This window comes from Plasmodium chabaudi (assembly GCF_900002335.3).
Source record: "Plasmodium chabaudi chabaudi strain AS genome assembly, chromosome: 12".
NCBI lineage: Eukaryota > Apicomplexa > Aconoidasida > Haemosporida > Plasmodiidae > Plasmodium > Plasmodium chabaudi.
The window spans coordinates 1,067,783-1,211,961 of record NC_030112.2 but is presented as its reverse complement, the minus strand read 5'-3'; the positions used below and the strand labels follow the sequence as shown (position 1 = coordinate 1,211,961).

The 144,179-nt window shown below is 23.8% G+C and overlaps 38 protein-coding genes across 38 annotated transcripts; 19 read left to right on the top strand and 19 right to left on the bottom strand.

Moving 5' to 3' along the window:
- Nucleotides 1-95: 95 nt before the first annotated feature.
- On the bottom strand, nt 96-3,621 carry PCHAS_1232800 (FACT complex subunit SPT16, putative; the record flags this gene model as incomplete). Its single annotated transcript, XM_736454.2, has 3 exons — nt 96-178; nt 307-445; nt 547-3,621. The coding sequence occupies 3 exons, from the start codon at nt 3,619-3,621 to the stop codon at nt 96-98; spliced, it is 3,297 nt and encodes a 1,098-aa protein (XP_741547.2).
- Nucleotides 3,622-7,327: 3,706 nt separating this feature from the next.
- PCHAS_1232700 (serine/arginine-rich splicing factor 1, putative) lies at nt 7,328-8,452 on the top strand (the record flags this gene model as incomplete). Its single annotated transcript, XM_016798960.1, has 2 exons — nt 7,328-7,663; nt 7,856-8,452. The coding sequence occupies 2 exons, from the start codon at nt 7,328-7,330 to the stop codon at nt 8,450-8,452; spliced, it is 933 nt and encodes a 310-aa protein (XP_016654314.1).
- Nucleotides 8,453-10,092: 1,640 nt separating this feature from the next.
- On the top strand, nt 10,093-12,009 carry PCHAS_1232600 (conserved Plasmodium protein, unknown function; the record flags this gene model as incomplete). The annotated part of the gene is made up of 1 exon (XM_016798959.1): nt 10,093-12,009. One exon carries the CDS (start codon nt 10,093-10,095, stop codon nt 12,007-12,009), a length of 1,917 nt encoding a protein of 638 aa, XP_016654313.1.
- Nucleotides 12,010-12,937: 928 nt separating this feature from the next.
- On the top strand, nt 12,938-14,344 carry PCHAS_1232500 (conserved protein, unknown function; the record flags this gene model as incomplete). Its single annotated transcript, XM_740772.1, has 1 exon — nt 12,938-14,344. The coding sequence occupies one exon, from the start codon at nt 12,938-12,940 to the stop codon at nt 14,342-14,344; it is 1,407 nt and encodes a 468-aa protein (XP_745865.1).
- A 1,326-nt stretch (nt 14,345-15,670) lies between these two features.
- On the top strand, nt 15,671-16,403 carry PCHAS_1232400 (60S ribosomal protein L12, putative; the record flags this gene model as incomplete). The annotated part of the gene is made up of 2 exons (XM_016798958.1): nt 15,671-15,707; nt 15,943-16,403. 2 exons carry the CDS (start codon nt 15,671-15,673, stop codon nt 16,401-16,403), a joined length of 498 nt encoding a protein of 165 aa, XP_016654312.1.
- Nucleotides 16,404-17,926: 1,523 nt separating this feature from the next.
- Nucleotides 17,927-18,893, top strand: PCHAS_1232300 (60S ribosomal protein L2, putative; the record flags this gene model as incomplete). Its single annotated transcript, XM_016798957.1, has 2 exons — nt 17,927-17,945; nt 18,130-18,893. 2 exons carry the CDS (start codon nt 17,927-17,929, stop codon nt 18,891-18,893), a joined length of 783 nt encoding a protein of 260 aa, XP_016654311.1.
- Nucleotides 18,894-23,234: 4,341 nt separating this feature from the next.
- Nucleotides 23,235-28,730, top strand: PCHAS_1232200 (AP2 domain transcription factor AP2-O2, putative; the record flags this gene model as incomplete). The annotated part of the gene is made up of 1 exon (XM_739923.2): nt 23,235-28,730. One exon carries the CDS (start codon nt 23,235-23,237, stop codon nt 28,728-28,730), a length of 5,496 nt encoding a protein of 1,831 aa, XP_745016.2.
- A 1,594-nt stretch (nt 28,731-30,324) lies between these two features.
- PCHAS_1232100 (ubiquitin carboxyl-terminal hydrolase 2, putative) lies at nt 30,325-34,295 on the bottom strand (the record flags this gene model as incomplete). Its single annotated transcript, XM_740896.2, has 3 exons — nt 30,325-33,537; nt 33,634-34,042; nt 34,174-34,295. The coding sequence occupies 3 exons, from the start codon at nt 34,293-34,295 to the stop codon at nt 30,325-30,327; spliced, it is 3,744 nt and encodes a 1,247-aa protein (XP_745989.2).
- Nucleotides 34,296-35,947: 1,652 nt separating this feature from the next.
- PCHAS_1232000 (sporozoite surface antigen MB2, putative) lies at nt 35,948-39,871 on the top strand (the record flags this gene model as incomplete). The annotated part of the gene is made up of 1 exon (XM_016798956.1): nt 35,948-39,871. One exon carries the CDS (start codon nt 35,948-35,950, stop codon nt 39,869-39,871), a length of 3,924 nt encoding a protein of 1,307 aa, XP_016654310.1.
- Nucleotides 39,872-40,570: 699 nt separating this feature from the next.
- PCHAS_1231900 (major facilitator superfamily domain-containing protein, putative) lies at nt 40,571-42,645 on the bottom strand (the record flags this gene model as incomplete). The annotated part of the gene is made up of 6 exons (XM_016798955.1): nt 40,571-40,703; nt 40,857-41,716; nt 41,872-41,932; nt 42,053-42,156; nt 42,358-42,428; nt 42,546-42,645. The coding sequence occupies 6 exons, from the start codon at nt 42,643-42,645 to the stop codon at nt 40,571-40,573; spliced, it is 1,329 nt and encodes a 442-aa protein (XP_016654309.1).
- Nucleotides 42,646-44,149: 1,504 nt separating this feature from the next.
- Nucleotides 44,150-45,076, top strand: PCHAS_1231800 (phosducin-like protein 1, putative; the record flags this gene model as incomplete). The annotated part of the gene is made up of 1 exon (XM_016798954.1): nt 44,150-45,076. The coding sequence occupies one exon, from the start codon at nt 44,150-44,152 to the stop codon at nt 45,074-45,076; it is 927 nt and encodes a 308-aa protein (XP_016654308.1).
- A 234-nt stretch (nt 45,077-45,310) lies between these two features.
- On the bottom strand, nt 45,311-46,948 carry PCHAS_1231700 (tRNA pseudouridine synthase, putative; the record flags this gene model as incomplete). Its single annotated transcript, XM_736000.2, has 1 exon — nt 45,311-46,948. One exon carries the CDS (start codon nt 46,946-46,948, stop codon nt 45,311-45,313), a length of 1,638 nt encoding a protein of 545 aa, XP_741093.2.
- A 1,459-nt stretch (nt 46,949-48,407) lies between these two features.
- PCHAS_1231600 (40S ribosomal protein S11, putative) lies at nt 48,408-49,163 on the top strand (the record flags this gene model as incomplete). The annotated part of the gene is made up of 3 exons (XM_016798953.1): nt 48,408-48,579; nt 48,783-48,960; nt 49,058-49,163. 3 exons carry the CDS (start codon nt 48,408-48,410, stop codon nt 49,161-49,163), a joined length of 456 nt encoding a protein of 151 aa, XP_016654307.1.
- An 896-nt stretch (nt 49,164-50,059) lies between these two features.
- PCHAS_1231500 (RAP protein, putative) lies at nt 50,060-52,885 on the bottom strand (the record flags this gene model as incomplete). The annotated part of the gene is made up of 2 exons (XM_016798952.1): nt 50,060-50,158; nt 50,300-52,885. 2 exons carry the CDS (start codon nt 52,883-52,885, stop codon nt 50,060-50,062), a joined length of 2,685 nt encoding a protein of 894 aa, XP_016654306.1.
- Nucleotides 52,886-53,400: 515 nt separating this feature from the next.
- On the bottom strand, nt 53,401-54,559 carry PCHAS_1231400 (pyridoxal kinase, putative; the record flags this gene model as incomplete). Its single annotated transcript, XM_734398.2, has 3 exons — nt 53,401-53,471; nt 53,561-53,606; nt 53,702-54,559. The coding sequence occupies 3 exons, from the start codon at nt 54,557-54,559 to the stop codon at nt 53,401-53,403; spliced, it is 975 nt and encodes a 324-aa protein (XP_739491.2).
- Nucleotides 54,560-56,263: 1,704 nt separating this feature from the next.
- On the top strand, nt 56,264-60,367 carry PCHAS_1231300 (protein phosphatase, putative; the record flags this gene model as incomplete). Its single annotated transcript, XM_016798951.1, has 1 exon — nt 56,264-60,367. The coding sequence occupies one exon, from the start codon at nt 56,264-56,266 to the stop codon at nt 60,365-60,367; it is 4,104 nt and encodes a 1,367-aa protein (XP_016654305.1).
- A 784-nt stretch (nt 60,368-61,151) lies between these two features.
- On the top strand, nt 61,152-64,602 carry PCHAS_1231200 (conserved oligomeric Golgi complex subunit 4, putative; the record flags this gene model as incomplete). The annotated part of the gene is made up of 3 exons (XM_016798950.1): nt 61,152-61,885; nt 62,038-64,159; nt 64,285-64,602. The coding sequence occupies 3 exons, from the start codon at nt 61,152-61,154 to the stop codon at nt 64,600-64,602; spliced, it is 3,174 nt and encodes a 1,057-aa protein (XP_016654304.1).
- A 203-nt stretch (nt 64,603-64,805) lies between these two features.
- Nucleotides 64,806-66,186, bottom strand: PCHAS_1231100 (RNA and export factor binding protein, putative; the record flags this gene model as incomplete). The annotated part of the gene is made up of 7 exons (XM_016798949.1): nt 64,806-64,900; nt 65,066-65,129; nt 65,270-65,338; nt 65,479-65,574; nt 65,705-65,773; nt 65,941-65,996; nt 66,159-66,186. 7 exons carry the CDS (start codon nt 66,184-66,186, stop codon nt 64,806-64,808), a joined length of 477 nt encoding a protein of 158 aa, XP_016654303.1.
- Nucleotides 66,187-66,790: 604 nt separating this feature from the next.
- Nucleotides 66,791-74,505, top strand: PCHAS_1231000 (zinc finger protein, putative; the record flags this gene model as incomplete). The annotated part of the gene is made up of 8 exons (XM_016798948.1): nt 66,791-66,848; nt 67,064-67,212; nt 67,360-67,474; nt 67,642-67,754; nt 67,891-69,840; nt 69,959-74,024; nt 74,141-74,360; nt 74,448-74,505. 8 exons carry the CDS (start codon nt 66,791-66,793, stop codon nt 74,503-74,505), a joined length of 6,729 nt encoding a protein of 2,242 aa, XP_016654302.1.
- Nucleotides 74,506-75,256: 751 nt separating this feature from the next.
- PCHAS_1230900 (cdc2-related protein kinase 5, putative) lies at nt 75,257-77,440 on the bottom strand (the record flags this gene model as incomplete). The annotated part of the gene is made up of 1 exon (XM_737774.2): nt 75,257-77,440. One exon carries the CDS (start codon nt 77,438-77,440, stop codon nt 75,257-75,259), a length of 2,184 nt encoding a protein of 727 aa, XP_742867.2.
- A 3,464-nt stretch (nt 77,441-80,904) lies between these two features.
- Nucleotides 80,905-89,881, top strand: PCHAS_1230800 (ribonuclease, putative; the record flags this gene model as incomplete). Its single annotated transcript, XM_016798947.1, has 9 exons — nt 80,905-84,702; nt 84,844-88,602; nt 88,690-88,767; nt 88,922-88,973; nt 89,067-89,131; nt 89,250-89,306; nt 89,408-89,455; nt 89,572-89,631; nt 89,795-89,881. The coding sequence occupies 9 exons, from the start codon at nt 80,905-80,907 to the stop codon at nt 89,879-89,881; spliced, it is 8,004 nt and encodes a 2,667-aa protein (XP_016654301.1).
- Nucleotides 89,882-90,550: 669 nt separating this feature from the next.
- Nucleotides 90,551-92,569, top strand: PCHAS_1230700 (GPI-anchored wall transfer protein 1, putative; the record flags this gene model as incomplete). The annotated part of the gene is made up of 1 exon (XM_016798946.1): nt 90,551-92,569. The coding sequence occupies one exon, from the start codon at nt 90,551-90,553 to the stop codon at nt 92,567-92,569; it is 2,019 nt and encodes a 672-aa protein (XP_016654300.1).
- Nucleotides 92,570-92,848: 279 nt separating this feature from the next.
- On the bottom strand, nt 92,849-95,056 carry PCHAS_1230600 (conserved protein, unknown function; the record flags this gene model as incomplete). The annotated part of the gene is made up of 9 exons (XM_016798945.1): nt 92,849-92,893; nt 93,013-93,180; nt 93,340-93,511; nt 93,626-93,708; nt 93,835-93,976; nt 94,078-94,247; nt 94,381-94,411; nt 94,509-94,735; nt 94,856-95,056. 9 exons carry the CDS (start codon nt 95,054-95,056, stop codon nt 92,849-92,851), a joined length of 1,239 nt encoding a protein of 412 aa, XP_016654299.1.
- Nucleotides 95,057-96,179: 1,123 nt separating this feature from the next.
- On the top strand, nt 96,180-97,358 carry PCHAS_1230500 (enoyl-acyl carrier reductase, putative; the record flags this gene model as incomplete). Its single annotated transcript, XM_740084.2, has 1 exon — nt 96,180-97,358. One exon carries the CDS (start codon nt 96,180-96,182, stop codon nt 97,356-97,358), a length of 1,179 nt encoding a protein of 392 aa, XP_745177.2.
- Nucleotides 97,359-97,695: 337 nt separating this feature from the next.
- PCHAS_1230400 (conserved Plasmodium protein, unknown function) lies at nt 97,696-98,109 on the bottom strand (the record flags this gene model as incomplete). Its single annotated transcript, XM_740086.1, has 1 exon — nt 97,696-98,109. One exon carries the CDS (start codon nt 98,107-98,109, stop codon nt 97,696-97,698), a length of 414 nt encoding a protein of 137 aa, XP_745179.1.
- Nucleotides 98,110-98,843: 734 nt separating this feature from the next.
- On the bottom strand, nt 98,844-102,735 carry PCHAS_1230300 (conserved Plasmodium protein, unknown function; the record flags this gene model as incomplete). The annotated part of the gene is made up of 3 exons (XM_016798944.1): nt 98,844-101,360; nt 101,548-102,548; nt 102,657-102,735. The coding sequence occupies 3 exons, from the start codon at nt 102,733-102,735 to the stop codon at nt 98,844-98,846; spliced, it is 3,597 nt and encodes a 1,198-aa protein (XP_016654298.1).
- A 1,198-nt stretch (nt 102,736-103,933) lies between these two features.
- PCHAS_1230200 (endonuclease III-like protein 1, putative) lies at nt 103,934-105,016 on the top strand (the record flags this gene model as incomplete). The annotated part of the gene is made up of 1 exon (XM_733369.2): nt 103,934-105,016. The coding sequence occupies one exon, from the start codon at nt 103,934-103,936 to the stop codon at nt 105,014-105,016; it is 1,083 nt and encodes a 360-aa protein (XP_738462.2).
- An 889-nt stretch (nt 105,017-105,905) lies between these two features.
- Nucleotides 105,906-107,522, bottom strand: PCHAS_1230100 (conserved Plasmodium protein, unknown function; the record flags this gene model as incomplete). The annotated part of the gene is made up of 2 exons (XM_016798943.1): nt 105,906-105,963; nt 106,075-107,522. The coding sequence occupies 2 exons, from the start codon at nt 107,520-107,522 to the stop codon at nt 105,906-105,908; spliced, it is 1,506 nt and encodes a 501-aa protein (XP_016654297.1).
- Nucleotides 107,523-108,815: 1,293 nt separating this feature from the next.
- PCHAS_1230000 (conserved Plasmodium protein, unknown function) lies at nt 108,816-110,489 on the top strand (the record flags this gene model as incomplete). The annotated part of the gene is made up of 1 exon (XM_733921.2): nt 108,816-110,489. One exon carries the CDS (start codon nt 108,816-108,818, stop codon nt 110,487-110,489), a length of 1,674 nt encoding a protein of 557 aa, XP_739014.2.
- A 1,390-nt stretch (nt 110,490-111,879) lies between these two features.
- Nucleotides 111,880-112,931, top strand: PCHAS_1229900 (60S ribosomal protein L19, putative; the record flags this gene model as incomplete). Its single annotated transcript, XM_016798942.1, has 3 exons — nt 111,880-111,882; nt 112,255-112,360; nt 112,498-112,931. The coding sequence occupies 3 exons, from the start codon at nt 111,880-111,882 to the stop codon at nt 112,929-112,931; spliced, it is 543 nt and encodes a 180-aa protein (XP_016654296.1).
- A 707-nt stretch (nt 112,932-113,638) lies between these two features.
- PCHAS_1229800 (pre-mRNA-splicing factor CWF7, putative) lies at nt 113,639-114,421 on the bottom strand (the record flags this gene model as incomplete). Its single annotated transcript, XM_733678.2, has 1 exon — nt 113,639-114,421. One exon carries the CDS (start codon nt 114,419-114,421, stop codon nt 113,639-113,641), a length of 783 nt encoding a protein of 260 aa, XP_738771.2.
- Nucleotides 114,422-116,100: 1,679 nt separating this feature from the next.
- On the bottom strand, nt 116,101-118,933 carry PCHAS_1229700 (Plasmodium exported protein (PHIST), unknown function; the record flags this gene model as incomplete). Its single annotated transcript, XM_016798941.1, has 2 exons — nt 116,101-118,572; nt 118,730-118,933. 2 exons carry the CDS (start codon nt 118,931-118,933, stop codon nt 116,101-116,103), a joined length of 2,676 nt encoding a protein of 891 aa, XP_016654295.1.
- Nucleotides 118,934-120,618: 1,685 nt separating this feature from the next.
- On the bottom strand, nt 120,619-121,506 carry PCHAS_1229600 (von Willebrand factor A domain-related protein, putative; the record flags this gene model as incomplete). The annotated part of the gene is made up of 1 exon (XM_016798940.1): nt 120,619-121,506. One exon carries the CDS (start codon nt 121,504-121,506, stop codon nt 120,619-120,621), a length of 888 nt encoding a protein of 295 aa, XP_016654294.1.
- A 1,599-nt stretch (nt 121,507-123,105) lies between these two features.
- On the bottom strand, nt 123,106-125,355 carry PCHAS_1229500 (protein kinase, putative; the record flags this gene model as incomplete). The annotated part of the gene is made up of 5 exons (XM_016798939.1): nt 123,106-123,296; nt 123,410-123,511; nt 123,726-123,843; nt 123,960-124,174; nt 124,350-125,355. The coding sequence occupies 5 exons, from the start codon at nt 125,353-125,355 to the stop codon at nt 123,106-123,108; spliced, it is 1,632 nt and encodes a 543-aa protein (XP_016654293.1).
- Nucleotides 125,356-127,128: 1,773 nt separating this feature from the next.
- Nucleotides 127,129-128,835, bottom strand: PCHAS_1229400 (nucleolar protein 10, putative; the record flags this gene model as incomplete). The annotated part of the gene is made up of 1 exon (XM_738135.2): nt 127,129-128,835. The coding sequence occupies one exon, from the start codon at nt 128,833-128,835 to the stop codon at nt 127,129-127,131; it is 1,707 nt and encodes a 568-aa protein (XP_743228.2).
- A 1,180-nt stretch (nt 128,836-130,015) lies between these two features.
- PCHAS_1229300 (conserved protein, unknown function) lies at nt 130,016-130,423 on the bottom strand (the record flags this gene model as incomplete). The annotated part of the gene is made up of 1 exon (XM_738134.2): nt 130,016-130,423. The coding sequence occupies one exon, from the start codon at nt 130,421-130,423 to the stop codon at nt 130,016-130,018; it is 408 nt and encodes a 135-aa protein (XP_743227.2).
- Nucleotides 130,424-132,580: 2,157 nt separating this feature from the next.
- On the top strand, nt 132,581-137,008 carry PCHAS_1229200 (sentrin-specific protease 2, putative; the record flags this gene model as incomplete). The annotated part of the gene is made up of 3 exons (XM_016798938.1): nt 132,581-133,502; nt 133,639-136,720; nt 136,882-137,008. The coding sequence occupies 3 exons, from the start codon at nt 132,581-132,583 to the stop codon at nt 137,006-137,008; spliced, it is 4,131 nt and encodes a 1,376-aa protein (XP_016654292.1).
- Nucleotides 137,009-137,863: 855 nt separating this feature from the next.
- On the bottom strand, nt 137,864-140,326 carry PCHAS_1229100 (mannose-6-phosphate isomerase, putative; the record flags this gene model as incomplete). The annotated part of the gene is made up of 1 exon (XM_738545.2): nt 137,864-140,326. One exon carries the CDS (start codon nt 140,324-140,326, stop codon nt 137,864-137,866), a length of 2,463 nt encoding a protein of 820 aa, XP_743638.2.
- Between the last annotated feature and the right edge of the window lie 3,853 nt (nt 140,327-144,179).

The following is a 144,179-nucleotide window of genomic DNA, read 5'->3' as shown; positions in this document are numbered from 1 at the left end:
ATATACTTATGATAATAAACAGAATGAAAAATAATGTGTTATAAAAATAGCCAAAAATTAATAAATGAAAAAAAAATTATAAATAATTTGTAAAATTAATTTCTCTTCTTCTTTCTTTTATTGTATCCTTCACTATCGTCACCATCGTCACTTTGGTAGGCAAATCGTTTTTTGTCGTCTAAGTAGAAAATAAAGAAAAAAAAATGCATGTATACATTTGTGCATGTTATTTATTCCGTCAATAAAGAGGACCTAAATTAATAACCATGAAAATGTTATCGTATTTTATTGTATATATTGGTTTACCTTTTTTAGCTCTTTCTTCAAGTTCGTCCCATGATAATCCTTCATCATCTGAATCTTCTTCAACTTCTTCATCTCCATCACTTTCTGTGGCTAAACTTTCTTCTTCACTATCGTCATACTCACTATCATCTTCGGCACTCTGAAAAAAGAAAAGGAAGTGCAACAAAAATATGCAAACAAATTCGAAAAAGTAACAAAATTAGAGAGTATAGCAATGTTGAAAAGTAGGGATGGACTTACCAGTTCCGATTCGTCAACCTCATATTCGTCATCCTCATCTTCATCTTCAGCAGACTGTTCTTCTTCATCATCATCTTCTCCTAAAAACCCATCGAATCCCTTGGAATTAACAAAAGATTCAATGTCTGCAAGGATTGTTTTAAGAATATTTCCCCATTGTAAATTATTTTTTCCTTCATAATATACTATATCAATAGTGGTTAGCCATTTTTTAATTGTATCTATATATTCAATAGGTATAACATCAATTCTTTTTACAGGTTTGGTATAATCCTTAAAAACAAAAATCATATCAAAGTTTCTTAAACCATGATGTACTCTCTCTAGAGATGCAATTTCAATATCTTCAACAGATAAGATAAAAGGTGGCCATTCAATTAAATGATTAATAGTATTGGCAGTAACAAAAATTTCAACATTACTTTTGTTTGGTACCCCTGAAAATGTTAATTCGGGATATGGGATTTCAAATTCAATTTTTGATATATCTTGCATTTGTTGTACAAAATTTTTAAAAATTAAATTTAATTTATTTTTTTGTTCTCTTTCTTTCATTTCATCATGCATTTCATCAGGGTCATATACATTTCTAGCTTTAGCTCGATCAAGATCATCTATTTGTGTTCCTACTTCACAATAGAATTGCACATCTAGTGTTTTCTTTTTTCCTACCATAATATATCTTTTTAAATGGAAATGAATTAATATAATTAATTGTCCATCACATGGTTGATAAAAAGCATGTTTAATATCATCAAATAATATATCTATAAATTCTGTAGTTCCTCTTGAATTTGCAGAATATCTTAAACCATTAGTATGTAATTCTAAAGTTCCTAATATTTTTCTTCCAGTAAATATATTAGGTCTTGTCATTAAATCTCGTAATACTATTCTTCTACCGCTTTTATTTAAAGCTAATTTTTCATTTGAAGTTTTAGAATCATTTACATCTGCTTCTACTTCTTTTTGTTTCACTTGTTTGATTAATTCTTTAACTTGTTTAACAACAAATTGTAAATGTTTCTCATCATTTGATTTAAATATTAACTCTTTGATATACATTTCTTTTTCATTTAATTTGGGAAAAGCATTAAATTCCCCTTTTTGAGATCCTTGATTTCCTGGAACTTGAAAGTTTATTCTTAAAACAAATATATCATTATTATCTTCATAATTCGAACTTAAATTTTTAATTGTAGATACATGGAAAGGTATATGTGCACCATTTACAGGTAATAAAATGGATTCATGTTTATTATCAACATGTATTATATTTGATCTTAAATCACGAGGAATTAAATCTGCATCATTATATGATTTAATATCTTCTAATTTTTTTATGTTTTTTTTATTTAAATCTTTATATTCATTAGTACCTTCTGAAAATCTATTTTTAATTTCTTCGATTTTTTTATTTTTCAATTCATTTTGTCTTTTATTTAATTCTTCGATTTCTTGCTCATTATTATGGGCTAATGAATTTTTATTTCTTCTTCTTAATCTGTCTGATACAATAACACTAGATGCATTATTTAATATACTTGCTGATATTCCTATTTTCTTTTTATTTTCACTATCTCCATTTTTGTTTTTTTCTTTTTTTACTTTTGCAGATTTGTTATTACTATCATCATCGTCATCATCACTTTCATCATAATCGCTAGCTTCTCTTTTTACATTTTTGGATTCTTTTCCGCTTTTTTTTTTATTGTCTTCACTATCTTCTTCTTCGTTTTCACTTTCACTTTCTTCTAATTCATATGATATAGTATTTATTTCTTTACCTATTGCATCTGTAAGTATAGTTACTTCTTCTTTATCGTTAACAAAAACAGTGTCACTGATCCATGTTGAAAATACATTTTTAGAATCTGGTAATTGAACATTTTCGAACCCAACAGAAATATTATAAGATGTATTTTTTTCGATCGTAGCATTTGAATTATTTGCTGTGATTAAAAATTCCTTTTCCATAAACTCAAAACCTATAACATGACCTAAACATTTTATAAAATAATTTTCTAAATTTATATTTCCAATTGTTTGATAATTTTGTTTATTATCTTTAATATATTGTATAGCCTTTTTATATACATCTGAAAAAGATGTATTATATTTTAAACAGTCATTAATTATGTATTTTTGTAAAGAGAAAGTAAAATTATAAAGTTCTTTATGATACTCTTTAGCATTTAATAATAAGGTTCTATTTATATTTGCACATAATTCTTTATATTTGACACCTAAACCTATAACTATAGTACCATCATTTTGTGATAAGTAATTATTATCATTTGTATTTTTAAAATTTAATACAAATTTATTGCCACTTTGTACACTACTATATATAACATCTATATCGTCTATATCTGCTTTTAATTTATCCTTTATCTTAACAACACATTTTTTATTTTCATTAAATTTTAAAACTTTTTCTTTTATTTTATTGTGACTTTCATATTCTTCACTATCCAATGAATTTTCAATTGTAGTTATCAAGACGCTTTTCATTATAATACTAGCTATATCACTAGCTGATTTTTGTAATTTTACATCTGATTTAGATCTAAGATTTAATAAATTTTTTATATTATTATTTACATCTATTTCATTTTTATTTAAACTTTTAATAAAATTATAACATGCTTCAAAAAAACTTCCAGTAGAATCTTTGTCTTTTAAAATTAATAATTCTTTACTATCATGCATATTTATTTCATTTTTTATTTTTTCAAAATTCTCACTATTATCATTATTATTTCGTTCTAAAATTGTTATGTTATCCGTCTTATCTAATAATGGTTGTAAAAATTTCTTTTTTTTATCACTTGTAAGTATTATTAATTTTTCATTTTTTTTACAAAATAAAAAAAAAGTTTCTGTAAGTTGGTATCCTAAAAGCCACATCTGAAACTGTTCTTGAATCGTTGCATTATCATCTTTGCTCGATTTACCCGATAAAATACAAAATGCATTACTATTTTCAAAGTCTTTATTACTATTATTTTTCCAATAGGCAAACATAAAGTTTATCTTTTCTTTGGCATTATCTACATCCAATGCTTCACTCATTTTTGCTAACCTGTTTTTTATTCTTTTTTTATAAAGTTCAAAAATTATATGCACACTTATGGCTAGTCTCTATATAAACCCCTTTTGTATCCTTAGGAGGCTATATAATATACATACATATATATATAACTTAGTCTTTATATATGTGCATATACACACATATACTATGCTTGTATATTTATATTTTAAACACACACATATATTATACTTATATTTTCATAACATACATAAGCTCCTTGTTAATATTCCCAATAAATTTTACTAAAAGTTTAGGATGAAAAAAAAAATACACACATACTACTTATACTTTCAAATAGCTATTTTTAGCATTCCTGGTTGTGTATTTTTCTTTTTTCTTTTTTTAAAATAAAATGGTCATTATTATATTTATCTTTTTTCTTCTTTTTCAAAAATTGTCATTTACGCTTTGTATCGTCTTTATTTTTATTTTGTTATTTTAATATTTATTATTATTTTTTTTATTTTATAATTTATATTTGCGGGCTTATGCAAGTAAAGTATTTTCTCTTTTCATTATATGTCTCGATATATATCAAAACATTTTCATAACTTTATAAATATTCGCAAAAAATATGAATAAAAAAAATACACTGATAAGGATTGTATATAATAAGATAAAATACTTTTGTAATTGGGTCAGAGCTTGTTAATAATTATTTTCATTTTAGGAAAATAAATGCATTTATGTATTTTTCTCATACATAAAATATTTTAATAAATAAGTATATATAATACATTTATGTGTGAATAAATGCGAAAAAAAAAAAATATACATATAAGATATGATAAAATAAAACACCTTTTGTTGTGCAATTTACTAAGCCTACTGGCTTTATTTTTAGTGTATTTTTTAATATATAAATTTATTGTGTTTATTTACTTTATTTAAATGTATTTATTTGTTTCTCCGAGCCTACTTATAATATACCCTAATATGGAGAAAAAATTGAGAAAAATTGAAGAAAAAAATATAGGTGTGAAATATTTAATAGAATAAAAAAAAAATAATATAAAGAATTTCCATCAATATATATTGTACATACATGTGTATGCGTATTATTATATATATAAATAATGGGTGCTCTAATATATTTTTTTACTTATCTTAGAGCCTGGATTTGTTGAAAAAAAATATATATATTTATTTCAATTGGAAATTATATTTTTTTATGTCTTTAATGAAATATATATTCTCTTAAATGAGACATTATTTTTTTCCATTTTTTTTTGTAAAACATATACATACAATTATGTGTTAAGTAAATGATTTTGTATAAACACTATTTTTTATAAATGTGTATTTATTATTTTATTGGCTTATAGGAACAAAATATTTTATTCATAAAAAATTGTATAAAATTAATTAAATTTTTTTATATCTCTTTAAAAAATACAAGCATATATAAATATGATTAAGTAATAAAAAAATAAGAATAGCCTTACTAATCTTACGAGTTTTATTGTATTACCATCATTAAAACTTTTACACACATATGTGATAATGAGATGGCAAAACAATCAAGTAGTGAAATTAAAAAATAAACTTGACAATATTTATTATTGTTAATATTTGAATAAGTTAGTGAAATACTATCATAATATAAAAGACTCCCAATAAACATTTTTATGACCAATCGCTATTTACACATATTTGGCTATATGCATATTTAGCTGGTCATTTTCAAGAAAATAATAATTTGTGTAATTCCATATTTCAAACAGATAGCTTAACTTTTTGTTTAAATATATTTTAGTATATACAAAAAAAGTTAAAGAAAAAATGGCAAATACACTTATCATATTCATATCTACAACCATGACTCTACAAAGATCCACAATAATAATACCCTCAAAAAGTATATAAAAATAGGAATTGTTTAATAGCTATTTTTTTTTTTTTTTTTTTTTTTTTTTATTAAATATTAGCTAAAAATACCTGTACGTTCATGCAATAAGTACAAGTTTTTCAAAAAAAAAAAAAATGGTGAAATAAATCTTCATATAGTGAATACAACTATATGTACTTTTTGAGAGTAGTGTTGAAATTATTTTAGAGTATTGATAAGTATGTGGATAAAAAAGATTGTAACGATTTCTTTCTATTAATATGCATATAAACATTATGCATGAAAGTATGTATTTTTTTCTTATTTTTAATAAATATGCAACTTCCTAAAATTGGTATATATATAAATCACGCCAAACCCACAAAAAATCCAGCCAATAATAATACTACAAAAGATTGTAGCTGTTTACATAGTTCTTATAATATATCTTTGCTTTATTATTTTTAACCTTTTAAATACTCTGCTTATTTCTTATATATATGTTATAAGGAATGTGAAAGTATTGGCTGGATAAAAAAATATAACAAAATAATAAAATAATAAAAATAGGTCTTACATAATATATACACTAAAATAAGTTGACAAAAATTATGTAATACACTATAAATGTATTTACTTTTGTAAGGCCTAATTTTTTACTGGCATAATTTATCTGTGCATTTATATAGGAGTCACAATTAAGGTACATTTTTTCTTTTGAAAAAAATTGAGGGTCATATTTTTTGATATGAAAAATAAGAAAATTTTATTATAATTAAAAAAACTGAAAAATATATAATAAAATAAAAAAAGAAATTATAAAAATTAGGATATATTATACTAATTTTTATATGTAATACAAAAACAAAAAATAAATTTTTATTCTATTTTTTTATCTCTACAATTTTCGGAAATATATAATATGGCATTGATATATTTGTAGTTTGTATGGGAATTGTATATACATACATACAATCTACATATCTTTGTAATTCCCCAAACCCGAATATATTATAAATATATCTTCTATAATACGTATAAAATAAAATTATAAAATACATATTGTGATTATATATATATATTATTATATCCGGCATAGGTATATATAATTAAACAATATAACATTACATAATATAATTTTTTCTCTTAATTTTATTTTTTTTTTAATTACATATTTGTTTAAATATCATAATTATAAAAAAAATGATATCATACTTTTTATTTGATTAAGAAACATTGTAAGTATATTTTTATAATTAATTTTTTTTATAAATAGTTACAAAAAAAAATAAGGTTAAAAATATATTGAAGTTTCAAAATTAGTATGAAATTAAGAATTAGGCATTCATTAAAACAGCACAAAAAAAATAGAGACAATTAATAAAGAATAACACAAAATATTTAAGTACATATATTTTCAAATAAATAGTAAAACATTCAACACGCTAATATAGTTACATATAAACATATATTTGATAGTTGTTGATATTTATTTTTAATGGAATTACATTAAAACAATCAGAAAAGTTATATCAAAAATAAGCATATAGCACAAATATATATCACTTCTATTTATGCTTGCTGATCTTAAAAACAGAATATCAAAACTTTTCGATCTTAGGCAAAACTCAAATGTTATGATTTATACTTAACTCTACAAAGAAATATAATTCAAGCAAACTTGTTTCTACTCATACTAGATATACTATTTAGCTATCATAAGTTAATTAAATAAATTAAAAATATATATATACATATACAATAGAATTAAAAAATACATGTAGCAATACGCTGCAGCATTAGCAAGACTGTGAAGAATATATATAATTTTTGTTTTATAAATAATTAATAATATTAAAATGGCGATACGTGATAGTGTTTCAAGAATATATGTTGGTAATTTACCATCACATGTTACATCTAGAGATGTAGAAAATGAATTTAGGAAATTTGGTACAATATTAAAATGTGACGTTAAAAAAACAGTATCAGGGGCTGCATTTGCATTTATAGAATTTGAAGATGCACGAGATGCAGCAGATGCAATTAAAGAAAAAGATGGATGTGATTTTGGTGGAAATAAATTACGAGTTGAAGTTCCATTTAATGCTAGAGACAATGGAAAGTATAGTTCAAGAGGTAGAGGAATGATGGGAAGAGGATCAAAATCAAGAAGAGGCCGATATGTTGTAGAGGTAATAAATATATCCATACTAACGATCGTTTTAATATAACAATATATTATGTATTGTTATGTTTCATTATAAATTTCTATAAATTTCAATCAATTATTCTGTTTTATAATTTAATATATATAATTTAAGAGTGCTATATACACATATGTACTTACTATTATTAATCTAATTTACTTTCTTTTTGTTCTTTAGGTTTCTGGATTACCCCTTTCAGGTAGTTGGCAAGATTTAAAAGATCATCTTAGAGAAGCAGGGGAATGTGGGCATGCAGATGTTTTTAAAAATGGTACAGGTGAAGTTTCCTTTTTTCATAAAGAAGATATGCTTGAAGCTATTGAAAAATTCAACGGATCAACATTTAGATCCCACGAAGGAGAAAAGGCAAAAATAACAATACGTCAAAAAAAAACATCATGGAGACGAGATGATGGATATGGTAGATATGGTGATAGAAATAGAAGCTATTCAAGCCGAAGTTATTCAAGAAGTGATAAGAGAAGATCTTATTCAAGAAGCAGAAGCTACAGTAGCAGGAGCTATAGTAGAAGCAGGAGTCGAAGCAGAAGCCGTAGCCGAAGTAGAAGTAGAACATCTAGTAGTAGAAGCAGAAGCATGGATAGAAGAAGAGATGCATATGACAAAAAAAGAAGCTACTCTAGAAGCTCATCTTATCAAGCTAGAAGAAGAAATAATAGATCCATATCAAAATCAGGATCTAGATCTATTTCTAGATCAGGTTCACGATCTGCTTCAAGATCTTCATCATGGTCTCATAAAAGAAGACATTAGATTTATTGTAAGCATATTTGTACAAACTTAGTACATGAATATATATAGACATATTTATCTATTTACTTATTTTTCTGTGAGGCATATTGAGAAAATGTATATTATCATTGACAGTATCATGTGTAGAGAAATAATAGGCAGATATTTAAAAGTATACCCATACTTATATATATATTTATGTTTATGTGAGCCAACCGTTAGAGTATCTATTTACACACAAATTGAGGGAAAATAAAATATATTTCTTTTTCTTTTTATTTATAATTATATATTAAGGTATTATAATATCTTTTATTATTTTTTTTTTATTTTCTCCCATATTTCAACACACTTTATACAGAAAGTAGTTTGTACAACGCTATGCATATGGGCCCCCAATTCATCATATTATTTTATCTGCATGAATATATTTATTTTTTAATTCATCTATATATACGCTAATTTATATGACATTGTATTGTTATATATGTATAGATAGACATTATTATTGACATATTGTTATGTATATATATAATATATATATTTTATAAAATGTTTTTATAATTTTTTTTTTTAAATAAATACTTATAAATAAAAATAATTACAAAAATTTATGTAAATTTTTTAAAATAGCTATAATTTTAATTATATGTCAAAACTTTATTTCATACATATATATAATGGTCCATATATTTGTATGTCTTGATAAAAATAATATAATACAATAAAATATAAAAATGAGGGCACTCAATCTTTTGCCCTTGGAAAATTATTACCATAATGATAGGAATACAATAAGTAGTTTGTATTTAAGGATTATTTTTCACATTTAAAATAATAGTCTTAAGAATATAAACAGCATATCACGTTTTTTATTATTTACAAGGTTCATATAACAAATAGGTGATACTACTTTTTATCATTGTATATATATGGTATGCCAATTATTTCAATATAGTAAAGCTTATATAATATTTTTCTATATTCTGTTTAAGTCAATAAAGCTGGGGATATTAATTCCATTTACTTTTGTGTGTAACATGTTTTAATTACTCACCCTTTTTATTTATTTGTTCTAGTTAAATACATGTTTCCATATACCAACTGTATAATATATTTCATTTAATTCACAGCTGATAAGCTCATTTCGAGCATAATGCATACACACCATATTCATTGATAGGAAAATATTTTTAATATGTAAATAACTTATAATTTTCCACAACCAATACAATTTGCCTTGCCTGTTAATGTAAATGTAAGACTATTTTTTCTTTTTTGTATGACTGTTCATAAAAAATATAGACATTTTATACTTTATAAAAAAAATATAAATAAATCACCATTATTTAGCTAGATTTTTTATTTTTAAAAAGAATAAAAAATGGTTGGAAATGGCAAAACAACGGTGAAAATAGCTAATTGTTTATGTAAGTATTAATTTTTTTTTTTTTTGTGAAATTATTTTTACTATATATTTAGAGAATATATATATTATAATATGTAGACTTAATTTCCTTAAATCAATAAATTGCAATAATTTATAGTGTGTAATTAAATTAGAAGAATTTTTGTTCACTGACACATAATTCTCTATATATATTTATTTACTTAGACATATATATATATATATACGTGTGTATTTTTTTTTGTCTTTTACAATGCAATATTTAAAAGGGAAAACTATCGCTACCTTAAAATATGACGACAATTCCAGTGAAAAAAATAATGAAAACCCCAAAAAATCCAGTTCAAACTTTAAAATGTTACGCACAATTGGAGAAAAATTTAGCTTAAATGATTTGTCTTATAACGACAAAAAAAACAAATTAAAAGCTAAACCATCACATAGCAACCAAAAAAATATTGTGAATGAAAATACTTTTAATGAAACAACCTCGAATAAAATAAAAAAGGAATATGATGGAATGAATGATCAAAAATTGAAGAACAGACTTTCTGATAAATTATCGAGTCAGCACTCTGATGACGATTCAAAAAGTTTTATTTCTGAATTAGAAGAAAAAAAAAAGAATAGCAATTTAGAAAATGATACAGTGAGTGAGCATGACGAGTATGTGGTAAGTCAGTCAAACAATAGTATGGATAGTAGTGAAAATGGGTCAGGAAAAAGAAGTGATAAAAATAAAAGCAAAGATGCCGAAAGCGACGAAGAAAGGACAAGTGCATTAGATATAGAAAAAAAGGAAAGTATTAAAAAAAACGAGGAATCCGTTTTTGAAAGACTATATACAAGTAATAAATTCGATTATAATAAGAAAAAATCTTTGAATCCAAAGTTAAAAAAACAGTTTACTGAAAATATATATTCAGCAATGGAAAATGATAAAAGTAGAATTAAACCTAAAAAGTCATTTAGTATACGAGTTGATAAAAATGTAACATATTCTTCATTTATGCCATATAATAAAGCAAGAAAGGAAAATTTAGAAAAAAAATTAAATATAATGAGGGCAAAATCGCAAGTTTTAAAAATTGCGGAAATGTATGTGAGTAGTGATAAATTAAAATCATTGAAAATGATAGAAAAGGGGAATACACAATCATTTGATAAGAATAAAAAAAAAATAGGTTTTAAAAAAATGCAAACATCGGATCCGTTTTTTTTATTACATAAAAACTTAGAAGAAAACAACACCCAATTTAAGAAAGTGGTTAGTAATACTCCAAATGATTCAAAAATACAATCAATGAGAGATGAGAAATTTAATAATATAAAAAGTAATGTGCAAAATAAAAAAAATGTAAAAAAATTTAATTATGATAAATATATTAAGTTAAGAAAATATGTGAGTATCAAAAATAAGACAAAGATGATATTACCAAAAAACTTTCACAAAGACAATCATCAAGGATTTCGATTATTTGATAATATGATTGGAATAAATAATTTAGGAAAATTATATTTTTGGAATGGTTATAAATGGAAAAATATAAATATATTTTATGAACATTTTATATCAGCATGTACTAATAAAAATGGGCAAATAATATGTATAAATAATAATTATAAACCTGGATATTTATTAATGAATAAATCATTTAAAAAAATAGACACATGCATAGAAGAATTCTTTTTTAAAATAGCAATTAGTAATAAAAATAAGATATGGGGTATAAATTTAAGAGGGGATTTACAAAAATGGAATTTATATCAATGGAGTGTTATCAAAAAAGCATATGGTATTTCTAAATTAAAATCGTTAGCATTCGATAGGAATAATAAACTTTGGGTTTTAGATCAAAGAAATTATTTTTATATTTATGATACAGAATATAAAAATTGGATGCTTAGAAATGTGAATGGAGCTAATATTAAGGATTTCGATTTTAATGATGATAATTTATTAATTGCTGTAACAAATGATGGAGTTATTAAAATTTTCAAAAACCATCGATGGATAAAATATGGTATATTGGCTGAAATGAAAATAGCTAGTCTTCATTTTTTACGAAATGCAAAGCGCCCTCAAGCAATAGAAGGCACAAAACCTAAGGAAGATGGTGTAACTAAACAGGGAAAATTAAATGGGAGCATAAGTACGACAAAGAATTGAAAGAAGCTTATTACATATGCATACTTATTTATAGATTTATGTTTTGTCTTGGCCTGGGTGACCAAAGTTTGCTCCGAATTATTGAAAATATTTATTTTTTTCTTAACTACTGTTGATTTGGGTGATTCGCATTTTTATAAAATTATATTTTTCTTAAATCGAGAAAAGTATAAATTCGTATCCATGGATTGCCATTTTCACGTTGATAATGCTTCTTAAAAATGTAAAAAAATGCAAATAAAATTTTTATAAATATAAAGAATAATTGGCAGTGCCTACATAGATTCAAGCCATTTCTGAGCCCCCCATTTTTTTGTGCATTATTATATGTACAAATATATATGTATTTTTGTTTTTTCCTATTTTTATTAATTTTTCATATATTTTTTAGTATGTAGATAATACTACAAATTTGGCTACATACTAACCAGTTAGGTACTTTTCAAAGTACATTGTTTTTTTAAAAATATTTATGTTGTTATATTATTTTGCACGATCTATTTTCCATTTTTTTCATTCAATCCGATTTCAATTAATTCCTGATAATAACTTTTGTAGGGGGTACATATATATGCATAAAAAAAAGGATTTTATTTTTGTTTGCATTTTTGTAAACTCTCTTATTTTACTTTCTTTTAAATTGCATGATATTTTTCTTTACCCAATTTAGTGCCTAAGTATGGTTAAATCAGTTATAGAATGTGATAATCCATATCAGTATATAATTTGGCAATGATGACGACAAAATGGATAGTAGATAAACAAATGAATATGCAAAGAAAGGGGAAGAAGATATAGTTAAGAGATACTAGGTTTATATAAAAAAAAAGGGATAATCAAAAATTGAAGTTAAAGATATCATTTGGTTATTTCGTAATATTTCCATTTTAATATTTATTAGTTTGCTAATTTTTTTGTCTATTGAAAAATGAATACAATTTCGTCGATGCTAGTTCAAAAATTAACTCCGAGTGTGAATTTAAAAAAAATAAGTTCTGGACATTTGTTGAAACATTTTGAAAATGTGTGTGAGCATATATTTGATATATGTAAATATAAAATAGTAAAACCAGGAGAGAGAAAAAAGTATTATAACAATTTATTGAAAATAAAAAAAAATAATGAATTCAGATCAGAGTTAAGTAAATATAAAAGAAGAAGAGATCCAATTTGTGATAAAATAAATCAAAATGAAATATTTAAACAGGTTTATCAACTTATGGACAAAGCAATGGTTTTACTACCCGAGTTTAGTCCTCAGGATGTACTTCGTTTATTATATGGGATGTTAAAAATAAAGATGTTTGATAAAAATAAAAAACGACGGAAAAAATTATTAAAATATATAGAGTGTTATATATTAGAACAGAATATATTAAAAAATAAGTGTAATAATGTGGAAAATTTATGGGATAATATAAGTATAAATGATGTTGTAATATTATTTAAGCTTTTAATTTTAAATGATTGTTATTCTTATAATGTGTTAAAACTTTTAATTGAAAATATTTTAAAAAATATAAATCATATGATACCATCCGATTTGGTACTCTTTTTAAATTCCTATCATATATATTTAAAAAAAAAAAAAAAAATTAATAGGTATATCACAAAAGAAATAAAAATACAAAATGATTATTTACAACAGATATATAAAAATATTACAACCAATTTAGACTTAACAAATAAGGAAGTATCACACTTTGTCTTGTTTTGCTTGTTTGAAAAAAATTATATAATATTAAATAATCAAATTGAAATGTATGACAAGTTGATGAAGCATATAAGCAGAACAATATCTATATACTCTCCTGTACAGATAAGAAGTTTTTTATTTTATTTTTTTACAATAAATAATAGGATGTTGAAAGAGAACAAAATTAACAATACTGATATATATAATAAAGATAAATTTATACCCTTTTTGCAATCCCTATTCAAACAATATAATAAAAGGTGTATAGATATAAAAGTAGAAGACGAATTACATATTTTAAATGTGTCACTAAAAAATGATTATTATGATTATACAAGTTTAGAGAATATAATATTTAATATAAAAAATAATATATCCCATTTAAATAATAATAAACATATTATAAAATTTATTAATTTAATTTTAAAGTTTAAAAATGCAAATAAAACTAATTTTATACAAAATGATCAAGTACAATTTGTAAATTATATGCTCAACCAAGTTATAGTTGATTGTACAAATTTTATTCAATATAAATATAAATATATTCCTTGGAAATATAGACATATTTTTATGAAGCATAACATTTGTGACCTCCTTGAGGGCGACAACAAAAAGCGAACTAATCAGCTAACATAGAAATGGAGCATATCGTTTCCTATATTTTTTTACGTTACATTTTTATGTTTTTACTTTTGGAAAGGGTAAACCTTCGTCCCTTTGAATAGTGCACATCATTTTGTGAATTATATATAATACATTTGTTTTTTTCGTTTTCTTTTTTTACAAACCATGTTAACCATTCGATGGTTGCAGCCGTTGCAGCCGTTGCAGCCGTTGCAGCCTTACATTTGGCAACTGTATTTTATTTTGCTAATTTTCTAACCTTTGCTAAGCTTTGTTTCGTTTTCCATTTTGGGAAGGTAGAGCATGTTGACTTTTCAAAAGTTGGCTTGCAAATGTATGCTCCAAATTGAGCGACAAAAGAGAAAGAGTTTAAGTAGTAGAGGTTGCATATAAATGGGTTTCCTTTCGATTGTTAAAAATGTGAAAAGTACTATGCTGGAATGGCACACATGCATTTGTTGCAACGGCTAGTTTGCAAGTGTAAAGAAGCCAATGTATATATATATATATATTTGTGCTTGCTTAAAAAATTCCTACTTTTTATATAAATTGTTATAAATATGGCATATTTTTAAAACTTATTTAAAAAAATAAAAATAACATATCTCCTAATAAATTACTAAATTAATAAAATAAAAAATGAAAATATTATTAGCCCACCTAAATTTTTATGACATTTTTTATGACGTTTTTTTTGCTAATATAATATAAAAAAATAGTATACAATTTAAGGAAATTTAAATAGTTCAAAAAAAGGGGGTATTATATACTACGTATTAATTTGCATATAGCATGCCCATCAACCATTTTAGAGTCAGCCTTGATAAAAAATTATTTGGCTTCAATATATTATGTATATGCTTCTTTCCCTTTTGCACCTTATGTTTCATACATAAATATGTATGCATATACTACATACTTACAAACCAACATAGGCTCATAATAAATAATAAAATAGTAATCCTATATTGGCCCTGAAATGGGAGTGTATATATATATGAAAAATATTTGGGCACGTAAAAAAAATAGGGTATATAATATAGCCTACTAAAACCAAACATGCCTATACAAAAAAAAAAAAAAAATTTACTAACCCTTTCAAAAAATAGTATGTATAAAATATCCCTTTTTTGTTATTTGCCTTTAAAAAAAATATACTTAAATTTTTAATCAATTTTCAATTCTTTATAATAATAAAATAGAAAAAAGAAAAATTAAATATTATTATTTTTTTTAATATTTATTTTATTTTTTTGTTATTTTCCACAAAAAATATATAACAACTTTTTTAAAAAAATATCTTTAATTTTTTACAATAATAAAAATAAATAAATAAAAATGGCTAAAAGACCAGATCCAAATGAAATAAGATATGGTAATATAAATATGTTTATTATTCATTATTATTTTTTATAATTTTCTTCTTATTTATGTCATATTATTTTATGTAAATGTTTTATTTTTTCATATCATATTTAATTATGAATTTATGAATGTACAAAGAGGGGAAATATGTATCTCCTAGCTGGAATGAAATATGCATGATCAAATATTGTATATACATTTTAATATATATTCACTAACCCTTTTCTTTTTCTTTTGTATAACAGTTTATATCCGACAAGTCGGAGGAGAAGTTGGAGCATCATCAGTTTTGTCCCCAAAATTAGGTCCCTTAGGTTTATCTCCCAAAAAAATTGGTGACGATATAGCTAAAGAAACCCAATCATGGAAAGGATTGAAAATTTGTGTTAAATTAACTATTCAAAACAGACAAGCAAAAATAGAAGTTGTACCAACATCGGCTTCTATGGTTTTAAAAGAATTAAATGAAGCTCCAAGAGATCGAAAAAAAGTAAAAAATATAAAACATAATGGTAATTTAAAAATTGAGCAAGTTTATTCTATTGCAAGAGCTATGAAAGAAAAATCAAGAGCTAAAGAATTTAGAGGAACTGTAAAAGAAATCTTAGGTACTTGCAATTCAATAGGATGTACTGTCGATGGAAAAAAACCAACTACCATTCAAGAAATGATAGACAATGGAGATATTGATGTTCCTGATAATTAAACTTTTTACAATTATATTTAAAAAAATGCAGCAATCATTGGGAAAGAATCCAAAATATGGATAACTATGCTTTTAGCATATACAAAAAATGAGAAGACAAAAAGCTAGAAATATTTATTACCTTATAAATATACATATAACTATTTCATCATTTTTGTTCATGAACATACATATTTTTTTCCCATCTTGTAATTAAAAACTTATATATAATAATAGAACCTTTTTAACTATTAAAAATATTTTTTACTATAAAAAAATAAGTATCCTCCTCTCTTTTAAGCAATGCCTATGATATCGCCTTTGCAATAATGCAAAAAACGAGTAGCCAAATAAACTATCTTTCCTATAAGCCCTTATGGCAAAAGTTAGGCTACTATATTATTGCATAGCGAAAAGGGTCGTCAACAATGGTGGCAATGCTGACAATGCTGATAATGATGACAATATATTTTATACCTTTTCCGTGTTGCAAACATGCTTTAATCGAGAGTAGTAAAACGACTTGTTTGTTCTCAGCTTATACACATTCTACATGCATTAAACCTATTACATTTCTTATATTGTTATAAATTGCATACAAATATATGCATTACAATTTTAAATGAACAATATGATCTTCATAATAATTCTGACAAATTAAGAGATTGTCTCAGAATGGATAATAAATATGGAAATTCAAAAATAAAATATAAATAGTTTATAAACATAATTTGGGAAAATTGTACTAAACATTTTTTTCATTTTTTTCATTTTTTTCATTTTAGTTGCCAAATTTATGTATTTAATTTTTTAATTAAATTTCCAAAATAATTATTATACATAAATAGTGTTAAAAAAATTTATACAACATGGTTAAATTAATTTTATATATTATTATGTTATTTTTTTAAGTAGGTATAAATATTTTAAAATTTTTTAGGGGCATATTTAACCTCTTAAATCACTTGATATTAAAAAAAATATATTGGCATAAAAAAGGATACGGGGGTTTCAGGGCGCGAACATTTTATATACGCATTGTAGTGCCTGCATAAAAATAGTATAAATATTATAATACCTATATATATATATATATATATAAAATAGTATAATATTATATAGTACCTTATAAAAATATATGTATACGCATTTTATATAATATTTATGCGAGGTATTATGCATATGTGAGGTGGCATGCCCTTTAATGAACGCATTTAAAATGTTACTATATGCATAACATATTTATAATACACTAAATTGGTATCCCTATTTTTATGGCTCTACCTACTTAAAAAAAATATAAATTAATATGCGGTTACAATAACGAAGCGAAAAATAGGAACAAAAATTATTAATTGTAAAAATAAAAATTTAATAATAAAAAATAAAATAAAAAAATTTATTTTTATATAAAAAAAGTTAAGCAGAAAAAGAAGAGAATTTATTTTATTCTCTTTTCGGAAAATAAATGAGTTAAGTTACATTAAATTTTTTGCGAATTTGTAAAATTATATTAAAAACATAAAAAAAAAGTTTTTCTTAAAATGGGAAGAGTTATAAGAGGTAATATAAAAAAACAAATAGTATGTTTGTTAGTTTATTTATTTTTTCATTATTTTTTATTTATATATGTTTACCTTATTTATTATTATAAATTGGGAAAGAGCTTATATAAAAATGCTCTATATTATTCTATATATAAATTTTAACATATATTATTTTTTTTTTTTTTAATTTTTGCTTACAGGACAAAGGAAGGGAAGAGGCTCGATTTTCAAGTCTCATAGTCATCATAGAAAAGGTGCAGCAAAATTACGACACTTAGATTTTTGTGAAAAGAAAGGATATATAAAGGGATTGATAAAGGATATTATTCATGACCCAGGTAGAGGAGCACCATTAGCAAAAATATTATTTAAAAAAACTGAAAAATATGGAAAAAAGGAAGAATTAATGGTAGCTGCTGAAGGTATGTTTACAGGTCAATATATTTCTTGTGGAACTAAAGCACCATTATCTGTAGGAAATGTATTACCTATTGGAAAAATGCCTGAAGGTACTTTAATATGTAATTTAGAACATATGGCTGGAAATAGAGGAACATTAGTTAAAGCATCAGGATGTTATGCTACTGTTGTAGGTCAATCGGAAGATGGAAAAAAAACAAAAATTAGATTACCATCAGGTGCAAAAAAAACAATTGATGCAAGAGCAAGAGCTATGGTTGGTGTTGTCGGTGCTGGAGGTCGTATTGATAAGCCAATCTTAAAAGCAGGTGTTGCTCACCATAAATATAGAGTTAAAAGAAATTGCTGGCCTAAAGTTAGAGGTGTGGCTATGAACCCAGTAGACCATCCTCATGGTGGTGGTAACCATCAACATATTGGTCATCCATCAACTGTATCTCGAAGTGCTCCTGCTGGACAAAAAGTTGGTTTAATAGCTGCTAGAAGAACAGGTTTATTAAGAGGTGCAAAAAAAACAAAATTAGTTGGTAAATCAGAAAATTAAATATAATATATCTATGCCCTTTCTTTCCCCATGAACCATAAAGAAATAACCCACCTAAATGACATGACAAAATAAAAAGAAATTCTAAACACAAACATGCGTAATGCTATTACAAAGTGTTGTGATTCCATACCAGTTTCAATGAACCATTTCCGTATATGAGCATATATACATATATTCAAAACGCTCGATATATTTCATAGACCTATTTTTGGAATACGTTTTATTAAAGAGACAAAAAATATATACATGCATGAAATATGGCAAAAAAACGTAATGATAGGGATGTATGGATATGCATACCATCATTTACATTTATTTTTATTGATGTATATAACATAGTGGTCGAATGCAAGAGCATATTTATATACTAATTTTTTCTGATTTATATTTTATTAGAGATAGCTGCATATTGTACATAATGCATGTTTTTTTCAACATAAGCATAAAATTTTTTTTCCTAATATTCAACTTATGTATACATGTATAGTTATAAATAAAGGAATAATAATAAATTTTAAAATATATTAAATATTTTATTTAAAAAAATATATGTAACTTTGCATATTATGCAGTATGCATATAATTTGTAAACGAATATGTATTCCCTAAGTAAAAAGGGAATTAGCCAAACTGTAGTAGTAATAAAATATATTTACTATTATACTTCTTTAAAAAATGACATAGAACAAAATTTTATTACAATTTTTATGGATGAAAATGCATAAAACTTAAAAATATAAATACAATTTTTTTAAAATTACATTTCCTTTTTGTATCTCTCTAATAATTTTATGGAAAATAAGAAACGTGTAATTACTTCCTTAAAATAGTACAAGCTATGATGAACCACAAAATCTTTCACCATTTTCCTATCCAAAAATATGCATATGAATGGTCATATTTTTTTTATTTTATCCATATAGTTAGCTAGCTTGGACATATTGACGAAAAGAATATGAGCATTAATTTCACAAGGACATTCAACAATTGATGTTTATGCTTATGCTTATGTAGTAAAATTGCATTACACACACTATTTAAGTTTAAATAAAATTCAGGGGTTTTTGAAAATGTTCCATATTGTATATATAGATTAAAATTGGAAATTATATTGAGCCTCGAAATACCATGCTGTTCATATAATTTTATGCCCACTTTTTTTTTATCATATAGCAACTATACGTTGTTTTATTATATTAGCAAGTTTTATCTTTTTTTATTTTTTTCATCCTTTTATGGAATTTTCCACAAAAAGATAAAAGGGACAATATTTTTGATATTATCCAATAAATGGAAATAATAAAAATATTGGTGTGTATGTACACGTATAATATGTATATAAACAATGTATATGCATATTCTCCTTTTTTTTTCTAATATATGCACATAGCTTGTATTATTTAAAATTTTCCATATTTATAAACTATTAAAAAAATATCTTGTATCTTTTTTAAAACGAACAATACCTTATGCACATCTGTGTCCATATAAATATATACATATTATGAAAAAAAAAAAATAAAATAATTCGAATGCTATATGCTTAATTATGCATCTATTGTATATTTCTTAATTGTGTACTACAAAGATCTTATTAATAAGTGGTTTTATTCGCAGAAAATTTATTTCTTGTTATTTTCTTATAAAGATAAATTATATATACATAAATATGTGTGAATGTGTTAAAAATATATTTTCCTTTCAAATAAGAACGTCTCAAAAGATTGGTAACACATGTGCAACTTGCACATAAGATTTTCATATTTTGTAATTTTGTTTTTTTTTCCATTTCATTTTAACGCATGCACACGAAAGCAAAGGTGCTTTTTTAAAGTATCAGAGTTTTATAATATTTTTTTTTTGTGAGCTTCAATATTATGACAAGTGGAACATTATATTGTGTATGTAAACATATGTGTATTACGTTTAAACAAAAAAAAATTACCTTTTGTATGTAAGAAATTTATATCATATCTTCTTATTTTATCATTTTTATATAAAAAGAAGAATGTGTAAGTAATTAAGGTAATTATCCTAATTTCTTTACTTTTTGTGTATGCATTTTTTTTTTCTAGGTTTTGCGTGTAACAAATGTGTATTATTACATAAATTCTTTTCGTTCTTTATTTTATGTTTTTTTCTTAACAAGTTTGATAATACATTATAATGATATAAATTTTATGGGTAGAATATATATGAAAAAAAAGAAAGGCATGTATGTAATTAAGACAGTAAGATATTAAGAAATTTATGTATATAAAAATTTAATTTATATGTATATTGTTTATCTGTTCGATTAAATTTTTTTTTATATTTTTTTTAGTGTAAATTTTTAGAATAAAAATCTTGCTTGACAATGACAGATGCTATGCAATTATAAATTACACATTGACTAGTGAGCATATCTATGAGCATATAGTTATATTGTCCCATTTACACAATATTATATTTGTTATTCTTGCGTGTGTATATATTTATTACATATTAAAATTATTGTAAAATAGTTAAAAAAATAAATAAAACTCAAAATAGCACAATAAATATATATAATAAAAATACACACAAAATCGTATGTTCCTTCTTTACACATAACATATATTTATTGGATGCATGCATATGCATATGTACCTTTATTTTATATTATTTATATTTTTTTCCAAGATAAATGTGTGATTACATGAAATATATGAAATAAATTTTATGAGGATAATATATATTTTTATTTGTTTCAATGTGGATTATTTTCTAATTGCCTACAATAACTCTCTTATCAAATATATCTATATTTACAATTTTCCACATTTGAGATATAAGCTTGATAAATTGCCACATAAAAAAATGTTTATTTATATAGCTAAAATCTTATATATATATATTTTTTTTTTCTGAACTGTTCATATAAAAAGCCAAGTTTATAAAAAAAAATATTTATATTTTATGTACAGTCATACACCATTTTGTACATAGATATATATTTTTCTATACAAGCATATGCATATTTATATTTCTCAATTTAAAAATAATCATATATAAATATATTTACACAACGTATGCACAAGTATTTATATGTATATAGCAGGATATTCTTATACACATAATTTATTTTTATATGTAGTGATAATAAAACGATATTAGTGTGAAATAATGTATTATATTTCATATTTATGTATAAATGAAAATAAAAAATACATTCACAAATCAATGATTAAATTTGATGTTTATTATTTTGTAAACACGAAACATACATTTGTAATAAATTTTATCAACTCATATGTTTATATTGTACTTATTTCGCAGACAAGTGAAAAATAGTATAATATTCTTTGCATTCAATTTACAAAATTATTTCATTTTTTTTTTTTTTTCATGAGCTACATTAAGTTTCGTGGATCGCTATACGAATATAACAAAATCTAGACATCAAATTTAGTGTATACATTAATATATGCATGCATACATATTGGTTGATTTACAAAAGTAGTATATATGATTATACATATTTATAACAATGTTTTTATTATATATTGTTCAATAGTAGCATTTTTTTTTGTGATATATAAATTTAAAAAAATACATAATTAGAGTTATTCTGGAATGATAGATCAACCAGTTGAAAAATTATAAAATGGAGAAGATTATATAAAATAATATAATTTTTTTTTGTAATATACTAATTTGTATGTTTGAATAATACTTACTATATATATGATATATAGTATCTTGATAATTTTTTATTTAATAAGAACTGTTCATACAGTTTTAATAAATTTCTATCTGTATGTTATTACATAAGAATAGTATAATTTATATTTTTTAGTGCCTACTTATTTTTTTTGGGATAACCCTTCTATTTCTCAAATGTGCATATTTTATTATTAAGAATATATGTACATTAATTAATATTTCCTTTGTATTTTAGTTTTCACTTATTTGTATTTATGCATTTATGTGAGAATGTGTTTATGCATACATATAAAAATGGGATATATAATTAAGAATTTCCTGTTTTAAAATTTTTTATAAAAGATAAAGACAAAAAAAAAGTTTTTTTTACCACACTACATATATTTGTAAATGTATATTTATATTTTGTTTTTTAGATCAATACATTTTTATTGCCCTTACAAAAATAACAATGAATAAGTAGCAGTAAACAAAAAGACAATTTAAATATGTATGTTTGCATAATTATAAGCAAAAAACATATTTTTTTTAAATTAATTTTATTTCTATATATTTGAATAAATTGATTACTCTATTGTGGTAATACAATTTATACATTCTTTTAGTTCTTTATTTTTATTATTTATTTTATTGCTTCATAAATTAAAAAATAACATGAAGCCTGAAGACGAAAACTTTGATAATATCGGCGAAGAAGCCTATATGCATACAGTTAGCCAAATCAGCGTATTGCCAAATAAATGCATTATAAACAGTTCAAATGATGGGGGTATAAAAATTGGGGTTAACCAAAAGGATTATGATATATATATTAGTCAGTTAAAAAATAAAAACCCGAAAGAGCTATTTCAAGCACCTATGGATACATATGCCCATGGCATAGTTAGTGGTGAAGGTGATAGTGATGATATTCCTACTACTAATAGTAGTAGTAGCAAAAACGATAATAACAATAATAAGAATAATAAAGATGATCGAGACAAGAGAGACGAGGTAAACAAAATGGATCCCCCCTTAAGAGAAATAAAAAAAAATGTTGATAGTAAAACAATTGATTTAGAATGTTATAATAATGTTTGTAGCAGTGATGTAGAATATAATGATCTATGTAATAAAACAACAAATAATATAAAAAATAATATAAAATTAAATGTCGATTTTTTAATAAAATGTAATGATAGTAATGATACAACAATTTCTGCTTCTACATCTTGTACAAATACAAAACTTTTACGGCAATCTAGCGATTTAAACAATTTAAATGCAGAAAATTATATTTTTAGTAATACAGATGATAATAAATTTGGTAGTAATCCTAGTAAAATAAAAGAAATTTGTAATGAAAATTATATATATGATAAAGAAGAAAATATACTTTCCGACAGTGTTAATAATGGCAATATAGATAATGCATCTAAGGGTAGTACTACTGTACTTTTTTCTAACCATTCGAAATTAAATTACAATTATGAACATACAGAAAACACAAAGTGCATTATATATAACAATAATATAGATAACCATAAAAATTGTAAAATTGATAAAGAATACAATAATATTAGTAAGAACAATTTTTCAAATAATTTAAAAAAATCTAAAAATAATATTAACACAGTAATAAATAATGGCATTATTAATTATGACCTAAATGAACAAAATAAAAATACAAATAATTTAAATAAATTTGAAATAAATGAAAATACATATGATTTATTAAATAATACAGAATTGGCAAATAAATTAAATAAATTTTGTAGTAAAATACAGAAAAAAAAAATATCAAGAAATTACAATTTTGTAGATCCCCCAACTGACAACATCATAAATATAGAACATGATTTAAATAAAGAAAAAACAGAAGTAGAACCCAAAAACGGAATAGAATCAATGCTTATGCATATTAAAAATATTAATAACTTATCTTCAAACGATTTAATACAACCTAAAGATCAACATTTAGAACAAACGAATACCAATTGCTTAAATAGCAATAATGACCTTTCCGACCATGATGAAAAAAAAAATAAAAAAAGAAAAAGAATTAACGATAATATAACATTAAATAATATTAATATTAAAAAACAAATTAATTCTATAAATCCTTATAAAAATTATATTTACAATAATGAAACTGTTGAAGATCCAAATCACCAACAAATGATAGCCCAAAAATTTTTTAATCACAATGAAATGGGAAAAATTAATTCTGACCATGCAGTTAACGAACAAATTGGCTTATTAAGTAGTGACCAAATTAATATAAAAAATATTGTAAAAATTGAGAGTGACGTTTCAGAAAATTATAATGAAAATGCAGTGATCAACAATGGGCTTTCCCAAATTGTTCGATCCCCTTTATATCAAACAAGTCGAAAAAATGAAAATATTGAAGATGATGGTGATATATATGAAAAAGAATCTGAGCGTGACAATAATTATGTTGATGATTGTAAAGGACTTATTGTTGAAGTTAAAAATGAAATCAGTGCATCAGACGATGCCAGAACAAATGATGTAAATGGGAGCGAACCTGCACCATCGATTGATAATGATATACCAACATACCCTCCCCCCAGCATACCTAATGAAGTTTATTCAAAAAGACCACAACGAAATGCAGCAAGAAAATGCATAAACTTATGGTCTGAAGAATTAAAAAAAAAATCGGACAAAATGTATGGGCTACAAGATAAGGGTAAAAATAGTGGAGTAGATTCAAAAAGGGAAGAAAAATTATTAAAGAAAAAAGAAAAAGAAAAAGAAAAAAAGGAAGGAACATATCTTAATAAAATAGATTGGGAAAATAATGAAGAAGGAATTGATGATGAAAAAGATGATAAACAAAAAAAAAAAAATAAAAAAAATAAAAAATTGAATAAAAATGAAAATATAACAGAAATCGAACAAGAGAATGAAGAAATACCTATATTATTTAATCGAAATATGGATGAAAGAGAAATGTTTAAATATTTAGATATATTAAGACATCTACCTAGTAAAAAAGGAGGGGCACAATATAAATTACATAAAGCTATATTAACTGAAGAGATGGTTAAGAGAGCTAAAAAATTTCCATTAGTTCAAGGAGTTTATTTTGATAGATATCAACAAAGATGGAGTGTCAATTGGAATGAAGATGGTAAAAGAGTTGCAAAATATTTCCCAATTAAATTATTTGGATTTGATTATGCTCGTAGATTAGCTATTTATTGTAAAAATTATCAAAAAATACCTGAAGAAGCTTTAATATTTGAACAAGCTTATCGAGCCAAACATCAAAATAATAAATCCAAGTCTGAAAATCGAGAGAATTCAAAAACGGGAGAAATTGAAAATAATGGTGAAACCAGTAAAAAGAATAATAAAAGAAATTTAAAAAAACGAAATATTTTAATTAAACAAAATTCAGAAGATGAAACATTAAATAGTTCGAATGTTACAAAAAAAAGAAATCTTACACATCACAATGATAAAAATAGTGATACTCCTTTTATACAAAATAATGGAAAAATATGGGAAAATTTAGAAAATATTCAAGATATATCTAAGAAAATTATGAATAATGAAAATGGATATAGTAGTGATAATAATAGTGAAGCTAGGAAGTATAATCCATTTTTTGATCAAAATAATAATTTACTTTCTGATTCCATAAATGGATCTATTCGAAGTAATTCCCATTCTGAAGAATTACTTGCTGGAAATATTTTAAAAAATTTACAAAGACATGATAATATTGACATCTTTAAAATTAACAAAATGTATAGTGCAAATGTGAATACCATTAAGAAGAATGATTTACAAAATTCTATAAATGGTGAAACACAATTATTAAATTTGATAAAGAATAAACAATTAAATAGTGGCGAACCAAACATTGATCTTGACAATAATAAACAAATGAGTTTGTTCGAATGGGGTAATGATGCAAATTATCAAGCTAATGTCTTGGGTGACTTAGATAAAATAGAGATAGAAAAAATTCAAAAAAAAAAAAAAAAAAATATTTCAAATAAAGTTCAAAATGAATTATACGATTTAGAAAATATAAACTTATTAAATGGGGTAGCCAAAGAAAATAGTAGTGCCATTCAAAAGGTAAATCAATTAGCATCTAAAAATAATTTGACTACCAAATTAAATACTATGAATCATGATATAGAAGATGAAAGAAGTGAAGAAAAATCAAATAAAATAAAAAAAGGTGTAAAAAAAAACGGATTAAATAAAAAAAATATAACATGCACCTCTACAGGGACATCATCATTAAAATCGTCTGCTTCTTGTATATCTTCTGCTTCATCATGTTACAAAAATTTGGAACAATTGTCATCAAATAATGTTTATCCTGACTTTAAAGAAAATCATATTGCACATAATAATAATGATAATTTAGCTGACGAAAAAGAATCACAAGTTTCGAATAAATGGATAGGAAAATATGAAGGATCCAATATATCAGGAAATTCTAAAACTGATGCCATTCGAAAGGAAAGTTTGTCATCCTCTACTGGGGTTAATGAAAATCGATTTATAAAATCAGAGGATGGTCGAATTGTGAATCCAATTGGAAATCAAAATATAGAGAATGGCGAAACGTATCGTAACAAAATTGATGATATTAAAAATATAAATAAATATAAAGATATAATTAATAATTTAGGAGGATTTCAAAATATTGATAAAGCATTAAATATAAATGATAGTAATACTGTTCATAATTCAACTGAAAATATGAATAAAGAAAATGATGAGAATGGTGATGATATAAATTCAAGAATAGTTGGTGTGCATTATGACAGAAAGCAATATCGATGGAAAGCAACTTGGTATACATCAAATGGAAGAAGATGTGCAAAATATTATCCTATAAAACAATATGGATATTTAGAAGCAAAAAAAATGGCTATAGAATGTAGAAAAGCATATAACTTATATAAAAAATTAAAAAAAAATCCTGAGAATAATACAGATACTAATGATATTGAAGATATCGATTTTGAAACTACAATATTTCCTAAAGAATATTATATAAGCTTATTTGAAAATGATGAAAAAAAAGATGGTTATTATTTAGATAGTAAAAAAGGAAAAAAAATCAAAGCCAAAAAAGAAAGTGTTACTACACCAGCTTCTAGTAATTCCCTTCGAAACAACAATGCCAATCACAATAATATAGGTCATCCCTTTCCCAATTCAAACAATGATTATTATTATTATGGTGATAACAGTGCGAATAGTAACTGTAACGATATTAATTCAGCAAACACTGTAAATAGCAATTATTGTAATAATGTTTTAACCTTCCTTGATAATGCAAAACAAAAGAAACACTGTAATGATGCGCTTAAAAAAATTGCCAATAAGAAATCGGGAGAATATATAAATTTATCGGAGCATGTTGATAATGCTGGGAGTCTGCACAAGTCTAACACACTATTAACCGATTTTAATGAATATAATATAAACAAAAAGAAAATTGAAAATAATATCGACAAAATTAAATACTTTCCAATTGATTCTAAAACGAATGGAAATAATTTATTTAGAAATATTGCAGAAATAAATAATTACAATAAGCTGAGGAAATTAAATAATCACAATTGGGGGTATACATATGATAAAGGATCAGACAGTATATGTCATAGTACATTCAAAAATGGAATCGATGAAGAAGAAAAAGAAGAAAATAAAGAAGGAGGTATAAATGAAAATAATTTGAATAGCTCTACAAAATATCCATCACCTTCTTTATTATCTTTATATTATTTATCAGAAAATATTTTAAAGTTTCAAAAAGGAACAATTAAATATATTTTACAAGACTTACGAGATAATTGCTTATCAAATCTAGCATATGATTTACAAAATATAACATTTCAAGAATATTATATGGCTATTCATTATTTAAATAGATATGTAAATGATTCAACATGCTATGATGATATTTTTTTTCTTTTAAAAGTCTTAGCACAAAATTTAGAGATTAAAAAAATACCAAGTTTATATAATGAAGAAAAACAAAAAGAGCTATTAAACTCATTAACAGTTATAACAAAAAAATTGAAAAATAATTATTCTTACTATGCACACAATACCTTTAGAAATACAAACGAGCTCGACAAGTTTTCATCTTTAATATTTCAATGATTTTAATCTGGTTAGTCACTTTTCGTATCCATTCTTGCATGGACAAAAGCAATAAGAGAAAAAAAATAATTTCACAACTATTGGGCGTTAAGATAGGAGCATAGCACTACCCCTGAAAATTTACCAGACCACGCACGAGCATACAACCATCAATTATATACTAATGCAATTAAACAATAATGCAACTATTTGGTAGTAACTATACAAACTTATGCATAACATTCCCTTCCGTTAATCCACGATGATGATTTTTTTCTTCAATATTTTTTTTAATAATACATTTATAGTTATATATATACATGTGCATATGATATATTTATTTATGTATGTTCATATATTACTAAGAAAAATATTAATCAGTAATGTAAAAATTAACATAATAGCTATTTTTTTTTTTTTTTTTTTGCACACAAATAGCTATTATTGTAGTATTAGCTGTATGTAGACATATGTTCATATTCTTTTATTATTATTATTATATATGTATATGCATATTGTTAATATAAAAAAGGTGATATATGCATTGTTATATGACCATGTTCATTTTTTTCTATTTGTTTTTTTTTTTTTTGTACATAAGCATTTATTTATTTATATTTGTCTACTCATGTAAGGGTACCACATTTGACAAGTGAAAGTAATTCTCAGATTTGAGGGCTTTATCTTTTACACTTTATATTTACGCTTTTCATTTTTATGTTTCCATTTTTACAAATAAATTTTTATATTTGCAGTTTTTTTTAATATATATATTTATATATTACATATTTATTTATTTCATGTTTTTTCTTTTATATTTGATGAAAATGTTTTTAATAGTTTAACTAGTTTGAAAATGTTTTAGGACTAATTTCTATGTAGTTACAATAATAAAAAATTATAATAGTAATATCGGCATTCAATGACAATTGGTGACAGTGAATACAAACAAAATGACAATGGCACGACAAATAAAGGTTTAGAAATAAATTTTCTAGTAATAAAAAATGAAAGTATGAAAATGAAAAAAATTTATACATAAATAGGAATGAAATTATTTCTATGTTTATTTTTATGAATTAATTGAATAATTATTATAGGGAGTGACAAATTCGGAAAATTTGATATACATAAATAATATTATATATATATAGTAATAAAATTAATAAGCATAAAATATATGTGTTTATTTTTATGGGCTTGTAAAGATACACGTATATATGTATTGCCTATATATCTTTAATGGGATATGTGGGGTTTCCTATGATTGTTGCTTTAGAACATATGGGTACCTGTATAAACTTTGTACACACATATGTTTATTAAAATACAAAGCTTTTTTTTTCGTTAAAATCATACTAATTAATTAAAATATTAAAAAATTGTAGCAAAAATGAAGTAGTATAGGAAAGGCATATAATTCGGTTAACAATATGTGTGCAATGACCTTCAAAATGGAATAAATGTATGCCCACCCTTGACTAGTAAATATGTGGATATATACACCACATTGTTAATAATGAAATAAGCTGAAGCGGCTTTATCAAGTATATATGTTCAGTATTAGCTTGATATTTTCTTCATTTATTAAAGTACTGTAAAAGCTGAACCAAATTTAATTATAGTAACTTGCATTTGCCATTCGAATAGCTTCCTCTTCCGCTATGTTTCGATGTTGAGCTATATCGGTAAACTTTTCATTTTTATATGTATGAAGTTGATAAAATAAAAGATATGCATTTTTTGTATTAATTTGAGATTCGTCAATTGTTGTAACATATGTATCATTAAAATTATACCATTGTCCATTTAATTTAGCATAAGCAAAATAATGTCCTCCACCTAACCCCCCAGTATGACAATTAACTCCTATTAATTCATATAAAGGTAAATAAGATGGATCAAAACTTTTCATATGCTTTAATCCATCTTCTAATATATATGGGGCCATATCAAGATATTCATTTTCTTTATGGGGATAATAAACATATGAATCTATTTTCGTTCTTAACCATCTATTTGAATTATTGAATCTTTTTAGATGTAAGATTAATACAATAGGCATACGAAATAAATCTAATTTTTTATATGCCTGTACATGTAATTTACAATTACTACAATACCATGTGTTATCTTCATCTAAATGTTCTTCTTCCGAAAATAATTTTAAACATGTATCGACACTATATTTTTCTTCTAAGTCCATTAATGTTAATGTTTTAATATCAACTGATAATTCTTCCTTTATTGAATTACTATCTAGATGTATAATAAAAAGTTTATTTTCTTCTGTAATTTGAATATAATCGGATATATATGTTTCATCATATTTTAAAGCAAATCCTAAATTATCTTTTGCATCCCAATTCTCTTTTAAATTGTATGAAGGTATATATAACTGTATTTTATCTAAATAACTTTCACAATAATCATTTGTATTTTTATTTTCATAAAAATTGGAATTCTCTTCAATATTTGTACTATTACTATTAATAGAATAATTTAATCCGATATCTGGACTATTATCTTTTTTACTACTATCAAAATTAGATATATTTTTATTTTTATGATATAATTTATTATTATTATCATTTTCATTATAATATCCTATTTCAGTATCTCCATTTTTTAATCGTTTCTCTCCATACCCATTTCCATAAGACGGACTATTAACACTGTTACTTCTACTTCGGTTCTGATTCATTTTGTTGCTATCGCTTTTTGAATTTTTTTTATATGCACTTTTTACTTTATCATACAACTCCTTTGCTGTCATATTACATGTAGTATTTACTAAAAGAGGTAAGTCATTATTTTTCATTTTACATAGCAATTGTTCATCTTTACATAGAGGTACGATTAGTAAGTATAAAGGCTTATTACTCAAGCTAGTGTTGTTGCTACTATTTGTAAATTTTTCTTTTTCTAAATCAGCTACTTTTGGATCTTCCATACTATTTCCTTCATCAATATTACTACTATTATTGGGAATTCCATTTTTTGTATCTTCAGTTGTAGTATCATTTGAATTTTCTAAATCATCTAATTTTCCTATTTCATTATCTAAATGTGATTTTTCTCCTTTTCTTAAAGGATTTGAAGATGAAGTTAGACTGCCTTTTCTTTTTTTGCCTAACTTATTACTATGTGATTTATTTTGATTATATTTTTTATCAATACTACTTGGTGATTCATTTTTTACATACATATCTTCATCTTTTAAATTGTTATTTCTTACTTTTCCAACAGAACCTGTTGAAGAAATTAAACTATCAGGGGTTCTTATTTTTCCACTTTCATCATAATTATTTCCATTTTTATTATTATCAATTAGATGTGGCCAATTTTGAGGAACCATAAAAACAAAAATATGACTAATACCTTTTCCTGTTCTTGCATGTGGTTCAGCGATAAGATCATTATTATTTAAAATTTGAAAAAAATTATTACATGCTAAATTTTTAAATCTTGTATATAAAAAGAATAAATTACCAACTTCCACATCATCTATTGTGTTTATATTACACATATGACAAATATCATCATATATATTATTTATATCTTCTTCATTTAATGTGTTTTTTATTTTTGATTTATTTTTTAAAGCTCTCATATAATTACTACCATCTATATTATTTTTATTATTCATACCATTTCCAGGACTTCCTTCATTACTTGTTTCATAATTATCATTTGTTTCATCCATAAATTTGGTGTGAAAATTAAAAGCATTCGCATTTTCATGTGAATATTTATTATTTTTTATAATATTTTTTGTATGTAAAAGTATAGAATTCCTTTTATTTTTTAAACTTTTTATAATATTTATAAAATACTGTTTTAATTTTAACACTTCTTGAGAGCCACTAAAAATAGAAGAAAATCGCAAAGAGATTTGAACTTCTCTACTTAACATAACATGAAACCATATTCTATGATTTTTTTTAGGTGGTAATGGAATTGATAAATACATAAATGGATCGAATGTTATACTAAGTTTATTACATTGTGGGCATTGTAATCTTGATCTATATTGTCCTTGAAATAAATCGACAATTATTGAATTGTTAATTTCTTTATGTCTTTTCCATGAAGCTTCTGCAACTTCTATATCTGGTCTATCAAGTCCGCCTTGTAATTTTTCTTCATAATATGGTTTTTTTTGTATTAAATTTAAATCTTCATGAAGCCCATCTAATAAAAATGCTAAAAGCTCTTGTGAATCATGTTGTTGATATCCATAAAATTCATCTCTCTTTTCACTTATTGCCTGTTTTAAAGCTTTAGGAGCATATGGCTTCCCTTTTTTATTTATTTTCCACATTTCTAATAATGTTTCATAATATGCTTTAGCTAGTCGCCCATGTTGCCCAACTGGGTTACAATAATTTATATGATCCCAAAATGTTCCACTTAAAAAATAATTTGTAAATTTTAAAATTTTTGATAAACATTGTAAAGATGAATTTAAAAAACATGTGTTACCTAAATTTATTAACCCTCTATCACCACCATTTTCAAATATATAATTAATAGATTTGGGGTTATTTGGTGTATCATTATCTACACTTCCTGACAAATTATTGCTTGTCATATTATATTCACTATATTCATTATCATATGTTAAACATTTTACATCAACCCTTTCATTAGTTATTAATAAACAGCTCATTTCATCTATGTCGTATTCATATACTTTTTTATCCAAAGGGTAATCATTGCTATTACTTATGTATAAGCAGTTCCAGTTTTTTTCTTTGTTTTCCCCGAGATCTTCCGCATAAAATAAATGCTTTTTGAAATTTTGGGGATCAAAATCGTTGATTATCTATAAAGAAAAAGGAAAAATATATATCGTGATATATAGATATATATAACAAGTGTTAACACGTGAAGAATCAGAAAACCACAACATGCTACTCACCTCCTTGAGAACATTTTCTATGGTATCGCTACGTAAAATAACGATTTTCATTTGGGGGGGGTTTGAGTGCTCATTTGTATTTTTTGAATAAACAACAACTTTAAGCGGTTGGATATCCACTTTAAAAATTATTTTATCTTTTCTTTTTGTTTTATGTTGATAAACTGATCTTGGTATTTTTACGTCAAACTGGAAATGTTTTTCCAATATTTCAATAGCTTTTTCAGGATATAAAACAAAACTTATGCCATTGCCATTTTCATATTCTTTTAAAAGCCGAGTCCTTATATTGACATCGCTATCACAATCTTCTATAAATATTTTATTATTTATCAAACTATCATAGGATGTATTTTTCCCAGATTCATAGTTTCGTAAATTGTCTATGAAATCTTTGTTTATTATATACCTATGGAAGGAAAAAAAATGTGCAAAAAAAAATAGGAAATAGCTAAATTAATAAAAAAAAAAAAAAAAAAAAAAAAAATATAATGGCTAGTTGCACACACATTCTACTAACATATTTAAAAGCAAGCATACCATATTTCATTTTCATTTTTTGGCTCAAAGGGTAAAGTATCAAATATTTTAAAAAGATTAGAAATTTGTATGTTATCCAGTAGGACATTTTTGTTTGAACTTATATTCGATAGAGAGCTCATTTTTTTTTGTAAATTATTTATATGCAAAAAAAAACTCTCCAAATAATATATTCTATGAGTATCTTGGTGTCATATTCGAAAAACTTTTCTTTTTTCTGATTAAAATATGAAATTATACGTCGTTATTTCATATATATGTATATTATTAATTCTAGTTATATCATTTATACACTGTCATGTAGTTCATATTTACACAATCATATAACTATAAAAAAGTAATTTTAAAGCATTAAATATTCCATCATACAATTATGGTAACAAGTCAATATATTCTATTCAATGAATATTCACAAATGGAAATATATGGTGTTTAAATATTTCCATAACATATGATTTTGTTAAAAATTGTAATATCTTTAATATTAAAAAGTATAAAATAAAAATAAAATAATAAAATACAAAGTAGGGAAAATCAAAAAAAAAAAAAATTAAAATAAAATATTAAGTAATAAACACAAAAATAGATAACCTATTATTAAGTATTATATGTATAATTTATTATTTTATTTTATTATTATTTTATTTATTCCAATATTGTGATTATACGTATTGGCGAATTTTTTTGCAATTCCTTTTATTAGCTTATTTATTTTGTCGCTATATATTTGTTCAATTATTTTTAAATTTTATTTATTATTTTTTTTAAGCTAAAACGAATATCTTTTTTATTTTCCTAATGTGTATCCCATATACTATTTATTAATTTTTATAATTAATATTATGTGTAATGTATAGAGAGGCACCACATTTGTATCGTATATTTTATTCTATTTTACTATTACATTATTTCTCCTATATTACCTTTCATTTTAGCATATAACCTATCTATAGAAAATATTTAAATAATATATATATTTTTTTTTTAAACATAGAAAAAAAAACATATTATATGCATATATGTATGACCATGTTACACCATGAACATATTAAACATGTCATATATTTAAGAACCAATATTCATCTTTTTTATGGTTTCATAGTTCATATTATTCTTTGAAATGTTCAAAAAATAAGACGTTTTCCATTTTTTCGACGCTATACTATACAAAAGTACACAAAAAACGGAAAAATACGAAAAAATACAAAATAAAAAAAATATCGCTTTTCGCCTGCACGTTCATACATTTCGGTCTCTCGATTGGAGCATAAGCTGTATATATAATATTTATTTTTTTTGTTTAATCCGATATTTTTTTCAACTATAAAAATTGTAAAATTTACTATTGTATGTATATAAATAGATATTGAAAATGTATATCAATTGGGGGACCTATAACTCAATGAATTAACAATAATTTTGTGAATATATTTGTTATCCATATATTTACATCATTCTATCATTTTAAATAGGCCGTATATAAGCGATTAAATTATTTGTTCAGAAGTTTTTCAGCTTATTATATGTGGACATTGTTTTTTTTTTTTTTTTTTTTTTTTTTTTCATATAGCTATATTGATAAAATGCTTACAGAATAGTTGGAAAAAAAAAATATTAAGTTGTCATAAAAAAATATTTCATTAATATGCCCACATATTTTGATTTCCGTCAAAATACACATTTTCTTTTATCAAATACAAAAATGTAATTTTTTAATGTTTATAATTGTTTATGTAGATATTTATTTGTTTTCTTTTTTTTTTATGATGAAGTAATGTCTTATAAGCTTAGGCTTTTTTTAGCTACATGGCCGCTAATATGGTTTATAATAATATTAATAAAAATAAAACGATGTTTTTGTATAAATTTGAAAAACAATAAATTGAATTATATTTCCCATAACAATTATGTTATAACAAAAACAAATGAATACAAAACCGGGAGACTGAGAAAAATCAAAAATCATTACTTCCCTCGAAATACAATACGAAATAATTATTTAAAATTTTTTAACAAGCTAAATGTACTGAATAATAAAAAAGTCATATCAAATATTTTCCCCCTTTATTACTTTAACCCTTCGAGTATAGGGCTATATCAAAATGTATGGGACAAAAATTATGAACAAGCATTAGAAGATAAAGGATATTTATGTAAATGGAATTACAAAAACAAAATAAAAATACAAGTAAAGTCAAAAAGTGATAATGAAGAAGATAAGAAGGGACAAAATGAAAAATCGGAGAAAAAAAAAACGAATAAAATAGTGGGAAAAAATAAGACTAGTGGAAATAAAAAAAAAATATCAGAATCGAATAATACCAATCAAGAGGAAGATAATACAAAAAGTGAAATAAATAATGAGCAAATCGAAAGTGATATAAAAAAAAATACTGGTGTAAAGAAAAAACGAGATAGCCCCAAAAAGGTAGATAAAACTAAACTAAGCTTAGAAGAAATAGACTACACAAAAGGAAAAAAATCAACGAGAAAAAAAAATAAAGAAAATTCGTCGTCTACTTTAGAAAAATCAAGTAATAAAATAAATGACGATGTGTATACAACCCCGACTAATAACAATAGTTCCTATAAACATAGTGAAAAAAAACAGACGAAATATGCCCCTAAAAATGGATTATCAAGCAATAATCAATATGTTGAACCAATAAAAGAATCGAATATTGGGAAATCTTTTGAAGGAATTGTATCTTCTGTTAATGAAGGAGCAGCATATATAAAAATTTCCGATTTAAACAGTTTTGGTGTATTATTTAAAAATAAATCAAACTTAGGTAATGATATAGAAGATATGAATAACTATTTTAAAGTAAATCAGAAAGTTACTGTTAAAATTTTGGGTGTAAATTTAAAAAAAAATATATATTATCTAGGGAATATAATAAAATATAATAAAGATATAATATTAGAAAAAGGGGATCGATCAAAAGGTTTGATAACAAAAATATGTGAATCCTATTGTTTTATCAAAATATTAAAAAATGGAAGTGTAGGATATTTACATCGATCGAAAATAAGATTTCTCAATAATTACATTTTAAACAATTTAGACGATACAAAAAAAAGTGAATCAGCTAACTTAAATAATAATGACTTAAGTTTTGAATCCCTTTTAGATGTAACAAGTTTAGAGATGCAAAGCAAGCTAACAAAATTGATACAGTTTCAAAACATATTTAAAATATGGGATATAATAGATATAGAAATATTATCTAAATCGGAACAAAATTTAAGTTCAAGTTATATTTTAACGATACCCAAAGAAACAAATACATTTAAACGGGTTCTAGAATATGCCCAATCGGGTTACAAACAAAGTCAAATGAATCCAACCACCTCAGGAAATAAACAAGAAAACTCAACACATATATCTCCAAAAGGAATCCTAAATGTAAAGAAAAAAATAAATGATAATCCTCAGCAAAATTTAGACGACTTTACTAACATTGATGGAAAAGAAATTATGAAAGATACAATTTTAAACACATCCAATGATTATATTAATATTCAAAAAAAAAAAAAAAATAATAAAACTATTTACAATTTAGAAGATGATAAGATATTAATGAAAAAAGAAAAAAACAAAATAAATGAAAACTTTGAAAATTCTGTAAAAAAAAAAAAAAAAAAAAAAGATAAAGAAAAAGAAAAATTAACAAAAACATATCAATTGCCTAATAATAATATTATTAACTTGTCTATGCTTTCAAAAATTATTAAAATATCACCATCTTCTTTAAAAAAATTCTTTATAATAAATGAAAAAAAAGAATTTAGTTTTAATTCTGAATTAACTTTAGATCAAATAAAAAAGGCTTGTGATTATTTTGAGATTCAGCATAGCTCAGTATTGCCAGCCATATCCCATGAAAAATCGAATGAAATTGACACCGCTTCAGTAAATGAAATTGACACCACTTCAGTAAATGCAATTGAGAGTGTAGAAAATAAAAGTAGCCCGAGTTTGATATCAACCTCGAATAGTGTTAGTTTGAAAATGGAACCTGGTGAAGATATCAAAAATAAACTGATGGATGAAAAGGAAAAGAAACGAAATATAGTTGTTACATTTATAGGTCATATTAATCATGGAAAAACATCTTTATTTGATTATATATGCAAAACAAATGAACGAAATAAAGAACACGGATTAATAACACAAAATATAAGAGCTTTTAAAGCAAATATAAATGAGAATTCAGTTTGTACATTTATAGATACTCCTGGTCATGAAGCTTTTATTCCAATAAGACAAAGAGGTATTCAAATTTCAGATTTAAGTATATTAGTTATATCAGGGGAAGAAGGAATTCAAGCACAAACTATAGAATGTATAAAATTAATAAAAGAATTAAATATAAAAATTATAATTGCTATAACAAAAACTGATATACCAAATATAGATGTAAATAGAATAATAAATGATTTATTATATTATGATATATCAACTGAAATAAATGGTGGTGAAATTCAAGTAGTTGAATGTTCTATATATAAAGAAGATTCTATTAATAAATTATTAGATGCAATATATTTAGAATCCGAATTTATTGATTTATCTATAAAAGATAATGAAAAAGCAGAAGGTGTAGTATTAGATTCATATGTTGGTAAAAATGGTATTGTATCAATTAATTTGTTGCAAAAAGGGGTACTCAAATTAAATGATAATTTTTATACTGGATCGTCTTATGGAAAAATAAAAGTTTTAAAAAATTATATGAATAAAAATATAAAATGTGCATACCCTTCTGATCCCGTTATAATTATAGGGTACAATAAAAATTCTCTTCCAATTGCTGGAGATAAATTCCATGTAGTTGAATCCGAAACAATTGCAAAAGAAATTTCTGAACACAATAAGGACACCATCCTAAGTTCCCAAATTAACGACTTTAATTACTCAATGCCAACACTCGATAAGTATGAAAATTTTATCATCAATCCTGAGGAAACAAGCGGAAATGACATCAGCGATCAAAACAATGCAGAGACTCAGCAATCTAGCGATAAAAATAGTGACACACATGAAAACGATGCTGAACCGAATGACGATGAAAACAAGTTAAAGGATGTATATATAAATTATTTTATCAAATGTGATAAACAAGGTACTATAGATATTTTAAAAAATTCGATTTTAAAACTATCTAAAGAAGATACTATATATAGAATTAGAAATAAAATTATATATGCAAATATTGGAGATATATCATCAAGCGATATAAATTATGCACTTAGCTTTGATGCCATTATCATAGGATTTAATGTTAAAATAGCTAAAAATGTAAAAAGCTCGAAAAATAATGGAAATTCTCAATTTATTTTTTCAAATGTTTTATATGAATTAATAGAAAATGTTGAAAATGAAATGACCAAACGATTAAGTAAAAAACCAACTGGAAAATATATAGGAAAAGCAAAAATTTTGAAAATTTTTAATATATCTAAATTGGGAAAAATATCAGGTTGCAGTGTTATTAATGGTACTATTAAAAATAATAGTAACGTAAGAATATTGAGAGATGGTCATGTTATATATGTTGGGAAAATTATATCTTTAAAAGTTGTGAAAGAAGAAAGAGCTCAAGTAAATCAAAATGAAGAATGTGGAATGGCCTTTGAAAATTTTACTGATTTTAATTCAGGTGATATTATTGAAGCATATGAAGAAGAATAACCCCTTCACTACCCCTTACAAGGTTTGACATTTTGTACATCCATGTTTACTTCTTTCAACCTGCACACAATGTCAATACCTATTTTATGTTATAATTAAACATTGTTTGGAGAAAAGTATCACAATTCTATGATGCATATATGCGTTTGTTTACGCATAGCTGATTCAGCGGGGTTTCGATAATTGGGTAGTGTGTGAATTTTACTTATTATTATTTTTTTAATTTTTAAAAACCACCATTTACTTTTGCACAATCTTATTTATGTGCATACTGATTTTTTAATTGGCTTAATATCTAGCTTGACATGAATTTTTTTTTATTTTTTTATCATATTTTTTATTTGTTAATTTTTGTTTAATTGATATTTATATGTTCGTTGGCTTTGTTAATACTATTTATTTATCCATCATTATTTACCTATTTTATTTACACCAAATAATTCATACAAAATGCATATCTTTTTATTTGCTACAATTTTTTTGTGAAAAACACCAACTTCTTTCAAACCCAATAAGGTGTATTCCTTATATCAAGGGTTACAATTAAATAAAAAAATATTCAAAAAAAAAAAAAGACAATAAAATGTAAAAGAAATAGTACAGCCAGATTATTTATTTTTTCAAATAAATTTTATGGCATATATCGATACAAAATTTGTGATTAAAAAAAGGAAAATAAAAACATTTGACAAAAATATTCTATAACGATAATTTTATACTAGAGAACATGGTCTCTAAACTATCCGCATCGTCTTCAAAAATTTTCAATGTCGATTGGTCCAGTACAAAAATGTAGATTGTAATCACAAAACAAATGAAAGCACAAAGAAGCCTAAAAAGGGGAAAAAGGAAAATGAAATATGTGCAGCTAGCTTTTTTTGATAATATGAACATGTGTGCAGCTAGCTATTTCTAATAATATGAACATGTGTGTAGCTAGCTATTTTTAATAATATGAGCATGTGTATTTTTTTTTTTTTTGAACCAATATAGCCCCAGTCCTAAGGCAATGTAAGACTTGAATGCCAAATAGGGAGCCATTATTGTAACGGCATAAAAAATGGAAGTATTTAAACCTATGATTGATCCAAGTTCTGACTCGTCAACTCGTTTTGTCATTTGGCTAGTTCCACATATATATAATAAAGCGCCACCACATAATGGGATGATCATAAATAAAAGAACAAACATTTCATTTGCACCACATAAAGATAATAATAAAAATCCTGACAATGTTAAAGGTATTGCAAATTTACAACAAATCATATCACCTAATAAGGTACTTAAATATGGAGCTAATAAGCCTTCTGCGATAATTGTAATAATACCTGCATAAGTCATCAAATATGATGTGTGTGCAGGTGTTAACTTAAACATATCTACAACAACGGGAGCAAAAGCAAATTTAGTCATTAATATAGGTAACAAGCCAAATATTATTAATAAACAAATTCCATATGTTTTTTGAAATAATTTGAATAATCTTGTACATTCATTTTGGGCAGTTGTAAATAAGTCTTTTAATTTTATTTTTTCGATATTATTATTAACTAATAATTTTGGGTCTTCTTCCAAACTTTTTGAAATATATAATGCTAACACTTGAGATAAAAATGCAACAAATAAATTTCCTCTTGGTCCTAATATATTTACCAACATACCCGCTAAAATACTTCCAAATATTATACCTATTCCATAACTTAAATTTAAATATCCAATAGCTGCCGTCCTATTATCATTTTCCGTTTTTAAACAAACTAAAAGTGACGAAACTTGAAATGTTTGCATAAAAAAGGATGGAACAAAACTGATATAGTATCCCAACATAGACTTGGATATAGTTAGCTATTAAAGAATAAAACAAATATGTACATGTGCACGTTGATATTATTTATTAACGTGTGCAGAAGAAAGCATAAACGTATTGGGAAAGTGTAATTGCTTATATCAACCTTTTTTTATATTTTCTTATTATTAAAATAAACTTCATTTAGTCTCACCATTAAATACATCATACTGGAAGATACCAAAGACAAATAAAAGGATTTCTTTACTCCCCATCTGTGCAATGAAACAAAATATACACGTATTTTAATAAAAGGCTATTTGTACCAATATATATATGCTAATCATTTTTCATTGTCACTATAGAATTATTTTTATTTTTCTTCGTATACTAACATATCTGCTATTCGCCCGAAAAATATAGACCCAATAAATTGTAATAGAGAGAACAAAGTTAATAGATATCCATTGTGCTCAATCCCTGCATTGGAACTTATTAGCTGAAAAGGAACAAAAATAAAAATGCATTTATTGTTATAAGCAATATCCACCCCTATATGTATTTCCATCCATTACACATAAGCATTAGGATTATATGTTATCTCCCTTTTTTAAGGTATTATTTTGATAATTTTTTAGGAAAAAAATAAATAATAAATAGTTCGGGTCATCATTTCATAGATTTACATGATAGGACTTACCAGGTAAGGAAGCATAGCTATCTGTATTGTGTAGCCGATTCCATAGAGAGAATTTATTAAATGGGCCTTGCCTGAAAAGGGTGAGAAAATGGCAAAGACCGATTAAATAAAGTCGTAATAGATAAACAAATTATTATGAATTAACTTTATTCTTATAATTTTCAGAACAAAATGGAAATATATAATACCAATAGATGAAACAAAAAATTTTTTTGTTGTAGGAAACCCATCAGATGAATCATCTGCAAACATTTGGCTTTTCTGTAATAAGGTCGAAGTTACTTCCATTTTATTTCAGTGCTACTTTTTATTTTTTTTTATTTATATCCTCAGATATATAGTAACAAGAAATAATTAAAAAATTGGTTCGAATAGTAAAAAAAAATTAGTTATTAATAACTTACAAAACAAAAAAAAACTTTTTATATAATTCTTAAATTAACCGTTAAAAAACAAGATTAGTTGAAATATATATATATAGACATATCAACATTCATAGATTTAAATATTTGTATGTTTATGTCTTTTATTACATATTTCTCAATTTGGATACATGGAATATTATATGCCCAAAATTGGAAAATACCATTTTTTATATTATTAAGTCATTTAGTTAACTAGACAAAAAAAAAAGTGTACATACTCTACACATTTTTACATATCCAAATATCCTTTTGATTTTCATTCGCCTACTATTTCATTTGTCCTTTTTAACTTAGCTCATTACTATTTTAATTTTTTTCAATTACCAAAAGAACGAAAAACGCAGAAATACCATATAAATATCATTTTGAAATAACTTTGGATGTATTTTTTTTTGTTCATATTTTTTATTAATATTTATGACCTGTTAATAATTATTCCAATTTTACAAACATGGATGAAGACATAAAAAAAAAATACACATAGTTGTGTAATAGAATACAAGCGTAAGCCTTTTCCTTTATTCCTTTTAAATTTAAGTTAAGATATTTATTTTATTTGCATGTTTATATTCCCTAGTACTTAATTTTAAAGTAGCATAATAAAAATATCGAATTATTTGTGCATTCATATGCTTGAAAACATTTACAGTTGGAATGTTGCGGTGTTAAAAATGTACATAAATAGGAAAATAACCCACTATGTTGTGTAGTTTGTAGAAATATGTAAAAATACCATTAATGAATGATAGGAGTTAAATATATATAAAATAAAAAATGTGATTACTTATATATGCACATGGGCACTAGCCATAAAAACAAATTAAAAAAAAAAAAAAAAAAAAAAAAAAAACTGAAATTGCAATTTTGGCTAGTCATAAAAATTTATGCTCATTTGTATTGGAAATAAATGATAAACAAAATGAAGAATTAATACTTTCAAATTATGAAAAATTTATGCCTATATATTTTTATCATTATATAAATATTCTTTACACATATATTTATATGTGTATGCTTATGTAAGTAATCGCCCGTTTTTTTAAGTATATTTTTTTTTTTTTGCTAAATAGCACAACTTCATGATTTTCAAGCGTGTACATATGCTGTATAATTTTAGGAGTATATATATATTTTATAAATTTTATGCATTTTTTATGATAAAATATTAATTATATTCTTTGCTTGAAAATTTTTTATCATAGCCTTATGGTGTGGTATTTATTATCCGGTAACACATTTGATATATAAAATGTTTTTGTGTGTTTGAATATTATATTTTCACAAGCCGATCTAAGCTTAGTCAGTATTAAAAACACACAAATATAGAGAAGTGTCATTCTATTTATTGAAATAAAAAAGTTTAAACAATGTCAACAACGAATCCAACTATCGAAACAACTGAGTGGGATGATTTGCAAAGGAAGTTTGGAAATCTTCCACCTTTAGAAAAAGAAATAAAGGAAGAAGAGATATATTTAAAAACTATTGATAGAATTGAAAATGAAAATATTTTTGAAAATAAAAATTTGGAAGAATTAAAAATATTAGAAGAAGAACATCAAGATGATGAGTATTTAAAAATAATTAATAAATATAAAATGGATAGAATAAATGAAATAAATAAAAATAGATTATTAGATAGATATGGAGAAGTTTATGAAATATCAAAGGAAACATTTATTACACAAATTAATGAAGGCAGTAAAAGCAACCCTCTTAATAATAGTGAAGAAACAAATGAACTTAAAGAAAAAAAAAAAACTGGAACTTATGTTGTCCTACACCTATACTCTGATAATGTTATTGCATGTAAAATTTTAAATCAGATATTAAAAGAAATAGCAATTAAACATAAATATATAAAATTTACTAAAGGGGTGTACAATAAAATTATTGAAAATTATCCTGAAAATAAATTGCCAACGATCTTAATATATTATAACGGTACTTGTATGCACCAAATATGTAATTTAATTAATAATATAAATGGAGGTCTAAATAATTTAAATTTAAAATCTTTTGAAAACTTTTTAAAAAAATATAACATTTTAAAACAACGAAAATGTGCAAATATCACAACCAGCAGTTCTAATGAAAATACAGATAGTAGTGATAGTGATACCGAAAAACGAAAAAAAAATATAAGAACACAAAAACAATATATGTCATTTAATTTATTTTCAAATAGAAATGATAATGAAGAATATGATAGTTCATCAAATGAAAGTGAAATGAAATCCAAGGGCTACTCTTCTTCCCTTATGGACCGAAAAATTAGTCTAAGTCGGTTCTAGAAATTGCATTTTTTTTTCAACAGTGCATCGCATAAAAATAGTAGGAATACGAACATACTTCATCTGCATGTGCTTGTATATTCGTTATTTTTTTTCATTTTTTATTAACTTCCCACTTTTTAACCGCTTACCCTTTTGAATGATGAAAAGCTATGAATAGATATGGTGTCAACATGTGGATGTTTTACACAAAAGGGGTGTTAAAACTTGTTTTTTTGTTGTTTAAAATTTGGCTTATTCAGGGAAGATTGCTGAATTTACAAGATTCTCAATTTCTGTTGGGAATAATATTTTTTTTAAACATAAACCTTGAGCAGGTGCACATAATTTAACTCTAAGTGGTTTACAATTATATAAAGCATCTTTAACATCTTGAATATTTAAGATACCAACACCTACTTGTATTAAAGCTCCAACAATTATTCTAATCATATGATATAAAAATCGATCCCCTTGAATTATAAATTGATATAAATTATCTTTTACTTTATATATATCTAAAAAATGTATATTACAAAAAGTATTGATAGTTCTTTGTTTTTCTGTTCCTTTAACTGTTCCTCGAAAACATTCGAAATTATGATAACCTATAAATAGTTTTGAGCATTCTTTAATTTTATCTATATCACATAAAATAGAAGATTTAAATTCGTTTTTTCCATTTATTATATTTAATGAGTGTATTATTTTATCTGGTCCGTTTGTTTCTTTTTCTTTTTTTATGATCCCTTCAATTCGTTCTTTAATAATTAAGTCGTTAGCATTTCTTTCGATATGTTCGATGTTATGTTGTTCTTCTTCAACGGTGTCAGCACTTTTTGAGAGATCCAAACTGTTTTCATCTTCATCGTTGGAGCTGCAAGTAGCAAAATTGTCACAATCGTCCTTGTCCACATTATTATGATGGTCATCAAAAAGGGAAGTTAAATTTGTGTCATATAAATTTTTATTTGAATTTTTTTTATTTCCTTTTACAGATGTTTCATATTTTGTTAATTTATTTTTCAAAAGAAATGAGAATCGTGAATCATCATATAATTGCCAAGAAAAATTTTTTTCTAAAGGTTGGGAAGGTTTTCTAAGATCAATATTGTAGGTATATATTTTTCCTAAATTATGAAATCTTACATTAAAACTATTGAAAGGCGCATTAAAGACTCCCAGAACTTTTATATCTTTATTTAGTAAACGATTTAAAGATAATTTAATTTTTTCTAAATTACCATTGAATGGTGGCAATTTTTTATATGATATATATTGACATACATATTCCTTAGCATGGACACCTTTATCTGTTCTACTAACACCTATGAATTCAAATGGTTTAGAATCATTTTCTTTTTGATCAATAATACTATTTGGATTTTCTCCATATCCATGTATTTTTAATAAACAATTAAGTATACAATTTTGGATAGTATTATATTTATTTTCATTTTTGTTTTTTAAACTGTTGTAACTCGTTTCACTATCTTCTGATTGTTCAAAAACTGTGTCTTTACAAATATTCGAATTTTTTACATTTTTAAATCCATTAACAGCATTTAAATAAACAGGACTACTATTCTCAATGCCTGTCCATCCATTATAATTTGTTCCATCATAATCGATAACTAAAATTATATTTGTTAATTTTTCACAACCTGATAATTTATTTTCATTTACCTTATTTTGAGTATACAATTTTATTTTATTTTTTTTCGTATCATATAACATATTAGTATTCGTATAATTTACAAAATTATAGTTCCTTTTTATATTTCCTATTTCATAATTATTTATATAATTTTTATTTTTTTCAAATATCTTTATGTTGTATATATTACTAAGTTGTGAGAAGATACAAAAAATCACAAAAAAAAATATTTTCATATTATATTTTTGTTTGACTTTTGGCCTTGCATTTTGCAAAATTTTAAAACGTTATAAATGCTGGGGAAAGGTTGAAAAAAAGGAATGGCAAACGCGTAGTAAACGTAGGAAATGTAGAAAATGCAGGAAGCGTAAACGACTGTAACTAAATTATGGAAATATATTTTCCGCTAATACGATAGTGTATATTTTTAAATGACACAACACATGATATTATTCTACATGTCATATATTTTTCTTATCATTTTTAATTGATTTAAATTGTTTGAGAAATGTATAACCCTTTTTTAAGAACGTTTTGAATGACTTGTTAAGTTAAAAAAAGGTTGGAAAAAAAATAAAAAAAAACAAACACATAACAAATTAATTAATTTCCTCTATTGTATAAATAAAAACACATTTATGTTTGCCTATATGATAAATTCAATTCCCATTCTATTTTGTATGCCCTAAACTGAAAACAAATTGGTAGTGACATTTCTCTCTATGCCTTATATACATTTTGTTTTTCAAATGGAAAATTTCAACATATTTAGAATTTAAAAAAAAATAAAATAATAATTTTACTTTATTTAATTTTTTATATAAGAATAGAACTTTATTAATTTTCCTTAAAAAGTAAAAAATAATTTTTTCACATATTTTATGCCTATTAAGTGATTAAAGAGGTTTTTATTTTTGAGAGGAAAAAATATACGGAATAATAACCCATCATATGCCTATATATATAAAACAATTTTAAGCGAATATATTATTTTAATTATGTAATTAATTATGTAATTAATTATGTAATAATTATGTAATAATTATGTAATAATGCAAGAGGAAATGCTATATTTTATTATTTAGGTAAATAAAAGTATGCCTATATTCAGTGCTGAATAGTAAACTTTAGGGCGCTTGCCTATTTAATAATGCAGCAGCGGCAAATTTAAACAATAATAAATATGTAATAATATGTAATGAATATATTAATATCGTATTATTATGCATTGCTATTTGGACTGCTTACCATTTTATTTATTATTTACGTATGTGCTATTAGATAGGCTAAGGGGAAACTTGCCATGGCATTATTTATAGCAGCATATATGCATGCCCACAGGCTTATTATTTTTGGCAAAATTTTATATACCCTTGATATATACAGAAAAAATATTATTACGTATTATTATTATTAATTTATGAAATATGCTTATCGTACTATTATCCATTTGGGTATAAAAAAAATAAAGTGGAATTAAACATATTTTTATATGCAGTCGTAACAATAAAAAAATAATAGAAAAGAAATTTCATTTAAAAAATTTAAACAAGTGTTAAAAAAAAAATATTTGTTAACGGTCAAATATAATTTTTTTTAAATTTTCAATTTTACATTAAATAAATATACAAATATATAATTATTATATGACTATTATTTATTCATACAATATATATTTATATAAGTAATATAAAAATGGCATCAAAAAAAGTTAAAGTTCCCCAACCTGAAACTCCATTAGTATCAGGCCCTCAGCCAAAAGAAGGCGAATTAGTTTTTGGAGTTGCCCATATTTTTGCTTCCTTCAATGATACATTTATACATGTTACTGATTTAAGTGGAAGGGAAACTCTTGTAAGAATTACAGGTAATTTTTTATAATAAATAAAAAAACAATAGAAAAAAAAAATCCATATATATACTAAAAAAAAATTAATATATTAATCTAAATGAGCTTAAAAAAAAATTTTAACACGCTAATCTCATGCATTAATTTTGTTGAATAATATGGTAACGATCTATACATTTTCCTTTGAAAAAAAAATATTTTTTTATTTTTTATATTTTTAGGCGGTATGAAAGTCAAGGCAGACAGAGATGAGTCAAGCCCATACGCAGCTATGATGGCAGCTCAAGACGTTGCTGCTAGGTTAAAGGAATTAGGAGTTACAGCTATTCATATTAAATTAAGAGCTTCTGGAGGAACAAAATCAAAAACCCCAGGTCCAGGAGCCCAATCAGCCTTAAGGTAAGAGCATGTTCCCATAATATTAAAGAAGTGCTCTACGTATATATATGCACTATTACGTTTACTTCATCTGTTTTATTTTACTTTCCGCTTATAGAGCTTTGGCCCGTTCAGGCTTAAAAATCGGCAGAATCGAAGATGTCACACCAATTCCAACTGACTCAACCAGAAAAAAGTCCGGAAGAAGAGGAAGACGTTTGTAAATTATTACTATTATATTTTACTAAATGTAAATTTAAAGGAATTATATGAAAAAATTAATTTCATAAAGAAAGAGGCTCATTTTAATACCCAATTTTGTTAATAACGTAAATACAACGTCTAGTAATGAATATTCAACACATGTATGTATATGTGCTGCATATACATAAGGGATAAACAAATGGATAGAAGACAATTCTAAAATAAAACATATTTTTAACGCGTATATAAAAAAAAAATAAAATTTAAACTATTAATAAGTAATAAAATTTGAACTCTTATTAATAGATTTATGTTTTTTATTTTTACATTATTTTTTTTTCTTATCCTACATGATATTAACAGAAATTACCATTTTGGTATTTTTAGAAATTAATCAACTTAATATTTTAAAAAATTTAATTTTTTATAAGACCAAAAATGCTAAAATGCACACACATATAATAAATAAAAATAATGTGTTTGCTTAAAATTATTTCCAACTTTAGGCTTTAGCTAGCCATAATTTGTCTATACATTACATGACTTGTTAATAATTTTTATCGAAATATTATTAACATTTCAGGTTAATGCAAAATGGTGTTAAAAAATTATGTGACTATTATATAGGAGAATAAAAAATTACGTAACTTAGTAGAAACTATTCAACTATATAAGTATACATATGTATATATTTGTATCAAACTTACACATAATCGTAAAAAAACAAAAAAATAAAAACATACTCCGCTTTCTATTGTTGCAAATTTATTTATAAGTAAGGTGACTATATGTACCACTGATTTTTAAGCGAAATACTTATTATGCAAATAAAAAAGTCAAACTGAAAAAACGAGCATATAACAGGTGTGCTTAAATTAGGTGTAGCTATGTTGTATGGCTTCTTATGCTAACCAATTTAAACCTGGATGGAGTACTTTTTAAAGTATTCCTGTAAATGTGTCTTTTTTTGGTCCGTGTTCAATTTTAGCCACTCTCCACCATTAATTGGAACAATCTAAAAAAAAGAAAATGTTTAAACAATAAGTAATAGTTAATTCAGCTGATGAAATGGAAAAATCGAGTTGTAATTTGGGTTATCATCACAAATGGCTTATAAAAATGGAGCTAGCCAAAATGTGTATTTTTTTTTTCCTACCTTCCAACCATGGCTAGCTAAAATTCTCATTTGTAAAGAAGTAAATCCAGTATTCATGTAATCCCAATGAGAATTAGTCAAAGTTCTCATAAGGTGTTCCTTTCCATAGACACATATTCCAATTTTTTGATTTTGATTTAAAAGTATGTCAATAATATATGGTGAATTATTATATGGTTCGTGATACAATTGATATGAAGTAGGTATATTTTTTAAAATGTGTGCAATTTCATCAATAATTTTATTTTTAATTTTCATAGCATCTTTTTCTTTTTTATATATATTAAAATCATTTCTTAATGTTTTACATTTTTCATGCATACAATATTTATATAAAATATCTATTGATTTTAAATTAACTAAACAGTTTGGTATTTCTTTAAAACAGGCATCAGCTATTTGGTGTAGCCGTTTAAATGCTTGTGAATCATTTGGGTCTCGATTTAAAAATGTAACGTTTAAAATTTTATCAAAATCTTTTTCAGTTTTATGATAATTACCAACAATAAAAGCCCATGCTATATTAACAAAACAATTTTTATATATGGCATTATCTAAACAAAAAGATTTGCTATCTATCATATTAATAATAGTTTTATATGCTTCATCAAATAAAGGTTTATAAATAATATTAACATATGCACACGACCATAAAAATGTCGATATATCTACAAACTTTTTTTTAATAATATCCCATTCACTAAATAATTTTTCTATTAAAATTTTATAAATCTGTTCATCATATATATTCATTTTAACAATAGATGATAATAATTTTAATAATTGAAAAATATTTAATCTGCTTAATACGTAATTATCTTTAATACAGTTAAATAAGAAATTAAAATAATTCCCATGAAACCACGATATTTTTGATAAATATAAAATTGGATATATCCACAAGGATATATTTTTTGCATGTAATACTTCATTACTCCTTTCACATAATATGTCTAATAAATTATTATATAATACAATTCTTTTATTATAGGAAGTAAAACATACCAATACATATACAACATCTTCTACAGACAATAAATTTAAATATTCTGGATGATCATTAATCAATTCGTAAATTGTATTTACTGCATTTTTTACTTCATCATCATTATTTTTTCGATACTCAAGATATTTCAAGCATTTTATTGTTTCAACGATAGTGTTACAAATGTCTTTTTCATTGTTTGCATTTATTTCTATGGCATTGCTTTTTAATTTGTTTATTTTGTTTGAATCATGACAAGCTAGTTCGTCTTCACCCGTTTCACTATTATGTTCTGAACTGTTAATAATTTGTTGGCACTGTTCATTTATTTTATTTTTATGATCTGCTACCAATTTGGGCCCACAATTGATATTTTTTCGTATCTGAGTTATGGATGCATTTATTTTGTTTGCTATCGATGAAGTTAGTTTGGCATACGTTTTTTCATTTTTTAAATTATTAGCTATTTTGAGAAGAAGGTGATCAAAATAAATATCAAATTGTGTTATATTCTCTAAGATCAAGTTTAAAGAAATGTCATAAAATTTTGAATATTCTTTTGGAAAGCGATGAAAAGAGTAGTATAAAGTTTGTACATGCTTAATATCAAAATTTTTTATTTTTTCTATACATATACTAGAAACTTTATCTAAGTAATGTTTTGTCCTTAGACTATGCTTAGAGCATTCCTTCGAGAATAAAACAATCTGATCAGTATTCATTTTGTTAATTTTAGAAACTAAATAATCATAATATTCTGAAAAATATAAAGAACAATTATTTAAAATATCTAAAATATGAAGACACAAATTTATTTCATCATTTTCACTTAACTTGGAATTCTCAAAATTGTTGCCAACACTAGTATTGCTATTGTGAATGTTATTATTGTGAACGTTATTATTGTGAATGCTATTATTGTGAATGCTATTATTATTTTTTTTATTTAAAAATTTTATATACTCGTAGGAAAAGTCACGAATTAGTTGCTTCTGTCTTGATTCATAAATTGAGTTTATCAAAATAACAAGATTATTACAAGACACATTTTCTAAATTTTTATAAAGAATCGAAAAAAATATATTTATATATTTATCACCCAACAAATTTAATATATATTTATTATTCTTTATTTTCAGACTATCGAATATTGTTTCTATTGTTGTTTCGTCTTTTCCTTCTTCATTCATTTCATATTTATCAAGTATATTTTGTATATGCTCAATAGTTTCCTTCACTTCAGGGTTTGTTACTTCGACTTGGCTTATACCCCCATTTTGAGTTTCCTCTAAATTTTCTTGTTGATTAAAATTGTTATTACAAAATCTTTGAGTTTCAACATTTTTCAAAAAATTATTATATTCTATTTCTTCTTGTTTTTTCCATTTTTTATCATTATCAATATTTATATCAAATGTTATAGCTGATGATAGTTGATCTTCAAATTCGACATCACCCAAATTATTATATGGGATGTTGAATTCGTTCGAATTATTTATGAACGGTTCATATTTTTTATTACAAAAAAAAAACTTTTGTGTATGTACACTGTTTAAGCGCGATATTCTTGAACTTAAGGTTTTCAGCGAAAATTTTCTCATTTTATGTCAAACTCGTAAAGGTATGAGAAATGCATGAAAAAAAGTCTGAGAAAGCATAGCGAAAAATAAAAACAAACAAGTCAAAATATTAAAAAATATTAAAAAAATAAACATATCACAAATATTGGAAATATAATATATTCCCCACTAATTTAAATGACATTTTTCAACGCCCTTTTCAGTATACATCCAAAAAAAATAGCCAATCCAATGTAGGCTCAAATTTTATTCGTTGTTTAACATTAATTTTATTTTTTTAAAATAAAATTTTAAACACCTTATGTTTTAAAAGTTGTCGAAAATAAATAAACAAAAATAAAGAAAATATGAATAAGCCATCTAAAAAATATGTTGAATATATATACACATAAATAGGTAGGATCTATTTAATAAGCACACTCATATATAGTATATCTTTTAAAAATACAAACTCATATTATAATAATTTAATAAAATAATATGAATAATATTAACGAATTATAATAAATACTATGTAAAAAAATAAAAAATTAAAATTATATACAAACGGGCTCGGCATCAACCAAAGTTCCATATACTTTGTCACCGGCAATTATATCTTGGTTTTCTAAAAAAAATGGAAATTATAAAATATGTTGGAAAATATACATAATTTATATAAAATAATGTAATGAAAACATATATTTTTTTAATTACCTATTATGTGTAATTCCATAGAGCCAATACTATTTTCTATGACATTCTGTGAAAACCAAAAAAAAAATATGCATATTGTAAAGCCAAATATGTTCGTATTACATTACAGTATTCGGTTTAACACATCGTATGTATACTTACATGCATGATATTTAAAACTTGGGATAAAATTTTGAGAATACTTCCCCCTTGTTTGATTATAAAGGATAATAATAGGGAAGAAAACAAATCGCCAGTACCGCAAACAAAAAAATCAAATTTTTTAATTTTATATTTATAGCAAATCATTTTATTTTGTTTATTAAAAAAACTAACATAAGCATATAAATGTTCGTTATCGAAATCATATCGAGCAGATGTTAAAATAACAATTTTAGTTCCTTTATTTAATAAGCTAGATAAAGAATCTATAACATCTTTTTCATTTGATATTTTTTTATCACATAATAATTCAAGCTCATATTGATTTGGTGTTAATATATCAGCATTGCTAGCATATGTTTTATATACGTCTACAATATCTTTATTTACATATATCCTTCCATCATCTCCCATTACAGGATCACAAATCCATAAAAAATTTATATTTATTATGTTTTCTATCAAGCATTCTTCTTCATTATTTGTGGTATCACCACTTATAGTTACATTGTTATTGATACATTTGTTTAGTCTTTTATTTTTTAATTCTAAAATTGTTTTTATAGCAAGCTCGACACATTCCTTTGTTTTGATAAATCCAGTTAAAAAGTGCAAATTATTGTTATCGCCATATAAATTGGATACATCTAATACAAACTCGTTTAAAATACTTTTCATATCACATAGACTTAATTCCATACCATAATGCTTATACTTTGAATAATATTGAACTGTATTCAAAACTTTGGGAACATGTCCTCGTCTTCTTAAAACAAACGAAGCAATATTGTTTCCGCAAAATCCATCAAAAACTTGGGATTGAATAGTTACGATATTATTTTTATTAACATTTACCATTTTTATATTATAAAGAATAAAATATGCAAAAAAAAACAAATTAATATATAGAAATTGTTGTATAATAATATTATGGCACACTAAAGGAATAAAACAAATTTATTTTATATGTTTCCTACCATATTATATGTTTATATATCTATTATTATTTTAAAAAAAATAAATAAATTATAATGCTCGTGACAAGTTAAGCGAATCTATAAAATAATATTTTTCATATTTTGAGATTTATTTTACTTATAAAAAAATATTTTTTTTTAATATAATTTCTAAATATTTTTACATACATATGCATACGTCATCCAGTATATTAGGATCTATGTATTTTTTTATGCTCGCGTTATCGCGATAGGAAAATGAATAAATAAAAAAATTAAAATAACAATATTAGTAATGAATAAATGCTCTAAATAAAAAATAAAACACCATCATCATTATGAAAATGGAGGAAATGATTTTTGTGTATTTCACTATTTATAAAAGTAAGAGGGAGAATATTATTCATTTTGTAGGATATATAAAATGAATAAAAACATTTTGAAAAACTTAATGATTTGACTTCGATTTATTTTCGTGTGAAAAATGCAAATATTATTTGGTGTAAAATTATTTGGGGTGTAAATAGGAATATATAAAATGATACATTATTTTCGTTATTCTATTTTATTTTTAACATTTCCATGTGTTGGTTAAACCTTTAAAATTAAAAACTAGCTTTTTTATATTTCTATAAAAAAAATTTCATAAAAAATATGAACAGGCAAGGTAAATAAAAATACAAAGATTAGTATATATAAAAGACTATTCATTCTTATACAGAACAGCTGATAAATTGGTTGTAGTTTTATACAACATTAAGTCATAGGTATATATGTATTATTTTTGAATAAAATGGTGTACCTTTCAATTACACTTTTTAATAAATTTTGTTAGAATAAATATATATACAAATTTTATTATATGCATTTTTTCGATTAAAATTGAGACCTGTTTAAATAAACATATATCATTCTATGTATATCCTAAATTTTGCTTCCAATTATTCATATTTATACCTTAAGGCTTGTTCTCAATTTTATTTTTTAAACTATTTATTTCTTAAATTTATATATTTTTTTTTATTTTACACACACAACTGCATATAGCTATACGTGGTTCTAAAAATGTATGAACATGTCATATAAAAAAAAAATATATAATAAATAATACCAAAATATATTGCTTAATTCTTAATCATACTAGCTATTATTTCTTATATTTTAAAATAAAATTTTATAGTTATTAATAAAGTAAAAACATTTATTAAATATTTAAATGTATACCGATTTAATATTAAGGTATATGTAATATTGTGCATCCTATATTTTTACACATTCTAATAAAAATTCTTTATAGTCTTTTTAATTATTATATTGTAGTAGTAGCCATAATTTCTAATATTTTTATTTTTTATGATTATTATTCAATGGTTATATTATTATAGATAGAATAAAAAAAAAATGATAAAAGCTAACTTCACAAAATTTGCCAGTAATAATTTTGATTTTTTTTATTTTATTATAAGCTAGGGAAAAATGTGTACCATAAGAAAAGGGAATATATACATGATTGTAAAATAGTTTCACAAATGCATAAATGTGCGATTATTTATATAACTCTATATTAATATATGGTAATTTCCTAAAAGTGTACATTTACTAAAATATGAATACCGAGGAATCCAAAGAAAATGATACCGGGGAACTACCTTATAAATATGAAAGATTTTCTTCAATCTTACTAAAAAGTAATATCATAGAGAATTTTAATTGTCGTAAAAATGATCATCCAAACTTAAATATTCAATTTTCAGACGATACATCAATAAAAAAAAATGTAAACAGTAGGGAAGGAAAACGAAGAAAAACAAAAAGAAAAACAAGAATGGTAAAATATGGGCATAACGGTATTTTATATTTCCCAGTCATAAGAATTAAAAAAGGATACCAGCTTCGAAATATAATTAGAAATACATTTAGTACACTAAAAAAATCAGTAAAGAGAAAAATCTACAAAATAGAAGAAATTCAAACTAAGATTCAATTGTTAGCGAAAAATGAACAACTGAATATTAATAGCAGAAATAAAAACATCGAAAACAATTTAGACAAATTTTTGAAACTAAATAATCATTCTATATTATTATATAATCTAATAAATAATATATATAGATATATAAATTTTGAATTAGTAATTGGTCGTAAAAGGTGCTATCAATGCTTTTTGTTGAGACATGATAAAATAGATAAATACTCTACAAAACTTATTTCTTTATATAAATATTTACAAATAATGAAAAAGAAAAAGAAAAAAAAATTGGCAAGCCAGATAGACATATACGCAAATGATTGTGAAACAAGAAAAAAAAACTATTTCATTTTTAATTATGGATTTGGTAGCAAAAAGGGACGTTATCATGAAAATGAAGATACGAGTTCTCATGCCATGTTTAGCTCGTATAAAATATATAACGAGATTAGTAAACTTATTAATTCAATAAATGAAAACAATAAAAATCGGCATATTAAATATAACATATTAGAAGATGTTTTAAAATTATTAAAATTGAAATATAGTAATAAACATAATAGTGAATCGAGCAATTCTGATACGAATAGTGATGAATATAATGAAGAAAACAACTGGAAAAATAAAAATAGGAAACATATTTTCCATAGTAAAGCTGATGATAAAATCTACTTAAAATTTGGATCATCATCATATTACTTAATGGAAAATACCAATAACAATGCAGAAGAAGAGAAATATGATATGATTTGCAATTACTTTTTTTATGGCCTAAATAATAAGAAGAAATGGATAATGAACAAACAAAAGAAAAAAAATAAAATTTGTGATTATGATCCTTATAAATTAAATGTCATAAATTATGGTATTGAAAAGTCACAAATGTTAGAAAACGATCAAGAAGAACAAAAATATTATACATTTAATGAAAACTTAAAGAAATGCCAAAATATTCAATATGTTTGCAAAATGTGCAAAAAATGCGAATATATAAAAAGTAAAGACAAATATAATTTTTCCTACTTTAATTACCTATTTAAGCATTCGAATAGTGCAAAAAAAAATAAAAATAATGAACGGCTCGTTTCAAATGGTATTTGTACAAACAACAATGTGTCTATGCCTTGTAGTAATAATAAACGTACTACTGATCAGGAGAAAATAGAATTATTTTCTGACTTGGCTAGGAAAAATATTAATTGTTCAGGTAAAAATGAAAATATAGAACAAAAGGAAAAAGGGGAAGATAAAATAAAAAATAAAAATCATGATAATGTAACATACGAACTAATGACTGAAGAGTTTACATTAAATGATTACATGATCAAATGCAAAACTTGTCGGCATTTTAGAATGTATGACAACTTACTAAATAATTATTTCACAGACATATTTTTCAACGTACATGATAGCTTAAGACGCCAAAATTTTATGAACATGTCAGGTAAAAGCATATTTTATAATATTCCAATAATTAGCGATCAAAATGATAGTGAAATAGACTATATAAAAAATAGTAAAACTAAGGAATATGAAAACAATTATTGCTTAAAAAATATAAGAAATAACTATTTCTTTAAATGGGCTGTCCCTCATTCATATACGGACGTAGAATTTTATGAAAAGGAAAAAAAAAAAAATTTTTTATATAATAAAAATAAAGCTTATACAATAAATAAGCACAGCAATATACTATCATTTAGGAAACACGAGGATAGCCCAAATGATCAATCAAAAAAAGAGATGGATACAATTTTTAGTTCATTAACGAGTTTAAAAAAACAGAAGAAAGAATATTTTGATAATAAACAAAGAAGAATGTTTGTAAACTATTATAAAAGTGATATAAAAAGAATTTCGAAAGATAAAGAGGGTAAAGAAATAAATGATAAGGATAATAATAGAAATATTTTAAAAAAAACATTTAGCCAATTTGATATGCATTTGTTTACAATATGTGATGGTCATACTGATTCAAATGCTTCCATTTTTTTAATTCAAAATGTTCATAAATTATTTTATTATCTTTTAATTCACACATTTTTTAATATTCATTTGTCTTTAAAAATTTTACACCCCCTATTGGATATTCTATATTATAAATATATCTCGGATAACAATTTAAAGGATTACTCGGGGTCATGTATTATTAATGTATTACTTAGAAAAAATAATATTTATGTAAGTAATACGGGGGATAGCAAATGTGCTATTGTGACATTTGATTTGGACAAGTTTGCATGTGGAGACTCAATGAATAATACATTAAAAGAAGAGAAGAGTAAAAAGAAGAAAAAAAATAAAAAAACAAAAAACAAAATGAAGGATACTGATGAATCTTACGAAATAGGAAAAGCGAATAAAAGTCATATTGAAAAAAATAATATTTTTTCTGAAACCTCAAGTATCGGAGAATCTAGCTATAAGCACTACATAATTAATGAGGAGTCGATTTCATATAATGAATTAAATTCTGAACATAATTGCAATAACTATATCGAATATCTTAGAATTTATAAATTAAATTTTTATGATAATTTAAAAAAGGATTATCTTATTTCAAACGTTGAAAAAAATAAAGAAAATTTAAACAAAAAAGTTGAAAATATGGAGTGTGCTAAAGAAGAATTAGATAAAGAAAAATTGACAACAACAGATTATCAAATTATGGGCAAAGACAATGAAGAAGCACCAAATATTAATCAGTTCAGTTGTTACGGTAAAAAGAAGAAAGAAAAGAAGGCAAAGAGAAAGGAGGAAACCCTTTGGACAAACAATGATTTAAACGATTTGATCATAAAAATAAATAAATATATTTTAAAGGAAGATGGAAAAGACATAAATATAGCCAATGTTCCTTATGATTTAATTAAGCTTAACAGATTATATGGGTGTTTACATCCATCTAGAGTAATAGGTGATCATGATTTAAAAGGGAAATGTAATGATCGAGATTTTATTGTGTCTAACAATCCTAATATATATAAATACGACATGAATAAGATAAATTGGCTTAACAATATTCATTATATTTATAAAATACAAAAATGTATAAACTGCAAAATGATTTATTTATTGAATAGTTATGGAAAAATAAATTCAATCCAAAATATTTCTTTACTTAATATGAAAAATGAATTATATCAAAACAGTAACATGCTTGTAAATTATATTGAAAAAAAACAAAAAAATAATTATTGTAATAATGTGATTGATGAAAATGATAGTGATAATTCCTCTGAAACGAAACTTGAAAATATTATAACCATTTACAAAGACAAAGAAAATAGTGGCTCTAAAAAAATGAAAACTAAAAATGCTAATTTACATTTGAATAAAGGCTTATCCCCATATATCCATATTAAAAATAATTCGTTAAATAAAAATTATGTATATCGATCAGGAAAAAAAGAAAACAAACATTTTTTTCATTTGCTAATTATCGCATCGGATGGTGTTTTTGAGCTTCTTAGTCCGACCTATGTTTTAAATATAATAAAAAATAATAAACCTATTTATAAAAAAATCCAAAAAATTTATCATATTTACAACATGTATAGCACTAATCGGGATTTAAAAAATAGCGATATAAATTATATGCTGCATACATGTATGTTCACTAAAAAAGAATGCACACAGCTCGCTAAAAATATTATTAAGAAGACTATTAAGAATGGAAATATTGATGATAGCGCATGTTTTTGTATTTTTTTGTTTCCTACAATGTTTTTTCATGATTAAACATTTTAGGGCAGTTCGTTGATGTGCATAATTTATGGCGTAGCATCATCTGGGACGAACTACTTCATCATATAAATAAACTTATTGTGTGTGGCTATTTTTATTTTATAAAAAAATACCTTGCATAGTCATATTTTTTTATTATTTCATTCTACCTATTTTTTATTCATTCATATATTTATTTATTTTGTTAATATTTTTTTAAAATAAACTTGCATTTATTATTGCATGTTCATATTTATTAGTCGTATATTTATGAACAAATTAATGATTTAAAAAAATTATTTTGGCTATTTATTTAGTTTGCAAATTTTTAGCTGTTCAATATTTTTTTAGGCGTAGGATACACTAAAATGCTAATGCCTATTTTTGTTGTTAAGTATGAAAATTATCTAACTTTTACCTGATGTTTCGTTTACCTTTTTTATATTTTTGTTGGTATATATATTATCCGTATTGTTATTCTATTTAAATTTGGCTAATAATTTTAAACTATTATGCGGATCTCCTAAATGTTCATAACGTTAAATATTTTTATTAAGGCATTTGTATTATTTTTATTAATTTTATGTACTATTTTGCTGCATTTATTTTGGCTTTATATATTTTTTTTCATTTATGTTGATATCATACCTCTATAAAGTGACATATTTTTAAGCTCAAACTTAATCTTTTAAAAATCGAGGATAATTAAAAGGAATATTTCAAATGGGCGTATCTACACATTATGTATGTATAAGCCGATTGGATGGATAGAGAATAGTTACTTTTTTGTAAATGCATAATGAAAATGGAAAACAATTTTTCAAGCGCATCCTCAAGCCACCAGCATGAGGATAGTGAAGAGACAGTTGTAAGTACAACTAAAAATGTTGATATGCATTATACATCCAATGTTAATAAAATAAATGAATATATTGAAAAGTTAGATATGCTGGATAATAATTTGGATTTAAAAATAACTTTAAATCAGCAGAAGGAAAAAGAAAATTTTATCAACAATATTGACAACATAAATATCTATATAAAAAAACATATGTCATTTAAAAAAAAATTAAACGAAATAAATAAATCTTTTAAAAAAAACTGTAATTATGATGCATTTTCTAAAATTGAAAATGTGTATAAAACTATATCAAATATAAACTCTTCCTATGAATTTATTATATTAAAAATACAAATTGAAGATTATATAAATAAGATCGAAGAAAATATAAAAATAGATAATTACATTGATACTATTCCATTTTTAAAATCCTTTTTAGAAATCCGTAAAAATATATTTAAATATAATTCATTATATTTCCTAAGCCTTAATGAAAAAAAATATGAACAAAAATTTTCCAACTTTTTAAACGATGAAGATAAGATTATTCAAAATGATATAACAGATTATGTTAATTATAAAAGACCTTCTATTTTTCAAAATTATTTAGATAAAAAAAAAACACATGAACATGTTCAGGCATACACACAAATGTATGAAATGAATAAAGACAAAATAGATTTGCTCAACAGGTAATTATCAAAACTATTTAAAAATGTCTAGTAACTATGATAAGTTTATCTTTGTAGTATCCTAGCATAATATATGAACTATGCCAATTTCGTATATGCATATATATATATGTTTTTCTAAATTATATGATAATTTTTTTCCGTCTTTCTAGGTATTACAACTTGGTGAAAGAAATAATAGAAGATGAAATAATCGAACTAATTAAAAAAAAAGATATCGGCAATGTAAAGGATAAAATAAATATTTACTTAAGCCTGTTCACGACACAAAATGAAAAAAATGTCGAAGAGAAAGTAGGTAGCATAGATAATACAGAAGAAAAAAAGAATTCTAAAGAAACAGGGTTTGAAGAAAATGATAAGCAAAATGACGATTCGCATTATAGTAGTAATGAAAGTGATAAAGAAAATGATAAGCATGAGGAAGTAGGCCATGGTGAAAATGATTTATTAAGAGAGGAAGATGAGAATGATGAAAGTGATAATGATGCATCATATAAATGTAATAAAATTGAAAATAAGAATGAAATAGATGATTATTTAATATATTATGATGAATATTTATTTGTATGTGTAATTATATTTACACTTGTAGAAATTGAAATAGATAAAATAATCGATTTATTAAAAAAAAAAATAGTTAGTAGTGAAGATAATGTATATATTGAATGTATAAAAAATTGTTATAGTTGTTTATATAAATATAATTTATATTTTGAAAAGCTGGTTAGAGATAATTTAGTTTATATTATATATAATAGAAAAATCGAACTCATATATAATAAAATAATTAGTGTAATATTTCGTACCTTTGGTTCTCAAGTTAAATTATGTATAAACACATTTGATGAATTAAAGGATTATGATAAGAATATAGAAATATTATCTTTATTATGTTATAATTTTTCTAATATAAAAATATATTTACACGATTTATATAATAATAAATTTCAAAAATTAAACAACATATTTGATATAAAAAATTATATAAATACAAATATATATTCAAATATAAATGGTATATATAAAAATATACCCTATATCAATATTATACAAGATTCTATATGTTCTTACATAGATCATGAAATTTTATTTTCAAGGCATTGTATTAATAAAGCATTTATTTTGACAGATGACATTATGTTATCTCTAATTGATGATGGTAATAATAAAACAGCGGAACCATATAATCAAAATATTTCAACATATAATGATGAAATATATAGTATTAACAGTGCAGGTAATAATAATGAATATACCTCAACGTTTTTAGAGGACTCTTTTTTTATTTTTCAAAAATCTGTTTGTAGAAGTATAAATATGAATGATATTAATATCATATGTGTTTTAATAAATAATATTATGATAATAATATCTACTACTTTAAAAGAATATTTAACAGATAATATAAAAACAAGCAAAAATATCTATTCTTCATTTATTCATGATATAAATAATTTAAAAAATTTTTCATTTAAAAAGTTGTTAAAAAGTATAGACAGTAATAATTATACAGAAAATAGTAAAAGCAATAAGACTGTACAAATAGCTCAAAATTTTGTAACATCATTAAGTTATATCAGTTCGGAAAATAATAATAATGAAGATGATAAAAAAAGTAACTTCCCTAATTATAATAGCAATGATATTTCAAATAATTCCTATACTACACAATATGGTATAAACAATTCTTCAGATAATTTATTCACTGGTCGATCTGCTAACAATACAAAGATCGATGATATTTACAACTATTTAACTCAAGATAATTATAATAATTTATATAACCCATTAAATAATAATCACGATAATATAGAAAATCAAATTATTAATTCAAAATTTAGTTATCCTCATTGTATTAATAATATTGAGGCATGCCATCAATATATACAAAAATATAAAATTTTTATTCATGACTATTTTTCAGAACGATTTTTACAAAATGATATATCACAAAAAAAAAAAACACAAAATTATTTACTTATGTTTAATAATGCATTAACTAATTATGACAATATTTTAAATGATTATGAAAAATTAAATATAGAAAATTGTAAAAATTTATTAAATATTTTAAAAATACATTTTGTCTCTCAATTAGTAGTAATCGAAAATATCAACTTTGATATATCTAGCGAACAATATTCTTATTACCAATTAAATGATCCATACATACATAACTTAATAGTTAAAATTAAATTAATTTTACATCATATATCTCTTTATTTTAATCAAAACATTTACCACATAATTGTAAACATGTTGGCTGAAAAGGTAATAAATTTTTGTCTATATATTACAATGTTGTAATTTTTTTGTACTTTTTTTTACCTTGCTTGTAAATAATTTATGCATAATCACATGCACATGTACATATTTTATATTTCCTTTTTATTCAGATTTGTAAATATATCGAACGGATTGTAATGACAAAAAAATTCAGCCTTTATGGGTGTGTGCAAATAGATAACGACATAAGAAATCTTATGCTCTTTTTTACTTCAGTAACAAGTATTAATATAAAGAAGCAATTTTTAAAATTATTGGAAATTTGTGAACTATTAAATATAAATGATTTACAAGATTTTAAAGACTTTTATGATGAAAATAAAAATAACTTAAGTACAAATGAAATTGAAAATATAATATCACTTAGAAATGATATTCCTGATGATTTTTTAAAATCAATTAAGCTATATATGAATTTGAAGATTTAATAAAGTTTATTGTTAAGGGGATGCACACACAATGTTTGAGTGTGTCATATATATTTTTTTCAAAATGCACAAACAAAAAAAATAGTAATAAATGAGTGCAAATACAATATAAGCAAATTATTAAATGTTTAGACACATTGTTCGAAACAATAATTTTAAAATAAAAAAAATTACATATTTACATTCAAATTATACAAAAAAAATCACCAAGGGCATTTACTTTTATATTTTTTTTTGTAACTATAATTCGATTTGTGTAGTATTTCCATTTTAATAGATTGCCCTTCAATCTCTGAGCCTATTAAGGGGGTGATACAAAAAATTATGAACAGTCAGAATATTTTTAACAATACATACAAATATATGCACTATATTTCCGAATGAATTTAAGTACATATATTTTATAGTATATCAAAACAATGTGAAAAATAACAATATTTCACAATTTTTATCTTCATCTCACCATCATATTTATCAATTGCTTTTTGAGCATCCTCTATACTTTCAAAAATACACACTGCTGTTCCCTACAAATAAGAACATTCAAAATAAATATTTGCACACAAGAATGTGAATAAATAAATATGCACATGTACATGCACATCCTATTATTTTTTTTTTTTTTTTGGTGAACTAGCTATAATAAATTAAAAAAAAAAAAACTTACATCCGATCTATCCGTATGATCATAGTTTATCCATGCGCTTACAACTTTGCATACATTATTAAACAATTCCTACAAAAAAAAATTAAAAAAAATTAAAAAAAATTAAAAAAAATTATAATCTTAGTTTTGTATAAATATATTCAAAGTAACCGCATTATTATCACTCCAACGTATAGATATTGTATGTGTGAATGTTATTTATTTCATACCACTAAATCGTCTTTTGTAACTGTATATTCCAAGTTGGATATTTTAACTCTGGCATGGGAATTTCGTTCCGTATCGTTCCTCCGGTCGTCGCGATTCTTTCGAAGGGGTAACGAAGACATGCATATATGGGGTCATTATTTATATTATTTAAATTATTTTTATTCATTTATCAATCGTGCAAAAATACATATGCACACTCATTCATTTTCTTGCATTTGTGTTTACTCTATATTTATTTTTCCCATTATGTTTATTTATTCGGTTGTAGCGGTTATTCGTTTTATATCCATTATTCTATACGAAAAGTAGAAACATAAAAAATAAGGGGTGGAAGCGAACAAAAAAATACTAAGCAAATCTTCACATATATGCAATGGTTCGAGGTTTCTCAAAGGAATCCACATATATGCATATATAAATATATTGCAGCCATTTTTATGTTGTTTTATTTTATTTTATACATTGGAACGGCCATATTTGCCATGCGACCTATTATGATTTCTATGTTGACGATCGTCTGGAAAATAGAACACAAAAAATTGTATGTATATATATGCATATATATGTATATTTATATATTATGGACGTATGGAGAAATCCTAATATATCTATGCATGAGATAGATTTATAATTTACTATCTCTTAATTTTATTTTTACAAATTTTTCAACAAAACAAACCATTATTATATCTCTTGAATTCTCTCATTCTTATTTTATGAAAAATTAAGAATAATAAAAAAAAATGGCAAATATGTTTGTATATATATAATAGGGATAATATGCATAATAAAACGGAGAGATTTATATTAATTATATAATTATAATGATATAATTATATTTGCCAAATTTTATAAAACTAAATAAGTATAGTCAAAGGACGAAAAAGAGATTTAAGAAAATTATTTAATTAAATAATATGAGATATTATGAGAATTGATGATATGCATATATTTTTTGTATAAGCGTCATATTATTATATGGGGTAATAAAAATAGCACATCGGGGAAAACGCCTTCAAAAAATGTTATATATACGTATGTAATAGTATAATATGCATAGTATAACATTGCAATTTCTTAATACTTCACCTTCAATAAAGGGATAAAAGTATAACTACTACATTTTAAGGGGAAAAAATAATATATCAAAAAATAAAAAATTGTTCGCTAAATATATATAGAATATATATTTATATATGTAGATTTACATATTTGCATATATATATTTATTTATTAATTTAATACGATTATTTATATTCTATACCTGTATGCTCTACTAAATTTTTCAACACACCAAATAGATATGACACTATGAAAAAAAAAAAAGTAATAAAATTGAAGGACGAATATGTCCCCAAAGGAAATTATAGTATGTTTACAAAAATATATAAAGCTTATGAATGTTCATAATTTTGTATATGTTTCTTTTATTTCCGTTTTAAAAAATATATTCTCTCAATCTTTAGCTATATAAGATTGTGTTGAATACTGACCCATACAATATATGCACACACGGTCGTTATTTATCATACCTATTCCTTCGCCTGTTTCTATATTCATCCCTGTTTTACTTCCCCTTTGCAGTAAATAAGGACGCCCTTCTAACCAACATTTTTTTGGATACCAATCAAAATGAGATCACGGATGTAGAATCTCAACACTCTTTTATGGTTACTAATTGTATTAGCAAACTTCAAAAAAAAAATCTCCAAACTAAGCTGAAAGCATTAAACGTAAGTCGACAAACTAATTAAAGACTTCAATTATTTTCATATATTTTTATTGGCAGTGTTTATAAATTTGTTTTTCATTTTTACCGCGTTTGATAAATTATAAAATGATATATATATGAATAATTATTTTTATTTATAAATATGTAGGACTTGGTGAATCATTTGAATCAATGCAATGAAGATGAGCTTAACAATGTATTCCCAAGCTTTTTAAATATTTACAAAAAATTAATATACCACCCAAATTATAACGTCCGAGAAAGTAATCAAATTTGTTTTTTTTTAAACTACCATTGTGTGCTTATAAATATGTAGCGATTTACATTACTGCTTTTAGTTCTACACCCTTGATGTGGTTCGATTTTTGCTTGGCTATATGTCTATAATGTTAAATCGTATATTTTTTTTTTTTTTTTTTTTTTTTTGCAGGTTTAAATATTTGCCTTCAGCTATTTATTAAGCGAATTAAGAAGAAAATAAAAAACCACTTACAAATATTTTGCCCCCCTTTGTTTATTTCAGTTTTCGATTACAACAAAAATGTAAGTCACCCCATTTTACACTCGTTTTGGTTGTCTATGCTTTCAACAAATTTTATGTTAGATGGTATGGGAGATAGATCAATTATTTCCAATTATGAGGTATACTACTATCTTTTTTCTCCCTCCTATTTTGTAGGTCAAAAATATCGCGAAAGAAATCCTTAGTCTAATATTTCCAAAGAAGGAAATTGGAAACGAGGAATTAGTAGAGATAAATAACCAAAATAGTGACAAGAAAAAACAGAAAAAAAATATAAATAAAATAAAAATGCAAGAAGAAAATAAATTATATCAAAATATAAAAACATTAAATGTAAATATTACAAATTTATATAACTGTTTAAAATATATAAAAGACGATTTAGAAGAAGCAGTCACAACAAATTTGAATAATACAATAAATAATGAAGATTATGATAGTACAGTATATTTGTTTAATGTTTTATGTTTTTTTCCATCTCTTATATATCTACTTGTGAAGAATGTTAAAGATAATATTGAGTTTGAAAAAATAGGTGACCAAGGGAATGCTAGTGAAGTTACTAAAAAATTGAATAACGAATTAAAAGAAAGAATAAAAAATGAATTTTCCTGTTTTCATAATATATATCAGACATTTTTTAAACTTTTAAATAGTGTGTATAAAAATACTAAGTACAATTTAAAATTAAGAAAAATAATATATTTATCAGTATATAATATAATATATATATTAAAAAAAAATAAAATAAATTATTTTGATTTAAATGATAATGAATCTAATGTAAATATTTATAATTATATATCGTGTCTACTTAGTGATAAAGAAGAATATATTTTAAAAAATATTAATCATATACTGTTAATGTATTTTTATTCTGAAAATAATAAGATGATAAATACAAATTTCTTGAGAAGCTATTTATCATTAGTTAAACAAAATAAAGTATATCAAAGTGATATATTTAATTTTAATATACCCTTATTTATTTATATATTTCAAAAAACATATATACAACAAAATTTTTTTTTCGCCTTCTTTATATTTTATTTCTTACTATTAAATAAGAAGAAATCATCATTGATCATATACTACGACATCCTTTCCCACCTATGCGATGTCTTCAGTCCATTTTCGGTAAATCAGAAGAATGTGCAACCCGAAAATGAAGGCGAAAAGGATGACGGCGAACAGAACGGGTGCAAACCCGCAAGCAGAGAGTTAGAACTACACGAATGCTGCACTGCGTTGAGAGAGAACATATTTCTTTTGCCGTTAGAAATTATTTTAATACAAAAACGGTTTGAAAATTATGGGTACTGTTTTAAAAATATGGAGATATATGATATACTTGAAAATACTTACTATTGTTCTGATGCAAAAAGTTTGAAGAAAAAAGATAAAAACAAAAATAATGATAATAAAAAAAAAACAAAATTAATAGATTTAAGAAAAAATATAGAAAAAGAAATTATTAAAGAAAATGACTTTATAGATATATTTACAAATTTTATAAATTCATTTGAAAATTTATATGATGTATTATTGATTGATGTTCTTGATATGTTAGACTTTTATATTTCTAAATTATTTGAAATTAAACATGAAGAAATATCAAAGGATGAAACATTACTAGACAGTACGAAAGAGAAGACTACAAATGGTGGACAAGGTTCTTACATATATAATGATGGGATTAATTTTATTTTAAAACTACTTTTAAAACTAAAAAATTTAATATTCGAAAATGGCAATAAACAGATTGATATAAACAAATTTAATTACACTCAAGAACGTTTCATAAATACATTTAAAAATGTATTTGATTCTATTTTTAATTTAATTAAATTAAAATATTATGAAATAATTCCAAATTTAGAAAATAATTTTTTTATTCTCCACTTTGTTTGTAACCATATTAATGACAAAAATGAATATTTTACAAGTTTGATAAATATATTTAAATTTTTTGAGAATATAATTTATTCCGAACATCTCGAAAATAACATCTACTTTTCCCTTATTCGGGTTTGCCTAAATTTCGTATATCTATTTTACGAGGAGAATGTTGGAGACCCTCCCCAGTTGGCATCTGCCCTAGTGAAGGTGAGCATTCCCCTGCTACGTTTTACATCGCTTGTGTTTCACTATTACATTCTACATCGTTGTGATTTCTCTGTTTCATATTCACATTTGCATTCCTGTTCATCTCTTGGTGTTGCAGACCCTGCTCGAGGACCCGTCGAACAAGCACGGCGTAGAAGTGAAACTGGAAGTGTGTGTAGAACTAATAAACTTTATGAAAAGTAAAAATAAAAAAATAGTTAACATAGAAGAACGAGTTTTATTGATTTATACAGAATATATTTCAATTCCATTGTCTGAAAATAATTTAAATAATAATAGCAAAAAAAGTAGTGAAGATAATTTAGTTCAATCTTTTTATACAGCATTATATATTGATTTTTCACAAAATAATATTTTATTTGGAAATAATTTTTACAATAATATATTATATATATATAAAAATAGAATGATAAAAAATAAAATATTTTGTGAATCCAATTTTGTTGAATTTTTTTTAAAAATTTTTGGCCAAACGAAATTTGGGATATTAAAATATGGGGTAGGAAATTTTGGACTTATAGAAAATGAACCGGATTATGACAAACTAAATGATTTATATTTATATTTTCTTTTAAATATTTATTTAAAAATAAATCAAAAAGATGTTGAAACATATTGCATTAATTTATTTTCATACTTCAAAAAAGAATCTATTTATTCTTGTCTAATTATGATGAAACAGATTTTTAAATTCTTTTCAACAAGCTGCGAATATAATAATACTCTTAACTATTCTAATACGGACACAAGTGATTCTGAACGATTTAGTAACAGAACTTATGATGATTCCGATTTATCAGATGTACATCATTTTCATTTTGCATCTACAGAGTATAGTGACAATTCGTCTGGAAGTCGAGAAAATAGTTGGAATGCGAACAAGAAGGGCTCCAAAACAATCCAAGGCCCTCAGACTTGCTACATATTGGGAACTGTAACTAACGGAATAGTCACTTGCTCAGTAAACTCCTCGGAAAATGTTGAAAATGATGAAAATTGTGAAAATTTCGAGCATTGTGAACGACAGGAGATGCGAATTTGCTTGGAAATGCAACGAAGCCACGTCTTAAGTGATGTATATATCCACCGACTGTTGTTGTTGTACAAAATATACAATAACATAAAATCGCTATCTATGCATGATGTAAAAAGTATTACTTATTTATTTTATGATGAAGAAATGAATAACTGTTTAAACAATTCAAGGATACCCATTGTGACAAATAGTACCGAAATTGAAAATGGTGTAAAAGACACAACAAATTTAGATACATTTTTTCGTTTCATTTATCAAAATATCGAACGTGAAGAATTTGTTTTTTTCTTAACATCATTAAAGGAAGAGCTAGAAAAAGATAAAATAAGTAGATGCAATAAATTTGAACTTTTTTTTATAATATATTATTATTACATTAAAAAAAGAAAAGGAAAAAAAAAATATATGAAAAATGTAAATATTGATGATACATCAATTTCAGATATTATTTATATTATGAAAAGTATTAAAAATTACAAAATTTTAAATATATGTAAAATTTTATTAAAAAAACTTAACTATGAAGAAGAAACAGAAGATATAATAACTCGAGTAAATAAACTCTTTTTAGAGACAGCTTCTAACGAATTAATAAATTTTAAAGCAACTGGATTATACCAATTGAAAATTAAATTATTTATGTTTAAAGAGTGTGTAGCAAAATATATAAAGAAATATAACTACTGTATAGAACGAAATGAAGTAGGCAAACAGAATGAGATAGATCATATCGAATCATATAGCGATAAAATTAATAAAATAAAGGGAATGGTTCCAGAAAATTTACATACCTATATAGATAAAAATTTTAGTTTAACATTATGTGAAAAAAATGAAATCGGAAGTTTGAATTTGATATATCATCTTATATGCATTAGTAAGCATGTTCATAATTACAACTTATTTAATTTTCCACTTGTTGAAGATTTTATTAAAAATATAAAATATGTTTCTCAAAAAAACTATGATATATATTTCTGTGCTATACATCTAATTATTAGCAAAGAAGAAGGCGAAATGGATAGTTCAGAAATGAAAAATGTAAAGCCGAAAATTATATGTGATAGCGATGATGAAGTAGACAAAATAAATGATAACTCCTTTTTTGAAACAAATAAAATAATAATAAAAAGCTGTTTAAATAATTATCTGTCTTTCTTAAATGGACATTACAAAAAAATATGGAACAAGCAGATTTTTTTTTACAAGAAAAAAATAAAAACTATAGACAGTGTATTAGGAAATAAATTAAAGACAACCAAAGCGGGAAAAACAGAAAGTAATTCATCAAAAATTAAAAAAATAAAACAAAAGGAAGATATATCAACAAATTATACCGACACTATTTATGGGCAAAATAAAATGGGGTTATATTTTCTAAAATTTATAATATTTTTAATGACGAAAAAGGACAAACAAGAAATAATTGAAGATGCAAATATGATGAAAAATTTAATAAAACTTATTTATTTTATATTATCTATAAATCAATGTAAAAATTCACTTGTACATAAAAAATTAAAATTGATAAGCATACAAGTTTTCAAAGAATTAATGGGAAAATTTTCACATTATTTAAATGGAACTAAAAAAATAAATTTCCTATCTTTATATTTAGGTATAGATAATTATAAAACTATTTTTAATCAGCATAATAAATCATCATTCTTTTTTGATGAAATAGATCAAAATAATATAACTAGTGAAATCCTACGACGAATTAAAAGAAGGGTATTTGATATGTATCTAAGCACATACTATTTATATATATTAATTTTAAATTTAGATAAATATAAAAAAAATACTATGTTCATATATAGAATATTAAATATACTACTATTGAATAGTTTGTTTATAAAAGAATTACAACAAATTAAAAAGAATAATCAAAAATTGTTTGAAATTTTAAGTGCCTACTTATTTATAGATGGAAATTGTCCAAATGAATTTCTGTACTCATTCTTCAATTCTAATATAGACGAATATGAAGAATTAATTATTAACAAAATAAATAATGATCAAACTAGTGACAGTGAATCCAGTGACAACATCTCTAGAGCATCTTACAATCATGAACAGGCCGAAAATGGCGAACATGGTGAATCGATCAAAAAAGTAGAAAATGCTGATTGGAAAGAGAATATACCATTAGGAACACAAGTATATTTTCATAAAACGGAAAGCGATTTTTTTAGTGACAACAATTGTTTAAGTATTAGTAAAGCTTCGAAAAATGAAAAAACATCTGATCAAATTGCTAACCATTTAAAACTAAAGCAAAACGAATCATCTACATCACAATGCCCAACCGACCCATTAAATAGTAACCAAACTCATGGTAGTTTTGTAGGCGAGTCTGAAAAAAGAGAAGTCGAACCTGCACAGAATTCACAAGTTGGTCAAAGTGGAAATACGAGTGGTGCTTCTAAAAAAAAGAAAAAGGCAAACCCACTATTTTTGTTAAAAAGCGGACTCACAAACCCATTTTTAATGATCGATTTAGACAAGAACATTTTAGATTTATATAAATTTTTATTAAAAAGAAATTATTTAAACATATTATTATTTTTAGTAAATATATGTCTTTCCTCTGAATATTTTATATATGATTCAGAATTATACAAAAATTTCTTAATATATTTAGAAGAACATGATGTTGATATTTATAACTTTTTAGAAAAGTTCGAGGGTATTGATGATATAAGTTGTAATAGTAGTGACTCCGATACAAAATACGATTTAAATCTTCTCAAAAAAAATGAAAAAAAGATGTATATATTTTTACTTACTATAAATCTTTTACTTCAGCTAATTGCAGTATATCCAACTGAATCTATAATGACAATAAATGAAAACAAATTATTAGAAATAAAAAATATTAATGAACTATACTTATCAAACTTAATTATAAATAATCAAATTAATGAATTAGAAAATATTTCAAAAAATTATAATAGTACAACATATTATTATGATAAATTTCATAAAACTCTCACTTTTAAATTTAAAATAACAGAAGATGACGATACTCAAAATTTCGAGGGTGTTACTGCCAAACTTTCTCTCAATTTCATGCCAAACTACCCCTTCTCCGTTCTGATCATAAATGACAAGATCGAGGCACTAGGTAAGTTTAACAAAAAAAAAAAAAAAAAAAAAAAACGAACTAGCTAAATAGTGAAAAAAAAAATTGCAAAATAGCTATCTAGCGAAAATAATTTTCACCTTTTTTCCCCCCCACAGACAAACGAGCCCCCATACATAACTCCATAAAGAGTATGTACAAATATGCGCGGATAGGAAACATAAATGAGATATTTATAAAATTCGATAGTCTTATGAATACATATTTCCAAAACAAATCACAATGTAATATCTGTTTTATGATATTACATGATAAAAAAACATGTGATAAAGTATGCTCAAAATGCAGCACGTCCTATCACAGTTACTGTCTTCATAAGTAAGTCTTTCTCTTTCGTATACCTTTTTTGTTTACCCAATTTTTTTGTTAAACTATTTATCAATCTTATTCTTATTGTCTTTATAGGTGGTTTTTGACGTCTCATAACACAAAATGCCCATCATGTCAAATTCAGTTTAGCTAATGGACAAGCAAAAAAGATGACCATCCATAAATTATATGAATTTACATGTGTGCAATATTTTTAATGTGTTTATTTTGTTGTTATACTATTTAACTTTTTAAAAACACAAAGTGTAAACCATTTTATAATGAAACTCCCATTTGTCAAAGTGTTTTCATACCATATAAATGTATTAGAGAATCTTTCGAAAAAAAATTATATAAATCGCACAAAAATAAAATTTATAATTAATAGCGAAATATATAAGCAAAAAAAAAAAAAAAAAAAAAAAAAAAACGGTTAACATTTTAGCAAACAAATGGCTAGTATCATAAATAAAAAAAAAAAATGAAAAAAGTTAAAAATAGGCAAAATATACATGATCAAAAGGATGGCCAAATGTGGATGGTCAAAATGGAAATGCATATAGCATACTACATTTGTGTATGCATAAATAAGGGGCATAAAAAGAATTTCTCTTTCCATTCACTGTTATAATACCAGAAAAACTGAAAAAAACATGTATGCACCTTTTGCAAACACAGCGTATACAATCAACGAATTCTTATTGTTAACATCATTGTGTGTGACACTGTCATGATATAAATAAATATGTAAGATGCATTTATTTGCTAAAAATGCAAACGAATTAAAAGTTTATTCTGTTTATGGCTCAATACAGAGAACGGAAAACATTAGAGCATTAAAATGGTGCTCTATTTGAAAATACACACCTCATTTCCTTACCTTCCATAAATATATATTATAAATATTATGTATATTCTTTAAATGAATGAGCATTTTGGGTATATACTCGACTTGTAGTTGTAGCTGAGCCTGCTTCATCTCTACAATGTTTTTTGTTATTCGGACTTGAAAAATCCGGAATTGATAAATTACGTTTTACTCGTATTCCTTTAATAAATTCATAAGACTGTTCAGGAATAATTGAGTGAAAACTCGATCTTTTAAATTTATTAATTTTTTTAATTGGTTTAGTTGGAGAAGTATAATAAGTAGTACTATCATCATAAAATGAAACTTCTTCATTGGTTTCCATTACATTTTTTTCTTTCATATCATTTAATACTTTTATACTAGCCCTTTTAATAAAGCCATTATTATTTTTATGCTCATTTGCATATTTGTCAGCAAAAATGGCAAAGGATCTTCTTCCGCTTTTTTTATAACCACCCAAATTTTTAAATGTATCATTAATTAATTTAAAAATTATCTTAGCATATTTATCATTAGACTTACATAAAAAGTGCGAAATCATAGTTGTTGTAAGTAAATTTTTCTTTTTCTGTTCTATTTCTCTAAATGTTTTAATACCTATATAATATTTTAAACAATGCACATACCAATTATATACACCTATACCATCCAAATTATCAAATCTTATATCAGCAAACCAAGGATGAGATAAAGCATCAGCTGCTGTTATTCTATCATTAGGATTATATTTTAACATTTTAACTAATAAATCGATTCCTAATTCATCTATTTTACCATTTGTTATTACATTTAATGCATCTTTTCGATTCTTTATCTTAATATTAAAAAAATCATCTTTAAACGGATAAAAACGAGAATCGCTAAAATATTCTAATTCATCATTATTAGGTTTACCTAAAGAATTTACAATTCTTATAATTAAATCAAATTCTGTTACTCCTCTAAATAATGGTTTACCAATTATTAATTCACATATAATACAAGCTGCTGACCATATATCTACATTTAAACCGTATTGAAAATCTCTATCGTTAAAACTTTCATACTCTTTTTCAAATGGTTCATCTCCCATATATGCATCATCGCTTGATCGTCGTTCGCTACCTCGTCCACTTCCGTTGCTCTTTGTGCTGGTCCCATTTTGGCTAGTCCCACTTTTACTGGTTCTGCTTTTGCTATTCCCACTTTTGCTGCCGCCACTCCTATTGCTGGTCCCATTTTGGCTAGTCCCACTTTTGCTAGCACCACTCCTGTTGCTATTCCTACTTTTGCTAGTGTCACTTTTGTTGGCGCTGCTCTTATTGGTAGCCCCACTTTTGTTGGACCCACTTTTGTTGGACCCATTTTTGTTGGACCCAGTTTTGATATCCGCACTTTTGATGGACCCACTTTTACTGGCACGCGCTTTTGATCTATCAAATTTGGAGAGAAGAACTTCTAAAGGTCTGTAGTAAATAGTGCAAACAGTTGGAGTCATGTCACCATCATTTTTAAGTTCTCTACATAATCCAAGGTCACCAATTTTTAATAAATATTTATTATTATGCGTATATTGTAACATAACATTTTCAGGTTTTAAATCTCTATGACACATTTTATTATTATGTAAATAAGCCAATCCATTTAATAATTGAAATGATAACCATTTTGCTTCCTTTAAACATAGACCTGCTTGATTTTCGCTAATTTTCGTTTTTTGAATTAGTTTTTTTAAATCGCCACCATCACAATATTCATATGCAGCAAATATAAATTTTTGATCTAGTGACAATGGGGCCATATCAATTTTAACTTGATGATGGTAATTTGATGTATAATGTTGTAATATTTGTCTATTGATATATTCACTAATACCTTTTTGTCTATCGATAGTTACATCAATTAATCTTAAAATATTTGGATGTCTACCTATATTTTTTAAGCAACTTAATTCTCTTAATGTTGTACAACTAATTCCTTCTTCATTTATTGTTCTTAAATCATCTTTAAAAAATTTAATTGCATATATATTTTTTCGAAAAAAAATAAATTCATCAGTATAATAATCATATGGTAAATAATTCGTATTTTGATATAGATCACTATTATTGTTATATTTTACAACCTTCCCTTTGTATACATCACCATAGGTACCTCCCCCTAATTTTTCTTCTAACGAAACAGTTGAATATATATTATTAAAATATATTTTACATTTAGTTAGTGTAATTCCATACATCTTGTATACAAAAGGGAACAAATTTGATAAAAAGGCGCGACTTTTGCATCGATACTAGCACTTATATACACACTGTCTTTATTTTTATATTATTTTATATAATTAGAAAAATCTAAATATATCTGCTACTACATGTCTTATCGGTGTATACAATAGTTTTCACGCTTCTAAAAGTAAGTGTCCATGCGCCATGTATGCCAAACAATATCGTGTGTGTCCCATGCGTATAGTACCCACGATGCTAACTTAAACCTCAATGGGAATTCGCTTGTTCGCTATGTGCTTCGTCTGCTCAATGTTTCACTGTCAAGCTTGAAAAGAGGAATGCTCTGTATTTTGGGGGCAAGCCCAAATTTGAATAACACAAGATTTATAATGGTATGTGTTAAAAAAACAGCGGAAAATATAAAATTGATAAATTTAGCAAATAATAAATACATAAAAAAAATGAAATATAAAGTAGAAAATCAAAAGAAAGAATAAGATAATGTGCATATGTATATAAATTAGGGTATACAATTCTTATGTGTGCATAACTTTCTCTATCCATTTAATGCAAAGAAATATCACAAGAAATTAGCCATTTCATATTAGTGTGTGATTTCTATTTATTCGTTGGGTATCCAAAAAAATACGGATGCAAAAAGAGCATGGACATATTACCATTTGTGTGTGCACGTAACATATTTAGGCTTACACCAACAATACCTTTATGAACAAAATCATTATAGTTAAGTATACATATTTATACGTACATATGCATTATAAATAAATAAAAAATATTATAAATCAAACACAGACATAACTAATGAAACACATGTATTAATTCGTAAATATATGAAATTAAAATCCAGGAGAAAAAAACGAAATTAAAAAAAGTGATAAAGCCAATAAAAAATGATATTCAAATGCAAACAAAAAAACGATTAAGAGAATAATACAAATACATAAGGGTTTTTGACAAAAAATCATATAAGGGAAATAAAAGGAAAAAAGAAAAATACTAGACGAAAAAAAAATACGGTGAAAGGAGAAAAAACAATCCTTAAAACATTTTTTGCCATATATAATAATTTATTAATAACATATAATATATAAATAATTATATATTGACATTTTACACTAGTTTATATAAGTAATATTTTAATTTATAAATTACATATTAATACAAAAACAAGTTTTAAAATGATTATTCTCATATTTTCCATTTTGGAAAATTAGCACCTTTCATACGCCCGTGTGTGTAAATAAAAGATATGCTCGTATTATGTGACTAGGCATGCACGATGTATAAAAATACGCACGAATATATAATTATATGATCTAAGATTATATACTATGTGCAAAACAAAATTCTTAATTTTAATATAGTTGAAAACGAGTTATATTTCTCTCGTAGTGCCTAAATTTGTTTTTTAATTAAAAAAAAATAAATAATATTATAACTAATAAGTGTGCTTGTTTAGCAAGGGTTGCAAAATCGGTAAAATTGGGAAATAGACATAGTGTAATCATGAAATATTTTATGAATTAAAGAAAATTAAAAAAAAAAATTTAATAAAAATTATCACATTCATTCAAAAAAAATAAGAGAAAATGAATAGTAAAATAATAAAAATACAAACGAATTATCAAACATAATAAAATAAGAATTATGAAAAAAAAGAGAAAAAATATATTCACGAAGTATTAATAAAATTTGGATTTCCACTTAAAATCTTATATATTTTAAGAATTAAAATAAAATATATATACACACGAATATATGCATATATATACCTTATTGACAAATAGAAAGCGTACTTAAAATATTATACAATTATTTTTAAAGTATATACGAAGTAAGACTACTTAAAAATTATAATATTTTAAGTTAAGCAAACAAAATCGGATACTCAACACATTTATTTTTAAAAAAATGCTTGAAGAAATCTGGGTCGTATAAATATATTATACACACCTTTGAAAATTAATTAAGAATGTTAAGAAATATTATTTTAGAGAAATATCAAAAGTACACTACATAACATACAAATATAGTTATGGCTTGTTGTATTTCCATTTACCCAAAAAAGAGAAAAAATATAGAAAAAAAAATATTATCGTTGCATACACACATGCACATTATAAAATATTGATATTCTTTGAAATATTTCGTTTTTCACCTTGCAAAAAAATGAAATATTACTTTATTTTTTACGAAATTATGTAAATAACATTATTAGTAATGAAATATTTGTTGAACTTTTTTTTGTATATGAACATCCACAATCTACATATTTCCAACCCCCTTCAATTATATATACTTAAAATGTAGGAATATTTTATATAAAAAAAATATATATTTGTCTTAAGGTTTATTATTTTTTTCTCGCATAAAGATATGCCTTTCTTTTATTTCATAACATACAGACTGTTCATTATTTTTTATATTCTTTTTAATAAATATTGAAGGCCATATATGTAATATGTATATAGGAGTAATATATATAATGTCTCTAAAGAGGGAAATAAAACAAAAAAGGGATAAGAAAAATTTGATAGTAAGGTTAATAATTTTTTTATATGGATAAATTGTGTTTACACTTTTTATAACATTGTTTAAGAAAAAAAATGAAAAAAAGTACATGCAATATAAAAAATATATATATTTTTATGAATATATTGGCTAAAAAAACATACGATTATTATTATGAATATTCAAAACCTGCTATAATTTTATTTAATATAATATAGCTATTTTTTTTTTTTTTTGGATAAATATGTATGAACATATAGCTATTGTGTGTCCGTAGCTTGCTGTTCAGAATATTTATTCTTGTATTCTTATATAAATTTATTAACAATATATGTATGCCCCCCAATAGTATGTGAAATTGTCTGAACCGACATAAAATACTGTCATATTGTATTATTTTTATGTACAAACAGCCAAAATACAAAAAAAAAAAAAAAAATATATTAAGGGGGACACACAGATAGCAAATACCAAAATAATTAAATATTATTATGAGGGTTGCCAAACCAAGTTGTACGGAATTCGCTGTATTTTTCAGTGTCGTATTAAAAATGTTTTACTATAATAAAAAAATAATAATAGTTAGCAATGTGAAATAGTGAAAAATATGAGAATATACAAGTTGTGAACATATGAATTGTAAAATTGTACACCGGAAATACAAAAAAATATATAAAATAATAATAATAAAATAAATATTAAAATTTTTTAAATAAAAAAAATATTAATAAATAATAATAATTTTTTTTTAATAAAAAATAATAATAATAACATAAAAAGTAATATATGCATAGCACAAAGTAGATACTTTGTAAAAAACAGAAAATAAAAATAAATCAACCATTCACTTTGTTTTTGTTTTACAATTTTTTTGTTTATTTATGTTCGTTGACTTTTATTTTGTTTTTTTATCTTATGAGTTAAAGAAACATAATGACCATATAGTATGAAATCAAAAAAAAAAGGTATGTTACATAAAAAGTTAAAAAACAAAAGGAGGAGCGTTAAAGAATTTTCTTACAGTTCTTTTAAAAATGAAATCGTTGGTATTTACATGAAAGAAAAACATATTTTAAAGAGAATTCAAAATCAAAAGGCACGAAAAGAAGCTTTGTTGGAAGAAAAAGAAAACGCCCTAAAAAAAGATAACCCATTGGGTTTGCTTACCAACAATGATGCTTCTAACGACTTTAAGAATGGAAAGGAATTCATTTTTCAAAATGAAGATATATGTCTTGAAGAAAATGATGAATCTGAACAAACAATAGATGAAGAATCACATCACTCAGACATAAAAAAAAGTATTAAAGTAAAACGAACAAATAGTCTCCTCGATGAAGGGGTACACAGTGGTTCGAAGCGTTTACATAAAGAAAGAGAGAGAAAAAAAAAAAAAAAAAAAAAAAGACGAAAGAGGCCTAAATTAGTAGCAGGTGTAAAATATAAAGAAAGTAGCAGCGACGAAAGTGTAGAAAGCTATGAAACATATGATGAAAATGAAAAAGGTGAAATTATAAAACACGGAAGTGATGATAAAAAACACAAAAAAAGAGATAAAGAAGAAAATGAAGAAACAGAAGTTATTGTTCAAATTTTAAATATTATCATAACAAAAAATAAAATAAAAAATATTATAAGGAAATATTTTGAAAATGGATTTGTAAATTTTGTTAGTTCAAGTATGATAAGATATATTATAAGAAAAGCAAAAAAAAAAATCAACATTCTTACTGTAGAATCGTTTCTAGTTAAAAATGTTGATATTAATAATTTAGAAAGTACTATAATTACTAATAAAAAGGTTGAAATGTTCAGGGATTATATTTTTTCTAGACAAAAAATAAAAACCATTGAAACTGCTTTAGTGCAAATATGTAAAATATTACCTGAAGATTTTAATAAAGAAAATTTTCATAAAGAGTTTGAAATAACTCAATTTGAGTACCTACGATGTATAGAAGTATTATGCACATATTTGCTAAAGCAAAATGATGAAAATACAAATGCTTATAAGAAATATAAAAGCATGGATGTATTTGTTAAACAAATTTTATACAAATATATGAACCAATCTTCGGATGATGAAAATATGATGAAGAAAGGGGATAAAAAAGGTAGAAAAAATAAAAAAAAAGCAAAAAAAGATAAAGAGAAAGAAGATAAAGATGCTATTAGCATTATAGATAATACCAAAGAAAATGTAAAAGAGAAAAACGAAAAAGAAAATGAAACACACGAATTAAAAGAAAACAAAGATGAAAATGAGGATATCATTTTGAGTAATCTAAAAACAATGGATACTAAAAAAGAAAAGACAATTAGCTGTTCAAATATAACCAATTCATCATTTGATGAAAAAATGGAAATAAAAAATAGTTATAGTAGTTTTGAAATTTTGAAAATAATAGATAATAAATTTAAGAAGAGAGATTTAGAAATTAATAATTTAAAAAAATCTATTGAATCAATTGGAAGTAATATTAAATTATTATTACAATTTAATGAAGGCTCAAATGCAAATATAAACATGTTAAAATCCGTAAGTCTAGAAACAAATAATATCACCAAAAGTTTAGAAGGGATTTCAAATGAAATATATAAAACAGAAGGTAGTCATATTTGGTCTCAAAATTCGATTGAAGGACTTCCAGTATATCAAAATAATAATCAATTAGAAGAAAAGACAAAATTGTTGGAAATAAATAAAAATAAAATTTCTAAAAATATTAAAGATGCTCATAATAGTAATATCCTAATGAGTAGCAAAAAGGAAACGAATGAATATAATACATCTCAAGCTAATATATTAATAGGAAACGAAAATAAACTTACAAGTTGCAAAATTGAACAACTTTTGATGCCCAGTTTTGCAGAAGAATATTCCAATGTAAAAGGAACAAGTGAATTAGATAAATTTAAAGAGAATGCATATAAATTTATTAAACTAATAAATTCTGATCCCAATTTTGAAAATAATATGAATGAAAATGGTAAAAAGAAATTAAATATCATTTTAAATACTATAAACATAGAATTTGGAAAACTTTTTATAATGATGGCTGATAAAAAATTTAGTGTAAAAAAAAATGATAATAACAAGTTAGCAGATCAAGTAGTAGAAAAAAACTTATCGGTATCTCAATCGGAGTTGATTGAACTTAACGAAATAAAAGATATAATAAAAAACAGAAGGAAAAAAAAATCAAAGAAGAAAAATAAAGAAATCAAAGATCAGGAAATTCTCAACAATGACATAAACAAAAAAGCTATGATCCCAAACGAATTATTATTCTTACAGGATGATCAAATTAATGTTTCAAAAAAAAAGAAATCTGATAGTCCTAAGAAATTATTAGAAACAAATAAATTAATAGAGAACGATACAAAGATTGAATTAGGTAAAAATAAATTGGAAAATAAAAAGGGAGGTAATATTTTAGATAGTCTAAATTTTTATATGAAAGCAGATACTATTCATACAATAGGTGATAGTATTAAAAGAGAAGACAACGAAGTGAGTAATAGTGAAGATAATGATATATTAATTAAAAATGAAAATGGCAAAAAGAAAAAAATAAATTATTTTCAAGAATATATGAGCATATGCAATAAAAATGTAAAAGGAAAAAAAGGAAGTCTTGATAATTTAAACAAAACCAAATCGGATGAAAATATAAAAAAAGATAAAAAAGGAAATTTATACAATTATTATGAAAATTGTAATAAAGCTGATTTATGTAGCCAACTCACAAATGAAATATTAAGCTTAGCAAAAGAAAAAACAAGCTTTGAAATAAGTCAAACATTAGAAATGTTTAATGATAGTAAAAAATTAGATCCAACATTATTTACTAACAAAGTAAGTAGTGATAATACTACTGCAGCAAGTGCTAAGATTGGTGAAGTGAAATATGATAGGATTAATGAAGATGAAGATTTAAGTTTGAAAAAAATTAAAGAGGTAGATAAAGAAAAGGGAAAAGAAAAAAAAAGCAAAACAAAAAATAAAAAAGAATGCAAAGAATCAAAGGAAAAATTAATTTATAATAATGAATACCTTTTAAATCATGAGAAGAACAAACTAAGTGAAAGCTCAACAGAAAGTGGTGATAGTGTAGTTTACAATTATAATATATATGATGCAATTTATGATATGAACGAGCAATTTTCAAATGTTGTTAAGAGCATACATATGGATCAAAATATTACCAAAGTCGAAGTAATAGATGACAGTGAAAATGAAGAAGGAGAAAATAGGGTTATCGAAAAAAAAGATAAAAAGAAAAGAGAAAAGGGATCAAAAAGAAAAAAAGAACGAAAAAGACAAAGAAAAGAAGAATTAAAAAAGAAGAAAAAAGAATTACGTGAAGAGAAAAAGAAATTTATAAAGGAATATTTGGCAACAGAAAAGAAAAAGGAAAAAAAAAAAGAAAAAGAAAAGAAAATAGAACACGAAAAAGATAAGAAGGCAGAACAAACAAGCGAGGGAAAAAAAGTGGACGATACTAAAAGTGTTGCACCATTAAAAAAAAAGAAAAGAAAATCTTCTAAAGAGAAAAGAAAAGCATCTAAAGAGAAAAGAAAAGCCTCTAAAGAGAAACGAAAAAATAGTGACTATAATTTTATTGACATTGGATCAAATGATGAGAAAAAGAAAATTATGAGCAGACAAATGAGTTTATATGATGAGTATATAACTCAAGAAGAAGCTATCAAGGGTATCATCAGCAAGAAATATATTCGGGTATGTATTTTTAAGTTGCTTGTTTTTCTGTTGTGAATTATGCAGCATATTTTATATGCCAATGTAATAATTATTCAATTTTTATACGTGTGTTGTAAATTTATCATTGCCTTCATATAATTTTTTTTTTACACTTTGCAGGGCATAATATCCATTCGAAGGCCAGAGTACGGGTTTATCATTCACGAAGACAAACAAGTTCACATAGAATCGAAGGAGAATCTGAACAGAGCAATTGATGGAGATGTTGTTGTTGTAGAATTAAATAAGGTAAGAGAGGGTAGAGACGAAACAAAAAATAAATCCAATACCGGAAAAGTTGTATATATTGAAGAACATTATGGATCAAATGTACAATATGTATGCATATTTAGAGAGAAAGTAAAAGATAAAACATATAATATAGCTATACCATTTAAAAAAAATATCCCATTAATTAAAGTTCAAAATAATCATATTAAAGACTTTATGGAAAAATCGAATATTGAAGATATAGGTAATCAATTAGTATATATAAAAATATTTCAATGGAATTCTACTGAGAAATTTCCAGAAGGAAAAATTGTTGAAATCTTAGGGCAAAATGATGTTTTTCATAATATGCAAAATGCAATATTATTAAATCATAATTTAAATTTTAATTTAAAAGATGCATTAGAAGATCAATATTTAAAGGATTTAAAAAATAAAGATAAATTTATAGAAATAGTAACAGAAGAATTACAAAAGAGAATGGATTTACGACAAGAATGTGTATTTACTATTGATCCTGAAACAGCTAGGGATTTAGATGATGCTATTAATATTTGTAAAATTAATAAAAAAATTATTATGAATTCAAATTATTATATTAAAATTATGCATAATTTAATGTGTCATAATGGAGATATTGATGAAACCCTTTTAGAGCAAAATCTACCGCTTTTTGTAAATAACGATAAAGCATTTTTTGAGAAACTAAAACAAAATCAATATGTTAAACAGGTTGAAGATATTAAACAGGAAAATTTTATGAAAGAAAAGGTAGCGAATGCTAATGAAAAGGAAGAGATGCTTGATAATCGAATCGGAAAAATCGAAGAAATAGATGGCAATGTAGTAAAAAAAGAACAGTTGGGCAAAAAGGGAAAAGACTTTACTAATAATGAATACCATTATGATGATGTAGACAATGAGAAGATGTTAAAAAGAAAAGATAGAGATGATTCTAATAAAAATAAAAAAGTAAAGAAAACAGAAAAAATATCAAAAAAAAATAATACATGTATATCATCCGATACAGATATAGAAACAAGCATATATGATAAATGTAAAACAAATAATAATTTTATTGATTATAATTCTAAAAAATTCGATAAAATTATGATGAATGATGATTATAAACCGGTTATAAATAAAAAAAAACTTAATACCAATTTCAGTAGCAGTGAAGAAAGTCTTGATGAGTATACCCAGTTTACTAAAAAAGACAAATATAATCTTATAAAAACAAATAAAAATTTAAATAACATAGATACAGATTTAAGTATTCAAAAATTGAATAGACATAGCAGTTTTCTAAATGGTAAAGAAAAATTTGACAAATCATTTTTGGATATTTCATCGAATCAAGAAGATAATAGTAATGAAAGTGAAAATGAAAATATTTTTAATAAAAAAAATGATTTTAATTTATTTACTAACGATGGTAAAAATGATTTCTCTTATTTAGATAATATTACAAATAAAGATTGGAATAAAAATAAAATGAATACACAAATTATTGGTGTTAAGAAAATGACAAATAATGAATTATTCCCAAATGCTACAAGCCGATGGAATGATGATACGAGCCAAAGTAGTATTAATGACATTGGAATGAATGAAGAAAATATTGAAATTGGAAAAGTAAATAGAATTGGTAAAGGTTTAAAATTTTATAATACATCTATGCATAGTAAAACTATTGAATGCTTATATAATAGTTCAAATAATGAAGGCAATTGTAATGATAGTAAGAAGGGAAAAGGAAAAAATAAATATGCCTATATTTTTAAGCAAAATAGAAATAAAGATATTGGATCCGAATTATATAAAGATTGTGATAATTATTGTGCAAAATGTAAAAAATATATAACAATAGATGATATAATTAATAGTATGGATTCAGAGAAGTGGCGAAAATATAATTTATATGAAGTAGGTGTACATATTACAGATGTATCCTATTTTGTTAAAGAAAATACATCATTAGATATAGATGCACGAAATAGAGCAATGACAATATATTTAACACATACTTGTTTTCCTATGTTATCAAGAATATTAAGTGAACATTTATGTAGTCTAGATCCTATAAATAACCGTTTATGCTTATCCGTATTTTTTTACATGGACAATTCAGGAAAAATTGATCATAATACATTTTTTATTAAAGAGACAGTAATTGAAAGTAAAGTAAAATTTACTTATGAAGAAGTTCATTCAATTGTTAGTGGTTATGTACAATTAAAAAAAATAATAAATAAATTGAAAAAGGATGAGAAGGATGCGTTTTATGCAAAACATACAAATTATGATCAATCAGATAAAAATTCTCAAAACCCTATTGAAGCTCGAAAAGTTGGAAGTATTGTAAGTAATTTTTCTAAAATGGAAAATGAAAATGGACTTGTAAAAAATAGTAGTAGTAATGATGATATTAATATGTTCGACTTTGATCAAAAAACAAAAAAAAAAAATCTAGATAAAATAGATGTAAATATTGATAATGCTGAGAAAAAAACATCGAAAAAAAAAGATGGCAATAATAGTGAGAAAAAAGGTAATAGTCTTTATAAAAAGTTTTTAAATCTTCATTTTTATTCCAAAAAAAAGAACCCAAGTATTGTAGATGTAGATTCAGGTAGCGAAAAAGATTTAGCTGGCTCTCCTTCCTCAATCACAAACATGATCATTGGCAAAGATGACGATAACAATAATAAACAAAAGAAATTTGAAACACCATTTGAAAGGGACATGTTCGAAAATAAAGGTAAGGGAATGGATAGCTCAAGCTTTAATTTTGAAGACGAAAAAAGTATTAAGAAAAAAAATGGAAATATTATTATGAGAAAAAAAGATAGAAATAAAATAAACGAAAGAGTTTTACAAAATGAACAAGTAAAAAAAGGAATAGAAGGGATTATAAAAATATTTAAAAATTTAAATAATAAAAAACATAAATTATCTGAAAAAGAAATAATTAATATTACAAAAATGTTATATGATATGTACAAAATAACGAAAGGTGCAAGAACTATTAGAAGAAAGAATGGATCTATATTATTTAATAATGATAGAATAAATTTTGTATTATCAAATTCTTGGAGTCCATTAGGAATAGTAAAAAAAAAACATACATTTGCAAATTATATGATTGAAGAATTAATGTTAAGTGCTAATAAATTAGTAGCTATACGTCAATATTTTAGTAAGTACCGAGATGCATCTATTTTCCGTTCTCATAATGCAAGTGATTCTCTTAATGTTTCCGACATAATTGAATTATTAAAAATGCATGGAATAGAATTTGAAGTTAATGATTTAGGAAGTATATTAGATTTTTTAGCAGACAAACAAAATAATTTTAAAAATAATAAAGAAAAAAATAATATTTTTGAAATCGTTTGTGCATTTGTTAAAAAAAAAATGGTTAGAGCAGAATATCATACTTACAAACATATAAAAGAAAATGACATGAGTACTTATCATTATGCTTTGTCTTTTCTTTTATATACACATTTTACATCTCCCATCAGAAGATATCCAGATATTATTGTCCATCGTGTTATTAAAAAAATTATTAACGATGAAAAGAAAGTCCAAGAAAAATTATGTACAAGTCAGGAAATTCTGAGCATTGTCGAGACGCCCGATGTGGTGAGTTGTCAATAGCACAAATTTTTATATTTTCCCTCCTTATGATATGCCATTAATTTTGCTATAACATTTTTTTTAATTTCTTAGGGTATAATTGAAAACATTTGCGAAAATTGTAATAAATGTAAAGCAAGATCGAAGAGAGCCCAAATGGATTGTGAAATGGTAAAAACAAAATTATACTTTTCATTATTCAATCTGTTTGTACCCGTTTGGTGGTGCATAATAATATTTCATAGAAGTAGTGCAGCTTTGCGAGGCGTGCTTCTTTTCGTTCTTATATTCTCATTTATTAACTTTTTTTTTTCAACTTGTATAGGCCTTTCTTTGTTTGTATTTGCAAAAACGTGAAAGCCCTGGGTACAACAAAGGTAGAGAAAATATCATGTATTAATAATTATAGGTATATTGTATGTGCATGTAAAATTAAGATAACATTATAAACATATCGATCTTTTTTGTAGGGATAATTATGGATATACAAAGAGACCGAGCCGCCATATATTTTAAATCATTTTCTTTTGAAAACGTAAAATAAAAATGAAAACCAAAATTTTTATAAATATGAAATATATAATTGAAAAAGAACGAAAACCATCATATTTCTTTAATACATCCTTGAAATTTTATTATAATTTTTTTGTTAGTTTTTATCTTTTACGGGAATTGACAAGCATTATCACAAAATAAACAAGACCCATTTGGTAATTCAAATTTAGTTTTTTCTACAAATGTCTGTGTATATATAATATGTACATTCATATGCTCATTAAAATGGGTTTATATTTTTTTTTTTTTTTTGCAGAAATATTTGTGTAACTATACTATTCAACCCAATGTGGCTAAGGGAGAGGTAACAACAAATGGAAAAATTGGAAAATTTAAAAATTGTGCAATTACTGCATATTTGCATTGCTTATATAATAGCATATACAACTATTTATGTTACGTTTGTTTTTTATTTTTTAGTTCACTCTTATAGTTTACAAGCAAGACACGAAAACAGTGAAACTCCGAAAAGTATATAAGGTAATAAAAAACGATCATATTTCATTATGCATCCTATTTATGCATTAGTAAATGTGCAACATTTTGTTTATTTATATTTTTTAAATATTTCCACATACATATCCAATGCATAATATGATATATCAATTTTATTATTTTTTATTTTTTTTTTTCATTTTTATAGCGCTTTGATTATATCCCCTTGTACCTTGTCCCGCTTAACACAATGCCACCTTCGTTTTTCTTGGCCGTTGCTTTTTCAAATAAATAAAAAAAAAAAAAAAAAAAATATATATATAACTAATAACCCAAACGAGCATATAAGAATAAATATGCTGATATATAAATTTATAAAATAGAGGGATGGGAAAATAACGAAGATTAAATGAAAATTTATATGTTTTATATTTATTTTTTTTTTGTTCTTTCCTTTTATATTATATGTTATATTTTATACATACTATATACCACGCCTTATTTTATTTTATTTATTTTTATTTTTATTTTTGTTTATTATAATTTCCGATATACAATTACAAAAATATTTGCATTTATTTAGTGTACCAAGGATGGATAAAAGTTCCATTTTGTTTTTAATAAAATAATTTTTTTTCATAAAATTTGTTTTTTTAAACTTATTTGCACACATTACAAATATTTGTTTGGTCACTATTTATTTTATTTTTTTATGCCGTTGTTGGAATTTTCATTTTGTTTTAAGTTCCATATCTTTGGTTTGTGAATTTTTATTATATATACACTCTGTGAAACTCACCAACATTTTAAATGTGAACTTAAGTATGCTTGTAAAAGTAAAACCCGCTTTGACTAGTCAAATATAAAACCGATCGTCTTACATTGCCGTGGGAAAAGTTTAAGTATCCGTGTTGCTTTAAAAAATGAAACTCAATGAAAGTGATTAAGCAAAGGAAGGGACACAATGAATAAAGTTAACCTAATTAGTTATCTTTTTATCTGCCCTTTGAATGTAACACATGTATTCGATTCAATATTTTACATGCATGAAATAAATAAAAATGTAAACAGTAATAACGATTTATTTACATATGATAATAACAGTATACACAATGGAGGGAAAGCATTATATCATGACAAACAGTTGCATGAAGTTTCCGAACTATTCTTTCAGTTATCTCAAAAGTATAAGCCTTATTTTGAAGATAAAGAACAAGACAAATTAAATATAGTAGGAAAAAAAAATAATGATGATATATACAAATTTAAGGACATAAATATTCATAAAGAAGAAATATATTTTTTATATGAGAATGTAAAAACTAAAGAAGTCAAGAAAATACAAATTAATAAAACAAATAAAGTCAATAACTATTTAAATTTATTAAAAAATGATAATTGTATATATAAATTAAATACAATTGAATATAAGAAAATAAAAAATATAATAGATCATAGTAATGATATTGTAGTAAATACTTATTATATATATTTATTATTATTATTTTTTTCATTATGTATATATATAGAAAAAAGTTTATTTATTATTTTTCCTATGTTAAGGAAATGGGAAATTATTATGACCTTGTTCATAATACTAGTACCTTCAATTATGTACTTGTTTTTTTATTTTTATTTTACAATAACTAATGTGATATCATTATATATATTTTGTTATCTTCTATTTTATACATACACACACAAATGGAAAAAAAATAATAAGTTAAATGCAGATGATAAGACAAGCACTTCAGAATCCGATTTTGTAGAAAATAAAAAAAATTCCGATCATTCATACAACTGTTTAATACATACCCGATTAATAAATATGTGTATTACATATTTATGCATATTTGCTGTCGATTTCTTTTATTTTCCAAAACATTTTAAAAAATCAGCTTATTATGGGAATACACTAATGGATTTAGGAATAGGGGCATGTATAACAACCAGTGCATACTGTTACAAAAAAAAAAACACACAAATGGATATAACTAGTGAGAAAAAAGAATTTGATAATAATATAAAAAATGATAAAGCAGTTAAATATACAGAAAAAGATGATGGCATTTTAAAAATTATTATGAAATATTTTATTTTATTCATTTTTGGAGTTGGGCGATTTTTTGCTATAACAATTTTTAACTATAATTATAGTATCACTGAATATGGTATACATTGGAATTTCTACATGACATTATTTTTTTTATTAATTATAACAGATATAATATTTAATATATTAAAAAATAAAAAAAACAGAATTTTTATTTTTAGTTGTATTTCAATCTGTATATATGAATTATTTATACACATATTTGATATACATAGTTATATATTATTTAAGGGAGAGAGAAAAACATTTTTCGAAGCAAATAAAGAAGGAATATTTAACCTTATCGGATCGATAAATTTATATACATTTTCTTATTCGTTTTGGAACATATTTATTATTAATCATAGTGAAGAAAGGTTAAAAAATAATGCAACAAATTGTGAACTATCAAAAAAAAATAACCAAAATTTATGTGAAAAATCTGTCTTTAATAATAGCATTTACAACAATTTAAGATTTATAAAAGATAAATATTATAGCATATATTTAAATATAAAAATATTTTTTTTTGCTTTCCTTTTTTATATATTCCATTCTATACTAAACAGATATGGAAAATACAGTGTCAGAGTTTTATGTAATGCTAACTACATATTTATAATGACATCGATTAGTTTATTTATGGCTGGCTTAAGTTATTTTATAGAGCAAATAATAACAGAAAAAATAAATATAAATATTTTAAACAAAATTAATTATAATACTTTATTTGTATTTTTATTTTGTAATATTACTTTAGGATTATTTAATATTTTATTTCATTCATTATTATATCCCCTTATTTTATCCATATTTATCTTAGCCTTATATTCTTTATTTTTTTTAATTTTTGCAAAATTTTTGCCAATATATTCAAGAAGAAAATCTTAAAACAAAATTGTGTTAGTCTTATTGTATTGCGTAATAAACAAGAGAAGTATATACATACAAAGCAAGACAAATACATATCATAGAACAGAAATATTTCAATGACAACATAGGAACCTATGAGATGGAACTGACTTGTGACAACCCCCACTCATTACTGGCATCCAAATTAACAAAATAAAATTATACACATTTATGAAAAATCTGAAAAAAATATATAAAAATTAATTTTTTTTAATTAACAAAACAATAAGATAATGCACAAATTGCCTTTTTAAGTTATTATGACGGGGCAAAGGAATATTTTCCGTTTGTCTGGTCAAGGTCCTACGAAAAATTTTCAAAAACAAAAAAAATCATACTAATTTATTTACCAAATGCAGAACAAAATATCAATATTCACTTCAAGAAGCATGTCAGATAACCCGTGAATGAATAATGATTACCTCGCTGATAATGTAATTGCTTGTGCTTCCATTTTTGTAACGCACATCCATGGCTTTATTTATATTTTCAGACAGTGTAGATATGTCAATATTAATATTATGCTCAAGTAGTATATCATGAAATATTTTTATAATATTTTCTTCATAACTTTTTATTTGAGAATCGACCTAAAATAGGAACAAGAAATGGAGCAAATAAAAAACGAACATATTTATATGTCGTGAATAAAGTGTGTAATTGAATTACATACATTCTTAAATTATAATAAGTCATGTATAATTAAATATACAATTTTTTTAGTGTTTATTTTATTTTTTTATTTTTACGCTGGAATATAAATTTTTCATAAAATCATTTCGTTGAGTCTTTTCGAACACAATCTGATTTCTGAGCTCTTCATTGATTCCACGTTCTTCGTTTATTTGATTTTGAAATATTTCAAGACTTTTTTGTTGATTTATATTTATTTCTTCTTCATTTTGTTTTTTCAAGGAAATTCTAAAAATGTAAAGAAGTGTAGTATATTTGCATAACATTTGAGAAAAAACAAATACATAAATTAACATTCCTATGCCTATATATATAATAAATATTTAAATATATCAAAATTACATTTTTTTTTCTAAATTGTCCTTCTCCTTATTAACATTTTTTATTGATTTGGTGATTTTGGATGTTTGTACCTCAACAAAGTCCTGAAAATTCAAACAGAGAAATGCTATAATATCTACAATGTAACTTTTAACATACTATAATTATGCATTTCTATATTTCTATGTTTCACATATTTATCTGCACTTTTTAAAGAGCAAAATTTTAACCTTGGCTTTTTTATTTACATCCTCCTCGAACTTTTTACACGCATTAACGCATATTTCAGTAATTTTATTTTTCTCACGAACTTTTTCATTTTCCTTATCTTTACTAATTTGTAACAATTCAAATGATACATTTCTGTATTTTCTATTAAAATGGCGAAATGTGAAAAATGGTATTTGTATTATGTGATTTAATACAACTAGCCATAATAAAAAAAATAGCCAAATGCAGTTTTTTTTTCTTACTGTATTAAAAAATCAACATCCATAAGTATATAATTTTTTATTTCATTGATCTCTTTTATGTGTCTTTTTTTAATGTTTCTTAATAAGTTTTCATATTTTTGAATAATACATGTCTTATTTCTTTGTTCTTCTATATTTTTGTTTTTATAAATTTCGATTGCCTTTATTAGCTACAACGGGGTTGGGATACATAAATGACCATTAAGACGAAGAATATAAACACACATTAGGTTTATACACACATGCTTTATATATGTACATATATTTTATGAAGGTTATTTATTAATTTTTTTTGATAGTTACTTGGGGAATTACATTTTCAACTGGCTCACCACTGAAATTGGAAATCGGAAAAAAACATATTTGTGATATAGAGATTACATAATATATATGGATATGTATATGATTTAAGTTATTTCAATTATTTTTACTTTATGTACTGTTCATATAATTTATTATTTGGTGTAACATTTCTAGCGATTTTTAGACCATCATTTTTTATGGTCCACTTTTTTTTATGACTGTTAATATTTATTTGTTTGTCCTTTTGGCTATTTATTTCATTGAATAAAATATTTTTTTTGTTCCCTTTTTGTATTTTTTTTTCATGCTCCAACTTGGATTTTAGATTATACAAATGCTTGATAAGTGTTTTTAACTTGGAAGGGGAAACCAATATGTAAATATAATTAGTATATAAAAGATATTACAAATAATAAAAAAATTATATGTATTTTATATTTATAAAATAATGTGAAATAAATTATTAAACACCTACTTTTAAGTCTATAGCATTATCACGAGCTTGGTTATGCTCTAAATTATTTTTTGGGCCTTGTAAATTTAAATTTTTGGCATATTCCTCTAATAAGGTCTTTGTATAATTTTCGGCATATTTTGCCTTTAACAAAATATTTGGTATTTTATTTGTAGGACCACAAATTCCCTTGTTTATAATTTTTTTTTTTTTAGCTTCCATATTTTTTTTTATTTCTGTACTGTTCAGGCGAAAAATACAAATAAGGTGGTGTATTATTATTATTTTATTATATTATTTTTTTATCATTTTTATTATTACTTTAATAAGACAAAATGTAAGTATACATTTTGTGTATATACTAATGATAATTAGAACAAAAGACATACACGAAATTTATTACTATCATATAAAAGCCAAATATAATATTTTAAAAAAAATTTAACATACCAAATATATTTAAAACAAATAAAATAACTATGTTCGTCACTTTTTCATTAATGCAATTATGTGTAATAAAATAATAAATAAATATTTTTCTCTTTCATATTATTGCAAATAAAATAAATATGTGTATATACTTCAGACTGTTACATTATTTTTGCTTACACATATATATGCATATATATCACAACAATTTATTCTTTTATTTCCTTTTTTCCAGTTAAGTTTTTTGTGTATACTCATTCTCCATCATGGGCTAGCGCAAAAATGCTAATAATTTTTTATGTTCATATTTTGAATATTTTCTTATATTATATATATTCGTTGAATACTAATTTGTAGAGACCAACATGTGTTGTCCATAATGTTTACAAATATGGAATGGGTAAATTAAAATATAAAAAATTATGAACATATAATAAAATAATATGGAGACTCAGCTAAAAATAATTGCGATGAAAAATCGTGGTGGAACCATAAGTCGTTATAGTAGCTTTAAATTTGATTGTAGAATATACCTCATTGGAATAATATAAAAAATGGTTATCGTTCCGTATTTTTGTTTTGTGTAAATAATATAGTATTCAATAATGAATCGAAATTATGTGAGAGCATAGGTACATGCAAAGTGTAAGCAAAAAAAAGAAAAAAGAAATGTTTATAACACACATATATATATTTTCTACAAATACACATAATTACCAAACTGTATGAATATACATTTTTTCATAAAAATATTTTTTTAATTTTTTTATTTTTCTAATTTTTTATAGTTGTATTACATTTTGTTCTGTAAGGCATGAGCTACTTTTTTATTATTACAACACATCTTTGTTAAATGTAAAAATAGGAAGTAACATTTTTATTAATAGAATTTTAATTGAATATATCTATTTACAAAATGTATAAAAAGGCAGTAGCTTTCTTAACTATCTTAATATTCAACTTTTTGAAAATAACCTGCTTCACTAATAATGGATATGAGAAAAAAACAATTCCTTCCTTACGAATGAATAATCAAAACTATTGGAAAAATAAAATTTTAAGAAAAATAAAAAATGAAAACAATTTAAGAATAAACGTTGAAAGCAATCAAAGTGATAAAATCGAAGATATAAAGAATGAAAATGAAATTTGTTTTATTGCAGGGGTAGGAGATTCAAATGGATATGGATGGGGTATAGCTAAAGAACTTAGTAAAAGAAATGTAAAAGTTATTTTTGGTGTATGGCCACCTGTTTATAATATATTTATAAAAAATTTAGAGTCTGGAAAATTTGATAAAGATATGATAATTGATAATGATAATTCCAAACGAATGGAAATACTCGATGTTTTGCCATTTGATGCTGCATTTGATAATTATGATGATATAGATGAAGATACAAAAAATAATAAGAGATATAATAATTTAAAAAATTATAGTATTGAAGAAACAGCTAATTTAGTTTATAATAAATATGGAAAAATATCGATGCTTGTTCATTCATTAGCTAATGGAAGAGAAGTACAAAAAAATTTGTTAGATACAAGTAGGGATGGATATTTAGATGCGATCAGTAAAAGTTCTTATTCTCTAATATCTTTATGTAAACATTTTTGTAAATATATGAATCCTGGAGGAAGTATTGTTTCTTTGACATATCTAGCTAGCCAAAAAGTTGTACCAGGATATGGTGGTGGAATGTCAAGTGCTAAAGCTGCATTAGAATCGGATACAAGAGTTTTAGCTTATCATTTAGGTAGAAAATATAATATAAGAATTAATACTATTAGTGCAGGACCACTTAAATCCAGAGCAGCTACTGCTATTAATAAATTTAATGATAATCAAAAAAATAATATGAACAGTTCAGGTGAAAATGATAAACAAAATTATTCATTTATTGATTATGCAATTGATTATTCAGAAAAATATGCACCGTTAAGAAAAAAATTATTATCTACTGATGTTGGATCTGTTGCTTCATTTCTGTTATCAAAGGACAGTAGTGCAGTTACTGGTCAAACAATATATGTGGACAACGGGTTGAATATTATGTTCGGCCCTGATGACTTATTTCAATCTGTAGACTCATAATCATGCCCGGACTTTCTCTCTTACTCTATACATATGCACATACCATAGTGTGACTAAATGTTATAGTAATAGGGACATAGACATTTTTTTTTGCCAAGCAAATTTGAAGCTAGTTAATTATTAACAATGCAAATGTTGCATATAGTTTTTTTTATTTTTAAAAAAATTTTTTAAATATATATATTTATGTAAATACCATTTTTTTCACATATTTTTATACAAAAATAAGGAATAAAAAAAAAAAAAAAAAATAGGAAAATCGAAAAAAATATTCTATGCATTTCCAAAAACAATAGAATTATAAATACAAAAACATGAGCACATATATGTGTGGATTTCAGTTAACCCGGTTTCGAGTTATAAATTTCTTCAACTCTTTTTTTTCCTTTAAATAATTAGGGTCTTCTTCTGTTTTAAAAAAAGGATATATATTTTTAAAAATATTATCTGAATTTACAATAATATTTTCATCCGATTCTGAGTCATAGGAATTTTCACTAGGATCATGTTGATCCGTCTTTTGTATTAAATTATTAAACCATGCTTGTTCATCAATTGTATCGAAATTGTTTATATATGCAAAATCTTCTTCGGTCATTTTATTAATACTTTTATCAATGTCATTTGTTTTTTCCTTTTCCTTTTGTTGTTCCGTTTTTTTTTTTTTTTTTTTTTCTACAACTTTTGTAAAATCATCATCAGGAATATAACGAGAAACCGTAAAAAGAGAGTTGTCATTATTTTCCTTCATATTGTGTTTTTCTTTTTTGAAGTTACTTTCGTTTTGCTTGGCTTATTTTTCTTCAGCTTCGTATCCTTTAGTTATTTCCTTCCCCTATTATATTTAAAATTGTTTTTTTTTTTTAATCGTTTTTGTTATGCCGCACTCTGCTGCTAAAAATGCAGCTAGTTGGGAATAAGCTCGTTGAAAATTGTGAGATTGCCAAAGTAAAGCGATAGTAAAATTATACTATGCATACATATACTATGGATATACATACCCACATGTATGCTATACCTATGCTTGGACTAAAGTCGAAAATCGAATTACATACTATACGACATGATAAATTGTGTTAGTAAAAAAGGGAAAATTAAAAATATAGCGGCATTTCAAAATTTTTTTTTTTTGTTTTTTAATGAAAAAAGTTATCACTATTAAAACAAAAACAAATTAGAAAGTAAATCAAAAAAAAAAATTACAATCATATTATCAAAATAAAAAACACATATACATAAATTTAGGAATGGTAAAAAAAAAAAAAAAAAAAAAATATAAACGCGATCGACGTTTTATTTATTAATTCAATTCTTGATGTTGTACGAAATAAGAAGGCAAATTAAATTACGTAGAAAATTGACGAAAAAAAGAAAAGTATATAATAATATAAAAAAATAAATATTATAAACAGATATAAACAGTTTCTATATAAATATATTTTTTCCTATTTGATTTCTAAAATCACGTATATCCATGAAAAGGGGTTATGCATCATTTGTTATGTAGGAAAAAAAATGCTGTAAATTATTTTGAAACTTACTATAAATATTTACGAGATCTTTTGTTTTTTGTAATGAAGTTCTTGTAATTATTTTATTTTTATTAATTTTTTTTGATAATAAATGTAGATTATTTTTTGTTTCTTTTTTATTTTGTTTTTTATTATGTTTTATTTTCTTTTTTTGTTTATCACGTTTGTAAATGTAAAGAGCTAACTTATTATTTTCATCATCATTGTTGACTATATTATCATATGAACAATGTTCATAACTTTTGTGAATAATACTTTTTTTTTTATTTATAGAATTTGAAGTAATTTTTTTACATAAATTTTCTTCTGTATTTTCTTGGAAAAATTTACTATATGTATCAGCATTTATTTCAATAATTTTATATAAATTATTAAATTTACTTTTCCATAAAGATGCTCTTTTTGTATTATTATTTTTTTTTTTTTTTTTATTTTCATCATTTTTCAATAAAGGTTCATCGATCTTTTCATAATGCCCGAATATTCCACTATTAGAAATTTTTTCACCATAATTCAATTTCATAAAATGATTCGTTTTATTTCCATTTCCAAATAATAAAGTATCATCAATACTTAATCCTTTATCAAGTGTCTTTTCTTTTCGAGATTTGGTAGTGGTATTACTTTTAATTTGAAGTCTAGAGCTTTGAGATAAATTTTTTGATATTTTAAATGTTTCAGTAGATACTTTATAATTTTTTTTGGTTTCATTATATTTTCCTCTTTTATTTATTTTGTTATTAACAGTACTTTGTTGTTTTTTCTTCTTCTCCAATTTTTTCTTTGGCTTTTCTTTGAGCTTTCGCATTTGTTTTTGTTTCAACTTTTGTTTTAACTTTTGTTTTTTCATTTCTTTGCTTCGAAGAATTCTAATATTTGCCGCATGATTTTGGGTTACTGCAATTTGATGTATAATAAGAGGAATAGACGCAATGAATGGTCCCAATATAACTCCCTTTGATCCAAACGTTGTAATCGAAAGAAAGAGAGATAAAGAAACAAGCCATGCGTGTATGTACGGAATTTCTGTATATATTGTAGTTGTAAAATATAAATATATAAAAAAATTCACAACAAATAATATAATAGATATAATCTTTTGCTTTTGTATAATCCATAAATGTATAACTATTATTAATATAAGTATTTCTGGTGATATAACTGGTATAAGAGACAGAATCATGCACATTAATGTCGGTACATAAATTATCGGAAATTGGAAAAATGAAAATATTAACCATATATACATTGTATAAAAATATATTCTTTTTAATGTACATATAATTATAGCTTTTAAACTTTTTGTTATATTATAAAAAAAAATACTTGACGGATCAACTACTAATAATAAATCTTTTAAATAATTTAATAATGATTTTTTTGATAATATTAAATAATATAAGGCTGTGAAAAATATCATTGCTTGAATAATTGCATCAAAAGTAAACATAAAAAAATTTAAAAATATTAATACAAAAAATATCATGATTTTTAATAACCCATAGCTATTATTAAATATAATATATTTTGTTAATTTTCCAATATCTTCTATTTTTTTTAATGATGAAAATATATTATTTGTATAACTTGCAAAATCTTTAAACTTAGAATTGTCATCCTCATTTGATTCATAATCTTTTGTAGAATTTTGAATACTTTTATTATTTTCATCTTTATCACGTTTATTTGTGTGTCCACTTTGATTTCCATCTTCTTCTGAATCGATGTCACTTTTTGTTGTATCCGTTTCTTCTGAATTTTCTTTATTTGTTTCGTTATTCAATTCATTTTCTGCATTTTCTTCTTTTACTTTATTTTCATCATTCAACTCATTTGATTGATCTATATATGTTTTATCTTCTGAACTATTTATTTCCCTTTCTAATTTTTTCTGAACGTCCATATTTCCTTCGAACAACACACTTTCAAAAACGGTTTTAAAAATACTATGCCCACTATAATTTTCATCATCCAATGGAACATCTTCTGATTGATCTTCTATTTCATTAGGTGATATTTTATTATCATTTGAAAAAAATATTATTTTAGATAAACCTTGAATTAACTTTTTAAATTTATAAAAAAAATTACTATTTTTTTGTTCATTGATTAAGCATTTGCTTAAATCAAAATCTGTGCCGTCTTGTTCATATATTTTTTTTTTTATATTTTCTTTTAAAAAGGCATATTTCTTAAAATTTAAAAGATTGTTTTCCCTGATGTTGGCAAACCTTTCGATAAAAAGTAACAAGCAAGAACTTTGTAATGCTATCCCTTTTCGTTTAATAAAATTGTAAGAATAAACATTTTCATATATTTCTATAGCTCTTTTTAAATGGGAAGATATAAAGGATATTGTGCTGTTATTTAAAAATGGTAATTTGGTGATATTGGCTAGCTCGTACAAACTTTCGATATCATTTTTTCCACGCTGTTTATAATATTCTCTAAAGGTTTGAATTATGGATGCCTGCAAAGGGGGGAAAGGTACACATTATTAATGGAAGCAATTATAAAATAACGAAAAAACATGCATATTATTAATGTGCAACAATTAACAAATGAAAAAAAACACGATTTGCTTTTCAACATATTCCTTTTCAACATGTTCCTTTTCAACAACGGCGTGCAAATTGGTAGCTATTTTTTTTTCTTACACTCTTAAAATTTGAGGATATATAATTATTAATCGAATTGATTATAAATACGGATTCTCGATATAAATTGAAAATAAAAAAGCATGATATAGAAGAAAAAATGAATATTGAAAATATAATGATCAATATTGTTAATATACTATTCATATAGTGTTTGTATATATATGTGTAATCCAGAGAGATTTTACTAGCCAACTTATCATACTGTCTTATATATATATTATAAAAATATTTAAGCCATATCTTTTTTATAATTTTATAAATAAAAAAAAATATAATAATAAAAAAGGCAATTGAAAATAAAAATTCATTATATTTCTGAAATATTCTTTTTAAAATATAAAAAAATGCTAGCCTGTGTAGAATTAAAAAATATATTTCACTACCATTCCTGCTTTCATAATTTTCAAAACTATTAATATTATCATTTTTTTTTTCGTTCCATATAGGTTTAATAATTAAAAAAAATACATTATGGTATATATCTAACTCTTTTCTTATATTATTTATAACATTATAAAAAAAATTTTTTACTCTACTAATTAAATTGTTATTTTTTTTTTGTTCTTCATCTTGAGAAACTAAACCTGTTTTTATGTCAGTGGTTAATGTATTTTTATCATTTAAATTATCATCTTTATTTATTTCTTTAATTCCATATTTGACATCATCATATAATGTGGTTATCTGTTGTTTATCTTCATCCTTTGAAAAGAATATGTTACTCCAATTAGTAGTGTTTTTCACATTGGTTAAGTTTATATTTATTTTTTTTAACTTTTTATCACTATCACTTATAGCGGATTCCCAATAATATTTATTCCTTGAGCTTAATGTCTTTATTTTATTTTTTCTTTTTATAATTTGTTCTTTAATAAATTCTGATAATTTCTCTTTAATATGGTGTAATGGGATTGAAACAATAAATGCCCAAAATAAGGAATAAAAGTAATATTTTAAAATTATATAATTATAATAAATACATAATATCAATAATATGCCTACAAAATGTTAAAATATGGTTATAATGTATGTTTTATGTTTTTCTGTTGTCTTTTTTGTATATCTATTTTCACTTTTATTTCTATAATTTATTTTTTTTTTTTTACCTATAAGATATACTACAAAATGGACAATGGCCTTTTCAGTTTCATCTTTGAACAAATTCGCTTTTTGCATTTTCTCCATTCATTTTTATTAAAGGATATAAAAAAAATTTGTAAAAGAAAAGAAGATTAAAAATAATGCATAAAATGATTTTAATTATTTTTTTTTCTGTTTTTTAAATAACATGATAATAAGTTATCCCCCCATTGTTATTTTGTTTTTAATAATCAAATCAAATACAAAAAGTATTAATTACCATCAAAATCGAATATAAAATCGTATTGGAAAAAGGGGAAAGCAAAAAAAAAAAACATAAAATTAAAGATAAAGAAAATATAGTAAAAAATATATAAAATAAATGTAAAAATAAAAAGAAAAAATATATGGAAAATTAATAATGCATAATTCTTTAATTGTAGTTATGGAAAAAATGAAAAGGAAGCGAAAAAAAAAATCAACGTATGAAAATCTTTATATTGCACTTAAAACACGTTGTAAGCATAAAAAATAAAAAAATAAAAATATAAGTATAAAAATAAAACTATAAAATTACAAAGTTATAGTAAATTTTCCATAACATTATAAAAATTCAAATATTCCTATGCTATGCATTTTGATAAATTACATTCATAACAATGTGCATATCCATTATATATATATATAATAGTTTGGTTCTGTACAATAATATTTTCAAGTCTGCAAAAAAAGAAACATTCTTTAAAATATAATATGCAGAAAATAATAAAAAAGTGGAAATTAACGTAATTAATATGTATTGAACTAAAAGAAAGTCAAAAGTTATACCATTTGTGCTATCACATTATTTAAAAATATATATATATTTATTTATTTATAATTTTTACCTGCACAAGTCATAATAAAATGGAATTATATCATTCTATATAGAAGAAAAAAATAAATAATATTATTACATATAGATACAAACGAGCAGTTATAGAAGAAAATAAATATACATAATAAGTTGAATAATGCTGAACGAGTATAGTATACCTACTTTTGATTAATATACATATTATTCATAATTTTTTGACATTTTTTTTTTTTGAACAAGCCAAAGCATTCTCAAGTTGTGTGCAAATAAGATCGAGCATGTTTTTATGTTATATATAAATACCCAAAAATGCAATTTTCTGGAGTAATAACAACTTTTAGAACCCCTGAATAGTGTGAAAATTTTGAGAAAATTCGAATATATTCTTTGTTATATTACACACAGATATATTATTTAATTTTTCATTTATTTGATTTGTATTTTTTTATGAAATTTCATCAAAATTTTAAAAACATTCTCATTGTTAATTTATATTTTTTGGGAATGGACAAATCTTCAAAATACTTCACCCCAAATAGAGTAAAGAAAATACAAATAAAATATGAAGACTCACCAAATAAACAGTATAACAATATAAAAAAAAATATAATAAAAAATGATAATGATATACTAAATAGTCAACATAAAATTGATAGTGAAATTAAAAACGAGCAGCATGACAATATAGAAGAAGAGGGAAACAATCATAAAATGGGTGACCCCCAAAAGTCTGATAGAACAAAAAGGAAATTAATAAAAAGCGAACAAAATGATGAAGTAACTAAAAACTTTAAAAATGAAAATGATACAGAAACGAAAAAAAAAATGTTCTTGATAACATATAATAAAATAAAAGAAATGAGAAAAAATATAGATGCCCCAGTTGATAAATATGGGTGTCATATGCTAAGCGAAAAAACGGATGATTTAAAAATTTTTAGATTTCAAACCTTAATTTCATGTTTATTATCATCACGAACAAAAGATGAAGTAACAGCTATGGTAATGGACAGACTAAAAAAACATGGGCTAACTGTTGAAAACATATTAAACACTCCTGAAGAAGAATTAAAAAAATTAATATATGGAATAGGATTTTATAATGTTAAATCAAAACAAATTATTCAAATTTGTAAAATTTTAAAAGAAAAATATAACTCGGATATACCACATAGTTATGAAGAATTAATGAAATTACCAGGTATTGGCGAAAAAGTTTCACAACTTATTTTACAAACAGCTTTAAATAAACATGAAGGAATAGCTGTTGATATACATGTACATAGAATATCTAATCGTTTAAACTGGGTTTATACGAAAAATGAGTCGGACACACAAATTAAATTAAAAAGTTTTGTGGATAAAGAACTTTGGTCAGAATTAAATCATTTATTAGTTGGCTTTGGGCAAGTAATTTGTAAAGGAAAAAAACCATTGTGTGAAAAATGCACAATTACAGATTATTGCCAATATTACAATGATAACTTTGTCACCAAAAAAAAAAAGAAAAAGGAAGATCACAGTGAATAGAAATGAGGCCGTCCAAAGGAACATACATATTTATTTATTTTGGCTGTGTAAATGACCCATCTTTTTATGAACAGTCAGAAATTTTGCATTTTTTTTTTAAGGAGCTAGCTAATTTTCCACATTTTTTAAGGATTTTTTTTTTATTGATTTTTAATTAAGTTTTAGCTAATTCATTTTTTTTTATTATGTCAAACATAATGATTTGATTATTATGCATATGTTTGCTTTTTATTCTGTCTGCAATTATATGCTTTCCGTAAATATATTTTTTTTTGTTTTAAATTAATATGATTATTTTATTTTTAATTGATATGTTTTTAAATTTGTTTGATGTCACATATTTATTTATACAAATTATTGGGGCGTAAACATGCCCATTTTTAAGAACAAAAAATAATAAATATATTAACACTAAATGAATACTAAAAAAATATTAAAAATTACGAAATACAACACAAGAATAAAAAATAGTAGATATATAGATCATGCAAAATGCATCAGCTAACTTGATATGTTTATTCAAATTAAGGATGAAATTTCATAAAAGTATTTTGTTCTTGACGAACCAAATTATAGACAACATAAAAAAAAAAAGGAAAATAAATATATACGTATATACGCTTCTTAACAATATTGATGCTAGTTTAAATACTAGAGTATCAATATATTAGACAAACGAAATACGGCAAATTATCGGAATTGATTTAAAATATGATCAAACATTTTGTCACTACAAAAAAAAACTAAATAAAATAGCAAATCGGAAAATGTATAATTGTGAAATAAAACAAATACAAGGGTGAAAATAAGTACACGTGTATCGTTACAAATGATTATACAATCCCTTTTATTTGTTTACACAAACTTAAAAAAAATAATTATTATAATTTTATAGTTTGGCAAAAGACAAGGCGCTCCATCCTGGAAGAGTCCATATCTTTAAATTTCTGCAAATGGAAAAAAGTGAAAAATAAAACGAATATGTTAATGTGTTGGCGTATTAATGTGTTGACAAAATAGGAGAGAAAAATAAAACTTATGAAAACTTTTCTAAATACCTAAATTTTTTGATGTTCTCATACATCTCATAGGATATAAATAAATCGTTACTCCACAAACAATATAAGGATTCTGAATGTTTTTTATACAAAATAGAAATTAATTCATCCCCTTCTTCACTATTGATATCACAAAAGGATTTAGTACGTTCATTTAAAAGTTTTCTAAAAGTTTCATTATTTAGATAGTTCGTTTTTTTATGTTCATGTCTAAAATATAAGCCAAGTTGAATAATTCGAATATTATTTTGTTTAATCTTATCAACAAAACAAGTGAATATTGTTACAATTTGAGATCTATTTAAATCATCAGAATATAATAATTTACTAATTATTATATCTTTTAAATTTTTGAATTTTCCTACAAAACATAAAAGATCATTTCCTTTAATTTCGACATCAAGTATTAATCTTTCTAAACCATGAAAATCAATTTTCATTTCTAAATTTTTACACACATTATTTTTTTTAAAAATATGCATATGTCTTTGTATTATATCGTTTTTTATGTTATCATTTTTTGAATTATCATTTTCAATGTTTTTTTTTAAATTTTTTGATCGTGGAAGGGTAAATGCATCACTGTTGGTGAAAAATGATTCTGAAAAATCAGGATCATAATCCATAGAATAATATGGATATGTATTAATATAATAATTAATGTTGTTACATTCACGAGATTGCTTATCATCAATTTCTGATTCGTTATTATTATAATCGTCTTGATGTTTTATTTGGAAATCATCAAATTGATTAGACTCATAAGTTGTGTCATTAAAAGTGCATTTTTCATTGTTTATTTTATATTTTTTTTTTTCATTTAAAAATTTACTGTTTAACAAATTTGCAACAGTTGGATGTATACCTTCATAAATGTAGTTTGTATTTTTTTTTCTAAAATATAATCTAAGGTCTTTAATATTTTTAAAATTATTTAAAGAAAAGTTGATTATTTCTTCTACATTATCATTTTCATGAACTGATAAGAATAATCCATTTGTATTAAAAAGACGTTTTTTATATTTATCTAAAAAATTTATATTTAATAAATTTATATTAAAAAAACGAAAATCAACAGTATCCCATCCATATTTTGTATTAAATGCATTATAAAATGACATGCTTATTATTTTGTGTTTCCATCTTTCAGGAAACGTTAAAAAGGATAATATGTTACATACTATATCTGAATTATTTAAAACATGTTTATGTTCTTTCTTTGTTTGGACAATTCGTTGAGGTAGCATATCTTCGTTTTTTCGTTTTTTATTTAAAAGTGTTTCTCTCTTATTATTTTTGTCTGATTTGTGCTCAATTTCGTTGCCATTTAAATATTTGGAAATTAAATATTTAGAATTTAAAATTTTATTTTCCATCTTTGTTTCATTTAATACACATTGATTATCGTTATAGCAATCTTTTTTTTTGCCTAACTCACTGTTTTTCATTTTAAAGCTATTTTGCAGTGTTGAAAATGTATGTAAATATAAAATGCAAATACAAATAACAGTCGTTTTGAAGCGTCTATATTAATAATATATTAAAAATTTCGAAATAAATTATTCATACAGCCATCCTATAGGTGTACATATTCATATCTATATAGCATGCTATTTTCTACTTTATAAATTTTAAAAATATGTATGTTGTTATAAAAAAATAGAAATAAATGACGAAGCAGTTATTTAACAAAATTGTCTTTGTAGAAAAAATTATATAGACGCTGTACTATTTTATTTTTAATTTTTTCACTTTAAAATTTGTAAAAATTCATAATCAACATTCAAAATAGAGAAGTATAAAATTTCATATATTTTATGACGTGTGCATAAAATAATACACTTTAAAATGTAGTATGCATCAAAAAAAATATGAAAATAAAAATGGCAATATATGGCAGATATACTGAATGTAGTCGATGTTATTTTACATTCTTTGTCTCTGTTTTGTAAATAAATATTCAAATAAAGAGTGAAAAGAAAAGTGAAATTTTTATAAATTAACAGATATAACTAATTTTAGTGCCCAATTATGCGGTAATTAAATGCATAGAACGTCTAGTATTTCTATATATTTCTATATATTTATAATTTAAAAATAGAACGGAAAATATGGACTGGAAGTATGAAAAATATTTTATACTTGCATCTTAGCATATATAAAGTTTCTAAAATTAATTTGCACCAACTGTCATGAATGTTTGGTATACGTTATATATCTATATAATGCATATACATGATGCTGCATATTTTTATTTTATTTTTTCTTATAAAAAACGTCATACTATTGTAAATATTCCTATGCATATTGTAGACAACAACATATGCATTTCTATGTGTAAATTTGTATAATTGGGACTACCATATTTTTCATTTCAAAACGAATGAAAGTATAACTGCTTACTGCAATGACATGTAGAAGCAAAACAACATGACAATTTGCAGAATCCATTGATGCATGCACATATTTATCCCACCAATCCTTTATTTTGTAGGAAAAAAAATTAGATATGCTAACAGTTCGAAAGATAAAATACGTGCACATGCCTACATACAGTCTATATATATTATAAATAACTATTGAATAGAAGATTTTCTGAAATATATAAGTATAGGTGCATATACCGTATTGATAACTTGTCTATGTTTTATAAATGTATGTTATATTGTTATATGCAGCATATTGCGCATGTATTACAATCATTACACACGTATATTATTTCCAAAAAAAATATTTAGAGAATGAAAAGGTATAGTGAAGGAAGTGAATATATATTTAATTTTGTTAAAAACAAAAAAAATAATAAAAATAATCCATCATTTGATTTGTTGTATGATTGCAAAGAAGGATATTCCTTTTGCAAAAAAAACAATTTCAATAATTTAAATGGATTATTAATTGAAAAAAATATATTTTTATTTAATTTTATTTTAAGTATAAAATATAATGAAGAAAAAAAAAAAAAAAAAAACAGCCAAAAGGATAATGACCAAAATGAAGACAATAAGTTAGACTTATATTATTTTTTTCAAAATCAAAAAATTTTAATCAATCATAATTTGGAAAATGCGGAAGTAGACAATTGTGAAGCGGACGAGCAAGTTTCAGACTCCTATGACAAAAGGATGGACCTATTTTATGAAAATAAATTCAAATTTTTATTAAAAAATAATTATTTTTTTTATATAAAAAGATATATCCATAATATTTTAACGAATGTTGATATATGCACACATGAAAAACCAAACGAAACATTTTTTGAATTTTTTAGAATATTTAAAAATGATAAGAAAAAAATATGGTTTGAAAATGCAAATGAATTATTAAGTGACATATATTTCGATGTGTCTGAAGTATCAGATGATAGTGATTATAATTACTTTTATGAAAAAGCAAATCAAATTGTTGAGTTTGAAGAGGAACATATGGAAATAGATAATGAAAACGAATTTGTTGAAACAAGAATAGAAAAAAGTAACAGTCTTCCAAATAATTTAGAATATAATAAAAATAATAATTTTACTAAATTGGAAAAAAGAGTTTCGATTTTTTCACCAGATTATGAAAAAAAAAAAAAAATAAATAAGGAAAGACGTTTTGAAAAATATATATGTCGATGTTGTTTAAAACAAAAAAAAGATATAAACAATATTTATAATAATAATGAAGATGAAGGAAATATATTTTATACAAAATTTTCAAATGTATGTTTATTACAAATATTTATGTCAAATTTAACAAAAAATGAATTACATTTTTGGATAAAAATAAAAGATTGCATTGAAAATATGTTAGGTAATATAAAATCGAATATATTTTATAAAGGGATGTCTAATTATGTTGAAATGCCTTATATTGAAATAATAGATCAAATAAAAAATATAGACAATTTTAAATTTATTAAAAAAAAAAAAAAAATTATTATTTTAAAAAAAAAAAATAAAATAATCAAATGTTTATTTGAAAAAACATTTAATTCAATTCGGATTTCTGTTAAATATAACATAATTTCTGGAAACCAAAAATTTTATTATTTTTGCAAAGACGCAATGCAAAAATATCAAAAAATAATGAAAAAACATATATTTACAAATAATTCAACTAATTATTTTAAAACAAATCACAATATGAATAGCAAAGAAATTAGCACTACTAATGATGCAACTGGTGAATTGCATAATTATTTAAATCCAATTGTCTTCAAAAACAAAGTGGAAAAGGATTATGATTTTTCGATTTTAATTCATAGCAAACATATAGAAATATATGGTTATATTTATATGCGAAATTATATTTTCTTTTTATTAATTATGATAGAGGTTTACATGTTTATTCATTTTAACGAAATTAGCTATACATACTCTAATAATACTGAAATATTTTTAGACCAAATTTTAAAAAATCTTTTCACATAATTATAGAAGACAAATCAATATATGAGTTGGGCCTCGAACCCGAACACTCTTTTAAAAATGCTAAATAGGTTATTAATTACTGAGCAAGCATATGCACATAGTTTATTATAAGCAGTCTTATTCTAATTATTTTTATGTGCATATAAAAAAGCTGTGAAAAATAAAGGGATATACCCCTGCCTTTTTTTCATTTATTCACAGCATAGGAAATAGCTACATATATATAATACTTATTTATAGGGCGAACTTTATATATGTACCCATTTGGGAAATATTTATAAACGAATTAAAAACAAAATTGTATGCATTAATTATAGGCAGAATATATATACTGCCTTTGTTTCTTTTACTTTAAAAATTTTTATTTTTCTATTTTTATCATTATTTTTGATTGTTATTTTTTCCAACTTTTTTAATTGTACTAAAATAATACTACAATAAAAAATAATATATTTTTTTTTCATCATATTTATAATTAACAATATTTTCGTTCTCTATAAATACAACTGCAAAGGGAGTGAAGGGGGGGGTTTCATTCCCCAGCCTTATTTCTGCTTAATCGAAGGCTGTGAAGGTTTAAGCAGCGAATGGTTAAGCAGCGAATGGTTAAGCAGCGAATGGAAAAAATGCTGAGAAAATGTTGGGAAAAATGTTGGGAAAAATTATGCTCAGCGCAGTTTTGTATTACTGCTAATTTTACAGCAGAAACAAAATTAATTAAAAAATGCGTACGAGTAATTTATTATATGCTAAAAATTGGCGTATAAAAATTAAGAAAATTTTCACGTATTAAAATATTATAGTGATATTATTAACCGACATTTTTTTGGCAATATGCGTATTTTTATTACATACAAAAATTGCTTACCTTTGCCGTATATAAATTATTATGCATATATATACTTCTTTGCTTTGAAATGTATACCAATTGTAAGGGCGTAATAAATTATATCATTTTTTAGGAGCTTAAAAAAAACAATATATATATTAAGGGGAAATATTATATGCATACAATTTTGTATAATGTTTTAGGTGCCCTTTATACCCATTAATTTATTTTACCCTTCTATTTTATGTTTTTTTTTATTTAATTTTTTAAAGTTTTCCATGCATATATTATATATATATAGTGTAGTCACATCGTAAATATATATGCTTATATAGCAAGAACAATAATAATTAATTATATCCATAATATTATTAATTACATTATATGCAATAAATACTACTTAGCAATTTTTTTAAACTTTGAAATTAATTAAAAAAAAATTATGTAAAGAAAAATAAAAATAGAAAGAAAAAAAAAGTTATTTTTTTAACTAAAATAATAATTTAATAAAATTAATAAAACACATAGAGAAGCATTTATACAAATATACATATCTTTAAAATGGTAATAACAAAAAAATACAAAAATAGTTACATTTTTATATAAATATTTATGTATTTTACATGTTTTAAAATTGGAATGTAAGAATTTTCAACGAATTTCCATAAATAAGGAAATTCGCATATTATTCTATAATATATACAATGTATATATAATGTATAAACATTATGTACATTTCCAACCTTATGTGTTCCAAGCCTTTTATACTTACTCCCCTATACACTCTTCATTCCAAATTCTATGCATGCTTAATGCCCTTCTTTTTTTATAAAGAAAAAAATTAATTATATAAACAGTTCTCATACTATAGAATAAGCAAAAATGTCATAATTATTTTGGCCATATATATTTTTTTTTTTTTTTTTTTTTTTTTAGTCGCTTAAGTTGCAGAAAAGATTAGCAGCTTCCGTTTTAAAATGCGGAAAAAATAAAATATGGATGGACCCAAATGAAATCAATGAAATATCGCTAGCCAATTCAAGTAAGGACGAAAAAAAAAAAATGAACTTCATTGTATATAAATTTTTAATAATACGTTGGCAGTACAATGGTTGAGCCTGCATAATGTGTTTCCACATGCATGTACATAATTTATTTTTTTTTTATTTTTTTCCACAGGGTTTAGCATAAGAAAATTGTATAAAGAGGGTTTGATTTTAAAAAAGCCACCTAAGGTATACAGCAGAGCAAGAGTTCGATTGTATAAATTGGCTAAAAGAAAGGGAAGGCATATGGGTATAGGTAAAAGAAGAGGTACCAAAAATGCCAGAACAAATACAAAAACATTATGGATTAAACGTCAACGTGTATTAAGAAGATTATTAAAAAGATTTAGAGATGCAAAGAAAATAGATAGACATTTATATCACTCATTTTATTTAAGATGCAAAGGTAACCAATTTAAAAACAAAAGAACTTTAGTTGAAGCTATACAAAGAGAAAAAGCTGAAATATTGAAAAAGAAAACTATAGCTGATCAATTAGAAGCCAAGAGATTAAAGGCACAAATTTTAAGAAATAAAAGAAAAATGAAAAAAGATAAAGAACAATAAATAAATAAAAATGTGTTATGTATATATGTAGATATTTATTTAAGACCAAACTGGTATAGCGCCCTTCATATAATATTACTAATTACAAAGAATGTATGTTGTTTATAAATTTTTGAATTAAAGGGGTCAAATTAAAGTAACATATTTTGATCAGAAATAATGAAGAAATAAAAAAAACAAATATATATCATATATATGTTTATGTATTTGTGTTGCATATGAGATGTTACAAAATGTAGTGCTTATGGTATAATTGCTTGTACGTAAATACCTATACGTACAATTTTCAATGCGAATACATTCATATATGTACATATGCGTGGTTCTAAATAAATATGCATATTATATAGAACTCATTTATTATATTTTCCTTTGTTACGTGCGCAAATTTTATTTCATTCGAAACAAAATAATACCTATTTTATGCATCACTTTTTAAATGGACTAAAATTAACTATTAAAAAAATATTATATATTTTTATATATTATTGTGCAATTTTTTTAAAATTGCACTAAACAAATAAGTTTTCTTTTTCTTCCGTTATTTTCTCAACCACTGGAAGAAAGCAATCAAAAAGGTCAAAAATGGTATAACATATTATGCGGAATATGCATAGGCCATACACGAAAAAAAGAAAAGCAAGGAAAGTAAGGCAAAGCAAAGCAAAATAAATGAATAGGATGGCCCTACTAAATATGTAAGGGGGCTATATTAAATTTTGCTTATATTTCATTATCATATTTTCTGATATCAACTTTTTAATTTCTTTGAGAACTAGCGAATTTTTTCGCTTAAAGTCCTTTCGTTCATTTTGTAGAGTTGTTAAATCGTTAACATAACTTAGGTGATGTAATTTTCTTTTTTTATTTATATTATCAATATTTTCTTTTAATGATTTAATTGAATTTTGTAAATTAATATCAACTTGAGTAAACGTTTTCATATGTTCACTCCATATAACTTCTTTATATTTATTCATAAGTTCTATATTTATTAAAGCATTATGTAAATTTTCTAAAACTAGCTGATGATTTTCCAATGTTTTTTTAGCATGACTAATAGTACTATTATTATTTATATTACTTTCTGGATTATTTTCAATATTATAATGATCAAAATTGAGTATGTCCATTTTATTATTTTCTTCACATCGTTTTAATTCGTTTTGTATAATTGAATTATCATCTTTTAAATATAATAAATCAGGAATTGGGAAATTTTCTAAATATTGCTTGACTTGATTTGTTTCTTTCATTATATTCATTTCTTCTTCGATTAATTTTTTTGCATTTTGTTCCAACTCATTATCATAGGAATCAATATATGGTAAGGCATTTACTAAATGGTGTAGTTCAATTGATTTATATAGCTTTTCATTTTTTTTTTTTTTTTCTTCACCATATTTATTTAAAGTATAATCATCATTTCTATCCTCCATTTTTTCCACAACCCCATTTTCTTCATTACTTTCATTCGTATTTGTCCCCATCTTTACAATCGTATTTTACAAGTTTGTAAGAGAAAACACTAAGAAATGTACTATTACGTATATATACCTATTTATGTGTGCATTTTTTCATATTATCTTCTTACTACTTTTGCTTATGGAAATTATGTAAGGAAGAAAAATCCACCATTCGAAATGTTCTATACAAACTTTATGAGAATTTTCAATTATCACAAAAAATTAATGTATTAAAATGTTTTCAAAGGTGAACAATTTTTCATACCTGTTCATAATTTTTCGTATTTTTTCATATTTGTTCATAATTTTTCGGATTTTTTTATAATTTGTTCATAATTTTTATAATTTTTTTGGCTGTTTTTTTTTTTTTTTTTTTTTTTTTTATCGCTATTTTCATTAATATAAAATATATGCGAATTATTTTACTGCTTTATTTTTTGGCACTCCAATAAAAAAAGAGGACAAAAAGAAAATAATTTATTTGAGAATATATTATGCATATTTGTTTTTTTTTATGTTCAAAATGGTAGTAATATTTTATTTGTTTTCAATTATATTAAATAGAAAATTACCCCTTTAATAGTAAGCATATGGGATGTTTTAAAAATTGCTAATCGAAAAAAATGTAGCCTATTAAACATAAGGGGGAATCTTCCAATTAATTTTCATTCACTGTATGCCGACTATATGTATGTATATTTTTTTTTTATTTTGACTTATCAACTTTTTTTTTCTTTTTTTGTTTAATATATATATTAGAGAAAAATGAAATAAACACTTTGTGGGGTTTACCTTTTTTATCCCAATTCTGTATGTATACCATATTTTTATAGATATGACAATACTAAGAATAACGGAGAGTACCATATTTTCACCTTAAGCATTGACTATATTACAAACATTTCAAGCACATTACAAACAGTTATATATGTAAAATAGTATATATTTTACCCATAGTTTACATATAAAGTTGTTAATATTATGATATTGTTTTAAAAGGGAGAATAAAAAAAAAGTTAATTTTGTTCTGTATATGCAATAATTATTATAGGAAAAAAAAAATGTAATATTATATAGCATAGCACTGACTATTTTAAACATGCCATTTTTAAAGATATATCGGTTAATTAAAATTGGAAAATAGGAATAATATAAAAATTTATGCATTCATTTAAGACATTGCAACTGTGCAAATTATTCTCTTTTTTGAAATAAAACATTTTAGAGGAATATATATATTTCTCATAAAAATAAAAAAATAAAAATATAAATTTATAGCCTATGTAAAATACCAAAAACATTTGAATTAAAAAAAAATTATTGTTACACACATTTGCTAAGTCTTTTTACTCATGTAATAGCAACTTCTAATTCTTATATGGAAAAATAATGCGGATAATAATCATTAATTTGTTCATTAATTTGGTCATTAATTTGTTCATTAATTTTGTTCATTAATTTGTTCATTAATTTTGTTCATTAATTTTGTACTACTTTTGTTTATATTAAAAAAAAAAAAAAAAAAACGTGACTATTTTAAATAACCTTTATGCGACTAAAAACAATAATATTTTCCCAAAAAAAAAGGGATAGCTACATATGCTCATATAATTTTAATTATATATTACTATATATATAGCGAAGCATATTAAAGTGATTGTGTTAAAGTAGGATTTCTCCCCAATTTATTTCAACGATAACTTTTAATTATCTTGGGCACCGTATTTATTCATTTTGTATGTTAAAGCTCCCAACCATGTATTTTTTAATTCCATCTGTATTTTTTTCCATATTTCTCTTTTTTGGATAATAAAACGAACGAAATCTAAAGCCATACTATTAGATTCTTTTATTAGTTCTTTGAGCTCTTCAACATGTTTTTTTTCATACTTTATAAATTTATTACCCATAGAGTAATGTACTTTCCACCACGCTTTAGTACGTGATTCTGGAGATAAATTATTTCGTTTTTGTAAATATATAGAATATTGTAATGCATATTCTTGAGTCATCAAAAACTTTTTAGTTTCAGCAGCAATAAATTCTGACCAAATATTATGCAACTGTGCTATAGTTGCATTGACATCTAAGTTGCTAAGTTTTTGACTTATATGACTATCCATTTCTTTGATTTGAACTTCTGCTGATTTGCTTTGATTCGGATTAAATTCACTTACTTCTTGATTACCTCTAATTGCAACTGTGCCGTGGTTATTATTAGTGGGACTTTGGGTATTCATTTGATTTTGTTGATTAAATCTATTATCAGCATTCTGTGTAGATTGAGATGATGCATTTCCCAAAGCAGTTTTATTTTTTGCATTCGATTTAAGATAATCCCGGGCTATTGAAGAAATTGGTTCATCATCATCACTTTCTTCAGCATTTGCTTTATATGGATCACTTGCTCGCAAACTGCTCATTGTTTGTTTTGATTGGCTTCCTGAGCTGGGACCATCCATATAATTGTAACTATTCATTAGATTACGAGATCTTGAACGTGCAGATATAGAGGATGGTTTTTCAAGCATATCGACTCGATCATTCATTTCATCGTCATCACTTGAATAACTTTCATGTGAGAATCCTTCATAACCAGAAAAATGTGCACCAGCTTGTTTTCTTGGAATGGGTCTGTGTGATTTTTTCAAACCTGCCCACATTGGCTCGTCCATTGCACTTCCATTATGACTTTGTAACTCTTCAATGATTTGCCTACCAAACATTTCTTCATTTATATTCATTGATGGGTATTGTGCACTTTTCATTCCTTGGTTTCTCGTTGATGGATATTCCCAACTGTTCATTCCTTGACTTTTATCCATTGATGGGTATTGTGCACTTTTCATTCCTTGGTTTCTCGTTGATGGATATTCCCAACTGTTCATTCCTTGACTTTTATCCATTGATGGGTATTGTGCACTGTTCATTCCGTGGTTTCGTGTTGATGGATATTCCCAACTGTTCATTCCTTGGCTTCTATTCATTGAAGAAGGACCAGCACCACCCCACATTTCCATATTTATGTTTTCATTGCCATGAAAATTGGAATTGAAACCTGTTGGATTTTTACTTGTTTGATTTTTATATAAATCATTAGCTTCACCCCACCCGTTTAGAGCTTCTCTCTCATTACAACTTGGGTCCTTATCTGTTTTACTTCTAGCGCCATTATGTGGTTGGGGATCATTAAACATCGCATCGAGTTCATGATTACCAATTATATCTAGATTATAGTCATATTTTAAGGGTGCAAGTTCTGTTTGTTGTGGTTTTGGATACATTTTATATTCCAAATTCATTTTATTATGCAATGCTGCATATTCATCGTGTTCGGGTTTAGAGGGTTCACTATCAGTTGCTTGCTCATGTGTTGTAGGTTCACTATCAGTTGTTTGCCCATCTTTTGTAGTTTCACTATCAGCTGTTTGTTCATGTGTTATAGGTTCACTATCAGTTGCTTGCTCATGTGTTGTAGGTTCACTATCAGTTGTTTGCTCATATGTTGTAGGTTCACTATCAGCTGGTTGCTCATCTTTTGTAGTTTCACTATCAGGTGATTGCTCAGATGTTTTTGGCTCATACATTTTATTCATTTCGTGAACTACACTTTTCATATAATCAATCCATTGACTAAATTGCAATGACTCGACATCATCTTGTGTTTTTTCTCTATATGGATCTTCTATTTCATCATCAGGTGGTATTGTTAAAGAAGTATGCAAAAAGGATCTTATCATAGAATCATTTGGCATTATGTTTAATGCATGTTCAATATCAGCAGCAAACGGACCATTTGGGTCATAAGATTCTTCGTCATATTTTTTTTCATCAGACTTTTGAGTTTCATTAAGTTTAGAATAATCAGTATGTTCAGCTTGGCTACTATAAAAATTATTTTCTTGAAGATCATGATTAGCATTGTCTTTAGACATATTTGCTTGTTCATTCTCTCCCTCTTTAGTAGCATCTAAATCGGCATTATTACTTTCTGATTTATTTGAATCTTCAATAATAGTAGCATGTGTTGATTCGTTATCACTTTTTTCATTACTTTCTGCCACCTCTGCTCCTCTAAGTCCAGGACTTGGAGTTTCATCAGGAATAACTGCTTCGCTTAAATTTCTGGCATTTGTGATTCCACATAATTGAGAGCTAGATTGTATATTATCATTCTATATTAAGAAGAAAAGAAAAATATGAAATGATGATGGTATGATATGATATAAGCATGTATATATATCTCTAAAACCAAGACAACCATATAATAAATTTGACTAAATATAAATAAGATGCAAAGTACATTTTTTTTTATCATATTTTTGTTCTTACATCTAAAAATACAACAATGATGATTCCAAAAGCTAAAATCACTTTATAAAATGTGGAAGCCAAATTGAATTTTTCAAAACAATTTTTTCTATAGGCCTTCCTGTTTCCTCTTTTTAATTTTTTATCATTGACATTTTTTTTAATTAGTGAAACAGACGAACCCGAGGGCGGAAGTACTATAATAGGCAATTTACCTGAATCCATATCATTAAAATTTTTGGTATTACATAAAAACTAAAACATATAATATATTGTTTACTAAAAAACGTTAATATTAAATTATTGATTATAAAAATATATAACATAAATATATTATTAAAAAAAAAATATATATTAATAATTCCAAAATAAAAACATTATATATATATATATATTTATTTATTTACAATTTTTCTGATCTATTTTTTTCAAATCTTTAGATGCATTTTTTATATTTTTTCTAAAAATTAATAATAAAAAAATATATGTATGCAATATTTATTTATTTGGGTTATATAAAAATGTTAAAAAAAAAAAAATATATTATCGACATTATCTCTACGGTTTTAAGTATGAAATGCTGATCATCAAAGATACAAATACATGGTTCTAATAATATTAAACTCAAAATATATTAAATTATTTATTTTTTAAATCAAAAAATAATATTTTTCTATATATAATGTAATATTATTAGGCATAGGTTCTAAATTTTGATGTTCTATAATAAAACAATAAATAAAAATTTAACAAAATATAAAACCCTTAGTAAAAAAAAAGCATCAAAGAACAAACTTGAAATATAATAGAGCGACCTTTTTCAATAATAATAGAATATATTTCTAATAAAATTACAAAATAAAAAGAATATAACAAATAAAATATTTATTATTATTTTGTTATTTTTCTTTATAATAAATTTTTTTATAATTGCATATTCTATATTTATAAGTCATTTACCCTTAATAAAGTGCTAAAAAAATTATGACCATGCAATAAATTTTTATATATTATTAAAAAGGTATATTAACAATTATTTTTCTTTATAATACAACTATATTGTATACTATATGAAATTATTACTCTAATCCTGGTATTATCATATTTAAAAAATTGTTTTATGTAAAAAAGGCGGCAAATAATGAAAGAATAAACACAATTATAATAAAACCATATATTTTTAAACAATTTTAGGTGGTAGGTCTGATTATTTAGTAGTTCCAAAGTTTTTATTATAAATCATCTAACTTTTTAAAAATAATTATTTTTTTCAAAATGTTATATTCATTATACTTGTGTGATATAGCATAATTTAGATGATAAAATAACAAGACAAAATATAGCAATAATATAAGTTACAAATTTTATAGCATTCTTTTCGCATTTTATTATGTCAATATAATAACATTATATATATATGTGGTGTATGGTATAATAGAAATATCTATACAATTAAATATGTCTTACACTATAATAAGCATGAGTTCATTTTTCTATTATATAATATGTTTTTTAGTTTACGGTCATTTAAAATGCTTATTTAGACCATTATAAATAAAAAGGGATGGTTAGTAGTTAAACATTTAACGGGAATAAATACTTAATAATATTATACATTGTTAGTGTCAATTAAAAAATGAAATTAAATGAAATTTTAGTAAAGCATTTCCACAAAAAAAAAAAAAAACATAAAAAAGAAAGAAAATATACTATTGGCTAATTGCCCATCTTATAATATTTTAATGGGATTATGGCTATGTATTCCCAATAATTATATGATAAAATAAAGTTATTTTCCATTTGAATTGAGCTTTTATTATTTCATACCTAACAATAAAGCTCCTATGCTTATACATTTCGGTCTCTGGCTAGACATTATCATAATTTTAATTTTTCATCGTCGTTTTTCTTTAAGCTGTCTGGGAAGAAGGATCATTTTTGTTACATATTTTTTCTTTTACTTGTTCTGCTGCAGGTATTACAAAATCCCATGGTTTGAATATGACATTTTGGCAATCACTTTCGCCTTTACAATCACCAAGTAAAAATGCATTTTCCCTATTAGCTAGACCAATACCAACAATTATCAATTTTATGTTATTTTGTTTATAATCTTCAACTACATCGGGTATTAAGCTTTTGTTTGCTCCATAGTCAAATCCATAATAAAATAGCACTGCAACTTTTGGGGCATCACTTCTTGTACCCTCTCCGAATATAACTTTTTCTAGTGCATATTCCAAAGCATAAACATATAAGGTATGTTGATTTGTTGCCGCATCATCAAGGGATCTAATTTTGTCAATTAGCTTCTCTTTATCTTGGCTCATTTCATCGGTAAATGGAACTATCAAATTTTGTCTTTCTGCGAAAAGTATAATAGACATATGTGCTTTATCTTTACTAACTCTTGCATTTCTTGCCATTGATTCTAAAAATGGGATTGTTCCTTTCATCCAATAGTCTTTTTGAACAAAACTTGAATTTTCTACAATTAAGGTGATGTCATAATAATTATCACAGTAATTTCCTGGATTGGGTCCGTCAGGTTTTTCTGATCCTCCATTGTTACATGATCCATTTGGAGGTAATGTATTTATACTACTGTCACAAAAACCCCCATCATCAATATCCAAATCTCCTTTAATTATATACTCTGTTACACAAGTAACAAGCTTTTCATCTGGATTGATTCTAGGGATAATGTTATGTGAAACAACATTAATCTTTTCACACATACAACTGCCAATAAAGGCTAATGAAAAAAATATATATGTTATTCCTTTAATACTCTTCATTATGTATTCTTTATTTTATTATATATATTTTATGTGGGTGAGGAAAGCTTTAAATATCTCTTATTATAAAAATAATAAAATAAAAGTTTACAAAACAATAAATCAAAGGGATTGGAAATATAATTTAAAGGGCATATATTCAAGCTTAAAATTGTTTACATGTATATAAAAAATATAGACAAAAACAAATTAACGAAAACAAACGCAAATAAGTACAAACTTATTCAAAATTTAAAATAATCATTAAAAATGTTTTTATAATATATAAAGTTATAAAAAAATTAATATAGTGTTTTTAATATAGAATATACTAATAAAAAAAATTTACATGAAAAAAACACTGAAATAAAATATAGTTCAAATAATAAAAACATTAATAAACGAATTAAATGAATTAAGACAATCAATTAAAAAATATATATATATTTTTTTAATTATTTAAAAGAATGTAGCTAATTATGTATAATTATTAAAATAGCTAGATATTTTTTTTATTTTCCATATGGCCATATCAAGAAATTGTAGTATAAAAATCTGGATATAAGTAGCTATACTTTTAGTTTGAATATTTTTTTTTACTTTTTGCATGAACATATCAGGAAATTATTATAAAAACCATATATAAATAGCTATTTTTTTCATTTTAATATTTTTTTTTATAACATTGTATTTTAGCTGTCTGATATTTTTTTTATATCATTTGTCTAATGTTATATATTATAGGGTTTTACAAAATAATTTATATATGTTAAACATCATAAATGCAACCACGATTGATAGCAACTTATTGTATATAATTATGATTAATTTTTGGCACATATCATAACATATTTGCTCGCTTAAATGGTATATATATATGAATATATTAATCTATCACTGTGTGTATTTAAATTATAATATAATACTCACTGGTTGTATATTAATATCCATATGTAGATTTTTTCTATGGAAAATTAATGGAACGAATATATCCGTTATCGTGCAATTGCGTATAAGTTTTCCATATTGATATTTATGAATAGTTTTAACAACTTTACAATTGGCTTTTGAGATATTTAATGGGTAACTTATGTAATTATGTAACATGATTATGCGGAAATTTAAAGAATTTATAAATTTTCTATATTTTTTTAGTGCTCATCCACATAATGCTATATTATTATGCCTTGTACAATTAACATGCTTATATGCGCATTTAAGCCCATTTTTTTTATTTATTTACATTTTTGTGCTTTTTTTCAAATTATAAATATTAATATTTCCATAATTAATAAAATAAAAAAGGTTTTAATTATAAAATGCCCTATCTATATATAGATTGGCATTTAAGAAAGTTAATTACAGCATTAATTTGAATTAAAGATAATTTAATAAAAAAAATGAAAAAACATTAAAACATGTGTTTATAATTATGCAATTTATTGATCTATATATTGCAAATTTTAAGTTGCCTTATTTTTCATAAGACAAATTTTTAATTAGACAAAACAATGTTAATTAAAAAAATTATATTGAATTATATATAATAAAAACATGTATTCCTTTAGGAATAAATTAATTGTTTAATTATTTGCTTGTAAGCATACAAATACAAATTTTCTATGATATTTCATGATGTTTTGCACCAGTTTTTGGTGCATATTTCAGCATCAAATTTAAAAACTCTTGACATGATGGGCGTTTTGATGGGTTAGTGCTAAAACTTCGTTTGAGTATTTCAGTAAACTCTGGGTTAAACCATGTGGGAATGTTTGGTTTTTTTTTATTTACTAAAATTTCTACAACGATATCTGAAAAAATTTACAAAAAGAACGAAATATCGTATTATGTTCTGCATTTTACAAATACTATTCATACACATTACGCCAAAGATTGTATAAAAAATAATTTAATATGTTTTTACCTTCTTTTTCTTTTATATTTTGAAATGGGACTTGATTAGAAAATATTTCGATAAAACAACAGGAAAGACCCCACATGTCAGATTTTTCAGTTATTGCATTTCCTATGAAATATGAGCACATATAAAATATTATATATGGTTAAGATAAAAATTATAGTAGGGAAAGCTCACATATATATTAGATAGTATTAAACTAGTTAAAAGAGTATATAAGGGTATATATGTGTATGTTCGAAGGGAATCATAACTTATGTTGAATTATTACGAGAAATCAATAAAATATAAAAATACATGCACATATTCACTATGTTAGTACCTTCAATGAAACATTCCGGAGCCATATATCCTAGTGATCCTCCGTTATCTTCTAATATAACTTTTCCGTTATCGGATAACTTCATAGTTTTCCCAAAGTCGCATACTTTTATGTTATACTATTGACAAAATAAAATAATATGAGGGGAATAAATGGAGGTAATATGTAGCGATAATACAGATAAATATATTACATGAAAAATATATTCATTGATATGCGTTTATTTCTTATTACCTCATTATCAAACAAAATATTGCTAGTTTTTAAATCACGATGTACCAATTTCTTATCCTCATGAAGATACTTCATTGCTTCTGCCAACTGAGTACATATTCTTAGACGCATTTCATAAGATAAATTAAACCCTCCTTTATGCAAAGTATCAAATACGTTCCCTTTATTAAAATATTCTAAAATTATTCCAATAAAATCACTGTCTATACATACTCCTATAAATAAAAAGAGGAAAAGAAAAAACATTAAAAAAAAATTAATTGGAAATACCAAATAAAATAATAAAGGCAACTTCGAGCATCGTATATTTGTCTAAGGAAAAGAAAATATTTGCATTTCATGAATATATATATTGATAATAAGGATATCTAGTATATACAAATACCGTACCATAATACTTAACAATGTATTTATGTGAAATAGATCTGTATGCATTAATCTCTCGAGCTATAGACCTCATCCCCTCTAAAGTCATAGATGGGTTAAATTTTTTTATAGCAATTATTTGATTATTCCACATAGCTTTGTAAATAGCTCCAAAACTTCCTTCACTTATAAATTCCATAATTTCAATATCATTTTTTTCGATAATTTCATTTTGTGGTATATTAAAATTAAAAAATCGTCTATCACCTTTAAAAAGTATCGTTACTCCATCGCATGTTGATTTATTTACTTCTGTCACTGGTTTATCATTTGGTTTTATAATTTCCTTAGCATTTGTTGATTCAGTTAAAGAATTCAAATTGGTGACGATTTTCATTTTTTTATCGTTCTCATTATAATTTTGATCAATCCCAATGCACATTTTATTACATTTTGATTCGTTATCTGGTGATATAGGATTTTTATTTTTCTTTATTAAATGGAAATCATTTGGAGTAGCTTTCACATTATTGCATGTGTGTGTGATTCCCTTTTTTACCCCATCCTTTACTAATGTTTGATCGTTTTTGATGTTTGTATTTAAATCTATTTCACTTTTTTTTTTATCAAAAATTTGTGTATTATAAACATTAGTATCTTGTTTATTATATGAATCATAATCAATACTATTATTCAAATTGCTACTTTCAATGCTATTATTAAAAAATTGAGTAGTTGGTAATCTTTCATATGAATTCCACATATCATCGTTGTAAGTTTTTTTTTTTTCTAAATCATAACTTGCTTTATGAGTCGAAGGATTTGCATCTTCATTATTCCATATTTTTTGATTTGTTTTGATTTTATTATTTTCATTATTTGGATCATATGCAATAGTTTCTGTACGTTCATATGGGACATTCTTCACATGTTCAATTTGCTTTGTTGCATTATCTTTTGTCACTTCTTTATTTTTTTTTTTCGCTTTTATTATGTTACTACTTCTTGATTTATAGTGTCTTACATTCATCTTATTGGGTTTTTCCTCCTTTGTTTATTTTTTGGTTATGAATGTAAAATTAAATTTTTATAAAATATATTTATAATAGTTGTCTTAAGTTATTTTTTTACCACACATACATATGCATATAGTGTTATACAATCACTTTTGAAGAATTATTTTTTTTTAATAATTTTATTTTACCTTTCCCCTAGTAAAAAAACGTAGCAGCTCTTTAGTCAAACCTTGAATCTGAAAATGATGAAAAATGGATATACATGTATATTGCACATATATTTATAAGCTATATTTGTGTGATTTTTTTTAGGTTTACCATTTGTGTGTTTTAAAAAATTATTGATATCAAGTTGGTATATTTACAAGTATATTACATTTTTTTAAAGTATGGCAAACATACATGAGCATATATTTGCGTACTACAATAACAATGGACAGTGTCTCTAAACGATTTCATTCATAATATATTTCGAATAAGGAAACTGTATACATTTATTACAATGTGATTATATTTCCATAAAAAAATTGGAGTATATATATATATGTATAAATATTGATAAAAAAAATTAATTAAGGGATAGTAGAACGATGTCCAAGCTAAACCAATTTATAACTTTGAGCACCGAAAAAAGAAAGAGAAATATTAAAAAAAGTAATAAATGAAAAAAAAAATATATAATCTAAATAGAACAAAAAAATAACATATAATAATTTACACAAATTCATTATTTTAAAAAAAAGAAAAAACACTAAATCAACTTAAAAATATATTTTATTCTACAATTAGAAAAAATTTGATCTTGTAAATTTTTAGATTCTACACACATCACTAAAGCACTATAGAAAAAAAAACACACTAAAAATTATATTATAAATTTTCCATAAAAAATTTTTAAATATATATATTGTGACGTTTATATATTTAATTTTTTTTTGTTTTGTTTCTCAAATTTTATACTAAACGGTATGGTGTAACAGCTAACTGCGTTTTCTATACTTTTTTCGAATTGTTACAATTTTTACTACCATTATAAAAAAAAACAATTTGTAAAAATTTATTTAAAAAAATATATTACAACAGTGGAAAATATATTTAAATTGAAATAATTAAATTGGATAGCCAAAGAAAATAATATAAAAGGGGTAGACGTGTAAAAAGGTAAAAAATGTAAGAAATATATACAACTACTTCAAATTACTAAGAGGAAATATTCATATTATAAAAAATTTTTAATATTTACAAAATTGTAAAAATGGTATATATTTTTAATAAAATAAAATTGACACACACTAAAAATATACAGTTTTATCGCTTTTTTCTGGGCATGAAATGTAGCAATTATTCATTTCTTTCTTAATTTCGTTGTCCTTTTATTTATACTACACAATAAATATCATATTTTATATGACAACCTTTTACTATACGAAAGTGATGAAGTTATATTGCCCTACTTAAAGGAAATATTATTAAATGGTACCAAAAATAAAATTATATGATGAAAAACGAATGAACCAGTTTGTAAGTTCAATTAAGTATAGTATAGACTTAATAATTGTAAAAATGATAAAAAAATGGATGCAAAACAATATATATGAAACAAAAAAAGGGAAAATTCAATTTGATCGAATTAAACAACAAAAACACATTATGTAGTATTACAAAAAAGAGGAATGCCATGCACGTAATATTGGAATTAACTGTGCAAATGGGATGGCAAAAATGGGAATATATAGAAAATATACACCAACTTTTTTAAAAACAATGTTGTAAAAATAGTGCTTGATTTATTTATCTAAATCTACTGTTTCAACCATATATTCAGGATCGTAAAACAATTTATTAAATCTGTCATCTTGTAACAATTCTTGTGCATTTACCATCGCTTTTTGTTTTTTGTCAATTCTCTTTTGTACTTTATTTAATAAATTATCAACATAATTTTTATTTACTAATATATTTGATTTATCTGATATTCTCATTTGTTGTTTTTGTTGTAATTTCTTTTGTATTAAATTATTTTTATACGATTCCAAATCATTTTCTTGCATAACACTTTTAATATCTACATAGATATTACTAGGAATGTAGTAGCCATGTAAATATGGAATTAAATTTTTGGTTCCTTTCATATGAGCTATATTTAATTGTTCGATTTGTTGATTAGTTAAAAATACATAATCATCAAATCCATCATTGGTATTGTTATTATTATTTATATCATATACATCGTCCTTTTTATATTTTTCTTTTTCTTCTAATTCTTCAGTTATATTATCAAGGAAATTACACCATTTTGGTGCTATTCCAATATATGGTATAAAATATATAAATACTTTTTTATTATCACATGGAATAAAACATAGTCCTGAATTTTTATAAAATGTAAAAGAGTTTATATTTACACATTCATTATTTAATAATTTTATTTTCTTATTATTTCTTTTTTTCCCATCATCAAAATTTATTACTTGTAAAGATAATATATTTTTTTGAGCTTCTGAATATATTTTTATACAATTCTCATCACACGAAGCTACTAACTCGTTACAAGAAAGGTGGGTACTACTATTGTACATTCCACTATTGTTATAATTGTCGTATGTATTTCTATACCATTCGTTAGTCCCCATATATGAAGATTTACTGCTATCGACATTAAGAAATTCAATTTTTTTAATAGGGATATCATTACAATGATCTTTAATTAAAAGAGGTTTACTATGTCTTATATCAAAAAGTTTTACAATTCCTTTACTTGTACCTACTGCTAATTTTAGTCCATTATCTGAAAAACAACTACTAGTTAATTCTTCATATTCATTTACATTTAAAAAATTTAAACTTTTCTTTTCTCTTTCATCCCATATTTCTAAATATCCATCTGATCCTCCAGTACAAAATATAGGCAATTGCATATTTTTACAAATAAAATTATTATGCTCATTTTTCGTTTTTATTGAACTTTCATAGCATCCTTTTTGTAAATTTAATATATATATATCTTCATAGGAAGCAGTAATATATAAATTAGTTGATTCTTTATTATACATTAAGCTTCTTCCTTCTTTGGGTATACGCATTTTATAATATTTCCCAGCAGCATTATGAAATTCAAGATATCTATTTTTACATAAAAAAGCTAGCTTTTCATAATTACTTGTTAAAAATACAAAGCTTAATACTTCTTCATCAAAATGTCTTCTATGTTTTATTGACAATTCACTTGTGTCATATAAACCAACTTGTGGTGGATACATACCACTTACACATAAATATCTTCCATCATCGCTAATTTTGATATCATCACTTTTTTGTGAAAACTCTAAATCATGTAATACTTCAACTGAATTATCATCATTATTATTTATTGAATTTTTTTTTTTTTTTTTCGCATCAAAATTTGTATTACTATTACCATAGCTATCTGGGGCTAGCTTTCCAGAAGTCAGCGAATATATTTTTATTCCATTATTTATAAACGATTTAATCATTTTGTTTTTTCGTCTGTTTCATTTCTACTACCTATATAGTTCAACCCAAACTTAATAACTCAAAACAATTTCACTATAAGTTAAAAATTTATTTTTTACTGCTCTATTTTTTTAAGAGATAAAAAAAACTTTCTTTCCAATCTATAAGTCAAAGAGAAAAAAGCAATCAAAATTAGTTCCCAATATATTTGTTACTATTTTTATTTCCTGATTATATAACACTCTAAAATTTGCTTTCTTCTTGAACAATAAAAATGAATACTTAGGAATATATTATTTTGTCATTTCATCCAATTATGTTAATTTTTAAATAAAAAAATATAAATTATTTAGAAAATATCCTTGGTATTTTTCAAAATTTTGTATGCAATTATTTTTTTTTTTTTGCAACATCAAAATATAATTTCAATTGGGCCCATATAATTATATAGGCATAACATAAATAATATAATGGTATATTTTATTTTTTATATTTCAAAAAATTTAATATAAATAAAAAAAGGAATTTACAATTTTTATAAAAAAAATTTATATGATATATCAATTTTATTTTATATATGATTAAACAATTTTTTTAATTTTTCATAACTTTCAACGCGTGTGTTTTTATTATATTATATATATATTTTTTCTAATTACAGTTACATAAATGATTGGGAAAAAAGAATAATGGTACCCTATGGAATATTTTTTACTAACTCCATAAATGAATAAACATATATTCTTTTAATTCAATTACATGTCAGCATGCTATTTTTATATAATGCTTATGCTCATAACCATTGAACTTATAAAATGGTATGATGCCTTGTCCATTTCTTTGAGCGTCTATTAATATGCCCAAATAAACTGCCTAAATTACAGTGTCAATATTTTATAATTAAAAAAAATTATATGGTTTCGGTAAATGCTCCTTAACACTTTAATTTTGTATATACGTGCTTGGAACAGCATATAAAAAAATGTAGTCTGAATATTGAACAGGCAATATGCCTTAACATACATTAGGAATGTTTTAATAAACAAAAAATAATTTAATTCAAAGTATGCAAGTAAACTAAAAACATAAATAAAAAAATGTAACTTCACATTTGGTCTTATATACTATATACATATGATGGATACGCATATGATGCATATGCATATGGGTGGGGAGAGCAAATTGTGATTTCTTATCATCTTATTTGGGTGCAAAGAAAAACCAATGTTTTGTATATAAGGTTAAATTAGGTAGCATAACAAATATAGGTATAGTAAAAAATAAAAAGGTTGAAAATTTGGGTAAAAATAATATATCGGTTGAAGTCATATTGTTACTATTGTAGCTTGAAAATAAGGATAATGGTAACATATTTATTATATTTAAAGAATTTAAATTCGACATATATTTATTATTACTGGCATTGCTTATTGGTAGACTACCTAATCTAATACTGAAGGGTACAAAATCATTACTTTTGATATCACCATTTTTTTTATTTATCATATTATGGTGTCTGTATATGTAGCGCATCATAGGCGATGTATACGCTCTTTCCTCTAAGTTTATATCCATTTTCCTGTCACAAAAAATTAGTAAAATTGGCATACGATATAGATATGCTATATATGTAGGGGTATACTATATCTGCATTTTCGAGCAAGATTACACATGTACGAACATGTAAGGCTTTATTTATGACACTATCTATAAACATGGAGGAAACAAAAAATATAGGTTTCAACACAATTTTATATTATTACCTTAATATTTGAAAAAATAACAAGAAATGATTATTTTATATTCTTTAATTTTTTATGTAATGTTCCTTGTTAGTGTGATTTATTTCGTTTGCATATGCTCGCACGTTTGTTTTGTTCCCTTTATCATTTATATTTTGTTTATTTATTATAAAACTTTTGAATATTACAGCTTCCTTAATTGCCTGATATTTCGAAAGGTATACTATTTTATAGTTCAAAAATAATTACTTTATTTATTTTTATTTATTTTAGGGGGGGGAAAGCATATACATTATTTATGGATATAACGTATACAAGCCTATTTTGAATATGTGTATATTGTCATTATGAAATATGAAATAATATTATTTAATTAAATTATAATTTTTTAAATATTTTTATTAAAAAAAATATGTTAATATAATATACTTTTGGCTTAAAATAAACATTATTTTTGTTTGTTTGTTTTGTTGTTTTTTAGTAATATAACTGGCTTTATTAAATACTATGAATAAATAATATGACACTCTGAAAGCAAAGGGTGTATGCCTCACCAATTTACTTGACTTTTTATTTCATTTATTCTGTCAATATTCTTTTTATTTTTTATTATTTATCTAATGTTTATGAGATTATTTAAAAAAATTCCACTTTATATTATAATTTACTTTAATTTTTTTTGGTCTTATATCTGGCGAAAAACTTGTAATTCATTTTTATGTTTATTTCATGTGCGAATAAAAAAAAAATGTGTATAGCACCAAAAAAGGTAATTTATAATATATTATTATAATGTGTTATTACATAATGGGTATAATATATATTTGTATAAATTCATGAGTTTAAACTACTTTCCATTTCAAAAACCTGTATGTATATTTTTACACTATCTGTGGAATTTTTTTTAAATAATTTGATAGACATTTCATTTTTTTTTCTTTTTATATTTCCATTTTTTTTGCTTTTTTAAAATTATGACAAAATTAAAACTAATAATTAAAAATAGGGAAACTAAAATTTAACAAATAAAAGCAGTTGATTTGGGTATCCATTTAGATCGCTGTGTAAATACTTAAATAAAAATATAAATGTATATGCATACTAATAATATACTTATGTATATATATTCATTATAGGATTTGCCCACATATTTATATACATGTTTGCTTACATATTTATGTGTTATACTTATATGCCGGAAACTTTTAATTTCAATATGCTTTAAGTATATTTTTGTGTCTTTAATTACACTATTTTTCCCGCTAAATAAAAACTACACACGTATGTATATATATTTGTTTTTTTATTTTTTAAACCCATTTGGCCTATGCCTATATATTCTCTCGAATTGTGGCAAACATTAAATGCTTGTATAAAAAATATATACACACATATATATATATGTTATAGAATTAAATACTTTTAAGTTAATCATATTTAAGAGAGTTAAATATGTTATGTCACTTTTTACAATATGATATGTTTTTATATACAGTACAAATATATTCTTTAACTTTAATTTAATTATATATATTATTATAGTGTGTGTTTTTGCACATTTCATTGAAATATATTATATACATATAATTAATGTGGGGTGTTGTATATATCAAGACAACACTAATTGTTGTGTTTCCATAAACCTTTTTAATGATAAAATGGTATTCAAAAATATTTAGATTGTTTTGTGTATGCTTATTATAATTACTATTACTGTAATAATTTGGTTTGCTTATTTTTTTTATTATATTTTTAGCATTACTTTTCAATTTATTTCATATACTATATAATTGGAAAAAACTATGTAGTAAATTCCATTGATCTAGTTGATCCTCCTGACAGTAGGAAACTTGCATAATTTTTTTTAAAAACAAAATTGAAACAATACCATTTTTAACAACTACGATGATATATGTATCATGTGCTTTATATATGACACCATTTGTGTTTAAAAAGTGTGTGATATGATTAATAAAAATTATTTAAAACAAAATATATAATAAATAAAAAAATTATTAAAACCATGAAAAACGGAAAAAGCTCCTATAAATATAAAAATGAAATAAATAATAAAAATATGATGAATTCTTTTGAAAAAAAGAATACACATAAAATAGCTACAAATACGGAAGAAAAAAGGGTGACCACCATTTGTAATAACGAATTATGTGAAATATTATCATCAGATGAAAGTAATGAATTCATTTATGAAAAAAACGACGATTTTATAGTTGTAGAACTTATTTCTTATATTTGTGGTAACTCCAAAATATTGTCTTTTTATCCATGTACAAATAATAATTCAGAAAAAAATAAATATCTATACCATTTTTATAAAAAGAAAAAAGTTAAACTATACTTATGTTTAAATACAAAAAATAATGAAATATATATATATCAAGTTCAAAGGAAATATGTAGATAATAAAAAGACGGATAACCCAAATGATATTATAAATAAAACGTTTTTATATTCACAGAAACCCGATGAGAGTTCCAAAAATGATGAAGAAAATAAACTAAAAATTAGTAAAGAAATAAAGAAAGAAAACAAAGTTAATTCAACAAATTTAGAAAAAAAAATATGTATTACAAAATTATTTGATAGTGTAAGTTGCAGTTATGATATATCCACTATTGAATATTCTAAATTAGAAAATACTGATACTCAAATTTTAGATAGTTTAAAAAGTATATTAGAAAAAAAACTTAAAAAAAATCAAAGCGAGGTTGAACATAATATCGATTCACAAAAGCAACAAAAAAAGTTGATAGTAGACGAATTAGATTACAAAAATGATGTAACCAATAAAAATAACATCACTACGAAATCAGAGAATAAGCAAGACAAAACTAATATAAATAATAAAGAAATAAAATTGTTATATTTGAATTTTCATGAACCCGCTCACATATTCATGAACCATTTCTTCAGGATCAATCAAGGTATGGATGTCCATGCTTTTTTAAATTATTTTTGTTTTTCTCATTTTCACATGCGCGCTTACATTTTTGCACGACATAAATCGTTGCCCATTTTTGTGACAACACTGTTTTAAAAATTTTGATTTTTTGTTTGTAGTCAATGAGGAAAATTATGTGAAAGAAATAACTGGATTTCTCAAAGACGAAAAATATGAATATATAGAAAAGGAGCATCTAAAAAAATCAAAACGAAAAAAATATTCATCCTTATTTGGGAAAATTAAAAACGAAATATTACCATGTAATAAATTAGAAAATTATCAAAGTGATATAAGTATATGTAGCACCAATTTATTTTTTAGTGACACCGAAGTAATAACTAAAGAGAATAGTAAAGAAGTGAAAGAAGAAGATTGCAAAAAAGAGGAAGACAAATATAAAAAAAATAAAAAAAAAAATAATCTTATACCATTGAAAAGAAATAATTTAAAAATAAAATGGTTATTATTAAATTTAAATTTAAAAAAAGACGAAGAAGCTTTAATACAAAAATATGTAATGTTTAAAAAAACGAGTTTACAAAAAATGGCAAAAGAATTATACGATAGTGATATGTCGAATGCTTGGACTTATCAAAGTAGGAACAAATCTCTTCGAAAAAAAAAAAAAAAATATATATCAGAAAATAATGGAAGTATAAAATTGCCTGATAAGACACAAGATAAAGAAAAGGGGAATGAGCCAACAGTTATGTTTGACAACAGCACACAGCAAGATCCAAACAGTGTAACTTCAGATGTTTCATCTAAGCATATGCTAGAGCATAAAGAAGATGAAATAAATAAAACAAAATATAGCAGTAGTAATAGTAATGATAGTAGAATAGATATTGATAATATGTGTTACATTCAAAACGATCATACTAATAGTGATCAAGTTTACATTTTGAATGATCAAACTAATGTAAATGAAATGGAAAGTTATGAAAAAAAAAATAAAATACAAAATATTGAGAATAATGTTGTTGAAGTTGAAAAAGAAATAAATATAAAAATAAGTACAAAACATCAATTAGAAGAATATTCAAATAATTTTCATAATCAGTCTGTTTGTTACTCAGAAGTTAATGTGTTAGAACCAGATTGTTTTGAAAAACAAATTTCAAAAAAAAGAAAAATTGAAAAAGATCAACTATATTGTGACTATAGTAATAATAATAATAGTTGTCTTAATTTTGAAGATTTAGTAAAAAATGGAAAAAACGATTTAACTATTTCAGAGAGTACGAAATATATAACATATGGCGAATGTAATGATGCACAAAATTCCAATAACGGATCAAATCATAGTACTGATTCTTCATGTTATAAGAAAAATAATGGATCTGTCGAAGAAATAGTTACAGAAAAGGCAAAGTCTTCTCAATTTAATAACTGTGAGAAGCAAACAATGAATGGGGATGTGGTAGACATAAATTTGGAAAATCAAAATGGAACTAATGGAATGGAAGAAAATGAAAATGATGAAAGTAGTGAGTATAATGAAAAAGAGGAAGAGACAAATGGGAAGTGTTTCTTTTTAGATAAGAAAGTAAATAATATTTTAGATATTATAAAAATAATATATACAAATAATGTATATGTAAAATATTCTGAAAGCCTTAAGTTGTATATAGGATTATATAAAAATTATACGAATATTGAAAAAACAAAATTAGAATTTTTAGAAACAGAAAAAAGTATTGATGTAAAAATATTAAATTGGTATATAAATGAGAAAATGGTAGAAAAAAAAAATGTATGGCAATTAAATAATTATAAAATTGATGATTGTAGTTTATTTCGTTTAAATAAATTTAAATATATAGACGATTCAATTATAGACTTTTTTAATAATTATATTTATTTTTATATATTGAACAGAAACAATAATAATGATGGGTGTAAAAGTGAAAATGATCAAAAAAATGATATATACATTTTTAATACGTTTTTTTATAAAAAAATTGAATTATATGATGATATATCAAAAGCATATCTTAATACAAACAGATGGATTAAAAAATTAAATAAAAAAATTTATGAATATAAATATGTGTTTGTTCCAATAAACATTAATAACACTCATTGGTCTTTAGTTCTTATTTATTTCCCTTTCACGGATTCAAATCGGGATAAAGACACAGTGTCCCCATCTGATAGTATTAATGATGACGAGAAGGATAAAAAGGTGAGCAATAAGGATGTCATAGAAAGTGTACAGGAAAATATTTCTTCTACCATTTCCCGAAACACTTCAGACGATTCTGATCGAAATATAAGCATCGACACAAGTTCGAATTCCCAATGTAACAAAGAAGGAGATGCATTCCCTAGATATAGAAGTAAATCTCTTGATTCGTACTTTTTAAATGACCAGCAATATTGCGCACATAGGTATAACAAAAGCAACAGTATGATGAAGCATTCATTTAAAGCAAATGGCAAACCGTATCAAGACTTAACTGATTTGTTTGAAAAGGGCATTGAAAAAAATGACGAACACAAATTTGGAAGGAAAAAAACAATTTCAGGATATTTGAGCGATGGGAATGAACATGAATCGAGTTATATTTCTATAAGTGATAGTAGCGAAAGTCGTAACAATAAAAAGAAAAGTTTAAGTATTGATGTGATAGAACAAAATTCTAAAGAATGTAAAAATGAAAATAATATCAAAGAGGAAAAGTTAGTATATATGATATATCTTGATTCTTTATTTCCATCAACTAAAGGAAATACAATTTTAGAAAAATTAAAGAAGTATATAGAACATTTATTTCATCGAGATTATGTGAAAAAAGAAAAAAAAAAAAAAAAAAAAAAAAATAATAATATATTATCAAATTCTGGAGAGGATAGTGATTCTTCTTCTCATACTTATCATAGTAATACAAGTGGGAATGAAAGTAGTGAACCTAAAATATTTTTTAAATTTGTATATCCAAATATAATACCAAAGCAAAATAATACCTATGATTGTGGTATATATATTATTTATTTTATTTTACATTTATGTTTAAATGTGCATTTAATTGAGACCGATTTGATCAAACCTTTTAATAAATATATTAAAAATAGATACCCCGATAATAAATATAATTTCAACTGGTCCCAACAAAATGCTACTAAAAACCCCTATGCTCGGATTTACTCCAATAATTCGTCTCCCTGGTTTGACCAGAAAGACATATGCACAAAGTAAAAAATTCATCATGCTTACGCCGTGTTTACGCCGTGTTCATTGTTAGTACTGCTCGTGTATTCATATTTGTTTGCTTTAGGCTACGCCCTAATCTTTTCCGGTGTTTTCCAACGTTTCTACATGCTCACCATTTTTCGTTTTACTTATTTTCATTTAGGAGGAAGCAAATGAAGAAGATGCTTCTGTACATGAAAGATGTCATAAATTGGAAATCAGAAAAGCATATAGAAATTTTAAATTTGTTATTTTTAATGAACCACAATGATAAATATCAAAGGAATTAATTTCAGGACCCATCACATGGCATACTATTATTTAGTCATTTCATTACTTGCTATTCGTTTTGCATCCATTTGATATTTTCGATCTATTTTTTTTTGTCAACATACAAATGTCTTACACACATTTGCCATCCTTTGTATTATTATTTTGATATAATTTACTTCGTAACTTTAGTTGTAAAACTTATAAGCGTTTTATATATCTTTAAAAGAGATTAACCATTTTAAGAGTTTAAAAATGGAATAAGAGAATAAAACATAAAATATAATCAAAGATATAAAAAATAAATGGAGAGCAGATGGTCACAAATATCACATTTCGCAAGTTCTATATAAAAGATAAAACAATGAAAAATAACAAATTAATTTTAACTCCTATAAAATAAATACTTGAAAATAAATTGAAAAGGCATTGCCATAAAGAAGGGTAAAGAAAGGGAAAAAAATAACGTGCTAAGGAATATAGTATACCATTCCAAATAGAACGGGCATAAAATATATAATACATAAATCATAAAACATTTATTTATAAAATTTAAAATATATAGATAGCAAAAATTGGTGTATACATATATGTGCGAGTATGTTCAAATTCGGTAAAAAAAATTTAAAGCAAAAATAAAAAAAAAAATATATCGAACATGTTGAAAATATTCTGCATACTTAAAATAACAAAGAGTAGCAGATTATTGTGAATTGAACAAATTATATGATTAACCAAATATACTATTAAATATTTAAACAAATTTCATGATTTTATATATATGCCTCTCCCCAGTATATACAATATAATTAGCCCGAAAAAAAATATTTTTTTCCCAATTGTCTATATTGCCATATTTCATAATATATAATAACTTATGCTGTAGCACAATATAAAACAAAATCTTTATCTCCATCTTCTTTATTTTCATATTGGTTCGACATTGTAACCATAATATTAGGAGCAATTACAAAAACCGTTCCTTTTTTTATTGATTTAATACTAGCTTTTTTTTTTTCTTTTTTACGTCCTTTTAATTGTGTTTTTGTATTTGAAGAAAGAATAATACAGGATGTAAAAGATGTTTCTGAAAACATATAATTAACAACTTCTCCTGGTCTTATTTTAACAAATAGAATTTTGAAATATTTCATGCTTTTATAACTGCATGATATAATATTATAATTAATAAATTCTTTTTCTAAAATTACAGGATGATTGTTTTTATAATTAACATATTTTATAAAGTTGACTTTATCAACTTCTTTACTAGTTAAACCGCCTCTTATAACTAAATCAGAATTCGTCATACATTCTAAACAGTTGCCTGAAATATATGAATGCATAACTCCAGGCTTGATATATATAACATCACCATCTTTTAAATTAATTAATTGTAATATGAAAACAAATATTCTTCCATTATCTTCGGGATAAAATTTAGAAACATTATTTAATATTTCAAAGATATTATTTATAATATAATTTTCTGCTTCTTTAGATAAGTTTTCTAGATTCTTTTTTTTACAAGCCTCTATATATGGTTCGTCGATATTTTTTTTTAATTTTTCTTTTGTTTTTATATAAGAACAATATTTTGGATTTTTCGTAACAATAAAAGATATGCATTTATTTAATACTTCATTTTCTGCTAGGAATATTCGATATGTTAAATATTTATACATATGTTCATAAAGGGATTTAACTTTTTTCATAGTTATAAAGAAAGCCTCGTTATTTATACTCGGTGGAGTGTTATTTTCATTACCTCCGGGAGTTTCATTTTGTGTTTCATTTTCGTCTATATTATTTATATATTTTTCTACATCGGAGTCTATCATATCAGGAATATTTTTATTTTGTTTAAAAAAATCAATTAATTTTTCTTTTTCCGTTTTAATAACATTACCTATATTTATAGTATCTTTTGGAGGATTGTCATTTTTATAAAAATTACGAAAAAAATCTTCATAAAAAACATATTTTTGTATACACTCTGCATAATTATCAATGATAGATATAATATCACAATTGGATTCATTATATCTTTTTATGGAATAATTAATTATGTATTTATAAATTCTTGAAAAGCAATTTAAAACTTCTTCTATATGCTCGTTTTTATTCGCATCAAATAGATCAAATAAAGTAAATAAATCTTTGTTATTGTTATTCTTGTTATTGCCAAAATTGTTATGATTAAAGCGGTTACTATTATTGCTAGCATTTTTTTTTTTCGGTCCAAATTCATCTGGCTCTTTACGTGACATTGGATTTTTATTATCCCTTCTAAAACTTTCATTACTACTTGCTCTGTTATTTATTTTTATGCCATTTTTATTATCACATGTATCAAGGTCATTTTTATCTTTTTTCATAAAAAAATCATAAAGCTCTTTTACATTTTTTATCAGAAATGCAATTTTAAATATATTAATATATCCACATAATAAGCTCATTGAATTAATACATACACACATTTCAGTTTTAAATATTTTATCTTTATAAACATTTGGATTTACAGTATTCAAATATAATGTTTGAGCTTCATTTGGATGTATTTGAATACTAAGGGGTTTATTTATTGAAAGCATTTTAAAAAGATATGGGAATAAATCTTCGCTTTCTTGTAAACCCTCTTTTAATAATTGCCCACTTTTATTATTCATACTGTTATATGATTCTTCGGTATTATTATATGATATATCATTACAATCTCCATCCGAATGTCTCTTAAAATGATGCTCTCTTTTATTATCATTATTATTTACAGCTGTATCCGATGCTATAGAAATTTTTTTATTTTCATTATCCAATTCATTGCTTGTAGTATTGCTAGCGTTTGTATTATTTCCATTTTGATTTTCATCATTTGTGCCATCTTCTTTATTTTTTCCTTCTTGATTTCTATAAAAATATTTTGATATTTTATGATTTTTAATTTTTTTATTTTTATATATATCTATAAATTCTCCGATTTTTACAAATCCATTTTTATATCGAATTAAGTTGGGACCACTTTGATGATTGCCAATCCATAGTTCAGCATATCGATGGGATTTATCACTTGCCTCTTTCTTTAATTTATTATCATTTTTCTCTACTTCATTGGTACAGTTATTACCATTATTAGTGCCGTTATTGTTATTATCGTTTTCTATATCTTCAGCATACTCTTTTAAATATTCATAATTATTTATATCCTTTTTAATTATATCATAATTATCATTTACTATATTTTTCATAACATCATAAACCATCCCTTCTTTTCCTTCACCCCAATCATATTTTTGTACATAAGGGATACACTCATTTATACACAATTTTCTTCCTTTCATTTTATTTTTTTTTTTTTTTTTTGTTATATAAGCTCACAAAAATGGTTATCCTGACTTATGCACACTTTCAATATATTTTTTTTTTTGCAAACAACGGGTGTATATACACTTTACATATATTGCTTGCTCAGCACAAATTGGTAAAGCTTCTTATATACAAATAAAATTCCGATTATTCCATAAAAAAGTACACAAACAAATTTATATATATATATTCCCAGCAAATTCGGAGACTGAGTTAATTAAAAAAATATATATATTTTATAAAAATAAAAAGGAAAAAAAATCCTTAGTATTTTGGGATTATGAAAATATATAGAATTCAATTATTTCATCATTTCATCTTCTTTTTCGCAAAATATATTTTTAAATAAAACGAATTGATATAAATATGTGTTTTAAAGGCTTCTTGAAATTGCTTATATATGTTACTCGATTTTTCTCTTCATTCAATGGTGTTTTTCAAATATTTATAAAAAAAAAAAAAAAAATAATTGAGTTATACTCAAAATAAAATTATATATAAACTGTTACAATTACTCTCGAACAATTGAAGTGACCCATTTTAAAATTTTTAAAAAAATACATACTAATTCCTAAGTTATATATTTTTTCGATTTTTTTGGTTAACACTATAGATCAATATTGTTCTTGGCCTGATTCAAGTATTCAAAAGGCCTACTTCAATCTTTAAACATTTAACAAATGAATTCAAATATATTTGTGAAAAATTATAATATAGTATATGCAGAAAATATACTTATATAAGTATAAATCTACATATATTATAAGCTGTGATATGTGGATAATATCTATAAATGGGAACTAAGCAATATATTCATGTATATACAAAAAAAAAAATTATCTTCATAATATACATGCCCATATTATGTGCATAATAAATATATTTTACGTTTTCAAAAATTTTGAAACTATTAAAATATAATTATAGAAACGGCTTATTTTTTTTATGAAGTTATGAGTATCTCTATAATTTTACACAGCAAATTTGTTAAAATATTAATATTTTATTTTTTTTTTTAATTTTCAAATAATGGAATTAAATAAAAAGAAAATAAAAAAAAAAGTGTTATAAAGTATATTGTGCATTATTTTTAACTTTTATTATAGCATATATTAAATATGTAATTATACATATGTTCCATTAATTTAATTTTTTTTATTATTATTATTTTTTGTTTTATTTTTTTAAAGTAATAACATAAAATTAAGGTCGGTATATTATTTGCCATAATTCCCTTTATCCTTTTTTTTTTTTTAATATTATTTTCTCTTCCATTTCTCTAATTTGCTATAAAAAAATACGTATTGAAGCCGATTCTTTTTATTCGGTACATACTATATCTCGTGTATATATTTATTAGATATATAATTATGGGTACTAATTTCTTTTTTTATAATAAAATAAAAGGGTGACGAATAAAAAAATAACACATATTTTACATGATATATATGGTTATGCAGTATTATAATATGATATATTTCATATGAATACCCCGGTTTTATTTCCAATAAGAATTCGGGACCATATATTACCTATCTATCTATCTATATTTTATTAATAGGTAAAATTAAAATAAATATTTGAAGAAAATAATTAATGTCAAAACTTTTGATATATAAAATTTTACTTTATATTCCTTTTATTTTATTATTTTATATTATACTTTATTTTATTTCTTTATTTTATTTCTTTATTTTTGTGAAATTACATAATGTTTTCTAAAGATAATAGCGCATGCATATGGAAAAACCCTTGTGGAAAATTTCTCCTCCACCATTTAATGGTGTACCACCATTTTAACAATTGTAGTACAATTTTCCAAAATAAAAAAATATATCTATGAGAGAGATTAAACACAACACATGCTATATATATATTTATGTATAATAAAGGGGTTAGTAAATAATTCATAATTAAGGGAACTATACTTTTTATTTTTTATATTTTTTTTTATTAAATTTGTGAAATGATTATAAGTATATTATCTAACCATATGTTATACCAAATAAGGGGTACAAAATAAAAAATTTTACATATTTTCAAATCATATATATTTATTTAAATAGTGCAAGCACGAAATTCCTACTTTATCAAAAATAAAGGTATCTATAAATAGGATTGCTAATGTAAAAATTGCTTATATATATATGTATTAATTTTCCATTTTTTTTTTTTTTTTATATTTATTTTATTCATATGAAAGATTCAAAGCATGCACAAAATTATGTAACTATATTGGCATTCATATAAAATATAGAACAAAAAAAAATGTAGCTTTATAGGTATAACTTAAGATTATTTACAAAAAATGGTTTCACACGTTTTAGTTCTATAATCAAATAGAACATTTCTTTTTATAGCGTGTACCTCATAATATATGTAGTACCCCCATATATACACGTATATATTTACATTCAGGTGTGAAACTTGTTTTTTGCACCTGTTAAAGTATTATATACTGTTAACATAAGAATAAACAAAATATCGAATATATATTTTTTTTCCCCTATATCTTTAACTATAAATTGTTTCGAAATTTATATTTGAAACTTGAATAAATGTTACAACTTTTTTCCTACACTTTGATATTATACCAAGTTATAATATATAACTTTTTAGTTTCTTTATTTTATTTGTTTTCTCTATTTTTTTAAAATTTTCACAATTTTTATACTTTTTCTTATGATTAATAAATGGTGGCATTAAGGAGAAAGAGCATTTTATATATTATAATTTTTTTTTAATGCCTATATATACATGTAAATATATATAGGCATGTATGAATTATCATATTTGTACAAATACACATGTACATACAATTTTTAAGAAAGAAAAAAAAAGTAATAAATGTAGGTGCATGTAAAAAAATATTATTATAAGCCCATATTACCACATATGTTATATACATATAGGATATATATAGACTATCGTGCATATATGCATTTTTACGCCACTTAGTTCAAAAAGCAACATCCATATGCTAAACGAAAAGAAATAAAAATATCTATTAGTTTAAGATAAATATTTATGCATGAGCTTGTTATATATTAATTATTCGAGACAAAAAAAAATAAAAAAACTTCATTTGTTTATTCGCCATTATTAAGAAATATGTGGTGTGGATTTCGTAACCAGTTAAAATAAAATCGAAACAAAGCAATACTTTCATCACACTCATAATGTACATTTGTATATTTATTTGTAATGTAACATGGGCGGAAACTGAATGTGCTCTTATTTTATAAACAATTGTTTTATTCCCCTTCAACATTTATGAATTTAAACTTATTGCCTTTTTCAACTTTTTTTTTTTTTTTAAATCTATTTAACCATATTTTTATTTATAATAAATCAGGAAATGCGAAAAGCAGATAAAATCTTATTTAAAAAATATATAATAAAATATAAATTTATAAAATAATAAAAAAAGAACACAAAAAAGAGAACTTAATGTAGAAAACGAAAAACGAACCAAGAGAACAAATATAGAGTATATTAAAATACAAATTTTTTTGTTTTTTTGCTTTTTCGTTTTTTCGTTTGTTTTTCTTTTCTTTTTTTTTACAATTATAAATTTATACACATTTGTATACTTATTAATATTTATTAAATATCTGTTGTTTATTGTGTTTACTTTTATGGTGTTATGTAGACATCATATTTTTTTTCTTGATATGCATATTATATACATTTATACTTATTTATGAACTTAATAACTCTTTATGAGCATGCTTATATTGAAGATTTTCTGTTTTTGCATTTACCACCATTCATAATTTCATTTCGGTGTTTCATATAAATATTTACATGTCTACATACAAATTTGTT